This window comes from Dipodomys merriami, unplaced genomic scaffold, assembly GCF_024711535.1.
Source record: "Dipodomys merriami isolate MVZ:Mamm:240054 unplaced genomic scaffold, mDipMer1.0.p SCAF_28, whole genome shotgun sequence".
Lineage (NCBI taxonomy): Eukaryota > Metazoa > Chordata > Mammalia > Rodentia > Heteromyidae > Dipodomys > Dipodomys merriami.
This window is the reverse complement of record NW_027204270.1, coordinates 13,395,090-13,536,385: the sequence shown is the minus strand read 5'-3', so window position 1 is coordinate 13,536,385 and position 141,296 is coordinate 13,395,090. Positions and strand designations below refer to the sequence as shown.

Below are 141,296 nucleotides of genomic sequence, written 5' to 3'. Positions count from 1 at the left end.
GCTGAAGGCTTCTGGCCTTTTCTGTGTATGTGGTACTGAGGAATCCAACCCAGGATTTTATGCATGCTAGGCAAGCACTCTACCACTAAGCCACATTCCCAGCCCCTGGAATAATCTTTATTTGGAGATAATTTTAGGATAATTTTTACAAATTATAGAAAATAGCTTTGAGCTGGGCTCTAGTGGCTCCCGCCTATAATCAATCCTAGCTTCTCCTGCCAGCTTGGGCAGGAAAGTCCATGAGACTCTTATCTCTAGTTAACCACCAGAAAACCGGAAGTGGCATTGTGGCTCAAGTGGTAGAGCATTGGCCTTGAGCTAAATAGCTGAGGGACAGTGCCCAGGCCCAGAATTTAAGCCCCATAACCAAAAAATAAATAAAGTGAGAAAGAAAATATCTTCTGATTAATTGGGGATAAGAGTTTCATGGGCTTTTCAAAACCTGGGTTGGTTTCACACTGTGATCCTCAGATCTCAGCCTCTTGAGTAGCTAGGATTATAGGCATGAGTCACCAGTTAATGGCCCATTTGGTTTTCAGCTTATCACTGGCTTCTGAAAAGTAGCAGGCTATAAGATCGGTAAGCTAGTTTTGCTGGTTGGTTGGTTGGTTGTATTTTGTTGTTGTTGTTGTTTTTGTCCATTGTGGGGCCTGGGCACTATCCCGCAGCTGGTTTTTTTTTTTGGCGGGGGGGGGGGGGGGGGTCCGGTCGTGGGGCCTGAACTCTGGGCCTGGGCGCTGTCCCTGAGCTCTTCAACTCAAGGCTAGCACTCTACCACTTGAGCCACAGCGCCACTTCTGGCTTTTTTCTTTTTTGCTTATGTGGTGCTGAGGAATTGAACCCAGGGCCTCAGGCATGCAAGGCAAGCGCTCTACCACTGAGTCACCTTCCCAGCCCTGTCCCTCAGCTCTTAAGCTCAAGGCTAGCACTCTACCACTTGAGCCACAGTGCCACTTCTGGCTTTTTCTGCTTATGTGGTGCTGAGGAATTGAACCTAGGACTTCATGCATGCAAGGCAAGCACTCTACCACTGAGCCACCTTCCCAGCCCTAGTTTTACCAGTTTTAAAGATAATCCATTTGCTGTTATAATGTATTTTTTCAAAGTGAAAGTAAGAGCAAAGTTTATAAGGAAATAAATACACTTTCAATAGACTGAAAGTGTGTTGTCTCTAGGAGTGATTTTTTAAAATTTGTTAATGTAGCCTTGTTTTTTGTTTTTTTTTTTTGGTCCGGTCGTAGGGCCTGAACTCTGGGCTTGGGCGCTGTCCCTCAGCTCTTCAGCTCAAGGCTAGCACTGTACCACTTGAGCCACAGCACCACTTCTGGCTTTTTTCTTATATGGTGCTGAGGAATCAAACCCAGGGCCTCAGGCATGCAAGGCAAGCACTCTACCACTGAGCCACCTTCCCAGCCCAAGTAGCCTTGTTTTATAAGTAATGTAGGTTTATTATATACAGTTAAACAAAAATGACATTGTTGAAAGTTCCCCCATGATCCTATTTCATAGATGTAACTGTTATTAGTATACCTTATATTTTGTTTGTGTGCCAGTACTGGGGCTTGAACTCTTAGGGCCTAGAAGCCTCATTTGACTTTTTTGCTTACAGCTGGCACTCTACCACATAAGTCACATCTTAAATTCTGGCTTTTTGTTGGTTAATTGGAGATAGTCTTTCAGATTTGTCTGGCTGGCTCTTAACTTGTATCCTCAGATCTTAGCCTCCTGAATAGCCAGGATTGATTATAGGCCTAAGATTCAGCAAAACTCTAGCCCTACCCATAGTAGTTCTTTTTAAACATTGCTATAAAAATATTTAAGTTGAACATAAGGTAAAATTTTGGAATTTTGGATATATCACTGTAGCATAAAGATTATGACCAACTCTCCTACAAAGTAAGAGGCTTGCTTCACTGCATATTTTTCCTTGCCATCCTAACAAAGTATGAAGGAACTTTGATGATTAAACTTTTTAGATTATACATTGGACAAAACTTCTTCCTCCTTTCCTCTCTTCCTTCCTTTACTTCCTTTCCTCCCAAGTTTCCTCCTATGTTTCCTGCCATCTTTCCTTGCCCTTTCTTTTCCTGGAAATTGAGCCCAGGGCCCTAAAATAGTCTGCCAGTGAGATAGATCCTTGATCTGACAATATCTTTGTGTTCCAGTCTGAAAAATTAGTTCATGGGCTGGGAAGGTATCCCAGTGGTAGAGTGCTTGCCTTGCATACATGAGGCCTTGGGTTCGATTCCTCAGCACAACATAAGCAGAAAAAGCCAGAAGTGGTGCTGTAGCTCAAGTGGTAGGGTACTAGCCTTGAGCTAAAGAGCTGAGTGACAGTGCCCAGGCCCTGAGGCCCAAGACTGGCACACACAAAAAAGTGTGTGTGTGTGTGTATTTATTTCATTTTCCCCCAAGAAATCAAATCGACTTAGAAATAGAGGAGCCTGGTGCAGGTGGCTCATACCTGTAATCCTAGCTACTCAGGATGCTAAGATCTAAAGATTGTGGTTCCAAGTCAGCCCAGGTAAGACAGTCTGTGAGGCTCTTATCACCAACAAACTACTCAGAAAAAGTGGAAGTGGCACTTTGGTTCAAGTGGTAGAGTGTTAGCCCTGAGCAGGGACAATGTTTAAGCCCGGGAGTGTGGGGGGGAGAACAGGGAAGCATGAAATAACATTTATAAATTTTACTTTTATGGTCAAGATTAGTAAAAGTAGGGCTAGGAAGGTGGCTCAGTGGTAGAGCGCTTGCCTTGCATGCCTGAGGCCCTGGGTTTGATTCCTCAGCACCACATAAGCAAAAAGAAAAAAGCCGGAAACGGCGCTGTGGCTCAAGTGGTAGAGTGCTAACCTTGAGCTGAAGAGCTCAGGGACTGCCCAGGCCTAGAGTTCAGGCCCCATGACTAGACCCCCCCCCCAAAAAAAAAAAAAGGATTAATAAAAGTATTTCTTTGTAGGGGAAGGTTGTCAAGATACCTTCAGCAATTACTGTATTAAAAATTCCAGTATTAATGTGGGTGCTGGTGGCTCACATTTGTAATCCTGGCTACTCAGGAGTCTGAAATCTGAGGATCACAATTGGAAGCCAGCCTGGGAAGGAAGTCTATGAGACTCTTGTAGCCAGTTAACCACCAGAAAGCTCAAAGTAGAGCTGTGGCTTAAGTTGGCAGAACACTAGTTTGTGAGGTTTTTTGTTTGTTTGTTTGTTTGTTTTTGCCAGTCCTGGGCTCAAACTCAGGGCCTGGGCACTGTCCCTGAGCTGCTTTTTTTTTTTTTTTTTTTTTTCCTCCTGTTAGTTGTGGGGCTTGAACTCTGGGCCTGGGCCTGTCCCTGAGCTCTTCAGCTCAAGGCCAATATTGTACCTCTTGAGCCACAGCCCCACTTCGGTTTTCTGGTGGTTTATTGAAAATACAATTCTCAGGGACTTTCCTGCCAGGACTGACTTTGAACCACAATCCTCAGATCTCAGCCTCCTGAGTAGCTAGTATTACAGGCATGAGCCACTGGCAGCTGGCTCCCCTGAGCTGCTTTTCCTCAAGACTATCGCTCTACCATTTGAGCCATAGTACCATTTACGGCTTTTTCTGTTTATGTGATGCTGAGCAATCAAACCCAGAGCTTCATGCATGCTAGGCAAGCACTCTACCACTAAGCCACATTCCCAGCCCCAGAACACTAGTCTTGAATGAAAAAGCTGGGGACAGCACCTAGGCCCTGAGTTCAAGCCCCACAACGGACCAAAAAAAAAAAAAAAGTTGTTTTATAGTTTACTGAATGAAAAGTACATTGCTCTGCACATTTTATATACAAACTCTAAAACACTGGTATCATTCCTATGGAAGAGAAAGTGATTAGTTACTGAATTATAGTACTCAATTTCTTTTTTAAATTTTATTTATTTATTTTTTTTTTTTTGTCGGTCATGGGGCTTGAACTCTGGGCCTGGGCACTGTCCTTCAGCTCTTCAGCTCAAGGCTAGCGCTCTACCAATTGAGCTACAGCGCCACTTCCGGTTTTCTGGTGGTTTATTGGAGATAGGAGTCTCACAGTCTTTCCTGACCAGGCTGGCTTTGAACCGCGATCCTCAGATCTCAGCCTCCTGAGTAGCTAGGATTACAGGCGTGAGCCACCAGCGCCCGGCTTATAGTACTCAATTTGATGTGACACAACTCAGAAGCATTTATTAGAATAAATTATTTAGTCTCACCAGGCGCTGGTGGCTCATGCCTGTAATCCTAGTTACTCAGGAGGCTGAGATCTGAGGATCGCAGTTCAAAGCCAGCCTGGGCAGGAAAGACTGAGACTTCTATCACTAATAAACCACCAGGAAACCGGAAGTGGCGTTCGCTGTAGCTCAAGTGGTAGAGCACTTGCCTTGAGCTGAAGAGCTGAGAGACCGTGCTCAGGCCCAGGGGTCAAGCCCCCTGACCAACCAAAAAAAATTTTTTTTAATTTAGTCTCAATACTAGATATTTCCTGTCCTGGGTTATACATTTTTTTTCTCTGTTCCTCTGTCTCTTTTTGACTAGTTTGTGGACTTAGTGTCATAAACTCAAGCTGGGTAAAAGCAACTGTAAACTATACATACTTTAAGGTATCTCTTAGTGAGAATGTTTATTCAACAGAAGGAGGCGTTCATCAGCATCCTTGTCTGGGAGTAGTTCATCATCCTCATCATCTCGTTCCCGGTCACCACCAAAGAAGCCTCCCAAGAGAACATCTAGCCCTCCTCGAAAAACTCGCAGGTTATCTCCTTCTGCAAGTCCTCCAAGGCGAAGGCACAGGCCATCACCCCCAGCATCTCCACCACCAAAAACTCGTCATTCCCCAACACCCCAGCAGTCAAACCGCACAAGAAAAAGTCGTGTTTCTGTGTCTCCAGGGAGAACTTCAGGTAAAGGTAAAAATCAAACAAAAATATTTGTTCTCTCTTTTGCTACGATGCATCTAATCTCTTGTTGCCCCCTTCAAAAGTATGAAGTGGCTTCTATACAAAATGGTGGGCTGGGAATGTGGTATGGTGCTCACTTAGCATGCATGAATCCCTGTGTTTGATTTCTCAGTACCACATAAACAAAAAAAGCCTGAACTAGTGCTGTGGCTCAAGTGGTAGAGTGCTAGCATTGAGCAAAAAGAAGCTCGGACAATGCCAAGCCTCAGAGTTCAAGCCCCAGGACTGGGGAAAATGAAGCAAAAAAATAGTTTGTGAATGTACTTCTAAATTTACTTTTCCTTTTGAATTTCTTGTAAAGCAATGTACTGGTAAAAGCTGTACTAGTTGGGGGCTGGGAAGGTGGCTCAGTGGTAGAGTGCTTGCCTTGCATATAGGAGACCCTGGGTTCCATTCCTCAGCACCACATAAGCAGAAATGGCCAGAAGTGGTGCCGTGGCTCAAGTGGTAGAGTGCTAGCCTTAATCTGAAGAGCTGAGGGACAGAGCCCAGGCAGAGTTCAGGCCCCATGACTGACTTTTAAAAAAAAAAAAAACTGTTTAGGGGACTCACTAGAGTTGGCCAGGTAGAGAAATACATCCTCATAGTAATGGTTCACTCTGTTACTCTGAAATCACTTTCTCTGAAGAATACTTACTTGATATGTTATTAAAGACTATACCTTTTTGGCCACATTGTTCTCCTAAAGGAAGGACATAGTGTTATCTTTTTCTTTTTCTTTTTTTTTTAACTTTTTTTTTTTTTTTCTTTCGTTGGTTGTGGGGCTTGAACTCTGGGCCTGGGTGCTGTCCTTCAGCTCTTCAGCTCAAGGCAAGCACTCTACCGCTTGAGCTCCAGTACCACTTCCAGTTTTCTAGTGGTTTATTGGAGATAAGAGTCTCATGGAGTTTCCTGCCCAGGCTGGCTTTGAACTGCGATCCTTAGATCTCAGCCTCCTGAGTAGCTAGGATTACAGGCCTGAGCCACCAGCCCGGCGACATAGTGTTATCTTTAAACCTGGTTTATTTTTTTTTTTTACTTTAGGCTCTAGGGCGGGTTCTTCTGAGTTTTGTCCTTTATTCTCCACATTGATTTCTGAGACTTTTATGGTCTGTAGTCTTACTGTGCAAGAAGAATGCTGTGTTCATTTGAGTGAAGATTGTTTGTAGTCTATTGGGGTTTGTTCTTGTAGTCCTAAGTACACATGAAAGAAAACTAGAATCCTGCCGGGTGCTGGTGGCTCACGCCTGTAATCCTAGCTACTCAGGAGGCTGAGATCTGAGGATTGAGGTTCAAAGCCAGCCCGGGCAGGAAAGACCATGAGACTCCTATCTCCAATAAACCACCAGAAAACCGGAAGTGGCGCTGTAGCTCAAGTGGTAGAGCGCTGGCCTTGAGCTGAAGAGCTAAGGGACAACGCCCAAGCCCAGAGTTCAAGCCCCACAACCGACAAAAAAAAAAAGAAAAGAAAACTAGAATGCTGAAGGCTCCATTTACATAATGTCTTGATGCTTAAAGCTAGAGTGATACAGCCTTGAAAGTAAGTCATGGGATATGGAGAACTGAAAAAGCTGCTATAGCAGTTGGGTTTTAAGTAGTGACCTGTAACCATATGCTGAAGTTGTCCCATTGAAAATTTCATGTTAGAAACAATAGAAATGAGAAAATTTGTCCTTGTATATTTTAATGAGCTTCATGAGATTGCAATTTCTATTTGGCCACTCTACTTCTAATGTTTTCCCAACACACACTCAACTTCTGGAAAAACAAATTTTACTTTGCTCTGTGTGTGTATGCACATATGTGTGCATGCACATGCACCAATACAGGAGATTGAACTCAGACCCTGAGTGCTGTGAACTTTTTCATTCAGAGCTTGCATTCTACCACTTGAGTCATACCTCCACTTCCTCCTTATTGGTGGTTAGTTAAAAGTTTCACAGACTTTTCCTGCCCAGACTAGCTTTGAATCTCAGTCCTCAGATTTCCAACTCCAAAGTAGCTAGGTTTACAGGCATGAGCCATTGGCACCTGGCTTCTCTTTTTTAAGAGTGTAATAAAAGCAGGGTGCCTGTGGCTGACACCTGTAATCCGAGCTACTCAGGAGGCTGAGATCTGTGGATCCCAGTTCAAAGCCAGCCCCGGCAGGAAAGTCCATGAGACTTTTTTTTTTTTCCTGGTCAGTCCTGGGCCTGAACTCTAGGCCTGGGCACTGTCCCTCAGCTCTTCAGCTCTAGGCTAGCGCTCTACCACTTGAGCCACAGTGCCATTTCCAGCTTTTTCTGCTTATGTGGTGCTGAGGAATCAAACCCAAGACCTCATGCATGCAAGGCTTACCTGTCCAAATAAACACAGTCCCATAGTCACATTTGGCAGCATTCCATTTGTGTAGTGCAGCAAATTCACAAAAGATAGTTGCCATAAAGCCAGGTGCCAGTGGCTCACGCCTGTAATCCTCGCTACTCAGGAGGCTGAGTTCTGAGGATCACGGTTCAATGCCAGCCAGGGCAGGAAAGTCTGTGAACAGATTCTTATCTCCAATAAACCACTAGAAAACCAGAAGTGGTGCTGTGGCTCAATTAGTAAAGTGCTTGCTTGAGCTGAAGAGCTGAGGGATAGCGCCAAAGCCCTGAGTTCAAGCCCTATGACCGACAAAAAAAAAAAAAAAGATAGTCGCTATAGTGCTCCATTCAGGTGGGAAAAGAGCATTAGTTGCTTCATGCTTTATTTACTCCATTAGGTAGAAAGCTGATGTTTGCGATTTGGGGGATTTTTTAAAATCACTTTCTTTTTGGTGCTGTACCTGGGGTTTGAACTCAAGGCCTGAACACTGTCTTCAGCTTTTGTTCTCAAAGCTGGCACTCTACCACTTGAGCCATAGCTCCATTTCCAGCTTTTAGTAAACTGGAGATCAGAGTCTTACAGACCTTCCTGCCTGGCTTTGAATTGAAATTCTCAGATCTCAGCCTCCTGAGTAGCAGAGCTTACAGCTTACCAGCACCTGGCTTTATTTTGGAGACAGTGTCTTACTGCTATTTTGCTTGGGCTGGAGTTAAACCAACTTTTCTTCCTGCTTCACTTCACTTCCTGAGTAGCTGATAATCCAGATGCACACTTCCACATCCAACTATATTTGATACATTTAATTTTTTTTTTTTTGTCGGCCGTGGGGCTTGAACTCTGGGCCTGGGTGCTGTCCCTCAGCTCTTCAGCTCAAGGCTAGCGCTCTACCATTTGAGCTACAGCACCACTTCCGGTTTTCTGGTGGTTTATTGGAGATAGGAGTCTCACGGTCTCTCCTGCCCGGGCTGGCTTTGAACCGCGATCCTCAGATCTCAGCCTCCTGAGTAGCTAGGATTACAGGCTTGAGCCACCAGTGCCCAGCTCTATTTGATACATTTTATAATTGTTACAGTCTACCTTTTTTCCCCCTAAAACCTCTGAAGCTATTACAAAGATTTCATAATACATAAAGAACCCTTGGCTGCTTTGGTAGCTTTTTTGGTAGCCAATCATTTCCTGACCTAAATGTCTTTTCCTGTAAATGTATCGCTAGTCTTTTTTGTATCCTTGTAGTTAGGAGTCAGAGGTACAGAAGTCTCTGTGTTCTATTATACTAGGCAGGTGCTCTGTCCCTGACTACATTCCTAGTCTCACTCTTCTTGTTTCTTAGTCATTTGTCCCTTTAATTGCTTTTATTTGGGGAGTGTGGTGGTGGAGGGGTGCAGTACTATGAGGCTTGAACTCAGGGCTTAGGTGCTGTCCCTCAGCTTTATTTTCTCAAAGCTAGCACTTTACCACTTGGGCCACAGATCCACTTTGGACTTATGGACTTATTTTTATGGGGGGGAGGGGTGAGGTTAATTGAAGATAAGAGTTTCACTGTTTTTTTTTTTTTGGTCCGGTCGTGGGGTCTGAACTCTGGGCCTGGGTGCTGTCCCTCAGCTCTTCAGCTCAAGGCTAGCGCTCTACCACTTGAACCACAGCACCACTTCCAGCTTTTTCTGTTTATGTGGTGCTGAGGAATCAAACCCAGGGCCTCATAAAAAATAAGCACTCTACAACTGAGCCACCTTCCCAGCCCCAGTTTCAGTGTCTTTCTTGCCCAAGCTGGCTTTGAACTGCCTTCTTAAGATCTCAGCCTGCTGAATAGCTAGAGGCATTAGCTACCAGCTGCCAGCTCCCAGCTTTTATTGTTCTGTGTATGCGCATTTATGCGCTGGTCTGGGGGTTTGAACTCGGGGCCTAAGCTTCTTTTTTGCTCAAGGCTAGTGCTCTGCCACTTAAGCTACAGTACCACTTCTGGCTTTTTTTTTTTTTCTTTTTTGGTTTATTGGACATGAGTCTCACTGATTTACTTGCATAGCCTGGCCTCAAACAGTAATCCTCAGATCTTAGCCTCCTGAGTAACTTGGATTACAGGCATGAGCCAAGGGTACCTGGCCATTTCTTTATTTGAACTGATAAGGGAAATAACTCTGGGCCTGGGCACTGTCCCTCAGCTCCTCAGCTCAAGGCAAGTGCTGTACCATTTGAGCCACAGCGCCACTTCCAGCTTATATGGTGCTGAGGAATGGAGCATAGGGCCTCACACATGCAAGGCAAGCACTCTACCACTGAACCATCTTACTTGTATGATCCTTTTTATTGTGTCTAAGCAACTTTTTCTCTTTTTTAGTGACAAAACATAAAGGTACTGAAAAAAGAGAGTCGCCTTCACCAGCACCAAAGCCTAGAAAAGTAGAGTTATCTGAATCAGGTAAGTTTTTAGTTGGAAGAAATAAGTACTGGGCTGGGAAGGTGGCTTAGTGATAGAGTGCTTGCCTCGCATGAAACAAGCCCAGAGTTCCATTCATCAGTACCATGTAAACAGAAAAGGCCAGAAGTGGTGCTATGGCTCAAGTGGTAGAGTGCTAGCCTTGAGCAAAAAAAGCTCAAGGACAGTGCCCAGGCTCAGAGTTCAAGCCCCAGGACTGGCACAAGAAAAAAAAAGTAGTACTATCTACTACTTGAGAAAGGGAATTTTCACTAGGCTTTTTGTTTGTGGTATTTTTTTTGGTGGTTTCTTTGTTGTGGTCATTGAGGTTTATTTGATTGGTTGGTTGGTTATTTTTGGTGGTGGTACTGGGGCTTGAGCCTTGTATACTTGGCCTTTTTGTTCCAAGGGTGCCGCTCTACCACTTGAGCCACACTTCTACTTCTAGCATTTTGCTGGTTAATTGAAGATAAAAGTCACAGTTTCAATTCGTGCGTCTATACTAGCTTTAGTCCATGATTCTGAGATCGATGCCTGGCTTAAAAGTTTGTTTTGGGTACATTGAATAGATTATATCACTTGACCCAAACAGATAAAGGTTTAAGAGACTTTTTTTACCTGTAATCTTAGCTATTCAGTAGGCTGAGATTCATGGTTCAGAAAAGTCTGAGACTCTTACCTCCAGTTAACCACCAAAAATGTGGGCATGGAGGTATAGCTCAAGTGGTAAAGTAATAACATTGAACACAAAAGCTCAGGGACAGAACCCAGGCTTCAAATCCCAGAATTGGCACCAAAAAAAAAAAAGCTTTTCCTATTCATACATGTCAAACTACCTATAATGCATAACTAAAGAAACAATTTCTAAATGCATCCATCTTTCAGAAGAAGATAAAGGTGGCAAGATGACTGCAGCTGATTCTGTGCAGCAGAGGCGTCAATACAGACGACAGAACCAGCAGTCTTCATCTGGTATGAACACTGATTGTCTTCTGCTTGCATGTCTAAGTAAAAAATACTGTACTTAGCCACTCATATGATGATGGACCCTCTGGAATCCCAGCATACAGGAGACTGAGTTAGGAAGATCTTGAATTTGATTCCAGTCTGCGCTGCATAGTATAGAAAGATCCTGTCTCAACAAAATAAGCCAAAATACCTTGAGAAATATCTGAGGGGGGCCGGGGGGTGGGGGAGAGAAGGGATGATAAGGTGAAACAAAGAAGGAGGCAACAATGCTTGATAAGAAATGTACTCATTATTCATGTAGTTGTAACCCCTCTGTATAGTATTTTCACAATAAAAAAAATACAGAGGCAAAAAAATCTGAGTAGTGATTATACTGAAGAGAAATATTTATGTCTTTATGGAAATCAGTAAGCTGGGGTTTTAAGTATCTAGAAAGTAAGTCTAGCTCAGTGGTAGAGTATGTGCATGGCCTAGTTACTAATTCCTAACACTAGTTGGGGAAGGTAAACAGTTTAGAAGACTAGAATAGTATGATTCATTAGTCCCTCTAGTCTTTCCCACCAGAGGGTTTTTTTGGTGGCACTCTATGCCTTGTATTTGCTACAAAGGTGCTCCATCACTTGAGGTATGCTTCTACTTCTGCTTTTTTTCTGGTTAATTGGAGATTGTGGACTTTTCTGTCTAGGTAGGCTTTGAGCCATGAGATCTTCTGAACTCAGCAATCTACTGTTCCATTTATTTAACTATATATTTATTTGTGTAGACTCTGGATCTTCCTCCTCCTCAGAAGATGAGCGACCCAAGAGATCCCATGTGAAGAATGGTGAGGTAGGCAGGCGGCGGAGACATTCCCCTTCCCGGAGTGCTTCTCCATCTCCAAGAAAGCATCAGAAAGAGACTTCCCCTCGGTAACAACCTTTAGTAGTCTTTACTGGTGTTCTGTAGTTATGAAACTTCATGACTTAAGGGTGGGCTGTGGAGATATTTTAGAATTTATATCAAGGGTTAGAAAAGTGGTTGGATTTGGTTTGGGGTGTGTGTATGTGTGTGTGTGTGTGTGTGATTTCATGGTTGGTATTTTCTTAATATCTAGTATGAACTAAATGAGTTCTCAATATTGAGCCACTATGTCATATATGTGTATGATAAAAGTAAAGCAGCTAACTCACAACTTTAACTCCTGAATATCTTTGAAAACTTTAAAAAAAATCTCCTTTAGTGGGATGTAAAACTCCCATCAAAGTAAAAAATTTAGTGAATGGAATTGTTGACATTTGTTTTTCTCTGATGCTGTCAGGATGCAGATGGGAAAGCGATGGCAATCGCCAGTGACTAAAAGGTTGGTTAGACTCTGCTTTGTAATTTAGGCCTATATATCAAAATTTAAGTAATTTCCTGTTTGGGTGGCCATATCACATTCTTAAAATGTGTACAATACTGATTGTGATTATGGAAAAACTTTAAGATTTGGGGGGCGGTTTTGTTGTTTTTTTCGTCTTCATCTTTGTTAGCACAAATTTTTATATACTAAGGGACTTCATTGTAATACTTACATACACATAATGTACTTGGGTCAAATTCACCCCTAATTGTTTTTAGCATGTCAGATTAATGTAGGGAGAATTGTATGTGAAACTTATTTTAGAGTATTCATTACAGTTTGTCTGTAATAATTTACCTTAGGACAATGTGTAGGTATGTCATGAGATGAAAATTATAGCGCTTAGGGTCAAGTGGGGAGGTAGTTCGTTGTGACTTTTAGAGAAAGCAAGAAAAACAAGGATAACATTAAAAATACTGAAACAAATAGGTTTTGACTCTGTTCAATCTTTTTTTTGGGGGGAGGGGGTCGGTTGTGGAGCCTGAACTCTGGGCCTGGGCACTGTTCCTCAGCTCTTCAGCTCAAGGCTAGCTCTCTACCACTTGAGCCACAGCGCCACTTCTGGCTTTTTTCTTTTTGCTTATGTGGTGCTGAGGAATCAAACCCAGGGCCTCATGCATGCACGGCAAGCACTTTACCACTGAGCCACTTTCCCAGCCCTCTGTTCCATCTTTTACAGGTTTGAACACTTTGATAAACAGGATCTTTAGAGCCAAATCATATGTGGAAATATATCTGTGAATAGGTCTGGTCAGAATTTGGTAAAGTGAATTTCTTAGGGTCACAGAATGACAAAGTAGCCTGGTCAGACATTATATAGTCCATCTTAACCAGTATTCTGCTAAGTGTTTTCTTTTTTTCTTTTTTTCTTTTTTTTTTTTTTTTGTGTCAGTTGTGGGGCTTGAACTCTGGGCCTGGGCACTGTCCCTCAGCTCTTCAGCTCAAGGCGAGGGCTCTACCACTTGAGCTACAGCGCCACTTCTGGTTTTCTGGTGGTTTATTGGAGATCGGAGTCTCACGATCTCTCCTGCCCGGGCTGGCTTTGAACCGCGATCCTCAGATCTCAGCCTCCTGAGTAGCTAGGATTACAGGCGTGAGCCACCAGCGCCCGGCTCTGCTAAGTGTTTTCTTATGGAAGGCTTTTCAGAGCCAACCAAAATGTTGGTGATGGATTGGAGTATTTACAATGTAGACTGTTTTTTTGTTGTTGTTGTTTGTTTTTGCCGGTCATGGGGCCTGAACTCTGGGTCTGGGCGCTGTCCCTCGCTCTTCAGCTCAAGGCTAGCGCTCTACCACTGGATTCACAGCGCCACTTCCGGCCTTTTCTGTTTATGTGGTGCTGAGGAATCGAACCCAGGGCCTCATGCTTGCAAGGCATGCACTCTACCGCTGAGCTACCTTCCCAGCCCATACAATGTAGACTGGTTTTGATAATAAGAAACAGACACCTAAAAAGATATATTCATGATTTTCTCAGCTATAATGATTTCTGCCTTCTGTGATATTGCTAGCATAAGAACTAAAACTTCTTCAGAATTATGTTAGTATACTTTCCTCTTCAATTTCTGTCCCTGTTACAGAACTATCTGTTCTAGAAAGATTCCTCACAATAATGAAGTCAAAACCAGTTTCTTTCGAAACCTGCACTGTGTTTTTTGTTCTCATTTAAAAGTACTATACAGGGCTGGGAAGGTGGCTCCATGGTAGAGTGCTTGCCTTGCATGCATGAGGTCCTCGGTTCGATTCCTCAGCACCACATAAGCAGAAAAAAACAAGTGGCACTGTGGCTCAAGTGGTAGAGTGCTAGCCTTGAGCTAAAGAGCTGAGGGACAGTGCCCAGGCCAGAGTTCAGGCCCCAAAATAAAAGTACTATACATTGTATTTGTACCTCAAGCTTAATGCTGTTAGAAATTGGCATTGAGGGGCTGGGAAGGTAGCTCAGTGGTAGAGTGCTTGCCTTGCATACCTGAGGCCCTGGGTTCAATTCCTCAGCATCACATAAGCAGAAAAAGCTGGAAGTGGTGCTGTGGCTCAAGTGGTAGAGCACTAGCCTTGAGCTGAAGAGCTGAGGGACAGTGCCCAGGCCCAGAATTCAGGCCCCACAACTGGCAAAAAAGAAAAAGAAAAGAAAAAAGAAATTGGCATTGAGTCAGGCGCTAGTGGCTCACACCTGTAATCCTAACTACTCAGGAGGCTGAAATCTGAGGATTGCAGTTCAAAGCCAGCCCCAGCCTGAGCCGGAAAATCCATGAGACTCTTAACTCCAATTAATCACCAGAAAACCAGAAGTGGCACAGTATCTTTTTTCATCAGTTTTATATCTAATGTAAGGCTACTATTAGTCTCCTGGCATGTTCTCCTTCTTAGGTGGCCAGTGTCAGTCAAGCATTTGATGGAGCTCAGAATAGACTTAGGTGATTGCAAGTATATTTTTACCTTACTGCCCTCAGAGTAGCTTTCATGCCCAGACAACCTTGGATACTTGTTCTTATGATAGTGATTCTGGTGTGTGGCTCAACTAAAAAAATGCTGTGAGACATACTTAACTTTTTCCCCCCCAGTCCTGGGGCTTCAACTCAGGGCCTGGGCACTGTCCCTGAGCTACTTTTGCTCAAGGCTAGAACTCTACCACTTGAGCAATAGCACCACTTCCAGCTTTTTCTGTTTATGTGGTGCTGAGGAATTAAACCCAGTGCTTCATGCATGCTAGGCAAACACTCTGCCACTAAGCCACATTCCAAGCCATATATTTTGAAACACTAATGTGTCAAGAATGTTTTGTATCATGACCCAAAAATATGATCGTATGTTGGAGGCAGCTTTCACAAAACAATTGTTTACCTGTGCCATAGGTAAACAATTTAAAATTTTTTGCCAGTCCTGGGGCTTGAACTCAGAGCCTGGGCACTAACCCCTGAGCCTCTTGTGCTCAAGGCTAGTGCTTTACCGCTTTAACCACAGTGCCTTTTCAAGTATTTTCCGAGTAGTTTATTGGAGATGAGTCTCTCTCATAGACTTTTCTGCCTGGACAGACTTTGAAACACAATCCTTAGATCTCAGTCTGCTGAGTAGCTAGGATTATAGGTGCCCAACTTTGTAACCTTTTTTTTTTTTTTTTTTTTAACTTTAAATGTTGGCTTCTACCTGGGATCTTGAACTATAGTTTGAAAAATACTGCCTCAAAACATGTAATCATTACATGTATTACGTTACAAGTAATATAACCATTGCTTCTACTTGAGTTAATAACTGAAAGTATGTCATCTAGAGCATTTAATTATGAATACCACTGACCAGAAACAATTGTAATTCTTTGGTTTAGTGGTAGACGAAGGAGAAGTCCCTCCCCACCACCCACCAGAAGGCGACGTTCTCCTTCTCCTGCCCCTCCTCCGCGGCGGCGCAGGTCTCCCACACCACCACCACGTCGAAGGTACTGTCGGATCTTGGACTGTCTGGCTCTGGGTCTTTATCATAGAACTCAGAGTAGTATTGCTGCTCCAGTCATAGAAGACCATATATTGTATGGGTCCACATATATGAGAAGCCTTGAATACACGTCAGTCAAGTAAGCCAGGTGTGATACATGCCTATAATCCCAGCACTTGGAAGGATGAAGCAGGATAATCACAAATTTAAAGCCAGCTTGGGCTTTAGGAGCCTCCGTCTTCCCCCTCCCCCCCAAAAAAAATGGCTTATAAAACCCAAATCTGACTAGGAATTTAAACTCAGAATAAAAGAACCAAGAACACATAAGTTGGTCCTAAGTATTTTATTCAGGTTTAATTCCTAAGAAATGCATTAGGATTTTGTAGGAGTTAAGCATTCAGAGGATTACAAGATTGTATTTTCACTGAAAAATGGACTTTTGAAGAGAGAATGGGATAGTCAATTTGAGGGAGATAGAATATAGGGGTGTGGTTTCAAGTTAATGCAGTAAATGCTCGATTGTTCAGAGTCCACATAACAATTAAGAAAGAACAGAAAAAGAGAGCTCTTTAAACCAAAGACTTCTTGAGTTGGTAATTATCCATAGAGCCTTGTAATGTAGTTAAATTGTCCTGACAATAACTAATGTTCATAGTTGGCACTAAGCAAGGCAATGTCTCTTTGTATGAAACATTACATTGATTCACTGTATAGTGTTACATGTCTTTGACAAACTTGCATTCTTCTAAAAATCGCAGGTTTTTCCATTAAACAGCATATCTGCTCCAAATATATTCCCTTTGGACAATGCTAACTGTAAGATAGTTGATACTGGTGATTTGTTCTGGTAGGCCTTCCAGCTTAATGATGTGTCCTTTTCCTAGGACGCCTTCACCACCACCACGTCGGCGCTCACCTTCCCCAAGAAGATACTCTCCTCCAATACAGAGACGATACTCTCCTTCTCCACCTCCCAAGAGAAGGACGGCCTCTCCCCCACCCCCTCCCAAACGAAGGCCATCACCGTCTCCACCACCAAAGCGCCGCGTCTCCCATTCTCCACCTCCCAAACAGAGAAGCCCCCCAGCCACCAAGAGACGGTCACCTTCTTTATCTTCAAAGCATAGGAAAGGGCCCTCTCCAAGCCGCCCTGCCCGGGAAGCCCGGTCACCACAGCCAAACAAACGGCATTCGCCCTCACCGCGGCCTCGAGCTCCCCACACCTCCTCAAGTCCTACCCCCGTTCGAAGAGGACCTTCTGCATCACCCCAAAGAAGACAGTCCCCATCTCCAAGTACTAGGCCTATTAGGAGAGTCTCCAGAACTCCAGAACCGAAAAAGCCAAAAAAGTAAAAATACTTTAACTTTGTAGTTAGGAATACTTAGTTGCCTAGTTACAGAAAGGAAAGTTTTGAATGCAAATTATCAGTCCCATTCACAAATCTTTTCCATTTTTAGGATAGTTCCTTATGACATTAATACCATAGGATTTTACTTGATTCTTGGGTAGGGTTTTTGAGAACCATGCTTCCAAAACAAGTGATTCAGAGAGCATTTCTCAGTGTGCATTCAAGATTGATAAGGGCACCCTGTGGCTCACGCCTATAATCTAGCTGCTCAGGAGGTTACAATCTGAGGATTGCAGTTCAAAGCCAGCCTGGGCAGAAAAGTCCCTATGAGACTTATCTCCAGTTAATCACTCAAAAACTGGAAGTGGTGCTGTGGCTCAAGTGGTAGACTGTTAGCCTTGAATACAAAGAGGCTCAGGGACAACACCTGGTCCCTGAGTTCAAGCCCCACAAGCAACACACACACAAAAAAAAAGTGATAAAAAGCACTCTTGCATAAAATGTGAGGAACTGGCATTACTGGTTTCATACAGGAAGCACATTAACAGAATCAATAGAGGATTGTGGAGTTTAAGCTACCCTGTAGGAGACTTAAGTGATAGAAATGAAGTTTGTGACCTCTTGGATATTGTGATAATTTTCTAACTGTTTTGTTTTTGTTCTCTCCGCCCCGCCCCCCCTTCCCCTTTCAGGGCTGCCTCACCTAGCCCACAGTCTGTAAGAAGGGTCTCATCTTCCCGATCTGTTTCTGGATCTCCTGAGCCAGCAGCTAAAAAGCCTCCAGCACCTCCGTCCCCTCTCCAGTCTCAATCACCATCTACAAACTGGTCACCAGCAGTACCAGTCAAAAAGGCTAAAAGCCCAACACCAAGCCCCTCACCGGCCAGAGTATGTGTCTATCTAGTTTGGGAAATCCTTTATAAATTGTATGCTGTTCCTTGGTTGTTACTGGATTTGCTTTATTGTTGTTGGATTGTTTTGTGCTTACTGAGGCTTGAAGTCAAGGGCTGAGATACTGTGCCTTAGCATTTTCACTCAGGGCTAGCGCTGTGCAGTCACTTGAGCTACAGCTCTTCTGTTGGTTTTGCTGTTTAGTTGGAAAGAAAAGTCTCACAGATTTTTTCTGCCAGGGCTGGCTTGGAACTGGATTTCTCATATCTCAGCCTCCTCCTAAGTAGCTAGGATTACTGTGTGAGCTACCAATGCCCTGGTTATGCATAGTTAATTTGCATTGGAGAAAATATCAGTGGTCAAAACCCTAGATCTCAACTAGTCTTTGTCTATTGTAAGTCATAAAATTCAGAGTTTGGACACATTTCTGTATTATATAAAATCAATACTTAGCGCCAGGTGCTGGTTGCGCATGCCTGTACTCCTAGTTACTCAGGAGGCTGAGATCTGACGATCGAGGTTCAAAGCAAGCCGGGGCAGGAAAATCCATGAGACTCTGATCTCCAATAAACCACCAGAAAACGAAGTGGCGCTGTGGCTCAAGTGGTAGAGTACTAGCCTTGAGCTGAAGAGCTGAGGGACAGTGCTCAGGCCCAGAGTTCAAGCCCCATGACCAACCAAAACTAAATAAATAAATAAAATCAGTACTTAGAGTTTCACTGAATTTTGCTAGTTAGTTGGTTAGCAATTTGAAATTTTACAATTATAGATTATGCCAGCAAAAAGCTGGAAGTGGCCAGGTGCCAGTGGCTCACACCTGTAATCCTGCCTACTTAGGAGGCAGGATGCTGAAATAATAAAGATCACAGTTTAATCCAACCTGGTCAGGAAAGCCTGTGAGACTTACTATTTCCAAAAGCTAGGGACTAGTCCAGGTCCTGAGTTCAAGCTCTAGAACTGGCACACAAAAAAAAAGATTATAGGTTAGATTCAGAAAAAGACAGCAGAGCCTGTCTTTTGCATAAATTCATTATACAAATGATCCCAGACTTGGTTCCACTAACTGTTATTTTTATATTAAATATATATTTTTATATATATATATATATTTTTTTTTTTTTTTTTTTTCCAAGACAAGTCCTAGGGCTTGAACTCAGGGCCTGGGCGCTGTCCCTGAACTCTTCTGCTCAAGGCTAGCACTCTTATCACTTGAGCCACAGCACCACTTCTGGCTTTTTCTGTTTATGTGGTGGTGAGAAATTGAACCCAGGGCCACATGCATGCAAGGCAAGCACTCTACCATTGAGCTGCCTTTCCAGCCCCTGCTAGAATTTTTGTGAGAGGTATTACATATTTGCTTAGTTGTGAGAATTAAAATATTTAGGCACTTTTGGTCAGATTAGTTACAGTACTGTGAATTTTTCCTGTTATTTTAGAATTCAGACCAAGAAGGAGGTGGAAAGAAAAAGAAGAAAAAGAAGGACAAGAAACACAAAAAGGATAAGAAACACAAGAAGCACAAAAAGCACAAGAAGGAAAAGGCTGTGGCTACAGCGGTTGCAGCTCCTATGGCCCCTGCAGCCGTTGTTGCTGCTACCACCACTTCAGCACAGGAAGAACCTGAGGCAGTGCCAGAGCCTAAGAAGGTAAATGTGGGCTTCCACCTCCTGCCCAGGCTCTATAGGTAGTGGGATCTGGGATCAAATGTCATTCCACTTACTTCTAGCAAGTTGCTGGGCTCTCATTTATTAACCATAAGCCTCTGATCTGTTTCTCAGTAAGTTGTCAGCAATAAGCATTTGCTAGAACCACAGTTTCCTAAAGGCTTACTGTAGGTTTGGTTTGGTTTTGGGTTTTTCCCTTTGGTCATGGGGCTTGAACTCTGGGCCTGTGTGCTGTCCCTCACTCTACCACTTGAGCCACAGCACTGCTTCCAGCTTTTTCTGTCTATGTGGTGCTGAGGAATTGAATCCAGGGCCTCATGCATGCGAGGCAACACTCTGCCTTACCAGCCCTGTAGTTTTTATTTATTTGTTTTATTTTGTTAAAGAATTTTTGAGCCAGGCGCTGGTGGCTCACACATGTAATCCTAGCTACTCAGGAGGCTGAGATCTGAGGATTACGGCTCAAAGCCAGCCAGGGGAGAAAAGTCTGTGAGACTCTTATCTCCAATAAACCACCAGAAAACTGGAAGTGGCACTGTGGCTCAAGTGGTAGAGCACTAGCCTTGAGCTGAGGGACAGCGCCCAGGCCCAGAGTTCCAGCCCCACAACTGACAAAAACAAAAATTTTTGAGCCAGGAGCCAATGGCCCATATGTATAGTCCTAGCTACTCAGAAGGCTGAGATATGAGTATGGTGGAGTTGTTGGATTTTTTTTCTTGTTGTTTTTGTCAGTCATGGGGCTTGAACTCTGGGCTTCGGCACTGTCCCTGCATTCTTCAGCTCAAGGCAAGTGCTCTACTGCTTGAGCCACAGCACCACTTTTGGTTTTCTAGTGGTCTCAAGGACTTTCCTGCCCAGGCTGGCTTTGAACTGTGATCCTCAGATCTCAGCCTCCTGAATAGCTAGGGTTACAGGTGTGAGGCACGTGCGCCAGGCTGGGTGGAGGTTCTAAACCAGCCCAGGCAGGAAGTGAACTAGCAAAAAAGTCTGAGGTGGAACTCAGGCTCAAGTAGTTGAGTGCTAATCTTGAGCACAAAAGTTCAGGGGGGTAGTGCCAGGTTCAGAGTTAAAGCCCAAGGATTGTGCATGCATTTATGTGTGTGCACGCACACACGCACATCCTCCCCCCCCCCTCCCTCCTTTTTGGGTAAAGGTTCAGGGATAGAACTCCCAGGGCCTTAAGGGTTGATAGCTGCCATGCACTGTGCCATTGGATTGTACCTCAGTCCCTCTTTATAGAGGAACTACAGTGCAGCCTTCACTGTAATTTGATTCTGTTCTCTAATATACTCAACACATGGGGCTGGGAAGGTGGCTCTGTGGTAGAGCGCTTGCCTTGCATGCATGAGGTCCTGGGTTTGATTCCTCAGCACCATGTAAGCAGAAAAAGCTAGAAGTGGCTCTGTGGCTCAAGTGGTAGAGCACTTGCCTTGAGCTGAAGAGCTGAGGGACAGCACCCAGGCTCAGAGTTAGGCCCCATGACCAGCAATATATATACACTCAACACCTCCCACTGTGTCTCAGGACCTAACAATATAGTAACACTTCTGGGTTTTTCAGGAGACAGAGAGTGAAGCTGAAGACAACCTTGATGACTTGGAAAAGCACCTGCGGGAAAAGGCCCTGAGATCCATGCGCAAGGCTCAAGTGTCCCCACAGTCTTAGGTGGAAATGTTTGTTATGATGTAAATTTTATTTGGTTTGTACTCAATTCAATTTCAAAATTGCTAAAATGTGTTTGAGCTTTAGACTATAACATTTGTTGTAATAATTGCTAGGTTGAAGTTCACCATGTAAAAAAAGGGCATGGATTTACATTGCAAAGGTGTCCACAGTGTATTCGTGACATTCTTACATTGAGAGCTGACATAATTCATTTACAGTGAAATATTTTTAAGCCAAAAAAATAATCTCCTTTTCAAAAAAGGGGGTTTAAATATTGTTGGCATTCTTCTGGTTCCTTTAAATGCCCCTGGTTATTCCAGAGGGTGTTTTTTTGTATCCCTCCTTTCTTTTTAGTCCTTTACTTTTTCTTGGATCTTAACACCCATGTAAGTTATGCTTCCAACCATACATGGTTTGAAAGCTTGCCCAGAGATACGACCACTGTTGAACTACCACAAAAGTATAAATGAGTGTTTCAATGCCACAACCTTTCCTGTTGCCTGTGGAGTCTCTGCTGAAAAGAATCAAGATTTGAGCTCTAGAATAAGACAAATGCGAGCATGTTGTTTGCCAGGACACTGTGGGGTTATATTGATGTGTAACAAGTTGATTCAGAACACTGGAATTTCATTCTGTTCTGTTCTGATTGATTTTTTTTTCTTTTGTAAAGGCAATTAACTAGTCCCAGAAAGGATCCTTCAGTTATATAAAATTTTGTTTCATGGATGTTATGGCTCCATTCATATTTTTGTCTTGTTCTTCCAATTTGGTATATACAACTTTTTTCAGAACTCTTGTATTTGGAACGTTGGAAGGGCCCAAACTTTGAAATAGTGTCTTGGTTTCACTGTTTTTTCTTTTTTGTTTGTTTTTGTTTGTCTTTTTTTTTTTAACTAAAGCTATATAAAGCTTGTGGATTAAACAGAATAAATTTCTAAATTTAAAATTGTTTGCCACTCACTTTTACTTGTTTCAGTACTTAAGGAAAACTGTTTCTTAGAAATCTTAGAGGGTCTATCTATATTTTTATTTATCTTTTTGGTTCAGTGGAAGTTGAGTTGTACAGGGGAAATAAAAGGTGATAAAACTGAGGCTTACCATCTTATTTAATCATTGCTCTGATGATTCCTTCAGAGAGAAAGTGCAGATGTGGTGGTAGTGGGAACATATGGCAGCAGAACACTGGGGGCAAAAGGAGCCTGGCACATTGGGGTATCCCCCCTCAGGCCTGGCTTAACATTGTGCATTTAAGAACTAGTGACACTTAGCATTTGTTTGTTGTTTGGACAAAGGTACATAGACAGGTACAAAACAATCATAAAACCCAGAACTCAGTTCAGTATGAGTTTTGATACATATAAAAAGAAATGTGGGGCCTGCTACCAGTGGCTTAAGCCAATAATCCTGGCTACTCTGAGGATTGTAGCAAAGTCCAAGGTAGGAAAGGCCATGAGACTTATCTCCAATTAACCACCAGAAAACAGAAAGTGGCTCAAGTGGTAGAGCTCTAGCTTTGAGCTGAAGAGCTCAGGGACAGTGTCCAGATCCAGAATTCAAGCCCCAAGACCAACAACAACAATAAAAAAATGTAGGGATAGGGTGGATGGGGAGGGAGGCTGGGACTGAGAATGTGGCTTTGCGGTAGAGTGCTTACCTAGCATGTGTGAAGCCCTGGGTTCTGTTCCTCAGTACCACATAAACAGAAAAGGCCAGAAGTAGTGCTGTGGCTTGAGGGGTAGAAAGCTCAGGGACAGTGCCCATACCCTGAGTTCAAGCCCCAGGACTGGCAAAAAAAAAAAAAAAAGCTGGGAGTGTGGCTTAGTGGTAGAGTGCTTGCCTTGCATGCATGAAGCCATGGGTTCCATTCCTCAGAACCACATACACAGAAAAGGCTGGAAGTGGTGCTGTGGCTCAAGTAGTAAGAGCCTTGAGCAAAAGCAGCTCAGGGCACTGGGGACTGGTGGCTCATTCCTGTAATCCTAGCTACTAAGAAGGCTGAGATCTGAGTATCACTGTTCAAAGCCATCCCAAGCAGGAAAGTCCATAAAACTCTTCAATAAACCACCAGAAAACAGGAAATGGGGCTTTGGCTCAAGTGGTAGAGTGCTAGCCTTGAGCTGAAGAGCTGAAGGACAGCACCCAAGCCCAGAGTTCAAGCCCCAGGACTGGCAAAAAAAAAAAAGGCATCAATGTCTGGAGTGTTTTATCTGTCTAGCCATTTCTTAGCCCTGCTATTCACAAGCCTCCATTCTTCCTCTTTTTGTCCTTGCAGAGAGTAGTAGCCTTCATTTTTCCATGTTGGACAATGAATTCTCAGTCATTCAGGTGAAGTAGTCATGGCTTGGTGGTGTACCTGTGGTGAATCATGCATGGATTCGTGTTACCCTTGGGTTTCCAGGAAACAGCACTGGCTCCCCTATCCTGGCTCGCTAGCTGTCTTTGGTCTCTAGTGGGGTCTTTGAAGTTCGGCTTAGTTTGTCTTTTATCATTGCTGGCCTTCCCTGTACTATTAGTCCTTTGTTTTGAGAGTCCTCTCCATTAGATGTTGTTGCCTGAGTCAGCAACCCAGGTGCAGTCCAGGCTTATGGGTAGTTTTTTCACAAAAGCCCAGTGGTGGGACCAGTGAACCCCAGGGTAGAAGTGGAATGGCTCAGGCATCATATTTCCAGGCCAAGCAATGGGAGGGAAGAGAGGAATGGAAAGAACAGACACAGGGCATCAGAGAGGCCCTGACAGAGAAACTTGTAATGAAGTTCCTTACACTCATCCTCCAAAGTCCTGGACTTCAGTTATTGAATTCCTAAAACAACAACCTAGGGGCTGCTGAGCCATGCTGGCTGTGGGGCTAGAAGGGTAGGCTTTCATATCATCTCTCTTCCCTCTGCTCTAGACAGGCTGTCTTCCTGAAGCCCGATGTGGTTGAGCTGTTCAGCCTTTGAACCTTGCCTTCTGTCCCCCTCCTTGGGAGGTATTTGTCAGACACCTCCCTAATTCCATCTCCTTTGTTCTCACGATCAGCAGTTACTACTGCCTACAGTTAATCTTTGCGCCTCAGGAGTTTGGGCTTATTCACAGCTGGGTCCCAACTGGTCCCTATCAGAGGCACTGGTATTTACTAAATGAATGAGTAAATGGATTAAATTTTTTGTCATTGTCTTGGTACTTAACCAGCTGCTGCTAGTGTGAGATGAAACCAATGAGAAGAGATGGTTGTTGTCTCCTGGGAGTGTTTGCCCACTGGGGACAGGTGTGCAAGCAAATGGTAGAGTGGCCAACCGGAGACAGTCTGGTAAACCAGAATTTCTACATCTACTGTGTGGCCTCAGGCAAGTTACTTGGCCTTCAGAAGTGCTGGGAGTGAAGTTGGAAACATCCTCTGGATTTTGAGAGTTCCCCTCAGCCCTTCTCCCACTATTCATGGAGTTTGAATTCAGGGCCTAGGCCCTGATCCTGAGCTCTTTTTGCTCAAGGCTTAGCACTCTACCCCGTTTCGAATCACAGCACCACTCCTGGATTTGTGGTAGTTAACTGGAGATGTCTCACAGACTTCCTGCATGGACTGGCTTTGAGCCGTGATACTCAGATCTCAGACTCCTACTCAGCTAGGATTACAGGAGTGAGCCACTGGTGGCATGAGAGAGGAAGGTTATTGTGTGTATTTATTTCTGGCCTCTTTTTTGTTTTTTGGTTGGTCGTGGGGCTTGAACTTGGCCTGGGCAATGTCCAGCTCAAGGCTAGTGCTCTACCACTCTAGCACTTCTGGTTTTCTGAGTGGTTTATTGGAGATAAGAGTCTCATGGAAGTTCCTGCCCGAGCTGGCTTTGAACCACAATCCTTAGTTCTCAACCTCCGGAGAAGCTAGGATTACAGCCACTTCTGGTTTTCTGGTGGTTAATTGGATAAGAGTCTCATGGACTCCTGTCCTGGCTGGCTTTGAATCGCAATCCTCAGATCTCAGCCTCCTGAGTAGCTAGATTATAGGCGTGAGCCACCAGTGCCCTACTACTCAGCTGTTTTTGAGAATTTGAATGTTTTAGTTTTTGAGGACTCAACTGTGTTTATATATACAAAGTAAAAATGCTAGTGCTGGGAATGTAGCTTAGTGGTAGAGTGCTTACCTAGTATGCAAGAAGCCCTGAGTTTGATTATTCAGTACCACATACACAGAAAAGGCCTCGAGTGGCCCTGTGGCTCAAGTAGAATGCTAGTCTTTGAGCAAAAGAAGCTTAGGGACAGTGTCCTGGCCCTGCGTTCAGCCCCAGGACTAGCAAAAAAAAAAAAAGCCAGGGCTGGGAAGGTGGCTCAGTGGTAGAGTGCTTATCTTGCATGTATGAGACCCTGGGTTCAATTCCTCAGCACCACATAAGCAGAAGGTGGCTTTGTGGCTCAAGTGGTAAAGCGCTAGCCTTGAGCTAAAGAGCTGAGGGACAGCATCCAGGCCCAGAGTTCCAGCCCCATGACCAACAAAAAAAACAGATGAGTTTCTGTTTTTACTAACAATACATTCCATTCTAATACGTACAGCATACTTTAGGGTATGCTAGCTACTACACTGGAGGCTGAGATCTGAGGATAGCACTTTGAAACCAGCCCAGGAAGGAAAGTCTGTGAGACTCTTCATCTCCACTAAGCTAGTCAGAAAAGGTGAGGGGTGGCACTGTGGTTCTAGAGGTAGAATGCTAACTTTAAAGCTCAGGGACACAAAATTTGTTTTTGCCAGTACTGGATTTGAACACCAGGTCTTGGACTCTTACTTGACTTGCTTGCTTGGTAGGCACCCTACCACTTGAGCCACACTCCAATAGTAGTATTCTTTTTTTTTTTTTTTTTTTTTTTTGGTCGGTCATGGGGCCTGAACTCTGGGCCTGGGCACTCTTCCCAAGCTCTTCAGCTCAAGGCTAGTGCTCTACCACTAGAGCCACAGGGCCACTTCTGGCTTTTTCTGCTTATGTGGTGCTGAGGAATTGAACCCAGGGCTTCATGCATGCAAAAGTAAACACTCTACCACTGAGCCACCTTCCCAGCCCCCAAGTATACAGTAATTCTGTATCAGAAAGGTCTGTGTGGTGGCTCACACCTATAATCCTAGCTACTTAGGAGGCTGAGATCTGAGGGTTCTGGTTCAAAGCCAGCGCCAGCGGAAAAGTCCATGAGACTTACCTCGAATTAACCACCAGAAAACTGGAAGTGGCTCCAAGTGGTAGAGCTCTAACTTTCAGTAAAAAGCTAAGTTCAACCCCATGGCCAACCAGGGAAAAAAAAGTCACTAAGTCACTGAGGGAGGGTTGTCAGTCATCTTCTCAGAACTGAACACGAGGTGGCGCCAGGGCCTGAGTGACCACAGCTGGGTCTGATGCCTAGCTCCATTCTCTCCTTTACCCCATCCTTCTTCCTGGAGTGGGCGGCCTGATTTGGTGCCCAGACATTCTCCGTGGGAACCACAGTTCCTCAGCAGAGCCTCCCCCAGTGTCTCCACTTCTCACTTGCCCTGCGTGAGGACAAGAAGTGCAGACCCACGAGGATCTGCTTCTGGAGGGAGTCTGTACCTTAACCTCAGTTGCATTCTCATCTCCCGATGCTCTGTAGCTGTCAGTGGGAAGTTTCCTGTCCCTGAGCACCCCACCTCCGTGCTGTGGCTCTTGTGTGCCCTCACAGCATGCCATCCCCACCATTCCCACCACAGCCACCGCAGTCACCTGGGGTCAAGGTGGCCTCAGTAGCAGTCTTCACTGCCATAAGAGGATATCAACCAGACTCAGCCCTGTGATCCTAGCTACTCAGGAGGCTGAGATCTGAGGATTGTGGTACAAAGCCATCCTGGGCAGAAAAGTGTGAGATTAAACTGTGGCTCAAATGGTCAAGCACTAGGTACAAAATGGTGCCCAGGCCCTGAGGTCAAGCCCCAGGACAGGTACACAAAAAGTCTCAGAATGTTTTAAGAGTTCTCTTAGCCTACTTGTGTCCAAAGGAAACAGGAAATGTCAGCCACAGCTTCACTCTGGGCAGCCAGGTCTTAGGTGGTCCCTGTGTCTCTACAGTGGAGTCACAGCCACATCCTTCATGCTTTTGGTCCATTGTTATCTCATTGGGTCCTCCCAGCTGCCAGTGAGGATGTGGATTCAGGCACTAGGGGAAACTGAGGCTTAGCAACAGCCCTGAACATATACAGAGACACTGGCCAGACTCCATCCTAACCCATGATGGAGCCACACTTGTCACTTGTGATGGGCATCTCATTCTCATGCCAGCCCTGCCGGGTGGTTACTATAATTATCCACCTTAGCAGATAAGGAAACTGGAGCCCAGCTTTTGTCTCAAACCAGTCTGTTTTGCATCACCCAACACTTCCTCTCGGTTGCCTGGCGCCCACAGGAAGGTATAGGGTGGGAAATGAGCCAGACTTGGATTCCTGAATTGATTCTAGACCCTTGCTAGTTCCTCTGAACCTCAGTTTCCTCTTCTGTAAGCGGGAGATGATGTCACCACTTGGACTGGACTGTCAGCCCTTGGGGAAAGACATTTTTGGCGGTGGCATGTAGGTGACAGGTCCCGGGTCAGGAGACAGGGTCAGGGGGCAGCAGGCTGACCGCCCCCGGCTGGCATTTGTGAGGTTGCAGGGTGGGGGTGGGGAAGCAGGCCAAAACTTAGCTGCAACTTACCCACCACACCAGATCCCTTGGGGGCGGGGTGGGAGGGAGACAGAAACTTCTGGACTGTCACCACTGAGTTCCAAGCATTCCAGAGGGCTCTGTGTGGAGGAAGTCTGTCAGGGCCTGACATCAGCCAGGAGCCCAGCTGGGCCTCTCAGCTGCCCCTGCCCCTGCCCTCCAGCCTCTGGCCCAGCCCTGCCCTGATCTCAAGGTCCAAGGCCTAACCCCTACCCCACCCCCAGCTCCTGCTAGAGAGTTCCAGTGAGGAGGGACTGGGGTCTGGATACCCGGGCTCTGGTTCCAGTTTGGTCCCCTCCTTTCCCTGGGCCTCCACATCTCCCCTGTGCCACAGGGTGCTAACCCCCAGGTTCTGCTGCTGGAGTCTCATGTCGGGTGACCAGCTATGCCTATCACCCCGCGCCGCTCCCCGCCTCCCTCCTGCTCCAGGCCAGCGGCTCCCCATCACAGCCTTGGTGGGATTGTGTTTTGGACTTTGGGGAGTCCTAGCACTGTCTTATTTCCAACGAGCTTGAGAACCTCTTGGGAACTGATCTGGGCTCTGTTTCCTGTCCTTCTGAGCCGCCCTGAGGGAGTAGCTCATAGCAACCCTCCCCACCTATGCTTCTGGGCCACTTTGGGGTTCTTAATGAACATGCAACCTCCAGCAGTGCTCAACAGGAACAGCCCGGTCCTGAGGGGGAAACCTGACTTCCGCTCTCGCTTCACGCCATTCTGTGGAGACAACTATAAGGTGAGCTGGGGTATAGGCATCTGAGCTTTCGGAACCTCAGTGTAGGCCAAGTTCACAGGGACAGTGCTGGGATGCTCTGGCCTTCACCAGCCTCCACAGCCCACCCATCCTTAGCCTTCAACTTTCACCCACTGACATTTCACATGGAGATTTATTTATTACTTGTAGTATTGGAGATTTGAGCCTAGGGCCTTGTACTCACCCAACCTCTGAGCTCTTTTGCTCAAGGCTGGCACTCTACCACTTTGAGCTGTGCACAGAGCCATTTCCAGTTTTCTAGTGGTTAACTGGAGATGAGTCTCAAGACTTTTGTGCCAGGAATGCCTTTGAACCCAGATCCTCAGATCTCAGCCTCCTGAGTAGCTGGGATTACAAGCAAGTACCATCAGCACCTGAATCTTCTCCTTCTTCTTCCTCTTCTCCTTCTTCCTCCTCCTCCTCCTCCTCCTCCTCCTCCTCCTCCTCCTCCTCCTCCTCCTTCTTCTTTTCTTCTTTCTTCTTCCTCCTGATGGTTCATGCCTGTAATCCTAACTACTTAGGAAGCTAAGATCTAAGGATTGTGGTTCAAAACCAGACTGGGCAGGAAAGTCTGTAAGACTCATCTCTGAAGTGGACCCTGAGCTGGGGCCCCGGCCAGTATAATTCCATTTTGAGCTTTGCTTTTGTTTTAGGGATTTTACGCTTGATGGGCCTAGTTTCCGGAATGAAAAAAATGCATCTGGTCCCCCTCTGCTTAACAACCTAACCCACCCTTGACTGTAGAGTTAAAGACTGACTCATAAAACAGATAGGTTGTAATCTGGCTCCAACTGGCGATACCACGTGCTTACGGTAAACCCTGCCTTTTGCACAGGCTTATGGTAAACTCTACCTATTGGCCACCTGTGTGTGGTCTGGTATGACAATCCTTTGTGTGTTACGATCCCGTTGGTCACCTGCACGTGACCAGGCTTGACCTCATGGATTTTGCCTTTAAAAACCAAAGAATGGGGGCTGCTCGGGGTCACAGTATCAGCTCCCGAGCCTGCCTGTGCTGTGATCCTGGTCGGTCAGAATAGGAACCTTCTCAATAAAGTTGCTTCTTTGTTAACAACTTCGTTGCAGTGGGCTCTGTCACTCAGGACGACTAGGTGGACTTGCCTGCCTGAGTAGGGTCTTCCTACTACAATCTCCAATAACCACTGAAGTAGTAGAGCACTAGTCTTGAGCAAAAAATCTCAGGAACAGAGCCCAGGCCTTGTGTGAACACATGCGCGCGTGTGTGCATGTGCACACGCGTGTGCGCACACACACACTACCAGGAAAGTCCATGAAACTTGCTTTTTGTTATTCCTGGGACTTGAACTCTGGGGCCTGGGCACTGTCCCTGAGCTCCTTTTTCTCAAGCCTAGTCCTCTACCAATTGAGCCACGGTACCACTTCTAACTTTTTCTGTGATTACTTGGAGATAAGAGTCTCATGGACTTTCCTGCCCAATTTCTCAGATCTCAGCATCTTGAACAGGATTACAGGTGTGGGCCATGGGTGTCTAGATCATGAGACTTTTTTTTTTTTTTTGTCGGTCGTGGGGCTTGAACTCTGGGCCTGGGCGCTGTCCCTCAGCTCTTCAGCTCAAGGCGAGCACTCTACCACTTGAGCTACAGCACCACTTCCGGTTTTCTGGTGGTTTATTGGAGATAGGAGTCTCACGGTCTCTCCTGCCCGGGCTGGCTTTGAACCGAGATCCTCAGATCTCAGCCTCCTGAGTAGCTGGGATTACAGGCGCGAGCCACCAGCGCCCGGCTTTAGATCATGAGACTTTTTTAAATTATTTTGTTTATCTGGTACTGACAAATTGAATCCAGGCCCTCCAGCATGTTAGGCAAGCAATGTAAGCATCAGGCCCACCTTTGGTCCTCAGCTCCACCCAGATCTGAGCTCCTCCCAGCCCTGGAGTTGTAGCCTTACAGCTGGCCCCTCCCTCTCTCCACCCAGACCCACTTGAAATCCTACCTACCTCACTTCCTACTCCCAGACCCTGCTACTATCTATCTACATAGTGAAGGGTTGGGCTGGGAAAGTTCCTCAGTGGTATAGCGCTTGCCTTGTATGCATGAGGCCCTGGGTTCGATTCCTCAGCACCACATGCTGAGGGACAGCTCCCAGGCCCAGAGTTCAGGCCCCATGACCGGACCAAAAAAAAAAAAAAGATAGTGGAGTGTCCCATGTGCTCTCTCTGGGGGAAATATGGCTCCTCTAATAAACCTTGTAATGATCTTTCTCCTGTGCCTGCCTGCCTCTGCGTGGTCCCCTGGGATGGATGTGATGGCTCCTTTCAAGCAATCTACCACTAAGCCCCATTCCCAGCCTCCTGAGACTCTTATCTGCAATTAACTGAAGAGGAGGTAAGGCTCAATTGGTAGAGCGCCAGCCTAGAGCAAAAAAAAAAACCTAAGAGTGAGAGAATCTGACTGAGTTCAAGCCCCAGCACCGTCACAAAAAAAAAAAAAAAATTAAAAACTGGGCAAGGGCTGGGAAGGTGGCTCAGTGGTAGAGTGCTTGCCTCGCATGCATGAGGCCCTGGGTTCGATTCCTCAGCACCACATAAGCAGAAAGGGACGCGGCGGTTCAAGTGGTAGAGCACTAACCTAGTGCTGAAGAGCTGAGGGACAACGCCCAGGCCCAGAGTTCAGGTCCCACAACCGACAAACAAAAAACTGGGCAAGTACTGTTGATGGATTCAAGTTGCTATATCTTGGTAACATGACAGGTGGAGATTTAAGAAAAACCAAGTCTATCAATGCCAAACAAAAGTGCCCCCCTTAGCAGGGTGGCTGTGAAAGGGGGTGGGGGGGTTTCAAGTCCACAAGCCCCTGCTGTGTGTCACAAGTCATTCTGCAGACATCAGCTGGCCAGGATGTGATTCCTTTTTTGTTGTTGTTGTTGTTGGTCATAGGGCTTGAATTCTGGGCCTGAGCACTGTCCCTCAGCTCTTCAGCTCAAGGCTAGAACTCTACTACTTGAGCTATAGTGCCACTTCCGGTTTTCTAGTGGTTTATTGGAGATAAGAGTTTCATGGACTTTCCTGCCTGGGCTGGCTTTGAACCGCGATCCTCAGATCTCAGCCCCCTGAGTAGCTAGAATTACAGGTGTGAGCCACCAGCGCCCCACAGGATGTGATTCCTTATCAGCTTCTAGGCCGTGTCCTCAGCCCCCAAGTTACCTAACTCCCAGCCTAATTTTTGAATCAACACCTGAACTCAAAGACTACATTTTTTTTTTCCTTTGGCAACCTATGGGTAGAATCCAGGGCTTGTACGTGCCAGGCAAATGTCCTGACACTGGGGCTTAAACTCAGTGCTTAGAATTCTCCCTTAGCTTTTTCACTCAAGGATTCCATTCTACAACTTGAGCCATACTTCCACTTCCGGCTTTCAACAGTTTACTGGAGACAACAGTCTCTTGGATTTGTCTGCCTGCCCTGCCTTCAAACATAGATCCTCAGATCTCAGCCTTCTGAGTAGCTCAGATTATGGGTGTGAGCCACAAGCATGACTGAAACATACCTTCCTAGGTACCCCTCTGGCCTTGAACTCTTGATTCTTTTGCCTCAGTCTCCCAAGTATTAGTATTATAGAACCAGCAAGTAAAGCATAGGAAGATGAATAGAGCTGTCCAGTGGCCTCCCACTAAGGTCCTGACAGCCATGGCTCGGACCCTGGGTCTGGTAGTCCCTGGGGGTCCCAGAGGCCTGGAGAGAGCCAGCACTGGCTTCAGAGCTCACAGTGACTCACTATGTGGCTGGGTTGGTCGGTGCCTGCCTCTCCCCCAACACAGTCAAGTCTGCGAAGCGCCATGATGAGCAGGGGCCAGGAGCAGGAGAGAGTGAGTAAGCCAGCACTGCTGGCACCTGCGGGAGCATAGAGAATTATGGGCGAAGAATGATCATCTCCATGTTACAGTGGAGCAAAAGGGGCTCAGAAGGTCCTGTCGGTCAGCGTTCAAGCATCAGAAAAGCCCAGCAGAAATTACTTAAGGCTGGGTGTCCGTGGCTCACGCCAGTAACCCTGGCTACTCAGGAGGCTGAGATCTGAGGGTCAAGGTTCAAGCCAGGCAGGAAAGTCAGTGAGACTCTTATCTCCAATCAACCACCAAAAAAAAAAAAAAAGGAAGTGGAGCTGTGATTCCAATGGTAGAATATCAACTTTGAGGGAGAATACCCAGGCCCTGAATTCAAGCCCCAGGACTGGCACCCCTCCCCGCCCTGCCATCACCCCCAAAAAAGAAAAATGACAAGTAACAGACATAATACCAAAATGCTGAGTTTGGGAGGTTCCAGATGTTTAATCCATGGGGACTACAAGACTCAAGTTCTATCCCTCTTCCTAAATTCTGTCCCTAGACCATTAGCTCCTCCCACTTTGTTCTAACGTGATTATGGTGGTTTGGGGGGCCACCCCAAAACAGGTAGCTCCCTCCCCTCCCTTTTAAAAAGGAAGTGATGAGCTGCGGAACACAGCTCAGTGGTAACAGAGCTTGCCTGGCATGCATGAGGCCCCAGCTTCCAGGCTTTGCTGCTCTAGGGGGGTAGGGGAGGGATTTGCTCCAGGTCTGAAGCTACGCTGTCCGACTGGCAGGTGTGCCTGTGTGGTTTTCTTATCTCTCCACCATCTTTATGAACCTCATTCCAAGGAGAAGCTGAGACTCCTGGGAGCCTCCTCAGCCACTCCTACTCTTATTAGGAAGCTTTATGTAATAATAGTACTATTAATTCCTAAATTGCGAGCTTGCTAGGAACGCAAGTCAGCCATTATCCTGTCATCTGTGAGGGAAGATGCTACTCTTGGGGTGGGGAGGTAATGGGGTAGAGTACTGGTGCTTGAACTCAAGGCCTCAAGTTTTTTTTTTTTTTGTTTGTTTGTTCTGGGTTGTGGAGTTTGAACTCTGGGCCTGGACGCTCTTCAGCTCCAGGCTAGCTCTCTAGCGCTGGAGCCATAGCACCACTTCCAGTTTTCTGGTGGTTTATTGACGATAAGAGTCTCATGAACTTTCCTGCCTGGGCTGGCTTTGAACCGCGATCCTCAGATCTCAACCTCCTGAGTAGCTAGGGTTACAGGCGTGAGCCACCGGCATCCAGAAGGTCTCACACTCTTGCTCAGCTTTTTTTGCTTAAGGCTGGTACTCAACCACTTGAGCCAGACCTCCAATTGCAGTTTTTTGTTGGTGATTTGACATCCCAGACTGCCCTTGAACTCTAATGATCAGATCTGAGCCTTCTGAGTAGCTAGGATTGTTGGCAGGAGCCCCAGTGAGGTAAGAAGCAGAGGCTTCTGGGAACCCACACAAACCAATGGGCCTTAGGGGAGTTGTCCCGCTTGGGGTCTTGGAACCGGCATCTAGTTCAAACTGCACAGCTCACCTATGCCTCAGTTTCCTGGTTATGAACCAGAGGTGACCAAAGTCCTCAGGAGTCAGTATATCAGTGTCTGTGCACATAACCTCAGGAGTTTTAAATCCCTCTCAAACACAGCAGAGTGTGTGGCTGTGACCCCAGTGTTAAGAAGACTAAGGCAGGAGCCGTGCGCCCATGGCTCACGCCTGTCATCCTAGCTACTCAGGAGGCTGAGATCTGAGGACTGAGGTTCAAAGCCAGCCTGGGCAGGAAAGTCTTTGAGACTCTTATCTCCAATTAACCACCAGGAAACCAGAAGTGGTGTTGTAGCTCAAGTTGTAGTATGCTAGCCTTGAGCTGAAGAGCTGAAGGACAGTGCCCAGGCCCAGAGTTCAAGCCCCAGGACCAACCAAAACAACAACAACAAAAAAAGACTCCAATATTTCTTTTTTTTTTTTTTTTCCTTTTGGTCGGTTGTAGGGCCTGAACTCTGGGCCTAAGCGCTGTCCCTCAGCTCTTCAGCTCAAGGCTAGCTTTCCACCACCTTGAGCCACAGCACCACTTCGGGCTTTTTCTGCTTATGTGGTGCTGAGGAATCAAACCCAGGGCCTCATGCATGCAAGGAAGCACTCTACCACTGAGTCACTTTCCCAGCCCCAAAGACTCCAATATTTCATATTCCAAAACGTGGCTTCTGGAATGATTCACCTTACAACAATAGCAGCAGTTGGACAATGCTATTCTTAACCCCTTCTCACAGAGGGAGAAATGGAGGCCCAGAGAGCAAAAGCTTTCTTGAGGGCAGGTAATGGAAAGGCCACAGCCTCAGATATTTAACCCTGCTAGGTATTCCAGGATCCTATCTTGTCTAGAGGTCAAGCTGGAGGCCCAGGCCAATGAGTCAAAGGTCAAGTGATTCAGCCCCAGGCCAGGAAGGAAGAGTTGAGCTGAAAAAGGCAGAGGCTTAATGAAGCTGGCTGTTTGGAAGGCCCAGTGACTTGGAATGGGGCTGGGGCCAGGCCAGCTGGCAGGCCCAGCAAGCTGGCAACATGAGCCTTGGAGCCATCACCACCCACCCCGCTGGCCTCTCAGGTTCCAGGTCTCCTGCCCAGCCCTCCCCAGAAGCCTGAAATGCAGAAGCAGGGTTGCCAGTCAACAAGTGCTCCCAGGGCCATTCAGTAACAACAGGCACTTCTACCAGAGGTGCCCCAAGGAGTCTGGGTCCTAATTCTCCATTTTCCAGACAGGGAAACCAAGACCAGTTACACATGAAAGATTGTATTGGTTTCTTCCTCTTCCTCCTCTTTTCCTTCTCCTCCTTCTTGATGCTGGTACTAGGGCTTGAACTCATGGCCTGGGCACTATCTCATAGCTTTGGCCTGGTTTGAAACCCTGATCCTCAGATCTCAGCCTTCTATGTAGCTAGGATTATAGGCGTGAGCCACAGGCACCCAGCTTGGGTTGGTTTTTATCTCTATTCATTGCTTCTTCCTTTGGCCTAGTAGCATATAGATAGTAGGTACTCAGGCATTTGCAGAGGTTCTGACTCAACAAATGAGCACAGCACTGCAGGGAGGCAGAGTCTTATGGGATGGAAACCCAGCTGTCAGCACAGAGCCTCTTCTCTAATAGATCATGGCTAGTAGAAGAGCAGCCACCAGAGAACGGTTGGCTTGCCAAAGGTCAAGAGGCACATGGTATGAAATCCGTTTCCCCAACACCCAGAAGTGTATGGCATGCACACACACACACACACATGTGCACGCGCACGTGAACACACACAAGTTACAAGGACCAAAACCACATATATACACACCTCACTTTAGTTACAAGAACCCAAACCACCCTCTGGGAATTCTTGTGCAATCAAGGAGAGGAAACTTAGAAAAACGAGAGAAAGGGGTTGAGAGAAAGGAAGGAAGGAAGGAAGGAAGGAAGGAAGGAAGGAAGGAAGGAAGGAAGGAGGGAGGGAGGGAGGGAGGGAGAGAAGGAGGGAGGGAGGGAGGGAGGGAGAGAAGGAGGGAGAGAGGGAGGGAGGGAGGGAGGGAGGGAGCAAACGCTGGCATTGTCTGGTCTGCAGGTCTACCACCCTGGCCCCCTCCTCTCAGCTGAGAAGACCTCCTCAGGACCCCTGGCTGCCTCAGGCTCAGCCTAACGAGCCTGTTCAGACATTCAGTTGTAGAGAACCTGCTGGGCCAGCTGATGCTGGGAGCTGTCAGTGGTCACTACCTGGTGTAAGGATGGGCCAGACAGGAGACAATTCAGAAAGGGCTGTGCCATGGAGGTGGGAAGAAATAAGGCTTCCCAGGCCCAGCTGTTCCTCTGATCCCTTCCCAACCCCCCTAGTCCCAGACAAGAAGTCTTGCTTCTCCTGTGATGAAGCGCTTACTACCCACACAAGCACAACGCCATCCTTTGTCCCTCATTACTCATTATTGTTTGAGGGCTCTTAAGTCATCTTCTTCTGAACTAGCTCACGTCTGTGGCTGTAGTGGTTACGCAAGTTTCGATCAACCTCAGCCTCCTTGCTATGAACCATTTTTACACATAGTAAATCCAAACGTCACAAAAGATGGGATCTGATTGGTTCTTCCATTTACTACCTTGTCAGGGCTGTCCCTATTGGGTAGAGTATTCACACCAGTTTTCCCATTGGTTGACAGCAGACCTATATCCCCTGAAGATCGCTTTCCACCACTTGAGCAACAAAGGTTGGAGCCATATTTGGCTTAGCTGGCTTTGCTGATCCTAGTTTTTCTCTGGGTCTGGGCCAGTTCCCTTTTCTTCTACCCCACCCCAATTCTTTGTTCATTGTTTACTGAGGCTCAATTCTTCCCTTTCCTCCTGTTTCCCCACCTTTTTCCTGCTCATTGCTCACTCTGTACACAGCTCAGCTAGCTCCAAGCCATGGCCACCCATATCTCTTTCAGCAATCTCTTCCCTCTTTGAGCCTCAGTTTCCCTCTGCGCCTATTGGCGTTACTGGCTCCCATCTGTCTTATAAAAGAAAGTCACAGGGGCTGGCTCAGTGGTAGAGCGCCTGCCTTGCATGCATGAGGCCCTGGGTTCGATTCCTCAGCACCACATAAGCAGAAAAAAAAGCTAGAGGTGGCACTATGGCTCAAGTGGTAGAGCAGTAGCCTTGAGCTGAAGAGCTGAGGGACAGCGCCCAGGCCGAGTTCAGGCCCATGACCGGACCCCAAAAAAGAAAATAAAAATAAATAAATAAATAAAATAAAGTCACTTTGTGGGCTAGGAAGGTGGCTCAGTGGTAGAGCACTTGCCTTGCATGCATGAGGCCCTGGATTCGATTTCTCAGCACTACATAAGCAAAAAGAAAAAAGCCGGAAGTGGCACTGTGGCTCAAGTGGTAGCCTTGAGCTGAAGAGCTGAGGGACAGCGCCCAGGCCCAGAGTTCTGGCCCCAGGACCGGACCCCCCAAAAAACAAAAACAAAAACAAAGAAAGACACTTCAGACCTTACTTAAAGCAGAAAAGAGGCCAGGAGAAGCCAGGCTTAATGGTGTGGGCCTGTAATCCCAGCACGCGGGAGGCTGAGGTAGGAGAACCCTGAGTTCAAGGCCAGCCTGGGGCTGCATGGGGAGACCTTGTCTAAATCAAGAAAAGACTGGAGCGGCAGAGCTAGGCTGGACGGGAGAAGAAGCTGGAGTCCAGACTCCACTGGGCACCTAACTTGGTGTGTGTTCTTTATGAATCTGAGCAACTCTCTTTCCCTCTGAAGAATTCAGTCCTCCTCACCTGACAAGTGAGGACTACAGAAGCATTTCCCAAACTGAAAAACAGGTTAGTAGCATGAGAGAGAGAGACAGGCAACAATCTTTTTTGTTTTTTAGTTTTTGTCAGTTATGGGGCTTGAACTCTGGACCTGGGCACTATCCCTCAGCTTTTCAGCTCAAGGCAAGTGCTCTACCACTTGAGCACAGCCCCACTTTGGGTTTTTCTGAGTGGTTTATTGAAGATAAGAATCTCACAAACTTTCCTGACCAGGCTGGCTTTGAACTATAATCCTCAGATCTCAGCCTCCTGAGTAGCTAGAATTACAGGCATGAACCACCGATGCCGGCCAGACAACAATCTTTAGTCTAGGTTTTTAGCAAAAGTCACTTAACATTTATTGGATAAAGACTTGGAGATTGTGTTAGCCAAGTATGTAGCCTCTAATCTCATATGACTAAATTAAAATTAAAATTCACAAAGCCAGGAATGGTGGGACATTCTGTTATCCCAGACTTTGGAGGCAGGAGGTTTGAGAGTTTGAGGTCAACCTGAGCTATATAGTATGGACGCTGTCTCCAAAACCACCAAATTAAAAAAAAAGTGTGTGTGTGGGGGGGGACCGGGAAGGTGGCTCAGTGGTAGAGCGCTTGCCTTGCATGCATGAGGCCCTGAGTTCGATTCATCAGCACCACATAAGCAGAAAAAGCCGGAAGTGGCACTCTGGCTCAAGTGGTAGAGCGCTAGACTTGAGTTGAAGAGCCGAGGGACAGTGTCCAGGCCCAGAGATCAGGCCCCTGGACCAACCAAAAAAAAAAAAAAAAAGTGATGCCAGTGTTTGGGGTTTGAATTCAGGGCCTGGGTGATGGTCCTGAGTTTTGTGTTCAAGGCTAGCTAACTCTACCACTGGACCCCATGGCTCCACTTCTGGCTTTTTGGTGATTATTTGGAGATAAATACCTCATGGACTTTCCTGCCTGGGCTGGCTTCAAAGTGTAATCTTCAGATCTCAGCCTCCTGAGTAGCTGGGAGTACAGGTGTGAGTCACTGGTGACAGGTTATAAGAAAAGTATTCAAATAAAATTTAACTTTGCCACCAGTGCCCTGGTCTCACTGGGCGCATGTCAGAGCACAGGCCTCTCTCTACATCTCTAGTGGCAAGTGCTTCCTAGAGCATTAGAGCAGGCTCTCTCCACTGGAAGTATTACTGGGGGTGGCTGCCGCTAGGGCCTTCTTCCTTAACTCTGGCAGCCATGCCCTGCCTCTTCAGAATGTGTACAAGCAGTTAAAGAAATAACTTCTAATAGCCAAGTTATACAAATAGTCCCGATGCCCTACAATAGATGAGTGGATCAATAAAGTATGGTAACTAAGCCGGGTGCGGGTGGCTCACGCCTGTAATCCTAGCTACTCAGGAGGCTGAGATCTGAGGATCACAGCTCAAAGCCAGCTTGGGCAGGAAAGTCTGTGAAACTCTTATCTCCAGTAAACCACCAGAAAACCAGAAGTGGCCCTGTAGCTTAAGTGGTAGAGCGCTAGCCTTGAGCTGAAGAGCTGAGGGACAGCGCTCAGGCCCAGTGTTCAAGCCCCACAACCAACCAAAAAAAAAAAAAGTGTGGTATCTATTCACAATGGAATTTTACTCATCCATTAGAGAATAAGATTATGTTATTTGCAGGGAAATGGATGGGCCTAGAACAAATTATACTAAATGAGTTAAGCCAAGTTCAGACAAATGGTGCATGTTTTCTGTTTGTGTGGAAGGTAGATCTAAAATATAACTGGACACGAAAACCTATACAGGATTCCAGGCATTCGCAGTCAGACTAAAGGAGGATATCTGTAGGGGAGGAAGGAGCCCAAATATGTAACTCCTCTGAACATTGAAAATACTATTTATTGAAATGAATTCCAGGAAATGGAAATATGGGGTATTTATTTTTGTTATTGTTGGTATGGTGGTGGTTTTTAGTTTTGTCTTTGGGGTTTTCTTTTTTCTGTTTTTTTTCTTTTGGGCGAGGGTAGAGAAAAGGAGGGAGGATGGGAGGATAAACAATGAAATCATGCTATTCAGTAGACACTGTGGAAAATGAGCTAAACGTGTGCAGAGATTGGAGGGGGAAACTGGGGGAAAGAAACAGAGGAGTGGCATTGTTAAAAAAAAAAAAAAAAGAAAAGAAAAAATGTTGCTGGGCACTGTTGGCTCACGCCTGTAATCTCAGCTCCTCAGGAGGCTGAGAGCTGAGGATTGTGGTTCAAAGCCAGGCAGGAAAGTCTTGAGACTTTTATATCCAGAAAACTGGAAGTGGCACTGTGGCTCAAGTGGTCGAGCACTAGCCTTGAGCTGAAGAGCTGAGGGACAGTGCCCAGGCCCAGAGTTCAAGACCCACGACCGACCAAAAATAAGGACCCATTATCTGACTTATGAAATGGTAACCTCTTTGTACAACACCATAATAATAGCAGTAAAATTAGGTTTAAAGATAATAATAAGCCAGGCATCGGTGGCTCATGCCTATAATCCTAGCTACTGAGCAGGCTGAGATCTGAGGATCCCAGTTCAAAGCCAGCCTGGGCAAGGAAAATCCATAAGACCCTTATCTCCAATAAGCCACCAGAAAACTGGAAGTGGCTCTGTGGCTCACGTGGTAGAGCACTAGCCTTGAGCTGAGGGACAGTGCCCAGGCCAAAAGCTCAAGCCCCATGGTCAACCAAAATAATAATAATAATAATAATAAACTGCTTCCCTAGGAATGTGCTGAGCGAAGGCTGTGAGGCTTCTTGCCCTGACAGTGTGCAGAGAAACATTCCAGCTGCAAATTCCTGCCTGAGGAGGCCCCCGCGGGCTCACAGGGTTCTTCTCGAAGGAAGGAGGAGACTAATGGACACTATCACCGTGGGAAGGGCTCTCCATGTGGCTGTCTTGCACTGGGAAAAGAGGGGGCAGAGAATGTCATTACATGTGAAATCTGGAAGGAGAGAGGAGAGAAATGGGAGTGGGTTGACGGTCAGAGAGAGGCTGGCCACCCAGGGGAAAACGAGAGAAGACCAGGGGGTTGGGGGCTCCTGCACGTGTGCACATATGTGTGCACGCATGTGCATGTGGGCATGTGTGTGCACAGGTTCTGACACTTGAACTCAGGGCCTGGGTGCTGTCTCTACTTGAGCCACAGCTCCACTTCCAGCTTTTTTTATTTGCCCTAGGGCTTGACCTCAGGGACTAGACCCTATCCGTGAGCTTTTTCTGCTCCAGGCTATTGCTTTGTTGAGACACAGAGCTACTTCTGGTTTCTAGAGGTTAAGTGGAGATAAGAGTCTCAGGAGCTTTCCTGCCTGGGTTGGCTTTGAACTGAGATCCTCAGATCTCAGCTTCCGGAGTAGCTAGGATTACAGACCTGAGCTACCAGTACCCAGCTGTGAAACTCCAATTAACTACTGAAAAAGCTAGCCCTGAGCAAAAGAAGCTCAGAGATAGTGTGCAGACCTTGAGTTCAAGCCCCAGAACAGGTAAAAATAAAACAAACAGGGCTGGGAAGGTGGCTCAGTGGTAGAGCGCTTGTCTTGCATGCATGAGGCCCTGAGTTCAATTCCTCAGCACCACATAAGCAAAAAGAAAAAAAAGCCAGAAGTGGCACTGTGGCTCAAGTGGTAGAGCACTAGCCTTGAGCTGAAGAGCTGAGGGACAGCGCCCAGGCCCAGAGTTCAGGCCCCACGACTGGACCTCCCCCCCCCAAAAAAAAACCAGGAAGTTCAAGTGGTATAGTGCCAGCCTTGAACAAAAGAAGCTCAGGGACAGTGCTCAGAACTGGCAAAAAAGAGAGAGAGAGAGAAAGAGGGAAGGAAGGAAGGAAGGAAGGAAGGAAGGAAAGAAAAGAAAAGAAAAGGAAAGTTCCACTTCCTGTTTCCTTGGATACTCCTTCTTGGAAGCCAGCCGCCGTGGGTCACGGTTCCAGCCAACTGCCCCAGCTGAGTTCCAGTGGACAACCAAAGCAAAGTGCCAGACTAGAAGCAAGGAAGCTTCTAGGTTGCACCAGGCCCCTTGACTGTAGCCCCCCAAATCCCTGTGAGTACATCACCCAGCCCGCCTCCAACCTACACAGACACAAGACCCAATAATAACACGTGCGCTTGTTTCAGGCTTACAGCATGAGTCATCCCACAAGCAAGGTTGCACGGGTCCAGAAGATGAACCATGAAGTCTCCGCACAAGATGGGCCAATCTGTTCCCCAAAGTGCCAAGTATCAGGGCCTCAGTGAGCCTCGGCCAGCCGGCATCCCGAGAGACCATGGCTGCCATCTTCTGCAGGCTGACATCAGCTCAAGTTTCTGCTGCGACTGTCAGGAGCTGCCTAGAGACTGTCCAAAAGACAGAGAAAGGATCTGAGTGCTAGTGCTCACATCTGTAATCCCAGCTTCTCAGGATGCTGAGATCTGAGGATTGCAGTTTAAAGCCAGCCTGGACAGAATAGTCTATGAGACTCCCATCTGCAGTAAACTACTAAAAAAGACAGAAGTAGAGCTGTGGCTCAAGTAGTAGAGCATTAGCCTTGAGCAAAAGAAACTCAAGGACAGTGCCCAAGCCCAGAGGAGAGAAAGAAATGGAGAGGGAGAGAGAGGGAGGGGGAAAAATGGGGTACAAGAGGGAGGGAGGGAGAGTGACCAGAAGAGGGAGGGACAGAGAGAGGGAAAGGGGAGGGGGAAGAGGGAGGGACAAAAAAATATGACTTGGGGAGGAAACGAAGGGTGAAGTTTCAGATCTAGGCTTGTTCCTTTTTTTTTTTTTTTTTGGTCATGGGGCCTGAACTCTGGGCCTGGGCACTGTCCCTCAGCTCTTCAGCTCAAGGCGAGCGCTCTACCATTTGAGCTACAATACCACTTCGGTTTTCTGGTGGTTTATTGGAAATAAGAGTCTCACGGTCTTTTCTGCCCGGGCTGGCTTTGAACCATGATCCTCAGATCTCAGCCTCCTGAGTAGCTAGGATTACAGGTGTGAGCCACCGGCACCCAAATTGTTCTTTCATTTGCAATTTTTTTTTTTTTTTGGGTCCGGTCATGAGGCCTGAACTCTGGGCCTGGGCGCTGTCCCTCAGCTCTTCAGCTCAAGGCTAGCACTCTACCACAGCGCCACTTCCGGCTTTTTTCTTTTTTCTTATGTGGTGCTTAGGAATCGAACCCAGGGCCTCTGGCATGCAAGGCAAGCGCTCTACCACTGAGCCACCTTCCCAGCCCACAATTTTTTGGGGGGAGGGGGCCTGTTTGGGGGCTTAACCTTAAACCTGGGCACTGTCCCTGAGCTTCTATTGCTAGCACTCTATCACCTGAGCCACAGGTCCACTTCTGGCTTTTTCTGTTTATGTGGTACTGAGGAGTCAAACTCAGAACTCTACCACTAAGCCACATTTCCAGCCGTTTCTGTTTTTTTTGTGAGTCGTGGAGCTTGAACTCTGGGCCTGGGCGCTGTCCCTCAGCTCTTCAGCTCAAGGCGAGCGCTCTACCATGTCTGGCTTTTCCTGCTTATGTGGTGCTGAGGAATTGAACCCATGAAGCTTCATGCATGCAAGGCAAGCACTGTACCACTGAGCCGCCTTCCCAGCCCCTCTGTTTGGTTTTTATCTTTGTTTCTGAGGAACAAAACTGCCTCTATCTCCCAAGTGCTGGGATTACAAGTGTGTGCCACTGTGTCAGGCAAAAATGAAGGCTTTGTGCTTGTAGATTCAGTCCATGTTCTCAAAGCAAAAGTTTTGGGAGTATGGCCGGGCACCAGGCTTATGCCTATAATCCTAGCTACTCAGGAGGCTGAGATCTGAGGATTGAAGTTGAAAGCCAGTCATGGCAGGAAAGTCTGTGAGACTCTTATCTCCAATAAACCACCAGAAAAACAGAAGTGGCGCTGTGGCTCAAGTGGTAGAGAGCTCACCTTGAGCTGAAGAGCTGAGGCACAGCGCCCAGGCCCAGAGTTCAAGCCACACAGCTGAAAAAAAAAAGTTTGGGGAGTGTGAATTTCAAATCCCATTCCATCAGACCCTTGTTTGATCATTCATTCACTCACTCAGAACTCATTTATTTACACTGCACACATAGGTGCCATTCTGGTGTGTGGTGGGCTCAGGTTCTCAAGGCCCAGTTCTACCTATTTCTAGTTGCTTAGCCTTAGGCTAGCAATACAATCTATTTGTGTCTTTTATCTCTAAACACTGTGGGGCTGGGAATGTGGCTGAGTGGTAGAGTGTTTGCCTAGCATGAATGAAGCCCTGGGTTCGATTCCTCAGTACCCCTAAACAGAAAAATCGGAAGTGGCATTATGACTCAAGTGGTAGAGTACTAGCCTCGAGCACAAGAAGCTCAGGGAGCCGAGCGCTGGTGGCTCACATGTGCAATTGTAGCTACTCAAGAGGCTGAGATCTGAGGATCACAATTCAAAGACAACCAGGCCAGAAAAGTCCCTGTGAGACTCCTATCACTAATTAACCACTCAAAAAACAGGAAGTGGTGCTGTGGCTCACACTGGTAGAGCAAATAATTTGCCTTGAGCAAATAAGCTCAGGGACAGCACCCAGGCCCTGAGTTCAAGCCCTACACCCAACCAACCCCCGAAAAAACCAAACCAAAACAAAACATGGCTTTCATTGTAGAAATTAATATATAAGGAAAACTCAGAACAGTAATTACTTCTTAGCTGTCATAAAGATGATCTATTAGCTGTTAATAAGGATAATAATAATAACTTAATAAGATGATCTATTATGAGGCAGGATCTGGATATTCAGCCCAAACTAGCCTTGAACTCTTAAACCTCCTGCCTCTTCTTCCCAAGTGCTGGGATTACAGGGTTGTACCACTGCACCCAGCCTCAGGTTTGCTTTCTATATCTTGTCCCATTTGAGCCTCAGGAAGACCCTGTGACGTTGGCAGAGCAGTGACTTCATCGTCATTTCACTGAGGTCCTCTTTGCGCAGTCTCCATGGCTGACACACACCTGGGTCCTTTCACTAATGGCACTAGGACTTAAGTGGCCCAGAAACGCCTTGTCCCCCATAGGCCAGTTATTCCTTCCGCTACTTGGAATCCCCAGAGGAGGAAATCTTGCAGGTGACCAGGCATGGCTGCCCAGCTCCCTGGGCTTCCCAGCTGATTCCAGAGGCATAAAAAAGAGGTGTTTTTCCACCTGGTGTGAGTACACACACCCAAGTCAAATGGTCTTCACGGTGCCTGGGATTCCGCTGCTCATGACTCACTTTTTCAGGTTGAGCAATTGTCCTTAGGAGCGTCCTTTTTCTTTTCTTTTTTGTTGGTCGGTCATGGGACTTGAACTCTGGGCCTGGGTGCTGCCCCTCAGCTCTTCAGCTCAAGGCTAGCGCTCTACCACTTAAGCCACAGCTCAAGTGAGACGCTTCCAGCTTTTTCTGTTTATGTGGTGCTGAGGAATCAAACCCGGGCCAGTCAGGGTCTGGTGCAGCCGATCCAGGGTTGGTTACCGGCTTCTGGTTCTGGAGCCTCCTGCCACCTCCGGAGCCCCCCACGAGTCCCCCCCAGGCTGCCTCCCTCCTCCTGCTCAGCCAGAGCCAGGAATGGTGTTCTGGCCTCTGGACAGGCCACATGTGCTGGCCCAGCGCCTGCCGCACCCAGGCCGCGCTCACAATGGCTCCATTCACCAGGGGGGAGAGCCGGGCTGCCTGGAACCCACGCCGGGATGTTCCAGGCTTGGGGCCTGGGGTGGGAGATCAGAGACTGAGGAGGGGGGCTGCTGGAGTGAGAGGTGGCAGTCTCCCCGCGCCCCCCTGCCACCACCTGATGGGAGGTGACCAGCCCACAGTTGGGGCCAGAGATCAGGTTCCCTGGGAGAAGACGGAGGGAACAAATTAGTCATGAGGTTCTGGGGCGAAGGGAGGAGGGGCCCTCAGCCCACGCTCTCGCTGGCATCTGCAGGCCCCCAGCCAGTGGGTGACGTGGACTTCTAGAAGCAGCCCTTCTCGTAACAGCAGCAGCATCTCAGCCAGACGCTGTCATCTGCCCCAACCTCCATGTCCCCCTCAAGAACCCGTATATTGGGAAATACAAGTCGTTTAATTAAGGATACAGGTGGACCTGTTGCAACAATGAGAAGTACAAGCTGTCAAGTCGAAAACGAACTTTACAACTTGGGGCGGGAGGATTGGGTGGGGGGGAGGGAGGAGGGAAGGGATGGGAAGGGTAAACAAAGGAGGAGGCTACAATGCTTGATAAGAAATGTACTCACTATCTTGCCCATGTAATTGTAACCCCTCTGTACAGTATTTTCACAATAAAAAAAATTAAAATTAATAAAAAGAACCCCTATATTATTAGCCAGGTGCTGGTGGATCACACCTGTAATCCTAGCTACTCTGGAGGTTGAGATCTGAGGATCACAGTTCAAAGCCAGCCTGGGCAGGAAAGTCGGTGAAACTTTTTTTTGGTCGGTCATGGGACCTGAACTCTGGGCCTGGCCGCTGTCCCTCAGCTCTTCAGCTCAAGGCTAGCGCTCTACCACTTGAGCCACAACGCCACTTCCAGATTTTTCTACTTATGTGGTGCTGAGGAATCGAACCCAGGGCCTTATGCATGCGAGGCAAGCACTCTACCACTGAGCCACCTTCCCAGCCCCCTCTGTGAGACTCTGATCTCCAATGAGCCACCAGAAAACTGGAAGTGGTGCTGTGGCTCAAGTGGTAGGGCACTCACCTTGAGCTGAAGAGCTGAGGGACAGCGCCCAGGCCCAGAGTTCAAGCCTCATGACGGACCAAAAAAAAAAAAAAAAAGGAACCTGTATATTGAACCCACCTCCATCCCCAGCTGCCTGGTCCCAAACCAGAGTCCCCACTGCCAAAGAGCCACGACTCAGGGCCTGACCGTCCCTTCCCCGCCAGCTGCCATGGCTACCCATCCAACTCTCGGTCCCCGCCACTCACTCCAAGTGTCCGGGTTGGGGCGCGATTTCCTGTCACTTGGAGCTCACTTCGGAAAGGCAATGGCATCCGCCCTGCCCTACAAGCGCAGACTCAATGCTGCTGAAGCCCCTGGTGCCCAGGCTCTCTCTCCGCTCTGGCCCCGCCCCCTGCCCAGGGTGCATTCCTCTTCTCCACCCTGGAGTCCCGGCAGGTTTGAGTTCAAGTCCTGCTTTGATGTGGGGCTTTGATGTACTATGCCTTGAACTTTTTTTTTTTTTTTTTTTTTTTTTTTGTCGGTCGTGGGGCTTGAACTCTGGGCCTGGGCGCTGTCCCTCAGCTCTTCAGCTCAAGGCGAGCGCTCTACCACTTGAGCTACAGCGCCACTTCTGGTTTTCTGGTGGTTTATTGGAGATAGGAGTCTCACGGTCTCTCCTGCCCGGGCTGGCTTTGAACCGCGATCCTCAGATCTCAGTCTCCTGTGTAGCTAGGATTACAGGCGTGAGCCACCAGCGCCCGGCTGAACTTTTTTTTTTTTTTCTGCCAGTCCTGGGGCTTGAACTCAAGGCCTGGGCACTGTCCCTGAGCTGCTTTTGTTCAAGACTAGCGCTCTACCAGTTGAGCCACAGCACCACTTCTGGCTTTTTCTGTGTATGGGCACGGAGGAATGGAACCCAGGGCTTCGTGCATGCTAGGCAAGCACTCTACCACTGAGCCGCATTCCCAGCCGAGCTATGCCTTGTTCTAAGTGCTCGGCCTGGCCTGACACTTCTGGGTAGTTTCTCTGTCCTGGGAGTGTGGGCAGTAATTGACCCTTCACCTACTAAACAGAAAACAGCCTCAAGGCTGGGATGAGGGAGTGGAGCCCGAGTACCTGGCTGCAACAGCAATGGGGTGCACTAGAACCTTCTTCCAGGAGCTCACCTTAACCTTATATGAGGAGATGACTGTGGGCTGGGCGTTGCTGTTGTCCTCTCTGGGTCTCCTGTCTGTGGCAGCCCAGCTGCTCAGAGGAGCCTGGGTTTTAGAGTCCAGCTAGAGGAAGGGGTGTGGCTGGTGCTGGCATTCCCATGTTCTAGCTGTGTGACTTCAAACAAGTTACTTAACCTCTCTGTGCTCCATTCCTCAACCATGAATTGAAGCTCACAACCAAAGAGCCCTGTGTGTGGTGCATAGAAAGTGGTCTGATAGCTTAGCTCTTATTATATTCAGGTTGAAAGACCTTGGGTAACTCTCCGCTCCTCAGGCCTCAGTTTCCCCTTCCTCGGGTGAAATAATAGACTTCACTGACAGTGCTATTTTCTAGCTGGTCCCCAGACTCCACCCCTTTCTTTGGGGCCAGCTGCTATCTGCATCTTGTTCACTGCCAGTCCCCAGTACCAGGCACATGACAGGCCTTCAGGGATGTGTGTGTGTGTGTGTGCGCGCGCGCGCGCGCGCGCGCATGCGCACACTCCTGTGCACATATGCGCGGGCATGCACCTGTCCTGGAGCTTGAGCTAAGGGCCTGGGTGCTGTCCCTGAGCTTTATTGCTCAAAGCTAGTGTTCTACTATTTGAGTCACACTTCTACTTCGACCTTTTTTTTTTTTTTTTTTTCTGACAGTTAATTGGAGATCAGAGTCTCATGGACGCATCTGCCTGAGCTGGCTTCAAATTGTGATCTTCAGGGCTGGGAATGTGGCCTAGTGATAGATTGTTTGTCTTGCATGCATGAAGCCCCAGGTTCAATTCTTTAGTACCACATACGCCAGAAGTGGCACTGTGGCTCAAGTGGTAGAGTGCTAGCCTTGAGCTGAAGAGCTGAGGGACAGCGCCCAGGGCCAGAGTTCAAGCCCTAAAACTGACAAAAAAAAATGCATAGGGGCTGGACTGGTGGTATTCACTTATATTCCCAGCACTTCAGGGACAGAAGCTAGAGGACAGCGATTTAAGGCCAGCCTAGACTATATCATTGACCCCCTATCTTGAATTTCTTTTACAAAAATTGATATATAAGCCGGACACCAGTACCTATAATCCTAGCTACTCAGGAGGCTGAGATATAAGGATCACAGTTCAAAGCCAGCCGGTCGAGAATAGTCTGAAAGACTCTTATCTCCAATTAACCACCAGAAAACTGGAAGTGTTGCTGTGGCTCAAGTGGTAGAGCGCTAGCCTTGAGCTAAAGAGCTGGGGGACAGCGCCCAGGCCTAGAGTTCAAGTCCTATGACCAACCAAAAAAAATGGTATATACTTTGATTGCTACAATTAAGATGTTATATAGGGGGGTTACCATTTTATAAGTCAAGTCATGGGTATATTTCTTTCTTTTTTTTTTTGGACAATGTCACCTCTGCCTTCGCTTTCCCCCAGTTTTTCCCTCCTGTCCCTGCCCACAAGTTACATGGGCCATTTCCCTCATAGTGTATAGCATGATTGCATTTGTTCCCCCTTCCTCCCTCCCTTTCTTTACCCCTCCTTTCCCCCAAAAAGAAATAAAAATTTAAAAAAAAGGAAAAACAAGTACTACCACTACCAGCAACAACAAAAACATGTTTCCATTTCCTGGAATTTTTTTTTTTTTTGACGTTCCTGGGGCTTGAACTCAGGGCCTGGGCATTGTCCCTGAGCTTCTTTTGCTCAAGACTAGCACTCTACCACTTGAGCCACAGCACCACTTCCAGCTTTTTCTGTGTATGTGGTACTAAGTACCGGGGCTTCGTGCATGCTAGGCAAGCACTCTACCACTAAGCCACATTCCCAGCCCTGGAATTCATGTTTTTTTCTTTTTTGGCCGATCGTGGGGCTTGAACTCTGGGCCTGGGTGCTGTCACTGAGCTCTTCAGCTCAAACCACAGTGCCACTTCCAGTTTTTTGGTGGTTTGCTGCCCGGGCTGGCTTTGAACCAAGATCCTCAGATCTCAGCCTCCTGAGTAGCTAGGATTACAGGCGTCAGCCACTGTCACTGGCTAGCTTTACTATTTTTTTTTTTTTTTGAAGAATCTCCAAACCTCCTTCCGGAGTGGGTGTTGTAGTTTACCTTCTCACTAACACCCATCTTGAAATTAATTAAACAAGTACTTTCCTAGAGATCCTAATTCAGGCCCTCTGGCTTCTGAGTTTACCTTGAACCAGTCTGGCTCTGTCCCTCTTCAGGAATGGGGGTACACAAGGCGCCCCTTGCTCCTCACCCTCCCTGGCTGTGTGGTGTGAGGAGCTGAGAACCAGGGTTTCCAGAAGACAGCTGCAAACACCTGCCACTCCAGCAAGTCCCATGGGGCCTGGGCGTGGCGCACAGGCTGCTGAGTGGAGTAGAGAACCGGAAGAGAGGAGAGATGGGAGGAGGCCGGAAAGGCGAGGGGGGCCCCCAATGCACCTCTCTTCCTTGGAGGCTGGCTGGGTCCTGAGTCACAGGCCAGGGCTTCCCCACCCACGGGTCACACACTGCCGAGGAGGGACAGCTGGAAATCCCTGCCTGTCACCTGCAGGAAGGATGGGGCTTTCTGTGCACCCACACACACTTGCATACTTGTGGCTGGTCATCTGGGCTGGGGGCCCCCGGTCTCTCCTTGGATGCCCGAGGGTGGGAGGCAAAGAGAGCCAGGGAGCAGTGCGGCACAGCCGGACCAGAGCCCCAGGGAAGCCGGCCCAAGACAAGTCTATGGGTTGAAGATTTGCTGCATACTTAAACACTCAACATTTGCTGGGGCCTGGCAACTCATGTAATCCTAGCTACTCAGGAGGCTGAGATCTGATCAAGTCCCAGGACCGACCAAAATAAGAAAAAGTTATTGCATGGTGATCAGTCAAGAAGTGGACATTGAGCCGGGCGCTGGTGGCTCACGCCTGTAATCCTAGCTACTCAGGAGGCTGAGATCTGAGGATCGCGGTTCAAAGCCAGCCCGGGCAGGAGAGACCGTCTATCTCCAATAAACCACCAGAAAACCAGAAGTGGCGCTGTAGCTCAAGTGGTAGAGCGCTCACCTTGAACTAAAGAGCTGAGGGACAGCGCCCAGGCCCAGAGTTCAAGCCCCACGACCGACAAAAAAAAAAAAAAAAAGAAGTGGACATCGGGCTGGGAAGGTGGCTCAGCGGTAGAGCGCTTGCCTTGCATGCCTGAGGCCCTGGGTTCGATTCCTCAGCACCACATAAGCAGAAAAAGCTGGAAGTGGTGCTGTGGCTCAAGTGGTAGAGCGCTAGCCTAGAGCTGAAGAATTGAGGGACAGCACCCAGGCCCAGAGTTCAGGCCCCATGGCTGACAAAAAAAAAAAAAAAAGAGAAGAGAGTCTTATGGACTTTCTGCCTGGCCTGCCTTTGAACCATGACTGTTAGGGAAATGAGCCCCTTCCCATAGCTTAGTCCCTTCTCCATAGCTGAGCATGCTCCCTTCCTAGGCAACACTAGGCCCATGTAGTAAAGGCAGTAAATAATCAGCCTCCAACCCCCTTTACCTTGGGATGGCACTTTTCTGGGGCAGCTACCACCCTAGAAGGGAACAAGAGCCCCTTAGAGTGTCCTTCAGGTCTTGGCAGCTGCAGGACCCTTATCTACTACTTGGACAGCAGCCATAAATCCTAGTCTGCCATGATGAAGCCCCTGACCCACAGGTCCACACCAGGGTCTCTGCCTCCTAGCCCCTTCTAGCCCCTCCTAAACCTCCTAGGTTATATAGATCACCCCAGACCATAGCCCGTGCTTCTTCTCATTCCTCCCTGTGAGAAGGAATCTTGCCGGCCCCCTTTCCAGGCAATAAACCTTTCTTTGTTATCTGGCAAAGTCTAATTAATCGTAATTTGCTATCAATGACCCTCAGATCTCAGCCTCCTGAGTAGCTAGGATTTACAGGTGTGAGCCACCAGTACTGGGTGGAGATTTGTGTTTTTTGCTTTTGTTTTTTTTTTTTTGGGGGGGTCCGGTCATGGGGCCTGAACTCTGGGCCTGGGCGCTGTCCCTCAGCTCTTCAGCTCAAGGCTAGTGCTCTACCACTTGAGCCACAGCACCACTTGTAGCTTTTTCTGCTTATGTGGTGCTGAGGAATCGAACCCAGGGCCTCATGCATGCAAGGCAAGTGCTCTACCACTGAGCCACCTTCCCAGCCCGTGGAGATTTGTTTCATGCAACAGGGAGTCCTAAGGCATCCCTGGTTTGGGATTGATAGTCTCCATGGTTCAATGAGGTGAAAAGCCTCTGGAATGTTCTGTCCTCTACTCTGTCTCCCTTCTCTTTGGCTTTGGCCCGAGGTGGCACCCTCTTGGTGGCAAGATGGCTTCCAGGAACACCTGGGCAACCAGGGGCCTTGTCTCTTCCTCAGCAAGGAAAGACCATTTCCTTAAACTGGATATGTAACACCTTCCTTCCCAGTCAGATTGGGCAGACTGGGTACTGCTGTCTTCCCCGACCAATCAGGACACAAGGACAGCTCCAGGAGTTAATTGGCTTAGATTCTGGGAGCCCTGACCCTGCAGCCAAGGCTGGAATGACTTTTCCCAGAAACTGGGGCCTGGTGGGAGGAGGGCTCTGTTGGGAAGGCCAGGGGGACTGTGGATGTCACTTTTAGGGCTAGTGACCCCTGTCAGCTGCAGACTGGGTGGGGGTGGGAGGAACCCTTGGGTCACAGGAATAGCTTCAGAACATTGTGCCATCCAGAGGCAGCGGCGCCAGATCCTGGGGAGGAAGCGTTTATTTAGACTGAGGGCGGAGGTGTGTTTGGGGAGATCCCTGGAGACTTCGCCTCCAAATCCTGAAATATGAGAAAGATTTCTGCCCCGAGGAGCCTGGGAAGAGGGTCAGAGGGTACAGCTTGAGCAACGGCCTGTGAGCTGTAAGAGACAAGGAAGCCGGAGTGGAAGAACTGGGAAGCACTGGAAGAGCTCCCAGTGCTCACAATGTGGGGCTTCAATCCTCCCCAAGTGAAATAATTTGAAAGAAAGAAAGAGAATTGCCGAGGGCCTGTGGCTCACGCCTGTAATCCTAGCTAGTGAGAAGGCTGAGATCTGAGGATTGTGGTTCAAAGCCAGCCCCTGCAGGAAACTGTGAGACTTTCTTCAGCTCAAGGCAAGTGCTCTACTATTTGAGCCATAGTGCCACTTCTAGTCTTCTGGTAGTTAATTGGCAATAGCAGGCTCACAGATTTTCCTGCCCGGGCTGGCTTGGAGCCATGATCCTCAGATCTCAGCCTCCTGAGTAGCTAGGAGTACAGGTGTGAGCCACCAAGTACCTGGCTTTCTGTGAGACTCTTACCTCCAGTTTACCACCAAAAATCCAGAAGTGTAGAGCTCAAGTGGTAGAGCACCAGCCTTGAGCAAAAAAAAAAAGCTCAGGGACAGTGCCTAGGCCCTGAGTTCAAACCCCAGGACAAGAGCCAAAAGAAGAAGTAGTCCAAAAAAAAAAAAAATCAAACCCAGACTGCGTTCCTCCCACTACTTCCAGGTTGAGAAAACAGTTAACTGTAAGCCTGGTATTCCCCTCCATATTCCAGATGTGGCAGGTGAGACACCGAGAGGTTCAGGAATTTGCCCCAAGCCACACAGCTGCCCAGCCGGGCTAGGAGTCCAGACTCTGCCTCCATCCAATGGCAGTGCTTTCAACGTGGTCTCCATGGCCCAGATGAAGCCTGTCCCCCAACCCCCTGCCCCAGCAAGCTGAGCGTGGCCTGTGAGTCACTACAGCTGCCGGCCGCCTCCGCTGGGGGATCCCCACCTGGCAGACAAAGGAGGGAAGTGTGTGGGGGGAGTCTCCTCTGGGCAAGGAGGTGCCTGTGTGGAAGCTTCCCACTTCCTTAGGCTGGAGAGTTGGGGAGAGATAGGGGAGCGAGGTAAGCTCTCTGCATGACTGGTAATTGGCATTATTGTAAATGTCATGGCGGCACGGGAGGGGCAGATGGACCGTGCACGGTGCAGGGGCACAAAGCCGCTTTCTACCCAGTCATTCCAACAGCGGTTTCCTTATTCGAGCCCAAGCCTGGGTGGAAGGCACTGGCAGGGCTGGCCCTTAACCCTGAGCTTTTGGTCTAAGCTTTCCACTCCCTAACCCTGCATCCGCCCAACTCTCTACAAGGAACCTATTTTACTCTGCAATGGAGTCGGCCCCAAAAGAACAATCAAGTTCATTATTAAAATGCCTCCATGAATACATCTGCATAAACCTATGCATGCATGCATAGGGTATCTTTGAAAGGCAATCTATGATTTAGGCTTGGTGGCCAGGACCTGGGGGAGGAGACACTGGCCCAGGCGGTGTCCCAGGGGCCTGTCCCTGTGCTGACAGCTCCTGGAGCCCATGCTGTATGCATTTATGTATGTTCCACTGTACTTGCGTGGTTTCTTTCCAAAGGTCATTTTTTTTTTCATGCCCGGCAGTGCTGGGACTTGAACTCAGGACTTGGGTGCTGTCCCTGAGCTCTTTTGCTCAAGGCTAGCACTCTGTCACTTCTGGCTTTGTACTGGGTCATTGGAGATGAGTCTCACAGACTTTCCTTCCAGAGGCTGGCTTTGAACCTTGATCCTCAGATCTCAGCCTCCTGAATAGCTAGGATTACAGGTGTGAGCTACCCAGTACTCCAGCACTGGGCTAAACCACACTTGAGTGTTTAGCATATGCCGGCTTTCTCTGTCTCTGCCTCTGTCTCTGTCTTTCTCTCTCTCTGCCTGTGCCAGTTCTTCATCCCATCTCTTCTTTCATCTTCCTCTCCCTTTGGGTGTTTTATGTAACGGCTTGATTTAAACTCAGAGCCTGGTCTCTGTCTCTTAGCTTTTTCACTGAAGGCTGGCACTTTACCACTTGAGCCATAGCACCACTTCTGATGTTTTGCTGATTAACTGGAGATAAGAATCTCCCAGACTTTCCTGATGGGGGGCTGGCTTCAAACCTTAACTCTCACATTATCTCAGCCTCCTGAGTAGCTAGGATTGCAGGCATGAGTCACCAGTGCCTGGCTCAGAGCAGTTATTTTTATAAGATGAGCATGGTTTGGGTGTGGTCTATGTCTCCTCTTGGTCAGTGTCAGCTGGAATGTTCTGATAGTGAAGTTGTGTACTTTTCACAGTATCCCTCCCTGAAGCACGTCATGTCTGTCCACTGGAGAAGTTGGTCATTTTGGTACCTGGTGAGGGGTGAGGTGGCTTTCCGCTGGATAGTTGAATTTTCCCCCTTGCAAGTAACCAGCAGAGAGGGGACAGCACAGGGTCCGGTCAGCTCCGGCTCCTGCTGACTCCGCCGTGTTAATCTCTGATGGACAGGAATGGGTGTGTGCTCCCTGCCTCCTCCGCCGTCCCTGCCACCCTCATCCCTGTGGGCTCATAGATGGAGCCCCATCGTAGTTAGCAAGTTGGGGTTTGGGGGCTTGGATACCCCCTTCCTTGTGTTCTACCCCTCCCTCACCCCCAGGAGCCTCACAGAGTGAACCTCAGGACTCTGTTTTGTTTTGCTTTGTCGGTCATGGGGTTGAACTCTGGGCCTGGGCACTGTCCCTCATCTCTTCAGCTCAAGGCAAGCGCTCTACCACTTGAGCCACAGCGCCACTTCTGGTTTTCTAGTGGTTTATTGGAGATAAGAGTCTCATGGACTTTCCTGCCTGGGCTGGCTTTGAATCGTGATCCTCAGATCTCAGCCTCCTGAGTAGCTAGGATTACAGGCGTGAGCCACCAGCGCCCGGCGAACCTCAGGACTTTGGTCCCTGCCCCACAGATGAGGGATGTGAGTGGATTCAAGAAAGAAGTTTCAGGCCAGGCCCTAGCTACTCTGGAGGCTGAGATCTGAGGATTGCAGTTCAAAGCCAGCCCAGGCAGGAAAGTCTATGAGAATTTTATCTTTAGTTAACCACCAGAAAACTAGAAGGGGAGCTATGCCTCAAAGTGGTAGAACACTAGCCTTGAGCAAAAGAGCTCAGGGACAGCACCCAGCCCTGGAGTGCAAGCCCCAGGATCAAGAATAAAAATATAAAAAATAGGGTCTGGGAAGGTGGCTCAGTGATAGAGTGCTTGCCTTGCATGCATGAGGCCCTGGGTTCGATTCCTCAGCACCACATACGCAGAAAAAGCTGGAAGTAGTGCTGTGGCTCAAGTGGTAGCAGGCACCATGACTGGCAAAAAAACAAAAACAAAAACAAAAAAATATATAAAAAATAAAAGGAAGTTTTGAGCCGAACCTAGAAACTCAGGGGCGAATCAGGTAGGAAACATGTGATGCTGGGCTTAGTCCTGGGGTCTTAGATCCCCCCCCACACACACACTTGCTCACTCTGTGTGTGTGTGGTGTGTCCTCTGTCACAGGCTGTCCCGGGGCTGTCAGTCAGGGCACCATGTGGCACCATGTGGCAATACACAGCGTTCTGCACAAAGAGCAGCAGTCCTGCTCCAAATAAAGACATTGCCTTAGGAACGGGGGCTCCCTGTGGGGAGATTAGGGCATGACACAAGCCATGGGCATGCAATGGGATGGACAGACTGCCACACCCACGGGGCGTGGCAGGCAGCTGGAGAAACATCAGGGCCACCGATTTTCCCACTGGGGTCTCCAGAACAGGCTGGGAGCACCCCGACTCTTCTGAAGCATGAAGGACACTTGTCAGCTTTAAACAAATTCATTTGCCTGCTGAATATCAGAACTCCCCTCCGGCTACCTCGCTGAGAAACACAGCAGCAAAGGACTGCATGGAGAGGATCCTAGGAGGGAGAAAGGTGCGCTAAGTGTGCCGCCCTGCTGCTCCCTTGCAGGGAGCCGTGGGTGAGAGACAGCCCTGCCTGCTCAGGTGTTGCTGCACTGAGAGGCACTGGGGAATCCGTTCCTTCCCAGAGCCACAGCCACCTGCTCTGTGGCTGGTTCTCCATGGTGACATTCGCAGCCCTACTCTAAACTCAACTGTGCACATGGTAAGGTCGGCTTTTCAGCAAGACTTCTAGCCACCAAGGAGTCCTCCTACAGTCTCCAGTTCGAATCCTACCCCTGCCACTTACTACTAGCTATTTCCTTGGAATAAGTGATTGAATCCCTCTAAGTCTTAATATGTACCCGGCTCTAGGGGACCTTTATCTTCAGTTAACCACCAGAAAACTAGAAGGGAAGCTATGCTTCAAAGTAGTAGAGCACTAGCTTTGAGCAAAAGAGCTCAGGGAACAACACTACTTAGTCCCCTAGTTCAAGCCCCATGACTTTCAGAAAAAAAAAAAAAAAAAGAAGAAAGCTATCTTGCTGATGGTCTTTATGAGTCACAAAATGGGCTGGGCACCAGTGGCTCACGCCTATAATCCTAGCTTCTCAGGAGGCTGAGATCTGAGGATCAGGGTTCAAAGCCAGCCTGGGCAAGAAAGTCCTGAGACTCTTATGTCCAATAAACCACTAGAAAACCAGACATGGCGCTGTGGCTCAAGTGGCAGAGCACTCGCCTTGAGCTGAAGAACTGAGGGACAGTGCTCTGGCCCAGAGTTCAAGCCCCATGACCGACAAAAAAAAAAAAAAAAAAAAAAAAGGGGCTGGGAAGGTGGCTCAGTGGTAGAGCTCTTGCCTTATATGCATGAGGCCCTGGGTTCAATTCCTCAGCACCATATAAGCAAAAAGAAAAAAAAAAGCCGGAAGTGGCGCTGTGGCTCAAGTGGTAAGAGCGCTAGCCTTGAGCTGAAGAGCTGAGGGACAGCGCCCAGGCCCAGAGTTCAGGCCCCACGACCGGACCCAAAAAAAAAAAAAAAAAAAGGCTCAGGGACACACATAAGGAGAGGGTACTCAAACAAGAGGCAAAGGCACCTTTACTCTGGAGATAGCTCATTAATCCATTAAACCCCAAGTGGATTAATCCACTTCTCAGGGCTCAGTCTTCCTGACTAATCACTTCTCAAAGGCCCCACCTGCCCCCATCTTAAATCCTCACAAGGGGTTGAAGTTTCAACATGAGTTTGGTGGGGCAGTCAAACTATAAGCGCGCGTGTGTGTGCCAGTCCCAGAGTTTGGGCATTGTCCCTGTCTTTGTCTTTGTGCTCAAGGCTAGTGCTTTATCACTTGAGCCACAGTGCACTTCTTGTTTTTTTTTTTTTTTTTTGGTCGGTCATGCAGCTTGAACTCTGGGCTTGGGCGCTGTCCCTCAGCTCTTCAGCTCAAGGCTAACGCTCCACCACTTGAGCCATAGTGCCACTTCTAGTTTTTCTAGTGGTTTATTGGAGATAAGAGTCTCACGGACTTTCCTGCCCGGGCTGGCTTTGAACCACGATCCTCAGAACTCAGCTTCCTGAGTAGCTAGGATTACAGGCATGAGCCACCGGTGCCCAGCCCACAATACATTTCTGACTTTTTCTGAATAGTTTATTGGAGATAAGAGTCTCATAGACTTTCCTGCCCAGGCTGGCTTCAAATGCTGATCCTCAGATCTCAGCCTCCTAGGAGCTAGGATTACAGGCGTGAGACACTGATTACCAGCTCCCATATTACATTTTCGATTAAGAAAACAACAGAAATTGAGTACTGATGGCTCACACCTACTTTCTCAGGAGGCTGAGATCTGAGGATCATGGTTCAAAGCCAGATTGGGCAGGAAAGTTCATGAGACTCTTATCTCCAATTAACTACTCAAAAACAGAAAGTGGGGGCTAGGAATGTGACTTAGTGGTAGAGTGCTTGCCTAGCATGCGTGAAGCCCTGGGTTTGATTCCTCAGTACCACATAAACAGAAAAAGTCGGAAGTGGTGCTGTGGCTCAAGTGGTAGAGTACTAGCCTTGTGCAAAAGAAGCTCAGGGACAGTGCCCAGGCCCTGAGTTCAGTCCCCAGGACTGACAACGCACACATACACCAGAAAGTGGTGCTATGGCTCCGAGAGGTACAGTGTTAGTCTAAGCAAAAGAGTTCAGGGACAGAGCCCAGGCCTGAGTTCAAGCCCTAAGGCTGTTAAAAAAAAACCAAAACAACAAAATAACAGAATATCATGACTTGGCTGGGAAAGTGGCTCAGTGGTAGAGTGCTTGTCTTGCATGTATGAGGCCCTGGGTTCGATTCCTTAGCACCACATAAGCAGAAAAAAAACTGGAGGTGGCGCTATGGCTCAAGTGGTAGAGTGCTAGCCTTGAGATGAGGAGCTGAGGGACAGCGCCCAAGCCCAGAGTTCAGGCCCCAAGACTGGCAGGAAAAAAAAAAAAAAAAAAATATATATATATATATATATATATGTATCATGACGTTAGGTCTCCCTATCCAAGAATAGATTATGCCTATTTATTGAATCTTTGGTTGTTGGTCATGGGGCCTAAACTCTAAACTTCAGCTTTAGATTAGCGCTCTACCACTTGAGCCTCAGCCCCACTTCCGGCTTTTTCTGCTTAGGTGGTGCTGAGGAATCAAACCCAGGGCCTCAAGCATGTAAGGCAAGCGCTCTACCACTGAGCCACCTTCCCAGCCCCTTGGATTGTTATTTTAAAGAGTTGTTCAAATGGTTACAATTTCACGTCAGGTTACATGAGTACAATGCTTCTTGGGCGCTTTTCCCCCCTTCCTTCACTTTTGTTTATTGTTTTGACTAATGTCTGGAGGAACAGAGTATGTGAGAAAGTCCTGATTTTTCAAAAAGCGTTTCCTTGGTTTCCAGTCACTTATAAAGTTTTCTTATTGCTGGTAGATTTCCCGTTGTTTTTCTTTGGAACTAAAGTGAAGGCCGCTGGTCTGTGGCTCTGGATGCTCCCTGGATTTATTAGTTTATTTTTCTTCCTCCTCTTCTTCCACCTCCTCCTCCTCTTCTTCCTCCTTCCCCCTCCATCTTTCCCCATCCTCATCCCCCTCCCCCTCCCTGCATCCGTACCTTGTAGGCACCAGGCAGACCCTGTCCCCTCTTCCCTGGGGAGCAGAAATCCGACCCTCATCCCTCTTCTTTCTGTCCTTTGCTGGAGTCTTCTCCCAGGAAGTCACGGGTTGCATTCTCTCTCTTGGAAGCGCCAACAGTAGGGAAGGGAACCCAAGTTGACTCCAAGCCAGGTCCTTAATTGGATTGGATTTCTGTGGCCATTAACAGCTGGGTGGAGAGGAACCGCTTCCCCACCCCCCCCAGTGGCCAGCCATCTTGGAGGCCTACTGCCCAAAGAAGCTACGAGATTAGGTTTCTAGTGACTGTACCCGCCTCTAATAGTGTAAATATGGTGTGGCAAATCCCTGCTTATTTATGCCACACATTTGTTTTTTTTTTTTTTGGGGGGGGGTCCGGTCATGGGGCCTGAACTCTGGGCCTGGGCACTGTCCCTCAGCTCTTCAGCTCAAGGCTAGCGCTCTACCACTTGAGCCACAGCGCCATTTCCAGGTTTTTCTGCTTATGTGGTGCTGAGGAATCGAACCCAGGGCCTCAGGCATACAAGGCAAGCACTCTACCACTGAGCCACCTTCCCAGCCCCCACACATTTGTTTATTGAGGACCTACAAGGTGCCAGACCTTGTGCCAAGCCCAAACAGCATCTTGGTTAGCAGAGCTTGTATCCAAATACCCAGGCCAAATTTCTTAAGTAGGAAAGACAGTAAGAGCTACGAAGAAGAGTAAAACAAAGTAAAGGGATAGAAGTGGGGAGGACATCTCTGATGAGATGACAGTTGCATAAAGCCCGCAGGAAGTAGACAACCAGATCCACCATGCTCTACGCAAAGGGAACAGCAAGTGCAAAGGCACTGGGGCAGGAATTCCCTTGGTATGGTAGAAGGACAATAAATCTCTTTTCACCACTTCTGTGACTCTTGTCCATCACTCAGCTTAGTGACCACAAAAAATAGCCCCGAGTTTAGAGAAAAATATTTTTCACGAGATCACATGAATCTCCTGAAAAGGGAAAAAGGATACACAGGGAATGTGGCTTAGTGGCAGAATTTCTGCCTAGCATGCATGAAGCCCTGGGTTCAATTCCTCAGTACCACATACACAGAAAAAGCTGGAAGTGGCTCTGTGGCTCAAGTAGCTAGAGTGCTAGCCTTGAGCAAAAGAAGCTTAGGGATAGTGCTCAGGCCCTGAGTTCAAGTCCCAGGACTGGCAACAAAAATAACAACAACGAAAAGAGGGAAATATCCATGGCTATATTATCTAAAGGTACAGGAGAGCCAGGCCCTGCTGGCTTATGCCTATAATCCTAGCTACTCAGGAGGCTGAGATCTGAGAATCATGGTTCAAAGCCAGCTGGAGCTGGAGTCTGTAAGACTCTTATCTCCAATGAACTACTGAAAAGCTGGAAGTGGCGCTGTGGCAGCACCCAGGCCCTGAGTTCAAACCCCAGGAGACAGACTGACAGGCAGACAGACACACAGACACAGACACAGACACACATACACAGACACAGTTAATGTGAGTTATGAAGGATTGGCCCGCCCTGTTATCCCAGGTGCATACCCCAGGTATGCAGGCCATGCTGGACACAGGCAGGGCACTCCGACCTAAGCCTCACTTAAACACTTCCTTGTGGGCCTGACCAAAAGTCCCCGCTTCCCCAGCCCCAATAGCTTTTTTCATAACCTCTGTCTCCTTGCTCAGACCCCAGAAAAGTCCAACTCCAACCTCACATCCTTTCACAACCTCTGATCCCATGGGAAGGTTGTTGCAGTGCCCTTGCTGGGTGCTGGTGGCTCACGCCTGTAATCCTAGCTACTCAGGAGGCTGAGATCTGAGGATCACGGTTCAAAGCCAGCCCTGGTAGGAAAGTCCCTGAGACTCTTATCTTCAATTCTTACCTTTCACTAAACCAGAAGTGGTGCTGGGGCTCAAGCGGTAGAGTGCTTACCTTGAGCTGAAGAGCACAGGGATAGTGCCCAAGCCCAGAGTTCAAGCCCCACGACCAGCAAAAAAAGTATCTCCTCTCCTCTGTCCTATGTTTGCTAACCTACTCTCTCCCTCCAGGGAAGGCCAGATCTACAAGGAAACTGGCAAAGGTTGGAGCTTCTTTAAACACCACTGGTCAAGTTAAACTTCAGCCAAACATATGGCTAAGCCTCAATTGGCAGGATTTTATAGGATCTAGTTCACATGGTAGTGACAGAATTCAAATTCAAAGCCAAGTTGAAAATTTCCATAGTGGAGGTGACTGGCATCAGACAAGATGGGTGAGCTTTAATCATGTGATAAGAGAGACACAAAGAGAAAACCCCAGGAGAGAGAGGTTCAAAGGCAGGCCTGTAATCCTAGCTATTCAAGAGGCTGAGATATGAGACTGTTTTTGTTTTTTTTTTTCCTTTTGCCAGTCCTGGGGCTTGAACTCAGGGGCCTAGGCATTGTCCTAGAGCTTCTTTTGCTCAAGACTAGCGCTCTACCACTTGAGCCACAGCACCACTTCTGCTTTTTTTTTTTTTTTTTTTTTTTTTTTTTGCTTATGTGGTGCTGAGGAATCAAACCCAGGGCCTCATGCATGTAAGACAAGCATTCTACCACTGAGCCACCTTCCTAGCACCCTCCCCCCCTTTTTTTCTCTCCATCCAGTTCAAAATGTTTGCATCTCTTAATAGCTAGTATTCTCGGCAGTGATCACCTATTTTTTTTTTTATCGGTCCTGGAGTCTGAACTCTGGGCCTGGCCATTGTCCCTCAGCTCTTCAGCTCAAGGCTAGTCCTCTACTACTTGAGCCACAGCGCCACTTCTGTTTTTCTGGTGGCTAATTGGAGATAAGAATCTCACAGACTGGGCTGGGAAAGGTGGCTCAGTGGTAGAGCGCTTGCCTTGCATGCATGAGGCCCTGGGTTCGATTTCTCAGCATCACATAAGCAGAAAGAAAAAAGCCGGAAGTGGCGCTGTAGCTCAAGTGGTAGAGTGCTAGCCTTGAGCTGAAGAGCTGAGGGATAGCGCCCAGGCCCAGAGTTCAGGCCCCACAACCGGACCCCCCCCAAAAAAAAAAAAAAAAAAGAATCTCACAGACTTTCCTGCCTGGACTGGCTTTGAACTTCAATCCTCAGATCTCAGCCTCCTGAGTAGCTAGGATTTCAGGCATGAGCCACAGGTGCCCGGCATCAGTGAGACTCTAATCTTAAATAAACTACCAGAAAACTGAAGTGGTGCTGTGGCTCAAGGGGTAGAGTACTGGCCTTGAGCTGGAAAGCTGAGGGGCAGTGCCCAAGCCCAGAGTTCAAGCCCCACAACTGGAAAGCAAAACAAAACAAAACAACAAAAACCTACAACTTTTTTTTTTTGTCGGTGGTGGGGTTGAACTCTGGGCTTGGGCGCTATCCCTGCGCTCTTCAGCTCAAGGCAAGTACTCTACCACTTGAGCTACATCACCACTTCCGGTTTTCTAGTGGTTTATTGGAGATAAGAGTCTCACAGACTTTCCTGCCCTGGCTGGCTTTGAACCGTGATCCTCAGATCTCAGCCTGCCTCCTGAGTAGCTAGGATTACAGGCATGAGCCACCAGTGCCTGTCTTGATACTGTTTTTTTTTTTATCTGTAAAGTGGAGAAATGAAAGCTATGCTGTGACTGGCTATCTGGTGGCTCACACCAGGAATCTTCCCTACTCAAAAGCTGAGATCTAAGAATCCTGGTTTGTAGCCAGTCTGAACAGACAAATCCGAGAGATTTTGTTTGTTTGTTTGTTTGTAGGTCGTGGGACTTAACTCTGGGTTTGGGCGCTGTCCCTCAGCTCTTCAGCTCTAGGCTAGCGCTCTACCACTTGAGCCACAGCACCACTTCTGGCTTTTTCTGCTTATGTGGTGCTGAGGAATTGAATCCAGGGCCTCATGCCTGCAAGGCAAGCGCTCTACCACTGAGCCACCTTCCCAGCCCCCCTCCCCCAGATTTTTATCTTCAGCAAAAAGCTAGAAATGGAGGTGTGGCTTTAGTTGTTAAAGGGCCACTTGTGAGTGGAAAAAGCTGAGCAAGAGCTTGAGGCCCTCAGATCAAGCTGCAGGGCCATAAAAATAAATAGGGAATGTGGCTTAGTGGTAGAATGCTTGCTTAGCATTCATGAAGTCCTGGATTCAATTCCTCAGTACCACATACACAGAAGAAGCCAGAAGTGGTGCTGTGGCTCAAGTGGTAGAGTGTTAGTCCTGAGCACAGAGAGGCTCAGGGACAGAGCCCAGGCCCTGAGTTTAAACCCCAGGACCAGAACAACAAATAAACAAAGGGATAATGAGAAAAGGAAGCTGGGTGCCTGTGGTGGTGACTCACACCTGTACTCAGGAGTCTGAGATCTGAGGCTATGGTTCAAAGCCAGCCCAGGCAGGAAAGTCCATGAGACTCTTTTCTCCAATTAACCAATAGAAAACTGCTAGTGGAGCTGTGGCTAAGTGGTAGAGCACTGGTCTTGAGCTGGAGAGCTGAGGGTCAGTGCCCAGGCCAAGTTCAAGCCCCACAACCAAAAAAAAAAAAAGAAAGAAAGAAAGAAAAAAAAAAGAATAATACAAAGAAAGGCTCAGTCAACAGAGCTACATGAATCCATCCCATGGTGTTATCATTCAATCTGTTTTGATTGATGAGCCGTTCTGCCAGTCTGGAATATAGCCATAAACAAAGCCCAACCTAAATCTCAGCCTAAAGGATGACAGCAATACTAAGACTGCTAAGTACATTCAAGGAATAGGGAGGAGGCAAGTGTGGCTTGGGTGGAAAGCAAAAAGGAAGAGCTGCAGGAGATGAAGTCAGAGGAGATGGGTGGAGGTGAATAAGCTTGCCTTGGGTTGAAGGAACCTAGATGCTATGCAACCTCCCTCCATAAACACCCTCCTCTTCTCCCCACTCCAGTTCTCCCCTCCTAGGTGAGTCACTGGGGCTAGAAACGCCAGGTGTGACTGTGACCAAGTTTCTTAAGCACAGGCTCTGGGTCTGAGCCTCTGCCTGGGGGTTTTGTTTAAGGTCTGTGGAGGAAAACCCCTCCGGCTTCCTCTCAATGAAGATCTGTGTGAAGTCAGTGCAACTCACGGAACCCAGCTACTGCAACTCTCCTTCCAGGCCTGGGTCATCTTCATGTCCTGGTGCTGTTGCTGTGAGCCAATCTGGGACGTCACATGGTACATGCTCACTGAAGATCCCCCTCAGTTACTCCACGTTGAACAGGAAGGCCTCAATTCTCCCTTGCCTCTGGGCTGCCTGGGGTCTTCTTTGAAGTTCAGTTAGATCATTGTAGGTTTGGATTTACTTTGAACTGATTCACCATTTTGGCTTTTCAGGTCTGAGAGGGAAGCTGCAAGGGAACTGGAATGCAGTTCATGATTCCCTGAAAAAAACGAACACAGAGATCAGTTCAGAGTCCAGCCAGTCAGTTCAGTTTGTTTTAACTTCAAGTCCCCAACTAAGGGGGCAGCCTTCTGGCATTTATGAATTTTCAACAAGCTTTCTAGATAAAGAAAGGAAATCGGGTTCTAAAGTTTGCAAGGACGTTGCTGGGCCAAGATGGGAAATGAAAGCTGAGTGTGTGGTGCAAGTCTGTAACCTAGCAACTTGAGAGAAGAGATGGGACTTCGAGGTTTGAGGCCAGCCCAGACATAAAAATTCAGGAGATTCCATCTCAATCAGTGGCTGGGTCTAGCAGGACAAGCCTGCTATTCAACTTACGGAGGGAACAGAATAGCTGGGTGCATTAGTGAGCCCCTGTCATCCTACATACAAAGGGAAGCAAAATATAGAAGGATCACAGCTGCCTTTGGTCCAAACTAGCCTGCTACCAAAAGTGGGATTCTATCTGAAAAATAACCAAGGCCAACAGGGAATGAGGTTGTGGCTCAAGTGGTAGAATGTCACGCAAGAGGCTGAGTTCAATTCCCAATACTACCAAAAGAAAAAAAAAAAAAAAAGGAAGAAATAAAAAAGATGGGGCCAGGGCTGGGAAGGTGGCTCAGTGGTAGAGTGCTTGCCTTGCATGCTTGAGGCCCTGGGTTCGATTCCTCAGCACTACATAAGCAGAAAAAAAAAGCCGGAAGCGGCGCTGTGGCTCAAGTGGTAGAGCGCTAGCCTTGAGCTGAAGAGCTGAGGGACAGCGCCCAGGCCCAGAGTTCAGGCCCCACCACTGGAACCCCCCCCCAAAAAAAAAAAAAAGACACAGTAACCGAACTAGAAAGACAGCCAACTAATAACTGGAAAAAAATATTCACCAGCAATATATCAGATAAGGAGTTAATATCCAGTATACTCAGGGAACTTAAGAAACTAATCCCTCCCAAACCTAACAAACCAATTATTAAATGGGCAAGCGAACTAAAGCGAGACTTCTCAGAAGAGATAAAATGGCAAAGAAGGGCTGGGAAGGTGGCTCAGTGGTAGAGTGCTTGCCTTGCATGGGTGAGGCCTGGGTTCGATTCCTCAGCACCACATAAGCAGAAAAAGAAAAAAGCCAGAAGTGGTGCTGTGGCTTAAGTGGTAGAGTGCTAGCCTTGAACTGAAGAGCTGAGGGACAGCGCCCAGGCCCAGAGTTCAGGCCCCACGACCGGACCGCCCCCCCCCCCAAAAAAAAAAGATGGGGCCAGGTGCCTGTGGTCATGCCTAGGGTCTTAGCTCCTTAGGAGGCAGAAATCTGAAAATCATAGTGCTAAGCCTGTCTATGAGACTGATTTCCAATTAACCACTAAAAAGCCGGAAGTGGAGCTGTGGGCTCAACTGGTAGAAAAACCAGTCCTGAATGAAAAAGCCCAGTCCTTGCGTTCAAGCCTCAATAGAACTTGGAGAGTTTTACTCCAGAGCCTGTGTCCACGGTCCTTCTAACAGAGTCCCTGTGGGAAAATCAGCGACAGGCTTTGGGGCAGAGGAAAAAGAAATGTTGCAGGTTTCACTGCACTTCCATTACCCATTTGATTTATTCTGGAAGATGCTAAGCCAGGATGTGGAGACAACCCCTCCCCCCCCCACACACCGTATTGGCCCTGCTGGAATTCACACATCAACCCAGGAAATGGAGCACACGTCTGTGAATTAAATATTGGGGAAAGATGAGGAAGGACACAGAAGGCTTCCTGCGGAGGGGTGTGGGGGGAACCGGCGGACAATCCCCCCAGGCAGCCAGCAGTGGCAGAACCGGCTTGGGGTGCTCAGTTAGCACTGCTGCGGGGGGGGGGCAGGAACCAAGCCCCAAGGCCCCAAGACCTGGTGGAGGGGGCGCCCAGCTGGTGGTCCACAGAGGCCGGGGAGGGGGGGCAGCTCTGAATCGGGGGCCGGGCGGAGACGGCAGGGTGGGGAAGGGCAGGGATCCTAGCTCAGTGTGTGCTGGCTTCCCATATGGAAGCGATCGGAGAGGAGGAAGAAGGAAAAGATACTTTGGAAGGAGACACAAACTTTCGGGAAAGTTTTCCTGACCAAGGCAGCCCTCCCTCCCCACCTTCCTCGAGACGGGAAGCCGGGCAGGCGGCCCCTGCAGTCCAGGGCGGTGGATGAGTCCAGGGGCTGCAGCCCCGGAGAGGGCGGGAGGCGCCCGCCGGCCTCGGGCGGGCGGAGGCATGAGGTCACCTGGCACCGAACCAGCAACAGCTGCGGAGGACTCGCGGGCGCAGCGGAGGGAGGCGGTGTCAGGCTCCGGCTCCCCGGGAAATTTCCCTCCCGACCCCCCCCGGAGGCGTGGCTTACAGACCCGCCCGCCACGCTGGGAGCCGGCCCGCCTAGCGCCCCACCGAGGCCACGCCCCCTCCGCAACCTCCCTGGCGCCTGAACGGTCCCCTCCGAATTCCCTCCCCCCCCACCTCCCCCCGCCAACTGGCGCCGGAGCAGTCCCTCCGCTTCCCTCGCTCTAGGCCACGCCCTCGGCTCTCAGGCACGCCCATTTCCTCGGGAGAGTCCCGCCGCGCCCAGGGCCTTGGCCCCGCCCCCACAAGGCCCCGCCTCCCGCCACGCCCCACCGTTTTTGAAGCGTCTCGGAGCGCCGCGGCCGCCTCAGAGTCGCGCGCGGACCGTGGGGCGGTGCAGAGGCGTGGAGGCCGCGGCCAGCTCGACGCCCGGACTGTCCAGCGAGCGCAGCGCAGGAGCCCGCAGCCCGAGCAGCCCCGGAGCCGCAGCCGCAGCCGCGCCGAGCCTACCATGGCGTTGTCGATGCCGCTGAACGGGCTGAAGGAGGAGGACAAAGAGCCCCTCATCGAGCTCTTCGTCAAGGTGAGCCAGCGCCCGCCGCCGTCCCGCCCGGCCGAGCCCCGCGCGTCCGCCCGGCCCGGGGGTGGGGGGCGGCGTCTGCCCGGCGGCCCCCGCCCCGGCGCGCCACGCGCGCCCCCCGCGCCCCGGCGGTGCCCATTGTCTCCGGGCCACCCGCGCCTTCCCGCCTCCCAGGAGCCGGGGCGGGGACGGGTCGGTAGAAAGCTCCAGAACGGGCAGCGGGGCGGCGGCAGCGGTTGCGGGAACGACGGCCCGCGTCTGGGAGGAGCGGGCCGACCCCCGGCCCCCGGGCTGACCCGGAGGCGTGGGCCCTGTCACCCGCCCCAGCTTTGCCGCCCCTCCGCCCGCGTCCTCCCGGGCCCGCAGCCTCCGGCCCCGCCGTCCGGGGGAACCCCACCGGGCACGCGCTTGCAAAGAACCTCTGCGACCCCGGGATCTGAAACTGAAACTTTTCATCTCGGACGCAGCCTTCAAAGGAGAAAACGGACCAAGGGGCCCGGGGCTCCCCCGCGAAAGACCCGGGGTTCCCAACCTGGGATTTCCTGCCTTAGGTGTTTTCTGTTGTTGTTGTTGTTGTTAACCACCGTCTGGTTTTCTGGTTTCTCCAGCGCCGAGGATTTCGTATGATGCAACATTTTGGCTGCTCCCCCCCTGCGTGTTGCCGCCCCGGGAAAGATTGCTGTGTGCCCTTTTGTTGGGAAAGAAAAACTTGTTGAGAGAACGAATTCATTCCCTCGCCTTGGACCCCAGCGGGACCGATCCCCTTTCCTCCCCACGTCCTTCCCGCCCCCTTTCGCTTTTATATCCCGGAATTAGCTTATCTGCTTCCAAATCCTATTCGTGGCCCCTTCCCATTTTTCTTTATAGTGTTTTTCGGTGTAGGGAAGGAAACAGCTGGATCCAGCTGCTTTCCCTAAAACGATTTCTTTGAGGTTCTCTCAGCCACTTAACTTTAGCAGCCAGGCTGCTTTAGAGCAGGGCAACACTGGAAGAGTTACCAGGGGATCCAGTACTTTTCTATTTTCTTTCCTGAGTTTTTGGTTTAGAGAAGGGAAGAACTGAAGGACCCATTTTAAGAAATGGCGAGGAGAAAGGATCTGCCAGTGTGTGAGTGGATCACTGTTTACCTTAGGATTTTCTTTCGATTCTCAGTTTGAGAAACATTTTGCTCCCCCAAATGGGAAGAGCTGAAGGGTGTGTAGAACTTCCAGAATGGCAGTTAAGTCTCAACTACTCTGAGCGACAGTACTTTGAGGTGAAGAGAATGTGGGAAGGAATCCGAAATGAGAGGAAGGAAGAGAGGGGAGTGGAAAGCTGTGTGGACAGGGAAAAGGGTGGGTCAGAGATCAGGGGAAAAAAAGTTAAAGAGGTTAGAATTGTTTATTTATTTATTTTGGGTCCAGTAGTGGGGCCTGAACTCTAGGCCTGGGCGCTGCCCCTTAGCTCTTCAGCTCAAGGCTAGCGCTCTACCACTTGAGCCACAGCACCACTTCAGGCTTTTTTCTTTTTGCTTATGTGGTGCTGAGGAATCGAACCCAGGGCCTCATGCTTGCAAGGCAAGTGCTCTACCACTGAGCCACCTTCCCAGCCCAAGAGGTTAGAATTGGAAGGAATTTCCTTACTCTAAAAAAAGTATATGCTAATAACCCAAAATAATGGTGAAACTTTATGAGCTTATTTATTTATTTATTTATTGGGGGTCCGGTCGTGGGGCCTGAACTCTGGGCCTGGGTACTGTCCCTCAGCTCTTCAGCTCAAGACTAGCACTCTACCACTTGAGCCACAGCGCCACTTCCGGCTTTTTTTTTCTGCTTATGTGGTGCTGAGGGATTGAACCCAGGGCCTCAAGCATGCAAGGCAAGCACTCTACCACTGAGCCACCTTCCCAGCCATTTATGAGCATTTTTAAACTTAGGATAATATCAGGATGCCTTCTCAGTATTCTGGCTCACACAGTAAACACGTGCCTAGCATGCAATATGTGCTAGGTTCAGGCCTCAGGACTGGGAGAAAAATGAGAACAATTTGGAAGTGGGCAATGTCTTTTTTTTTTTTTTTGTCGGTCGTGGGGCTTGAACTCTGGGCCTGGGCGCTGTCCCTCAGCTCTTCGGCTCAAGGCGAGCACTCTACCACTTGAGCTACAGCGCCACTTCCGGTTTTCTGGTGGTTTATTGGAGATAGGAGTCTCACGGTCTTTCCTGCCCGGGCTGGCTTTGAACCTCGATCCTCATATCTCAGCCTCCTGAGTAGCTAGGATTACAGGCGTGAGCCAGGGACACCCGGTGTGGGCAATGTCTTAATCCCAGCTACTCTGGGGGTGGAGGCTGGACTATTTCAGATTTAGAGATAGATTTTATCTCAAAGACAAAATGAAGGGCTTGAGGGATTTGGCCCAAATTGTAGAGCTCCAGTCTAATAGGTCTGGGACCCCACATTCAAACTCTAATATCCCAAAGAAAAAAAATAAATTAACTAAAATAAAAGAATTGGAAAGAGGCAGGAGAAATATAGGTCAGTAGTAGAGTGCTTGCCTAGCCTAGATGAGGCCCTAGGTTCAGTTCCCATTAACACCCATTCAAACAAACACCACACATGACACACACGATTCCTGTTGACCTTCTGGTGAGTTAATCTCTCCTTTAGAAGGACTTGGGTGTGGTTACTTTCCTGAAGTTGAGTCACTGGCATACCCCTTCTCAGTTTTCCGAATCTTTGTTGTGAACCACCTGGAGTCATCGTTGCTAGCACGAGCTATAAGTCTGTCTTTTGTGAAGCTCCTGAGGATTGAACTCGGGGCCTTGCCACTGAGCTTTTGTACTAGCACTCTTAGCATTGGAGCCACGGCTCCACTTGCAGCTTTTTTGGTGATTAATTGGAGAGAAGAATCTCATGGACTTTTTGCTGTGGGGCTGGTTTCAAATCTACTGATATCCTTAGATCTCAGTGTCCTGAGTAGCTAAGATTACAGGCCTGAGCCACCATCCCCCATCAGAAGTTTTTAGTATGGGTTTGAACACAGAAGCTAGAGTCATAGTTTTTTGTTTTTTTTTTGTTTTTTTTGTCGGTTGTAGGGCTTGAACTCTGGGCCTGGGCGCTGTTCCTTAGTTCTTCAGCTCAAGGCCTGCACTCTACCACTTGAGCTACAGCGCCACTTCCAGTTTTCTGGTGGTTTATTGGAGATAGGAGTCTCAAGGTCTCTCCTGCCCGGGCTGGCTTTGAACTGTGATCCTCAGATCTCAGCCTCCTGAGTAGCTAGGATTACAGGCGTGAGCCACCAGTGCCTGGCTTAGAGTCATAGTTTTGTGCTTATATGCTAAGTTATTCTGAGCTATTGGTTTTCCTTATTAAAGCCTTTCTTTTTGTTGTTGGTGTGGGGCTTGAACTCTGGGCCTGGGCACTGTTCCTAAGCTCTTCAGCTCAAGGCTGGTTCGTTCTGAACCACTTGAGCCACAGCGCCACTTCCAGTTTTCTGGTAGTTTATTGGAGAAAAGAGTCTCACAGACTTCCCTGCCTGGGCTGGGTTTGAACTGTGATCCTCAGATCTCAGCCTCCTGAGTAGCTGGATTACAGGCGTGAGCCACAGGTTGCCCAGCTAAAGCCTTATTTTTATTTGTGAAATGAGAAGCAAAATGCTAGCCTGGGATTCAACATAGACCAATTTTTCACTGACAAAGACCAGTATTAGGTGGGAAGGTGGCTCAGTGGTAGAGTGCTTGCCTTGCATGCCTGAGGCCCTGGGTTCGATTCCTCAGCACCACATAAGCAAAAAGAAAAAGCCGGAAGTGGCGCTGTGGCTCAAGTGGTAGAACGCTAGCCTTGAGCTGAAGAGCTGAGGGACAGCGCCCAGGCCCAGAGTTCAGGCCCCATGACGGGACCCAAAAAAAAAAAAAAAAAAGACCAGTGTTAGTTGTGTTAGTTGAGTGAATAAAAAGGACAACTAAAACATACTCTTGATTTCTTCTCAAAACGTATGTGTGGAAATGCAAATAGGAGGCAATACCCTTGTAAATACAGTAAATTTGAAAATAATCGGGCTGTGGTGTCCAGAGCCCTATGCTAAATTGTCTTAATTATTTTTTTTTTGTGGGGGCTTGAACTCTGGACCTGGGCGCTGTCCTCAGCTCTTCAGTTCAAGGCTAGCGCTCTACCACTTGAGCCACAGTACTTCCGGTTTTTTCTGCTCATCTGGTGCTGAGGAATCGAACCCAGGGCCTCAGGCAAGGCAAGCACTGTACCACTGAGCCACCTTCCCAGACCTTGTCTTAATTATTCTGTCAAGAAGTATTTGAGTTTGTAGCAGAGAACTGTTTTTTTTTTTTTTTTTTGGGTCCGGTCGTGGGGCCTGAACTCTGGGCCTGGGCGCTGTCCCTCAGCTCTTCAGCTCAAGGCTAGCGCTCTACCTCTTGAGCCACAGCGCCACTTCCGGCTTTTTTTTTTCTTTTTGCTTATGTGGTGCTGAGGAATCGAACCCAGGGCCTCGAGCATGCAAGACAAGTGCTCTACCACTGAGCCATCTTCCCAGCCCCTTTTTTTTTTTTTAAAAGCAGGAACAAGAACACACAATTTATCACATGCATCCACACAATTTATTACATGCTTAAGTCATAGGAGTATTAGCCTCAGTGCCAGCAAAATTTATTTACATTGAAGCACAGAGTATGTGTAGGAATTCTCTGTGCATTTCTTTTCCCTATTATTTAGCACCAAGATTTAGAACCAAGTTTGCAGTTTGTGTAGAGGTAAATATTAACTGATTGATGACCCACAAAATAAGAGACATTGAGAAGAGTCTAGATTCTTCATTGGCTTGTGAGGGCCCAGCTTCTGTTGACACTGCTGCCTCTCGGTGCATACTGGGAGCTTTAATATGACATGAGGGTATTTCTCATCTCCATTTAGGAAGTAATCCCTTTGTAGTGTGTAGTTTTATGAGTTGGGACTTAAATTTGATATATTACTATGAGCTGGAGCATGGCTGCAGTAGCCACCAAGCTACTGGGATCCAGGTGCTAATTGTAAATTAGTTAATTTGGTGGAGGATGACATCAGTAATTTTTCTTTTGTTATTTAGAAGAGATTTCTCTTGTGCATGGACTTTTGAGCTAGACTCCTGGCTTTTCCTAATATGTCAGTCAAGATCCTTAGGTTCTCAGTGGTGGTTTCTGCCTCAATAATATTGGGATAAAGTAATAATAATAGCTATTTTATATGGTTGCTGAGAGATTAACTGGTAATCTGTGTATACTCACTAGTATCTAAACTGCTGTAACACTTAATGCTCTGCACCCAAACAGTGTTTCAGACAACATGTAATTTTTTATTTTTTTATGTTTATTTTTTTGTTGATCGTGAGGCTTGAACTCTGGGCTTGTTGGCTGTCCCTGTGCTCTTCAGCTCAAGGCAAGCACTCTACTGCTTGAGCCATGGCACCACTTTCAGTTTTCTGGTGGTTTATTGGAGATAGGAGTCTCATAGACTTTCTTGCTTGGACTAGCTTTGAACCTCGATCCTCAGATCTCAGCCTCCTGAGTAGTTAGGATTACAGGCATGAGGCACCGGTGCCCAGTGCAAATTTTTTTTTCTCACCTTGCAGTCTAGGATGGTGTTCTAGATCTCTGTTCATGATCAAGGCTCTTTCATCTTATTTTTTCACTAAACATCTCTCTCACCAGAGCATTGTCCTTTTTGTTTGTATATGTATGTATACACATGCACAAATACATATGTGCATGTGGGTGAGGAGTGTTGGCTTCGTCCCTTAGCTTTTTCACTCAAGGCTGATACTCTACCACTTGAGTCACAGCTCCATTTCCAGCTTCTTTTTTGGTCAGCTTTTCTGGTGAAGGCTACTGCTCTACCAGTTTGAGCCACACCACTTCTGGTTTTTAGGTGTTTATTTGGAAATAAGATTCTTACAGAGTACCTGCCCAGGCTGGCTTTGAACCATGATCCTCAGATCACAGCCTCCTGAGTAGCTAAGATTACATACGTGAGTCATCATTTCCCAACCTGCCCTCTTGTGACTTGTCACAGCTGGTGAGAATATAATGAAAGCACATTTTTTTTTTTGGTGGGGGAGAGGGGTTGTTGGGCTTGAATTCAGGGCCTGGGTGCTTTCCCTAAGGTTTTTCACTCGAAGCTAGTGAGTGCTCTATTATTGTGAGCCACAGTTCCACTTCTAGTTTCTCTGTTGGTTAATTGGAGATTAGAGTCTCATGGACTTTCTTACCTGTGCTGGCTTTGAACTGTGATCCTCAGATCTCAGCCTCCTGAGTAGCTAGGATTACAGGCGTGAGCCACTATGGCCTCGATGAGGCACATCTTAAGTGGCCCAGCCTGGAAGTTCTGTCTGTTACTTCCTGTCACACTGTTTCATCTAATTCTGAGAGGCTAGGAAGTTATCTAACTACCATTGAACAACCTTGGTAAAGCTTTAAGAAAGCTTGACTTGCAGTAAATACCTGCTTTTGCTTTTGCCTGTGCTGTTCCCAAAGACATAATAATACTCCTTTTTTTTTCCTTTTGTAAGTTTCAGGGTCCTGTTTGACTTTTTTTTTTTTTTTTCCTTTTTGCTTTTGTGGTGCTGAGGAATCGAACCAGGGCCTCAGGCATGCGAGGCAAGCACTCTACCACTGAGCCACCTTCCCAGTCCCCCTGTTTGACTTTTTTACTCATAGCTGGTGTTCTACTAGTTGATTCACACATCCAGTTCCTGCTTTTTGCTCGTTAATTTGAGATAAGAGTCTCAGATTTGTCTGCCTGGGCTGGTTTCAAAGCTCACTTCTCAGATCTTAGCGCTCTGAGTAGCTAGGGCTATAAGCATAAGCCACCAGTACTTGGTACAAGTTGATGACTTTGATTCTAAGAGAAAAGGGCCCAGAGTGGGGAAGAGATGAGGCTTTTGAGTGTGGGTGGCTGAACTGGAGAGTAGTGGAGAGGACTTGGAACCTGGCTGCCACTGGGAGCTGGCTTGGAAGGGGAAGGGTGCATGCCGAAGTGCCTGGAGGGCTGAGAGGGGTGGATTTGCTTCCCTTCTTCCTGTTTCCTAGCGCAGTAGAGCTTCAGTGTTCTGGTAGCTTCTGAATAGACACTTGGTAATTCTATAAAAGGGAAATGTGTTCCACACAGGAGGGACGTGGGATTAGGTATGAGTACAGAATTTGATCAAGTAGGGCAGTGAGCTGGGATGGGTTTGTTTGTTCACTTTAGAGGCTCACAGAGAATGAAAAGGGAATTTCTGGAGGGAAATAACATTAGGTCAGGATTACAAATCATCCAAGTATGATTTAACAGAAATCCAAATTTGATTTAGAGCTTGAGTTGGTAAATTTCCTTGGAACTTTGAATCCTGTTGTCTTTTTTGAGACTTGGCTTTGGCTTTTATCCTTTGGTGCCAGGACCGCCAAGGTATGAGGAATATCAATTAGTAGCCTGGTTTGGTTTTGGTCTTTTTTCCTTATTTAAACTATAAAACTAGTAGACTGAATTAGACTAATTATTAATGTATGAAGGTGACAACCTAATGCAGATAAATAAGTGCCTATTTGAAAATTGTTTCAAAGATAGACTTAGGAGTACCTTATATTTGTGAAATTTTAAAAGTTAGCATATATTAATTGTACAAGGGGTTTCATTGTGATACTGTAATGTACTTTGATTACATTAACCCCCATCTCTTTCTCTCCCTACTTCCTTCCCCCTTTTCCCATGCCTGCTTCTTTAGGAAAATTGAAGATTTATTAGGTCGTTGTTACGAGGACTGCAGGCAGCTAGGCAGCGGGCATAGACCAGTGACTCACCGGAGAAGCAGGGCTCTCTGAGGGGGCAGCAGGGTGTTGAAAGAGTTCAGGAGATAGGAAAGAAGAAGAATCAAATGTTTATTAGGACACCATTAAAGAAGGTGGTGGAGGGGCTGGGAAGGTGGCTCAGTGGTAGAGCACTTGCCTTGCATGCATTAGGCCCTGGGTTCGATTCCTCAGCACCACATAAGAAAAAAACCGGGGGGCTGGGAAGATGGCTCAGTGGTAGAGCGCTTGCCTTGCATGCCTGAGGCCCTGGGTTTGATTCCTCAGCACCACATAACCAAAAAGAAAAAAGCCGGAAGTGGCCCAGTGGCTCAAGTGGTAGAGCGCTGGCCTTGAGCTGAAGAGCTGAGGGACAGCGCCCAGGCCCAGAGTTCAGGCCCCATGACTGGACCCAAAAAAAAAAAAAAAAAAAGAAGGTGGTGGACAGACTAATAGAGAAATGTCCCTAACTATGCCTTTATAACAGTTTTTTTTCTTTCCTTTCCTTTTTTTTTTTTTTTTTTGGCACAGCTGAGGACTGAACTCAGGGCCTTGTACTTGCCAAGCAAGTGCTCTTCCAGTGAGCTAAATCCCCAACCCCAATATAACAGTTTCTTTTTTTTTTTTTTTCTTTCCCCGTCCAGGGGCTTGAACTCTGGGCTTCGGCACTGTCCCTGTGCTCTTCAGCTTAAGGCGAGTGTTCTACCGCTTGAGCCAGAGTGCCACTTGCGGTTTTCTAGTGGTTTATTGGAGATGAGTCTCATGGACTTTCCTTCCCCGGGCTGGCTTTGAACCGAGGTCCTCAGATCTCAGCCTCCTCAGTAGCTAGGATTACAAGCAGGAGCCACCAGCACCTGGCATAACAGTTTCTTGCTTTTTTTTTTGGCAAGTCATGGGCCCTGAACTCTGGGCTTGGGCGCTATCTCACCTCTTCAGCTCAAGGCTAGTGCTTTACCACTCAAGCTATAGCACCACTTCTGGCTTTTTCTGCTTATGTGGTGCTGAGGAATTGAACCCAGGGCCTCATGCGTTTGAGGCAAGCACTCTACCACTGAGCCACCTTCCCAGCCCCAGTTTTTTAAACTCTATTTTAAGATAGTTTTAAAGGTTTTGTTCTGTTTTCATACATGCATATAAAATATTGGGTCATTAATTGTTTTTTGTTTTTGGTTTTTGAGACTTGGCTTTTATCTCTCAGTGGCTAATATTTGGTATGGCCCCTGAAAGGTAGAGTAACAATGTGAGAACTAGGGCCAGGTGTTCACCTCAGAGTTAGCATGTATTTTGTACTTCTAGGGTATTTTTCTTTTTTTACCTTGAAACTGAAATACAATGTTCCTAACTGTAAGCCTGGAGTGTAAGTTTCTCTTCTTTTTTTTTTTTTTGTAATACAATTAATATTTTCAGCTTCACATGTACAAAGATTCATTCCTATGAAAAGGACTTAGTTCTCATGATTTGAGTTGTAAAAATGTCAATCATCTGTTATAAGCAAGTATTGAATTTTACCACTGTGCAACATAGCCATTTACTTGTATGTGTGTGGGAAGAATAAAAGAATCTGAACAAACACTGGAGAACACAAAACTATGCAATTAGATGGACATTAATTAAGGCAATTACCTTAGAGGATTTGTTGTTATGGGAATGTTTTTCTCCATTAAAATCGGGTTATTTATGTGGAGGTATATTACTAGAACTAAAGAGGAGTCCAATTAGGTTATTGTGCCACTTAGGGAGAGCTGGAGGAGTGGGAGTGTGAGTGTGAGGCCAGACTAAATGGACTAATTGGGAAAAAGAAAAGGTAGTTAGATTTCAGAGATTAAATTTTGACCTTGAACAAAAACATACTCTAAAGATTCAATTGACAAAGCTCAGGCCCAGAGTTCAAGCCCCATGACTGACTAAAAAAAAAAAAAAAGACTCAATTGAAACTTTTCAAAGTTGTAAGCCTGTGAGGAGTGTGTAGTTTTATATTACAAGCTATTTTGCACAAAGCTAGTGCTTCACCACTTTGAGCCACAGTTCCACTTCCATTTTTGAGTAGTTAATTGGAGATTAGAGTATCATGGGGATTTGTCTGTTCAGTCTGGCTTTGAATGGTGATTCTCAGCCACCTGAGTAGCTAGGATTACAGATGTGAGCACCAGTGCCTGGTGTCCAGTAACTTTTGGGGGGGGGTGGGGGGAGTCGTAGGGCTTGAACTCTGGGCCTGTGCTCGCTAGCTCAAGGCGGGCGCTCTACTGCTTGAGCCACAGTGCTACTTCTGTTTTTCTGGTGATTTATTGGAGATCAGAGTCTCATGGACTTTCCTGTCCGGGCTGGCTTTGAACCGTGATCCTCATATCTCAACCTCCGAAGTAGCTAGGATTATAGGCATGAGCCACCAGTGCCCATCTTGTCCAGTAACTTTTTTTTTTTGGCCATTTGTGGGGCCTGAACTCTGGGCCTGGGCGCTGTCCCTCAGCTCTTCAGCTCAAGGGCTAGCGCTCTACCACTTGAGCCACAGTGCCATTTCTGGCTTTTCTGCTAATATGGTGCTGAGAAATTGAACCCAGGGCCTCATGCTTGCAAGGCAAATGCTCTACCACTGAGCCACATTCCCAGCCCCTTGTCCAGTAACTTTTGAGATAAGGTTATCAAACTTTTCTGCCCCAGATGGTTTCAAACCTTCCACTTAATCCTGCTCTCAACCTCTTGAGTAGCTAGGATTATAGGTTAAGCCACTAGCACCCTACTGGGAACAAGGTTCTATCTTATAAAATCTCCTAACACCCAGAACTGCTCCAAGAGTAGATTTTGCTTCAAGTAGTTTGAAGGTAGGTGCTTAACGTTCTTTTGGAGAGATGTATTCTAAAAATTCAAGTGGTTTTTCAGAATTGATTTCTCTGATCCATAGTTCCGTAAGATGTGCATATGGAAGTAAGTTGTGCCTATTTCATGGTTGGAGGTATAAGATACAATCTTTGCCTAGGAGCAGTTGTATGTGGTATTATAGGGATCTTAATAGGAGCTCATGGAATACTTTCCATGTTCTAAGTGCTGACGAGATAAGGAATAAGACAGGGCCCTTGTCTCCTGGGAGCTTGCAAGAGAGCTTCACAGATGGTAAGTCAGTGAGCCCTGGCTGATGACACTGGTCAGGTGCTTAGTGCTGACTTTCTGTTTATGAAGTCAATGACTTTAATTTGCTTTTCAGAAAATCCCAGTTGGATTAGTTTAAGAAATAATGTATATATGGCAGTCTTAATGAGATAAGTGACTTAGAGATGAGTCCAATACTTAGTTGCATTTTATATTCTTTTTTTTTTTTTTTTTTGGGTCCGGTCATGGGGCCTGAACTCTGGGCCTGGGTGCTGTTCCTCAGTTCTTCAGCTCAAGGGTAGCGCTCTACCACTTGAGCCACAGTGCCACTTCCGGCTTTTTCTTTTTGCTTATGTGGTGCTGAGGAATTGAACCCAGGGCCTCAGGCATGCAAGGCAAGCGCTCTACCACTGAGCCACCTTCCCAGCCCCTTAGTTTGCATTTTAACAAATGAAGGGCAGGAGTTTATTATTAATTGTTAAGGAAAACAATTTGTTTTGTGTGTATGCTAGGGCTTGAACTCAGGGCCTTGCTCTGTTTCTTGGCCGTTTTGCTTAAGTATGACACCTTGTTACTTCTTTTTTTTTGGTTGTGGGGCCTGAACTGTGGGTCTGGGCACTGTCTCTCAGCTCTTCGCTCAAGCTAGCTCTCTACCACGAGAGCCACTTCCAGTTTTCTGAGTGCTTTATTTGAGATAAGAGTCTCATGGACGTTCCTGCCTGGGCTGACTTTGAACCGTGATCTTCAGATCTCAGCCTCCTGATAGGATTACAGGTGTGAACCATCGGCACTGGGCTATTTTTTTTTTTTTTTCTGTTGGATCTGTCTGCTCAGGTTGGCTTTGAACCTTGATACTCAGATCTCAGCCACTGGTACCAGGCCTCAGCTGTTTTTGAGGAACTGGACATTTTGGCAATCCCATGGAGAATAGCAAGTAGGCCAAGGCTGAGGCAGGAAGATTATAGAGTCTTTTAGTGACTCGAGGTAGGAGATGATTTGGAAGTGGTAGGGAGGTGATGGAGGTAGACATTGGAAGTGGAGACAGCAGGAAGCTGTTGGAGGAGATGTGTGTAAGAGGTATGTGAGAAATGACTCAGGTTTCTAATTAGAGTCACTGGTGAAGAGATGGCCTTTTATGGAGATGGAAGAAGAGCTGGAAATGGTGAGATGGCTGGGATGACAAAGTAGATAATCTATTAGATATGTCCAGAAAGAAGCTCAGCTAAAGTAGAAATATTTGCAATTTGAAGACACACAGTATTTATGGTGTTCTTAAAATCTGTCAGTTTATTGGGTGGATGGAGTGAAGTGCAAGAAAATGCCTTGGGCCAAGTTTTTGGGAGCTGTCAATATCTGGGACGTGACACATGTAGAGAACCAAGGGGAGCTGTGACAGAGCAGCTGGGGTTGGGAAGAAAGGAAAAACTCCAGGTACTTAAGAAGCTTGGAGAGGCTTTTAAGAGGAAGAGGAGGAGCTATGTGTCAAGTAGAATGTCTCTTGGTCTGAATAGCTTGAAGCCATTGGTGTAACCTTTGTAGGGTGTTAGGGAAGAAGCTGGTAGTGGGGAAGCCACAGGAGATGTGGGAGGTTAGATACGAAGGAGATTGGGTATAAAGCCAACTTTGAGACACTGGGTTATGTGGAAGGGACAGGTAGATAGCTCAGAGGAGGAGATACATGTCAGGGGAAATTTGTATGTATGTATGTATGTATGTATGTATGTATGTATGTATGTATGTATGTATGTATGTCAGTCGTGGGCCTGAACTCTGGGCCTGGGCACTGTCCCTTAGCTCTTCAGTTCAAGGCTAGGGCTCTATCACTTGAGCCACAGCACCACTTCTGGCCTCTTCTGCTTATGTGGTGCTGAGGAATTGAACCAGGGCCTCAGGCATGCAAGGCAAGCGCTCTACCACTGAGCCACCTTCCCAGCCTCTCATTTTATTTTTATTAACTATGTTAGTTATAGTGGAAGGGATTTTATTGTTATATTTCCACATATTTCTTTTTTTTTTTGGCCAGTTCTGGGCTTGAAGTTGGGAATTGGGCACTGTCCCTGAGCTTCTTTTGCTCAAGGCTAGCCCTCTACCACTTTAGCCATAGCACTATTTCCTCTGGCGTTTTCTGTTTATGTGGTATTGAGGAATCGAACCCAAGGCTTTATGCATGCTAGGCAAGCACTCTACCACTAAACCACATTCCCAGGACTCAAGGGAAAGCTTTCTAACAAAATGTCTGAACTATCAGAGCTGTTTGAAGGCTGATATATTAGAGAAAGATGAAATGATTAAGATTTAAGAGGGATAAGGCTTATGGGATCTTTGTTATATGAATTTGTAGGTCTTGAACTCTGGGACTGGGCACTGTCTCTGTGTTCTTCAGCTCAAGGCAAGTGCTCTACCGTTTGAGCCACATCACCACTTCTGGTTTTCTAGTGGTTTATTGGAGATAAGAGTCTCATGGACTTTCCTACCCAGTCTGACTTTGAACCATGATCCTCAGATCGCAGCCTCCTGATGGCTAGTCCTGTGTTTTTTATCCTGATTTTACCCTTTACCGAGTGCCTTAGTTTACGTTCATTGAAGTTATAGTGTTTACTCTTTGGCTTTGGTAAAGATTAAAAGTGTTAATATGGGAAGGTGGCTCAGTGGTAGAGTGCTTGCCTTGCATGCATGAGGCCCTAGGTTTGATTCCTCAGCACCACATAAGCAGAAAAAGCTGGAAGTGGTGCTATGGCTCAAGTGGTAGAGCACTAGCCTTGAGCTGAAGAGCTGAGGGACAGTGTGCCCAGGCCCAGAGTTCAGGCACCATGACTGGCAAAAAAAAAAAAAAAAGTGTTAATATGAAAAAAGTACTTAGGGCCTGACACATAGTAAGCCTAGTTTGTTTCTGTATTCTGCCATTGGGTGTTAAGCAGTCCCAGTAAGTAACACTACTGGGATTTGGGGTAAGATCTTCATTATTCCACAGTGCCAGAGGCAGGATGTTTATTTGTTTATTTATTGCCAGTTCTGGGGATCAAGCCCAGGATCTTAACATGTACCTGGCAAGCTCTCTTACTTACGGAGTGATGCCCCAGCTCCTCTAGGTTAAATTTAAAAGGCAGTGTAGAGTTTCCATAACTTCACCTTTTTGCATTTTGGGGACCTTATTGATTAATTTATTTTTGGGTCCCTTGTGGGGCTTGTACTCAGCATGGGCACTGTCTTTCAGCTCTTCAGCTCAAGGCTAGCACTCTGTCATTTGAGCCACAGCACTACTTCCAGTGGTTTATTGGAGATAAGTGTCTCTTGGACTTTCCTATCCGGGCTAGCTTTGAACCATGATCCTCAGATCTCAGAGTAGTTAGGACTACAGGTGTGAGCCACTGGTGCCTATATTGATTAATATTTTATAAAGTACGTTAGAAGGGTTTATTTCTTTTTATTTAATAAGTTTTTTATTGTGAAAATACTGTACAGAGGGGTTACAGTTACATGAGCAAGGTAATGAGTACATTTCTTTTCAAGCACTGTTGGCTCCTTTGTTTTTCTCCTACAGAAGGGTTTATTTCTAAACTCAATAAAGGGACTTGATTTGAACATTACATGTTTTGATTTTATAATTTTTTATTGTTGTTGTTGATAGTGGGGCTTGAACTCTGGGCCTGGGCTCTTTAGCTCAAGGCTAGTGCTCTACCCCTTGAGCCACAGCGCTACTTCTGGTTTTCTGGTGGTTAATTGGAGATAAGAGTCTTACAGACTAGGGAAGGTGGCTCAGTGGTAGAGCACTTGCCTTGCATGCCTGAGGCCCTGGGTTCAATTCCTCAGCACCACAGAAGCAAAAAGAAAAAAGCCGGAAGTGGCGCTGTGGCTCAAGTGGTAGAGTGCTAGCCTTGAGCTGAAGAGCTGAGGGACAGCGCCCAGGCCCAGAGTTCAGACCCCACGACCGGACCCAAAAAAAAAAAAAAAGAATCTTACAGACTATTCTCGACTGGCTGACTTTGAACTGTGATCCTTATATCTCAGCCTCCTGAGTAGGTAGGATTACAGGCATGAGCCACTGGTGCTTAGCTTTGATTTTAAAATTATCTCATAATTATAGAAATGTCACGTGGTCCAAGTGTAATAAAAATCACATCCTAATTTGTTCATTTTTAAAATGAGTTCTCTTTACTTTCTTTTTCAAACCTCCCCTCCTTAGAGAGGAGGCTGCCTGTATTGTTGATGTAAAAAAAAAAAAAAAGCAAGGAAGTTTCTTTTTTTTTTTTGGAAGTTTCTTTTTGTGGAGAGAGGAAATGGCCGTTAGTTCAGGACTTCATCCATATTAGGCATAAACTAAATATAGCTGTGTAGTCCAGGAGTGAAGTCACATCTATGAAGTTTTTTAGGCAGAGCTAATGAGATCAACCAGTACTTGGAGTCAGTCCTTTCCCGTCCCTACTTTTCCCTACTTTTGGCTCACGTAAAAGGCTACCAAACTGCTAAGTTTTATGATCTCCTTGCCTTTGCCCCTTTAAAAAAAAAAAAAAAAGCTGGGTGTGGTGGCTGGACCTGGAATCCTAGCTATTCAGGAGACTGAGAATTGAGGATCACCTGGGCAGGACAGTCTATGAGACTTTTTTTTTTGGGTCTGGTCATGGGGCCTGAGCTTGGGCGCTGTCCCTCAGCTCTTCAGCTCAAGGCTAGCACTCTACCACTTGAGCCACAGCGCCACTTCCGGCTTTTTTCTCTTTGCTTATGTGGTGCTGAGGAATTGAACCCAGGGCCTCAGGCATGCAAGGCAAGTGCTCTACCACTGAGCCACCTTCCCAGCCCCATCCATGGAGCTCTTATCTCCAGTTAACCACCAGAAAACCATAAGTGGAGTATGGCTCAAAGTGGTACAGGGCTAGCCATGAGCAAAATAAGCTCAGGGACAGCGGCTAGAGTTCAAGCCCCAGGACTGGCAGGAAAAAAAAAAGAAAAAAAAAAAACCTCAAGGACAGCAGGTATAAGCCCATGAGTTCAAGCCCCAGACTGGTACCAAAACAAAGAAACAACAACAAAAAAGCCATTTACAAAGATCTGTTTAGTTTTTTTTTTTGAGAACCCAAAGTCTCTGCCCTGTTCCTAAGCTTTTTTGCTCAAGGCTAGTTCTCTACTACTTTGAGCCACAGCTCCACTTCTGGTTTTCTCATTGTTAATTGGATTTTAGAGTCTCAAAGACTTTCTTGCCCAGTCTGGCTTTGAACTGTGATCCTTAGATCTCAGCCTCCTGAGTAGCTAGGATTACAAACGTGAGCCACTGCTACACAGCTACAAGGAATTTTTTTTTTTTTTTTTTTGTTTTTTTGGGTCCAGTCGTGGAGCCTGAACTCTGGGCCTGGGCCCTGTCCCTCAGCTCTTCAGCTCAAGGCTAGTGCTCTACCACTTGAGCTACAGCGCCACTTCCGGCTTTTTTCTTTTTGCATATGTGGTGCTGAGGAATCGAACCCAGGGCCTCAGGCATGCAAAGCAAGAGCTCTACCACTGAGCCACCTTCCCAGCCCCTGCTACAAGGAATTTTTAAGTGATCAACATTTCTTAACTGTCATTTTCCTATCATCAACTTTTTTTTGTTTTTTTTTTTTTTTGGTGGTGGGGCCTGAGCTCTGGGCCTGGGTGCTGTCCCTCAGCTCTTCAGCTCAAGGTAGTGCTCTACTGCTTGAGCCACAATGCCACTGCGGCTTTTTTTGCTTATATGATGCTGAGGAATCGAACCCAAGGCCTCATGCATACAAGGCAAGCATTCTACCACTGAGCCACCTTCCCAACCCTATCACCAGCATTTTAAGCTGGTTTTACCCTTTAGCTTTTGTTAAAGCGAGGCTGGTCTCCTCTTTTTTTTTTTTTTTTTTTTCTTTTTGGGTCCGGTCGTGGGGCCTGAATTCTGGGCCTGGGCGCTGTCCCTCAGCTCTTCAGCTCAAGGCTAGCACTCTACCACTTGCGAACCCAGGGCCTCGGGCATACAAGGCAAGCGCTCTACCACTGAGCCACCTTCCCAGCCCCTGGTCTCCTCTTACAATTACATTCTACTTAGTATTGTTCTCCGTTATTCAGTTTTTAAAATTTATTCTTAAAAAATTTAAAAAGATTATTCTTTTTTTTTTTTTTTGCCAGTCGTGGGGCCCGAACTCTGGGCCTGGGCACTGTCCCTCAGCTCTTCAGCTCAAGGCTAGTGCTCTACCACTTGAGCCACAGCGCCACTTCCAGCTTTTTTCTGCTTATGTGGTGCTGAGGAATTGAACCCAGGGCCTCATGCAAGCAAGGCAAGCACTCTACCACTGAGCCACCTTCCCAGCCCCATCCATGGAGCTCTTATCTCCAGTTAACCACCAGAAAACCATAAGTGGAGTATGGCTCAAAGTGGTACAGGGCTAGCCATGAGCAAAATAAGCTCAGGGACAGCGGCTAGAGTTCAAGCCCCAGGACTGGCAGGAAAAAAAAAAGAAAAAAAAAAAACCTCAAGGACAGCAGGTATAAGCCCATGAGTTCAAGCCCCAGACTGGTACCAAAACAAAGAAACAACAACAAAAAAGCCATTTACAAAGATCTGTTTAGTTTTTTTTTTTGAGAACCCAAAGTCTCTGCCCTGTTCCTAAGCTTTTTTGCTCAAGGCTAGTTCTCTACTACTTTGAGCCACAGCTCCACTTCTGGTTTTCTCATTGTTAATTGGATTTTAGAGTCTCAAAGACTTTCTTGCCCAGTCTGGCTTTGAACTGTGATCCTTAGATCTCAGCCTCCTGAGTAGCTAGGATTACAAACGTGAGCCACTGCTACACAGCTACAAGGAATTTTTTTTTTTTTTTTTTTTTTTTTTGGGTCCAGTCGTGGAGCCTGAACTCTGGGCCTGGGCCCTGTCCCTCAGCTCTTCAGCTCAAGGCTAGTGCTCTACCACTTGAGCTACAGCGCCACTTCCGGCTTTTTTCTTTTTGCATATGTGGTGCTGAGGAATCGAACCCAGGGCCTCAGGCATGCAAAGCAAGAGCTCTACCACTGAGCCACCTTCCCAGCCCCTGCTACAAGGAATTTTTAAGTGATCAACATTTCTTAACTGTCATTTTCCTATCATCAACTTTTTTTTGTTTTTTTTTTTTTTGGTGGTGGGGCCTGAGCTCTGGGCCTGGGTGCTGTCCCTCAGCTCTTCAGCTCAAGGTAGTGCTCTACTGCTTGAGCCACAATGCCACTGCGGCTTTTTTTGCTTATATGATGCTGAGGAATCGAACCCAAGGCCTCATGCATACAAGGCAAGCATTCTACCACTGAGCCACCTTCCCAACCCTATCACCAGCATTTTAAGCTGGTTTTACCCTTTAGCTTTTGTTAAAGCGAGGCTGGTCTCCTCTTTTTTTTTTTTTTTTTTTCTTTTTGGGTCCGGTCGTGGGGCCTGAATTCTGGGCCTGGGCGCTGTCCCTCAGCTCTTCAGCTCAAGGCTAGCACTCTACCACTTGCGAACCCAGGGCCTCGGGCATACAAGGCAAGCGCTCTACCACTGAGCCACCTTCCCAGCCCCTGGTCTCCTCTTACAATTACATTCTACTTAGTATTGTTCTCCGTTATTCAGTTTTTAAAATTTATTCTTAAAAAATTTAAAAAGATTATTCTTATTTGTGAATCCTGGTCTCATACAGCTGAAGCAGTGGTTTTGTTTTGTTTGTTTGTTTTTTGCCAGTCCTGGGGCTTCAACTTAGGGCCTGGACACTGTCCCTGAATTTCTTTCCCTCTGGCTAGCCCTCTTCCACTTGAACCACAGCGCCCTTTCCAGCTTTTTCTGTGTATGTGGTACTGAAGAGTTGAACCCAGGGCTTCATGCTAGGTAAGCACTCTACCACTAAGCCACATTCCCAGCCTGGTTATTCATTTTTTAACCATTAAATGAGATCCTTATGTGGCCATGGGTAATAGGGTTTCTTCTGATCTGGTTAGAGAGATTTTAGTAGAACAGAATGGTAGGATGAATCTCTTGTTTCTGGTCAGGTTTCATGTTCTCAAATAAGGACTTTGAAAGCATTTTTCCTCAGGATGACTGCCCAGCTTTTGGGGTCTGTCTTAGAGCCCTTTGTAGCCTGCCTAGACGTTCAGCCACTTGGGACTTGGTTACCCTTCAGAAGGGAACCATAAGAACCATGTGTTTATAGCCTGTCTTAGAAATAGTTTGGAATACAACTATGTAAGAGATTTAACTTAGCATCTTCCAAGGCTTTAACTGTCATTTTATGAAACCAAATGTCCTCCAAAAGGCTCAGGGCAGATCTCTCTGAGTGCTCTGGGCCTTCTCCTGGAGATTAGTGTATTTTCACACCTGCTGCTTATCCTTCCTATTCTCCCATTTCCTGGGGATTCCAAGGGTTCGAGCCTCAGTGTATTGTCTTCATCTTTTTTTCTCCCACCTACCATAAACTTTGATCTACAGAAAGCTAATCTAACAAACACCTATTAGCATTTTGGGGCAAGTTGGCATGCCTAGTATAGGATGGAAGCACGTAATAGATATTAAGTATGGTTCTGATGTATTACCTCATAGTAAAACGCCAGAGATAAAGATAGGATTCCTTTTTGAATTTGAGACATATAATTTGGGGTTGACTAGCTGCTCATCTGGTCTAAAGTTAATAACATATTGGTGAAGAGTATTAGGATCTTAAAATTACATAACTAGAAGGCAGGTTCAGCTCCCTTTCAGTGTTAGCTCCCTTCTTCTAGCGTCTGCCTCCTAGGTGCCCTTTCCTAGGTAGGACCTTCCGATGGCTGACTTCATATAGAAATTGTCTCTGTTTTGAGAGACAGAGAATTGATCCATGTGAACAGCTTGGCCATACCAGAAACCTCAAATTAATTTAAAATTAAGTTTTACATTAGATTTGATTTGTACATATTAGATTTGTAGAAAAACTGCAAAAATAGCAGAGAACATCCTCAAATTGCTTTTAAATGAAAACGAATTGAAAATAGGCCAATGCTTCGTTGACTTCTTAGACTACTGAATTTAACTGCCAACTCATGTGGCATTCTGAATATAAATTCAATAATAATGCAGCCTTGGCCTCAGGAGCTACCGGGTATGTAAAAGCGTCTTTGTGTTCCTTCTGAATGGCTTTAGCCATTATTCTTTTAAACCTAGCTCTTTCTCTGTATATGTATTTGCTATTTTTTTCCTTTGCTAAATAACTCAATTCTGTTGATACAGACCATTTCCTTTAATTTTTTATTCTATAGTTCAGTAAACCAGGTAAGCTTGTTGGAATTTGAAATAAGAATAAGTAATTTCTTTCTTTCTTTCTTTCTTTTTTTTTTTTTTGTCGGTCATGGGGCTTGAACTCTGGGCCTGGGCACTGTCCCACAGCTCTTCAGCTCAAGGCTAGTGCTCTACACTTTGAATGAACACTGACTTTCCTTCCTGGGCTGGCTTTGAACCTTGATCTTCAGATCTTAGTCTCCTCTGAGTAGCTAGGGTTACAGGCAAGAGCCACCGGTGCCTGGTTATATACTGGCAATATTTTAAGAGCTTCCCATGTACGTATTCACTATTCATAATAACGCTTGTGAGGTAGGTGTTCCTCCTCACCTTACCTATAAGGGAACTGAGACCCAGAGAAGTTGGCCAGTATCACACAGGTGGTGAAGTAAGTAGAACTGACAAAACAGTCCCTCTGCATAGCCTTGCTGTTAAACATTGCACTAAATACTTTTTTCTCCATTGCAGGTTCTTGGTAAACATTTGTTAAACGAGGGCCTGAACTATTCCCTCTGTGGGCATAAAGTTTGCCCTTTAATTTGGTTGGGAGAGTCTTATCTGATCAGGCCCTGTAATCCCAGCTCTATGCTCACAGCAGTAGTCACAGACGCCACGCTGCTGAGTGGAGAGATCATCTATGACCATCAGATCTAAAGTAGGAGAGGTGCTCCCAGTCCCTTTCTCTGAGTATTGTTTCTCTCAACTTCTGGCACTTTTTATCTATTTCATAGAAATCTAAGATCCACCAAGTTAGATGCTACCTTCCTTACCTCTGCTTGCTTCTCCAGCGTGTCCCACTGTGCTTGGGAGATGGTAGCCCTCAGTAAATAATTGTTAAGTTGTGAGCAAATCTTGTGGTTCTAGGGAAGGAAGTGTTTTGGGAAAGCCCCATATGCAGAACTTGAGTGGCAAGTGCTACCTACATCACAGGAACCTTAGTGTAAATGGCAGCTTGAGGAAAACAATTATAAACAAATCAGAGCCCTGGAGGACCATTGCTTCTCCTTTACTTAGAAAAGAGTTTTCTTTTTCATTCCTTATCATGTCTTACAGTCTACCACTGAGCTACATCCCTTTTAAGCCTATTAGAGACTGTTTTGGTTTCAGCTAGAGTGAACTAGAAAGGTTTCTTGGGTGTGGGACTTGATCTGAAAGGCAGATGGTGGTAGGGGATATTGCAGGTGGAGTGTAATGTAATTTTAGGCACAGAAGTTTCCAGGTTTATCCCCCTCTGAGTAAGGTAGAAAGGGAGGTGGTGTGGAGTAGTACTGTGGGTCACCAAGTACACTGTAGGGGCTGTGTGCCATGGCTCACACCGTGAGGCCTCAGCTAGTCCAGAGCACAGATGTGGGACCATTGTGATTCAGCTGAGACAGGCTAAAAGAAGAGAAATAGCTAAAAGCATAAAAAGCTAGGGCTGTGTAGCTCAAGTGGTAGATCTCAGCCTACCTAGTTAAGTAGGAGGCTCTGAGCTCAAACCTCAGTACAGCTAACTGAATGACTGAATGAACAGAACATTATAGGGAAATTGTTCTAGGAGAGAAGGGAGAACTTTGCAAGACTCAGCTTTAAAGATTCTCGTGCTGGTAACAAGAATTTTTCTTTTAAAAACTAAGCTATTGGGGCTGGGAAGGTGGCTCTGTGGTAGAGTGCTTGCCTTGCATGCATGAGGCCCTGGGTTCGATTCCTCAACACCACATAAGCAGAAAAAGCCGGAGGTGGGGCTGACGCTCAAGTGGTAGATTGCTGGGCCCAGGCCCAGAGTTCAGGCCCCACAACTGACCCCCCCCCAAAACAAAACAAAACTTAAGTTAGCAGCTGCATTAGGTAGTAAAATCATAATCTGATAATTTAGCAAGTTAACAGAAGCATAACTTCTCTCACTACTGGGATGTGAATCATTTCCCCCAACTCAACAGATTTAACCATGAATAATTGTGGGTGGAAGAGAATAAAATAAAGTAAAAATAGAAGTAAATAAAGTGTCTGGTGGCTCACACCTATAATCCTAGCTGCTCAGGAGGCTGAGATCAGAGGATCACAGTTCAAAGCCAGCCCGAGCAGGAAAATCTGTGAGACACTTTATCTCCAATTAACCACCAGAAAACCGGAAGTGGCACTGTGGCTCAAGTGGTAGGGCTCTCCCCTTGAGCTGAATTGCTGAGGGACAGTGCCCAGGCCCTGAGTTCAAGTCCAGCAACGGGGAGACACACACACACACTAAAGTAAAATAAATAAACCTGACCATGGCATTTAGCTAAAGCAATGGCTGAATAGTGTATTTTGGTTATTTTTCCAACAACATAATAACCTTAAATCTGTATGACTTTACTAATTGTAGATTTTTGGAGTTATTTCAGAGAAGAATGAGGAGGGTAGATGAGATCAGGAAGTTTGTGGTTTGAGACCAGTGCCAGCATGGTGGCATGTGACTGATCTCAGCTGTGTGAGAGGCCATAGGTCAGGGGATCATAGTCCAAGGCCAGCCTCAGGCAAAACACAAGACCTCATCCAGAAAAATGGCAACTAGAGGCAAAAACTTCTCAACCAACGAACAAAAAGAACAGAAAATCTGATTATACCTTCAGTTGATCCTCTACTTGTTAATGAATAAAATGAAAGGATATTAAAAAAAAAAGTGTTTGAATCTCTCTCAACTCACAGTGGTAGGTAAAGCATGGCTGGCAAGTGTACCAGTATGATCTGAGCCACCCCCGCAGAGGAGGAGCCGCTGTTCTCACTGGAGACTGCACTTCCACAATTCACAGAAACATCGTGATTTGTTGGCGGATATTTATGACACTTGAGAAAATGAGAAACAAGTGTTTTACTTGCCACAGAGTTGGGTTATATTTTGAGTTTTGATATTTTCTGTTTTTTTTTTTTTTTTGGTCGGTCGTGGGGCTTGAACTCTGGGCTTGGGCGCTGTCCCTCAGCTCTTCAGCTCAAGGCAAGCACTCTACCCCTTGAGCCACAGCACCACTTCTGGCTTTCTAGTAGTTTATTGGAGATAAGAGTCTCATGGACTTTCCTGCCTGGGCTGGCTTTGAACCGCTATCCTCAGATCTCAGCCTCCTGAGTAAGCTAGGATTACAGGCGTGAGCCACCGGTGCCCGGCTGAGTTTTGATATTTCTAATTGAAATGTCCACGTGGATTTTAAAATTTTCAAACTAAGCATTGTAGTCTAAAGATAATAGCAAGGTAGGAGCCATGTGTTCTCTAGTTCCTCACTGGGTTGAGTGTAGGCACTCACACTATTGGTACACGAACATAAAAAACAAGTGTAAAATATTTACTGTTAAGAGACTGAGGACTGGGGATGTAGCTTAATGGTAGAGTTCTTTATTTGCAGGGGGAGGGGTCTGGGCATGGGACCTGAACTCTGGGCCTGGGGCACTGTCCCTCAGCTCTTCAGCTCAAGGCTAGCACTCTACCACTTGAGCCACAGCGCACTTCTGGCTTTTTTCTTTTTCTGCTTATGTGGTGCTGAGGAATTGAACCCAGGCCTCTCCCATGCAAGGCAAGCACTCTACCACTGAGCCACCTTCCCAGCCCTTCTTTCCTATTTTATCTCTTCTGAGAAGTCTTGCTTTAGTTCCCTTGCCCATTTAATAATTGGTTTGTTAGGTTTGGGAGTGATTAGTTTCTTGAGTTCTCTGAGTATGCTGGATATTAACTCCTTATCTGATATATTGCTGGTGAATATTTTTTTCCAGTTATTGGTTGGCTGTCTTTCTAGTTTGGTTGCTGTGTCTTTTTGGGGGTGGGTGGGTCCAGTCGTGGGGCCTGAACTCTGGGCCTGGGTACTGTCCCTCCGCTCTTCAGCTCAAGGCTAGCCCTCTACCACTTGAGCCACAGCGCCACTTCTGGCTTTTTTTCTTTTTGCTTATGTGGTGCTGAGGAATCGAACCCATGGCCTCAGGCATGCAAGGCAAGTGTTCTACCACTGAGCCACCTTCCCAACCCCTGGTTGCTGTATCTTTAGCTGTGCAGAAACTTTTTTTTTTTTAAAGGTAGTCCCATTTGTCTAGTCTCTCTCCAATTTGTGTTCAGGAAGTTCCTGCCTGTGCCTACACATTCAACTGTCTCTCCTAGTAGTTTCAGAGTTTCAGTTTTGATGTTAAGGTCTTTAATCCATTTTGAATTGATGTTAGTGCATGGTGACAGGCTGGGGTCCACTTTTAGTTTTCTGCATGTGGCCGCCCAGTAGTTGAAGAGGCTGTGCTTCTTCCACTGTATGTCTGGCTCCTTTGTCAAATATCAGCTGACTATAAGCGTGTGGTTTTATTTCTGGATCTTCTATTCCATTGGTCTTTGTGCCAGTACCAAGCCATCTTTGTTATTATGGCTCTATATTAGAGCTTGAAGTCCAGCATCGAGATCCCTCCTGCGTTGTCTTTTTTGCATAGACTTGTCTTGGCTATTCTAGGTCTTTTGTTGTTCCATATGAATTTTTGGACTGTTTTCTGTATTTCAGTGATGAACGTCATTGGATTTTAATAGGAATTACGTTGAATTTGTACATCAATTTTGGCAGTATGGCCATTTTCACTATATTAATTCTGCCTATCCAAGAACATGGAAGGTCTTTCTATTTCCTGGTGTCCTCTATAATTTCTTTTAAGATTTTATAGTTCTTTTATATCTTTTGTTAGGTTAATTCCTAATTTTTTTTGAGGGTTATTGTGAATGGGGTTGTTTCCTTGATTTCCCTTTCTTCTTGTACATTGTTGGTGTACAGAAAGGCGATTGATTTTTGTGGGTTAATTTTGTGTGCTTGGCTTTTTTTTTTTTTTTGGGTCGGTCATAGGGCCTGAACACTCTGGGCCTGGGCGCTGACCCTCGGCTCTCTAGTTCAATGCTAGCACTCTACCACTTGAGCCATAGCATCACTTCTAGCTTTTTTCTGCTTATGTGGTGCTGAGGAATTGAACCCAGGGCCTCATGCATGCAAGGCAAGCACTCTACCACTGAGCCACCTTCCCAGCCCCTTGGCATTTTTTTGTTTTGATCGAGGTTGGTAGCCTACTACTTGGGTCATACCTCCCCCTTGTTTGCTCTTTCTCTACAAGTAGCATATATTGTGGCTCTGGCCCCTGAATACTTGCATGTATTCCCTAAGAGTAGGGTTATATCTTGTATGTATAATGTTACATCAGTAGAGCAGTCTGTCCTACCCCACTTCCATTCCTGGATTAGGAAACCAAAATCCAAAGAGAGAAGTGGTTTCACTATACTTAGGTGGGTTCTAAATGGAAATCCAGACTAATCTGTAAGTCAGGCATTTGCCCTGGTTCCTGACATCACAACAGATTGCTTTGATTGCCTGACCAGCCAGGTCATTCAATAGTACAAAATACTAATAAGATTACTCTTTTCCACTAGATGTAACACCCGAAGCACTTGATCTAGAAAGGGCTTTCAATCACAAACTCGTACAAATATCAGTGTAGTATGAGTTTTACATTAAAATGTACTTGTCTCTGCTTCTCAGTTTGCGTGAAGTGAGAATGCTCTCAAATTTGGGTATGGGACTTGCGAGGCTTTAGGTGGGCTTGGTTGAAGTTGGGTCTGTCCGTATTTAAGGCAAGATAGGATTTCATTCCTTTGAGGGAGGGAAGGGATTGTTATTTACCAAATCTGATCCTAACAGTCTGGTTGCTGCTTCCAAAGAGCAGAGTCCAAAAGGCATCATGAGGAATTCAGAGTTCAACCAGTTTTGATTCTTTTCCCATGTTTTTCCTCTTTGTCAATGTTTGTGAAAATACAGTGTACCCCACACACGCAAAAGAATAGAATTGCTTGAAATGCTTAAAAAATTTTCAGTTTCCTGAACCTGCTCCAACATCCTATTATCTAGCTTTCCTTCATCTTAAGAGCAGTTTCCACATTCATTCAGTGATTTGTGTGTTTGCTTTATTTTATTTTATTTGTTATTATTTAAAAATTTTTTTGGGGGGTCCGGTCGTTGGGCCTGAACTCTGGGCCTTGGCACTGTCCCTCAGCTCTTCAGCTCAAGGCTAGCACTCTACCACTTGAGCCACAGCGCCACTTCCGGCTTTTTTCTTTTTGATTATGTGGTACTGAGGAATCGAACCCAGGGCCTCATGCATGCAAGGCAAGCACTCTACCACTGAGCCACCTTCCAAGCCCGCGTTTGCTTTATTTTAATGTCTTGTTTGAACTCCACCCCCTTTCATGGTACTGGAGATTGAACTGAGATTGAATTTGCTCTTGCAAGGCAGGTACCCTACCACTTGAGCTGTGCCTCCAGCTCCTTTTTTTTTTTTTGCTTTGGTTATTTGCAGAATAGGTCCCACTTTAATGAGCAGACTGGCCTGGGCTGTGATCCGCTGCCTTGTGCTGCCTTGCTTCTTTGGGGAATGGCAGGTTTGCATCACTGGGCTCAGCTATGGTTCTTACCCTCCTAGCTGGGACAGTAGGAACATAGTGCTGCTCCCAGCCATTGGTTGAGATGGTCTCACAAACTTTGTTTTTACCTGGGCTGGCCTCAAACCACCATTCCCCCAATTTCCACCTCCCAAGTAGCTAGCATTCCAGACTTGAGCCACTGTACCTAGTTTACTTGCTCTTTTAAAAAGCAAGATTCATGTCTATATTATACGTATCAAAAAGTAAGGAAGGGCATGCATTGGAACTTCCCCGTCCCTCGATTTGAGATCAGTGGGCTGTTCTAAGCCCTTTCTATATAGTATTAACCCTTCAGTTTCCCTAACAATCCAATGAGAAAGGCACAGACGGAGTCCTCCATCTTATAGAGAGGACAGCAGCCCAGAGGGGTTCTGTCACTTTGAAAGTCACTTAGCTAAGAAGTGTGGAGTTGCTGAGTCTTGCTTGGTGCTTTTTAACCACCATCGCTTTGCTGTGTGAGCAAATGAGAGTATTAACCAGATTAATGCTTGTCACAAAAGCTTGTTATACAGTAAATGTTCATGTGGACTTTTTTTTTTGGTGCTGGTCTAGGGGCCTGACCTGAGGGCCTGAGCACTGTTCCTGAGCTTTTATGCCCAAGACTAGTACTCTTCCACTTGCTACCATTCCATTTCAGGCTTTTTTGGTGCTTAATTGGAGATAAAATGTCTCCTAGACTTTCCTGCCTAAGCAGGTATCAGACCTCAATCTTGAGATTTCATCCCCCTGAGTAGCTAGGATTACCGGTGTGAGCCACTAGTGCCCAGCCTGTCTTTCTTTGTGAACCTCTAACCACCTATCCTGGGGTCCTGTTTAGCTCTGAAGTGAGATATTGAGATATTGTTTCAACCTACCTAGCTCCTAAATGGCTCGAGGCTTTTATCCTGGGTGTAGATGCTGAACAAGAAAATGGTAGCAGGGGCTGGGAAGTGGCTCAGTGGTAGAGCGCTTGCCTTGCATGCATGAGGCCCTGGGTTCAATTCCTTAGCACCACATAAGCAGAAAAAGCCAGAAGTGGTGCTGTGGCTCAAGTGCTAGAGTGTTAGCCTTGAGCAAAAGAAGCTCAGGGACAGTGCCCAGGCCCATAGTTCAGGCTCCATAACTGACCCCCGCCCCCCCCCACCCCCACCCCCCCACCCCCCGCAAAAAAAAAAAAAAAGTTCAAGGTTAATGCTCTACCACTTTGAGCCACAGCGCCACTTCCATTTTTCTGGTGGTTAATTGGAGATAAGAGTGTCATGGACTTTCCTGCCCTGACTGGCTTTGAATCATGATCCTCAAATCTCAGCCTCCTAAGTACCTAGGATTTCAGGCATGAGCCATTGGCACTCAGCTGGACTGAACTTTTTTTTTTTTTTTTTTGCCAATCCTGGGGCTTGAACTCAGCGCCTGGGCACTGTCCCTGAGCTTCTTTTGCTCAAGTCTAGCATTTTTTCACTTGAGCCATAGCACCCTTCTGGCCTTTTCTGTGTATGTGGAACTGAGGAATTGAGCCCATGGCTTCATGCATGCTAGGTAAGCACTCTACCATTAAGCCACATTCCCAGACCCTGTAGACTATTTCTTAAAGCATAGAACCCTAATGTTGATCAGAACAGGGTACAGGGTGATTATTATTCCCCTCTATCACTGTTTTCTGAAAAGGAAGCTATTGTGTTTACTCTAGTGACTAAGTGCTTAAACTGAGTCCCTGTTGTTAGGTCTTGAGTTGTGTATAGGAAGTGTCTTGTTTTTCTTTTCTTTTTGGCAGTATTGAGGTTTGAGCTCAGGACTTGTATGCTTATTGGGCAGGTGCTCTATTACTTGAGCCAAGTCCACAGTAGGAAGTATCTTCAAGTCAAGAAACGTTTGTGAAATTCTTACCATGTGCCAGGATCCTAATTTATGTGATCCCATAATGTTTAGTCAGTTTTTACAGATGACGCCACTAGTGACGCTTGGACAACTAATTAAGTAATGAAGTCAGGATTAAGACCTTATTTCCTGCATCTTCTGCAGACCCTCTGGAAAGAAAACAACTTACAAAACCTTTAGACTCTTAAGTCTTGGATCCAGCGTGGGCTTAGAAAAAAACTCTGAAGGAAGGTAATAAAACATGGATGACTTTGATTTCACATGTTGGTGTGTGACTTAAGTTGATCCAAATCAAACCAAACTGTTTTAAATGTTCAGGCAACTTACCCAGAGCAACAGAATTCACACTGAAGTAAACGGACTGTTACATTCTTCAGGTACTCTTTTGTTGTCCTGTACATTCCCTAGAAAAAGTGTGGAGGAAAACAGCAGTGGTCAGGAGCCCATTCTTGTTTCAGGCTCCAGTTCTTTCTTCTTCCAGCCACTGCACCTCACCTCCAGTTCCATAAACACAACAAAAGATGGGACTCCTTATTAGGTGTTTCAAAGCTGACTAGTCTAAAGACTGATTAAGCTGGGTTTTCTAAGTGAGCAGTTTCTTTACCCCTACTTAGTAAAACATTAAAATATTTATGGCAGCTGCCACTGACCCCTCTTCTGCAATGTGGGAGAAGTCTAGCAATGTCTTGTTGGATACCAGCATTATGCAATTGCAAAATTACCACAGAGGTCTGGAGTTGGGGGGTGAGGCTGGTGAGGAACAATGGCTGTGTGAAGGAAACTGGACACATCAGACCCTTTCAGAAGAACAAACTCAAGATGATGATTCATTCTTTATCTGGAATTTGTGACTATTTTTGGGTCAGTGGTATCATTCCCATTTTCTCTATGATTATTTTGATTTTCTAATTTGTAGGGAAACATAGCATGAGTCATAACATGAAATTATAATTTTAAAACTCCAGAACCCAAATTAAAATTCTTTTTAGCACATGGAAATTTATACTTAGGCTTTTTTAGATATAATTCCTGCACTGTAAAATGCATCCATTTAGAAGGCAAAAATCAGATTTGCAGTATATCCAGAAGGTAGGTATTCAACCATCTTCAGTCTAATTTGATAACATTTCTATTAGCTCATCACAGTTACTCCTTATTGTCTATTTGTAATTGCTGTTACTCCTCACAGACTCATGCTGAAACCCTAGGTATCCACAAGTCTACTCTGTCTCTATGAATTTACATATTTTAGACATTTCATGTGATTGAACTTTTGTGATGGCTTCTTTTACTTAGCCTATTTTCAGAGCTCATCTAAGTTAAAACATTAAAAATTAAAAATTTTCATTAAAAGTTTTCTCCTGCCCCCTAATTTTTTTTTTTTTTTTTTTTTTTTTTTTTTGCTGGTCATGACCTGACCTCTGGGCCTGGGTGCTGTCCCTCAGTTCCTCAGCTCAAGGCTAGCGCTCCACCACTGGAGCCACAGCTCCACTTCCAGCTTTTTCTGCTTATGTGGTGCTGAGGAATCAAACCCAGGACTTCATGCATGCAAGGCAAGCACTCTACCACTGAGCCAGCTTATTTATTTATTTTTGGTCAGTCCTGGAGCTTGAACTCTGGGCCTGGGCGCTGTCCCTCAGCTCTTCAGCTCAAGGCTAGTGCCCTACCACTTGAGCCACAGTGCCACTTTCAGTTTTCTGGTGGTTTATTGGAGATCAGAGTCTCATAGACTTTCTTGCCCAGGCTGGCTTTGAACCACAGTCCTCAGATCTCAGCCTCTGAGTAGCTAGGATTATAGGCCTGAGACACCGGTGCCTGACAGTATTTAGTTTTAAGCGTCTTGATCAGGGTCACGCCTTTAATCGAGCTCATTTTTTATTTATAGTTTTGGTCAGTTGTAGGTCCCTGAGCTCTTTTGCTCCAGGCCAGTGCTCTCTCTCTTTGAGCCAAAGCTCCATTTTTGACTTTCTGGTGGTTAATTGGAGATTAGAGTTTCATGGACTTTCCTGCCAGGGCTGGCTTTGAACCTAAATCCTCAGATCTCAGCCTTCTGAGAGCTAGGATTACAGGCATGAGCCACCAGTGCCATAGTTGATTTTATTTTTAAGACATGGTGTCAATGTGTAGCCCAGCCTGCCTCAAACTAGGTCCTCCTGGCTTGGTCCCCAAGTGCTGAGATTACTTCACTGTTTTTCATTGTTGAATAATTAGCAGATAGTAGTGAGTTTCTTCTGGGTGCTTTTGCCTTATACCTCTCACTTGGCACTAAAGAAATCAGTATTTGGAAAGAGTAGCAAGCACTGAGATTGTGCTGGGGGAGAAACATTCATTAAATCCTTGTCCTTCTACCCAGAGAATGAGGAAAGGGGTACCAAAAAGGACTGAAAACTTTTACACAACAACTACTCACTGTAGACTCTAAATACCACAACAAACCTCCCTGTGACCCACCCTGCCCTGTGGTTGCAGGGGCTGGATGGGTGGCCTAGGCCTCCACCCTCTGGTGGTAGTCGGTAATTTAACCATCTTTTGCTGGTGAGCTTGGCTGGTATCCAGTGTTTTGCCATTAGACACAATACTTCTATATTATTCCCATTTTTTATTTTTATTTTGCTAGTCATGGGCCCTGAACTCAGGGTCTGGGCCCTGTCCCTGAACCTCTTAGTGCTCAAGGCTAGTGCTCTACCACTTAAGCTATAGCTTAAGCTCCTGGGCTTTCCTGAATAGCTTATTGGAGATAGAGTCTCATGGCCTTTTTCTGTCTGGGGTGGCTTGGAACCATGATCTTCAGATTTCAGCCTCCTGCATAGGTAGGATTATAGGCATGAGAGCCCCTGGTGCCTAGCCTACCTTTTTTCTGGGGGGGGGGGGGGGAGGGAGGGCGGGAAAGGTAGATCACAGGGCTTGAACCCAGGGCCTGTGTGCTGTCCCTGAGATTTTTTACTCAAGGCCTAACTCTCTACCACTTTAAGCCACAGTGCTACTTCTAGTTTTGGGGTGGTTAATCCGTGATAAGAGTCTCACAGACTTTCTGTCCAGGCTGAGTAGCTAGGATTACAGGGGTGAGCCATCAGCAGCAGGCTCCTCCCATTTATTTTCTTGTGTCTTTGCACATCAATGTGTTTCTAAACAAGATAAATCTTTAGAGGTAAACCTCTAAGTAACAAATGGATGATATCAAAACATGGAAACAAGTAAAAGTTCTCCAACATTCTTTCCCCTGACCCTTCTGTTGCCTGGTTTTTGAGACCATATCATTCAGTTTTCTGCAAATTCCTGAGAGAAATAGCTTCTCATGAGAAGAGGCTCTTTTTTCTTTTTTTGGTCGGTCACAGGGCTTGAACTCGGCCTGGGCGCTGTCCCTCAGCTCTTTCTAAAGATTCATAGAACCTTCCAGTAGTGTCACGCTCAGGCCACGCATAGAACTTTGTGGCATGCAAGCATTAAACTGTAGTTGAGCTCATCTACTAGAGCCTTAAATTTCAGTTCTTATATTTTTCTAAAAATTTCATCTGGTTCTTTTTTTGGGGGTATGGGGGGGAGGTCAATCGTTGGGCTTGAACAGGGCCTGGGCACTGTCCCTGAGCTCTTTCGCTCAAGTCTAGCACTCTACCACTTCGAGCCATAGCTCCACTTCTGGTTTTCTGGTGGTTAATTGGAGCTAAGTCTCACAGATTTTTCTGCCCAGGCTGGCTTTAAACTGTAATCCTCACTCTCCTGAGTAGCTAGGATTACAGATGTGAACCACTGGCTCCTCTGGTTCTTTGTGTTTACTACTTTTGTCAGGGCTTGCTATTTTTTTTTTTTTGTTGTTGTTGTTGTTTCCAGCTGTTGATAATTACTCATTGAAACATTAAAAAAAAAAGTACCTCATGCTTGTAATCCTAGCAACTTGGGAGGCTGAGATCTAAGGTTAGAATCAAGCTAGGCTGGGAAAGTACATTGGACTCTATCTTCAATTAACCACCAAAATTAGAGCTGTGGCTCAAGTAATAGAATATCAATCTTGAGAGAAAAACTGATCTCTGAGTTACAGCCCCAGTACCATCTTGCATGTGCACATGCACACTCACACAATTGTTATTCTGTAGATAGATACTTTGTCATTTAATTCTTTGTCATCTTGGTCTTGGCTTCTATATGTGTTTATTCATTCGGTTTGATACAGCTATTGGTATTAGAGGTGACTTTTAATTGAAGTCTGAGCATTTCATATAAGAGCTTGGGTCTTGTTGAGCTCTTCTATTGATAGCTGATGGGGGGGTGCAGTGGGGAGGGGAGAGTGGGAGAATGCAGATTGCCTGTTGCAGCCTGGTATGGTTGGAAATCCAGGGGTTCTTCTGGGTTTCCACTGATTGCTAAGGCAGGGAAAGCTTCTGCCTATTCTTTGGCTGGGTAAGGGTTCCAGTTCCCCAAGTGCTCCCACCATACCTCAGTGGAGGTGGCCTGAGTTTCTCCCCTGGGTCTTTTGCCTCCACCCTTAGGTAGCTGGGTGGGATGGGGAAGGAAGGGGCTCCTGTACTCCCTGACAGAACTTTTAGTACTTCAGGCCTGCTTCCTTGGCCTTCTCTGACATAAGCCCAGCCAGCGGCTGGTTTCTTAAGTGGGGAATAAAATAAGCACTTTGTTTAAAAAAGAAAGAAAGGAAAAGGTATATAGAGTGATCACATTTTTGGGGGCTGGGAAGGTGCATGCATGAGGCCCTGGGTTTGATTCCTCAGCACCACATGAGCAGAAAAAGCTGGAGTGGGGCTGAGGCTCAAGTGGTAGAGCGCTAGTCTACAGCTGAAGAGCTGAGGGACAGCGCCCAGGCCCAGAGTTCAGGCCCCATTACTGACCCCCCCCCCCAAAAAAAAAGTGATCACATTTTTAAAAAATTTATTTTTGCCAGTCCTGGGGCTTGAACTCAGGGCCTAGGCACTGCCCCTCAGCTTCTTTTGCTCAAGGCTAACGCTCTACCACTTGAGCCATAGTGCCACTTCCAGCCTTTTCTGTTTATATAGTACTGAGGAATCAAACCAGGGCTTCATGCATGCTAGGCAAGCACTAAGCCACATTCCCAGCCCTAATATTTATATTTTAAACAGGTTTTTATTTCTATTAGAAGCAGTGAAGTGTCTACACATATAACATTTTTCTTGCTTTTTTTTTTTTTTTTTTTTGTGCCAGTTTAGTAGTTTTCACACAGCTATTGGATCAGGCAGACAGAAATTTTGTTGAATTCTTCAGACCAGTTCTATGTCTACCAAACTTTACTGTTTTTGTAATTAGTTTTAAATTTAGATTTTTTTGTATTTATAAATTTGCTGCTATGTATATTTAAAACAAGAAGGATAAAAGTAAACATGACAAATTGTAGGTAGCTAAAGTCACAATCTGGTGTGAAATACCTATCACCAAACCAAATGGCAAGATGATGTGTTAGCTTTATCTGTGGTAACTGCACTGTGGGTCATCATTGCTCAGGCCTGCACATGATACTCGGCATATGCCAACTAGCTAGGCAAATTGCTGTGCTAAGTAGGGTGATGATGTAGTTCGGGGACCTGACTTGTGTGGTCCACAGGCAACTTCCTTGGGATTCCCAAGGTCCTGGAAACCAAGTGAGGAGTCCTGGGCCCCACAGGAATTCTACTCAATCAGAAGGCCAGGGCCCTCGTTTAAAATGTTTCCTTGAGTTATTTATAGTCACGCTAACATTTTAAGAACTAGACTCCTTTGAAAGTAAAATTATGCACAAGTTACAATATTAGAACTTTATGAGGCGCTGTGATTATTGCTCATAAAAAGTTACCATATTTTATTTATTTATTTTTTTGGTCCGGTCATGGGGCTTGAACTCTGGGCCTGGGCATTGTCCCTCAGCTCTTCAACTCAAGGCCAACGCTCTGCCACTTGAGCCCAGCACCACTTCCGGCTTTTTTCTTTTTGCTTATGTGGTGCTGAGGAATTGAACCCAGGGCCTCAGGTATACAAGGCAAACGCTCTACCACTGAGCCACCTTCCCAGTCCCCAGTTACCATATTTTAAACCAAGTTTAATTGCAGCTGTTGTGCTGTCTTGATTTTAGAGTGGGGTTCTCGGACCTTCCTTATATATTCCATTCATTAAATAGGATTAGAAATTGCTTACTTAAAGGTAACTTTGATATAGGCTATTAATAAGGACTTTTGTTTCTTTAATGGGAGTAGGGTTGTAGATATTTAACTTTGGAGACAAGCCTACCTCCAATTTTTTTTTTTAATGTTATAAAGAATACTGTCAGAAGTCAGAGTAAGAAATAAGCTTTAGGGCTGGGAATGTGATTTAGTGGTAGAGTGCTTGCTTAGCATGCTTGAATCCCCGGGTTCAATTCCTCAGTACCACATAAAAGAAATACAAATGGCTTTTTTGGCTCAAGTGGTAAAGCTCTAGCCTTGAACATAGATAGAGAGGCTCAGGTGGACAGTGCCCAGGCCCTGAGTTGAAGGCCCAGGACTGGCAAAAAAATAAAAATAAAAATGAAAGAAAAAAAAAGAAATAAGCTTTACATTCCAAGAAGCCCATGAGAGACTTCATCTTGTCTCTAAAGCAAGACACAGGGACAAGAAATCCCTATGGGATTGGGACACTGTTAATAGAAGTGCCATTACTTACATAGGGCTATATAAATTTAATTTAACTAAAAACAAAATAACATTCAGAACTTCAGAACTCTCCTGATGTTAGTGTACACTGGTCAGGTGTTGCTAGTGGCTACCACACTGGGAGGCTGTAATGTACATTGTGCAGTTCTGTCACAGCACTTGTCTGGACTGGTCTGGTTTTGTTGTTGTTGTTGTTGTTGTTGTTTTTGGCAGTCTTAGCCTTCTAAACTCTGGGCCTGAGCGCTGTCCCTGAGTTCTTCAACTCAACGCTAGCAGTTTACCAATTGAGCCACAGCTCCACGTCCCAGTTTTCTGAGTGGTTTATTGGAGATAAGCGTCTCACGGACTTTCCTGCCCTGGCTGGCTTTGAACTGAAATCCTCAAATCTCAGTTTCCTGAGTAGCTAGGATTACAGGTGTGAGTCTCCTCTGCTCTGCCTGGCTTGGTCTTTTTGTTGTTGTTGTTGTTGTGGGGCTTGAAGTTAGGGCTTGGGTGCTGTCCCTGAGCTTTTTTTGCTCGAGGCTAGCACTCTACCACCTGAGCCACAGCGCCATTTCTGGCCTTTTCTGTTTATGTGGTACTGAGGAATGGAACCCAGGGCTTCATGAATGTTAGGCAAGCACTGTACCATTAAGCCACATTCCCAGCCTCCCACTTCTGGTGTTTGAATGGTTAATTGGAGATAAGAGTCGCACAGGGACTTTTCTGCCATAGCTGGCATAGAACAGTGTTTCTCGGATCTTAGCCTCCTAGGATTACAGGTGTGAGCTACCAGTCTGGTCATTTCTAAGAAGAAAAATAAGGCAAATCAAAGACCAAAATAATAAAGACCTGGATCTTTGCCTTCTTTCTATCTTCTGATAACTTTGATTATGAAATTCATAGAAAGCTCTGTCATTGTGAGTATCAGCATGTTGACTTTGTTTTGATGTTGATTCTCTTTCTAGGCTGGCAGTGATGGTGAGAGCATAGGAAACTGCCCCTTTTCCCAGAGGCTCTTCATGATTCTTTGGCTCAAAGGAGTTGTATTTAGTGTCACCACTGTTGACCTGAAAAGGTAAGACACATTGCACTTTGTTTGCGAGCAGCACTTTACTGTCCATACATTTTGATTGCATATAATGGAAATCCATTTCATTAAAGGTCCACTGTTGATGGACAGATTTAACCTATGTAAGTATTGTAGTCAAAATGGCGGTAAGTTGTATGTTGCTGCCCAGTCTTATTGGGAACTTAATGAGCAGCTCCTGGACTTAGGTTTTAGCCTGGGTGCAGTGAAATCCTTGAACTATCCAGTACAGACGGAGCCATGAAGAACTCTCTTGGCAGTCATTTGTCTCAAATGTGACCAATGAGATCTGGTCCTTAAAAGCAGGAATGGAGGGTAGGAGGTGTTGCTCAGTGGCAGACTTCCTGCCTGGCATGTGTGAAGCTCTTGGCTCCAACCCCAGCATGGAGGAGAGAAGACAAATCTGTTTAGAAGCAGAGTACTGTTGTCGGTTTCATTTAACCTGCCTTTCAAGGAATAGCTGGTTAAATTGTAAACTTAAGAACAATTACCTACAGCTCTGTGATTGTTCTTGCTAGTTGAAGAGTTGCATCTAGCTTTTTCTTCATAGGTCCAAGTAGAGATTTCTGAGATGAACCCTGACAAGTATTTTTTTTTTTTTTGGTGCCAATCCTAAGGCTTGAACTTAGAGCCTAGGTGTAGACCTTGAGAGTCCTTTGCTCAAAGTTAGCACTCTACCATTTGAGCCATAGCTCCACTTCTGGCTTTTTGGTGGTTTACTGGAGATAAGAATCTTAATGGTCGAGCCGGGCGCTGGTGGCTCACGCCTGTAATCCTAGCTACTCAGGAGGCTGAGATCTGAGGATCGCGGTTCAAAGCCAGCCCGGGCAGGAGAGACCGTGAGACTCCTATCTCAAATAAACCACCAGAAAACCGGAAGTGGTGCTGTAGCTCAAGTGGTAGAGCGCTCGCCTTGAGCTGAAGAGCTGAGGGACAGCGCCCAGGCCCAGAGTTCAAGCCCCACGACCGACAAAAAAAAAAAAAAAAAAAAAAAGAATCTTAATGGTCGGGCTGGGAAGGTGGCTCAGTGGTAGAGTGCTTGCCTTGCATGTATAAGGCCTGGATTCGATTTCTCAGCACCATATAAGCAGGGGAAAAAAAAGCCGGAAGTGGCGCTGTGGCTCAAGGGGTAGAGTGCTAGCCTTGAGCTGAAGAGCTGAGGGACAGCGCCCAGGCCCAGAGTTCAGGCCCCATGACCAGACACCCCCCCCCCCCCCCCAAAAAAAAAATCTTATGATCTTTCCAGGCTGGCTTTGAACTGAGATCTTAAGATCTTAGCTTCTTGAACTAGGGTCACAGGCATGAACTACTGGCACCTGGTTGAAAGTCTTTTTTTGGTTGGTTGTAGGACTTCTGAACTCTGGGCCTGGGTGCTGTCCCTGAGTTCTTCAGCTCAACACTAGGACTTTACCACTTGAACCACAGCCCCACTTCTGGTTTTCTGAGTGGTTTATTGGAGGCAAGAGTTTCAGGGACTTTCTTGTCCTGGCTGGCTTTGAGCCATGTTTCTCAGATCTCAGCCTCCTGAGTAGTTAGGATTACAGGAGTGAGCCATCAGCATCAGCTAAGTCTTTGTTTTTATCTAGGAACTTAGGTTTTTCTTTGGAAAATAGGTACAAGGTGAAAAAACATTCATATTCCCTTCCTTTCCATAAGATTGAAATCCAAGGTTAAGAATAGTTGTACTGCTGGTTGTTGGTGACTCACGCCTGTAATCCTAGCTACTCAGGAGGCTGAGATCCAGGATCCTGGTTCAAAGTCAGCCCAGGCAGGAAAGTCCATTCATGAGACTCTTATCACCAATAAACCACTCAGAAAACTGGAAGTGGCACTGTGGCTCAAGTGGTAGAGCGCTTGTCTTGAGCTGAAGACCTGAGGGACAGCGCCCAGGCCCAGACTTTAAGCCCCATGACCAACCCCCTCTACCCCCCCCCTCAAAAAAAAAAAAAAAGTATAGTTGTACCAATGGAAACTTCGTGCTCTGGCAGTATTGTTACTATTCCTTGCATGTGCGTGTGCGCGTGTCTATGTGTTTCTGTGTGTCTATTGCTGGGGTTGAAACCAGGCCTCCTGGATGCTTTGCAAACACTGTACTACAAAACTGCAGCATGCAGCTGGCCCCATGTATTCCTCCTGACATCAGTGCCTCTGCATTATCAACTGTTTATTTTTAAGCGTATCAAGTCATTAGTAGTGTTCAGAGGAAAATACCGACAGGCTGTCACTTAGGTGGTGAGAGATGAGGTATATTATCTGTCTGCCAGCCTCACAGCCTGGAGCTACCTGAGAGCTGTAATCCTATCCTCAGGTAGATTAGCTAGCATCTTTGGGGTCTCTGTCAAAGATCCCTAAAATTTATTCTTACTCCCAGTGCAGGTTTTCAAATTTTTTTTTGTACTTAAATTACATTTATTGAAAAATAAGCCATGAAATCTTCCAGGAAATTTATTTTTCATGTATCTGTATATATGTTGTTTTTGTTGTTGTTTTTCAAGACAGGATCTCAATGTGTAGCCCAGACTGGCCTTAAACTCGAGGTCCTCCTGCCTCCTCCTGTGAGGGAATACCCATCCTTGACTACAGGTGTACACCACCATACTCATGTCAGGAACCTTTACAGATATATCCAACGAAGTAAGCCTCGGAGGGTAGTCAGCTAAAACCACTCCCCCCCGGGGGGGGGGGGGGAAGACATTCATTACCTTGTATGTATGTATGTATGTATGAATGTATTTATTTATTTATTTTGGGGTCCAATCGTGGGGCCTGAACTCTGGGCCTGGGCGCTGTCCCTCAGCTCTTTAGCTCAAGGCTAGCACTCTACCACTTAAGCCACAGCACCATTTGTGGCTTTTTTTTCTTTTTGCTTATGTGGTGCTGAGGAATCGAACCCAGCGCCTCATGCATGCAAGGCAAGCGCTCTACCACTGGGCCACCTTCCAGCCCCAACATTACCTTGTTGATGGTGGACAGCTATTTTAAGAATGAAGTTTTTGGAAGTGGCACTGTGGCTCAAGTGGTAGAGCACTCACCTTGAGCTGAAGAGCGCAGGGACAGTGCCCAAGCCCAGATCAAGTCCCACCACCAACCAAAAAAAAAAAAAAAATGAAGTTTTTGCCATGTTGAGTTGGCATTGTACAGAAATAAATAGCCATATTGGTCTAGAAATGTTAATCTTATTTTTTTCCAATTTTGGCAGGGGTAAATGCACTGTATTAAATATGTAAGGTCTTATCTACATGGGTTTGATTAAAGAAAGTAATAAAGTAGTAATTAAAAAATAGAAAGAATGAAGTAAGTAAGCCTGGAGCCGATGGCTCAAGCCTGTAATCCTAGCTACTTAGGAGGCTGAGATCTAAGCTTCTCAGTTTAGAGTCAGCCGCAGCAGGAATGTCTGTGAGACTCTTATCTCTAATAAACCACCAGAAAACCAGAAGTAGTGCTATGGCTCAAGGTGTTGAGTGCTTGCCTTGAGCTGAAGAGTTCAGGGATAGCCCCCAGGCCCAGAGTTCAAGCCCTACAACTGACAAAAAAGAAAAGAAAAGAAAAAAGAAGTAAGCTGTGCAGTTATCCTTCTATTACTGTTTCTTTCCTACATGCATTTATAAAGGAAGTTTCCCAACATAACTCCTAAAAATAGACCCACCACCAGGCACACACCCTTACTGTCCTAAAATACATGATTTCTCCTCCATTTTTGGGTTGGAACAAGTGAGTTGACTGCCTTGCTTTTAGAAAGCCTTCTTTGACTCGCTCAGTACAGTGCTTGATTGTGTTACAGCCTAGCAAGAGTGGCTCTGGCTCAGGAGATGAAGCAAAGCAAAGCAATCTGTCTTTTTATATATGCACTTTGTAGGGCATCACTGCTGTATGCTAGCTGATACCTGAGCTTTTGTATATGTTAGAAATTTTTGTATGCCACATACAAAAGATCCTCATAATTATCAATGATGTATACACACATAAAATTGAAGCATGTATTTTCTAGTCTTCAGTTTATCTAAGGAAGGTTGTTTATGATAAAGTCTAGCAATGTAGCCCAGGCTGGCTTAAAAAAAAATTTTTTTTTTTGGGTCCGGTCGTGGGGCCTGAACTCTGGGCCTGGGCGCTGTCCCTCAGCTCTTCAGCTCAAGGCTAGCACTCTACTGCTTGAGCCACAGCACCACTTCTGGCTTTTTTCTTTTTGCTTATGTGGTGCTGAGAAATCGAACCCATGCATGCAAGGCGGGCGCTCTACCACTGAGCCACCTTCTCAGGCCCTGGCTTCAAAATTTTTATTCTCCTGCCCCCTACTGGGATTATAGGAGTATATTACTGTATCTAGCTTAAAAAATGCTTTTTCACTGGGGCTGGGAATGTGGCTTGGTGGTAGAGTGCTTGCCTAGCATACATGAAGTCTGGGGTTTGATTGCTCAGTACCATATAAAAAGAAAAAGCCTGGGCTGGGAAGGTGGCTTAGCGTTAGAGTGCTTGCCTCGCATGCATGAGGCCCTGGGTTCCATTCCTCAGTACCACATAAGCAGAAAAAAGCCGGAAGTGGCACTGTGGCTCAAGTGGTAGGGTGCTAGCCTTGAGCTGAAGAGCTGAGGGACAGTGCCCAGTCCCAGAGTTCAGCCCCCACGACCGACAAAAAAGGAAAAAAAAAAGCTAGAATGGCGCTGTGGTTCAAGTGGTAGAGTGCTAGCCTTGAGCAGAAGCAGCTGAGGGGCAGTGCCCAGGACTAGCAAAAAAGAAAAAAATGCTTCTACATTGTGTTCATAACCTAGTTTATGAAATTGAAGTTCCTTTGCACAACTCCTTAGAAATACTAAGAAAAGCTGGGTGCAGTACATGCATACACACACACACATACATATTCTATCCTATAATCCATCCTAGCTATTCAGGAAGCAGAGCTCTGAGGATCACTGGTTCAAAGCCACTTCAGTCAGGTGAGACTCTTAATCTCCAGTGTCACCTAGAGCACTAGCCTTGAACCAAAAATCCCAAGGACAATGCCTAGATCCTGAGTTCAAGCCCGCAGACAGGCACACACTAAAAAGCTAAGGGCAACAAAAGTATGTAAGTGGCCCATGGTAATGGTGCCTTCCACCCCCAGCCTGCTTGTCAGCCCCCCTTCACAGAGATAATGCACTTAAACTGCTCTTTATTCTATCAGAGCTGTTCCTATAGTTTACCTACTTGCAGTTTTGAACAGTTTCAAAGAGAAGACACCCCAGCAGAGTGAATACTGATTCACAAACAAAGTGTACAGGGGCTGGGAAGGTGGCTCAGTGGTAGAGTGCTTGCCTTGCATGCATGAGTCCTTGGGTTCAATTTCTCAGCACCACATAAGCAAAAAGAAAAAAGCCGGAAATGGCGCTGTGACTCAAGTGGTAGAATGCTAGTCTTGAGCTGAAGAGCTGAGGGACAGCACCCAGGCCCAGAGTTCAGGCCCCATGACTGGACCCTCCCCCCCCCCAAAAAAAAAAAAGAACAAACAAAGTGTATAATGAAGTTGTCACAGAGGAGTTAAAAGTACATTCCATAATATATTCTTAGTTTTAAAGCTCTAAATGTGACTCTTTAGAACTCTATGGGAGAGAAATTACCTCTAGTACTTATTTTCCTGCATATCTTGGAATTGCCCGGGCCCTCAGCGAGAAGTACTGATCTCAACACACACCAGCCGAGAGCTATTTAGAAGCCCACTCTGTGCTCTCAGAAAGTAATTGTTCCATGACATTTCAAGCCTACATGTAGTTCTGATGCCATGTCCCACAATCTGAGTCTCAGTCGGAGCTAATGGCTGTGCTGGTGGTATTTGTGTGTCCTTTGTGAGGCTTTTGAACAACCTCCCATTACACACTCCCTGTGCAGCCATAATGCTTTAGTGGGAGTTATTTCCAAGTCTCATTTTCATGCTGTGATTGTATTCAATGAGTTTTAGATAAAAGTTCCTGGGTGTCAGAAAGAATGTAGATTTACACCAATTGCCATTTGAACAAAAACTGTAGACAGTCCTACATGACAATATTACAATTAGAGACACAGTTTAGATGCTGCATGTCATCAAGTTGGGGTACGACCGTGGCCAGGAGAGGGTGCGGTGGGGTTCTGTGTGGAGCCAGCCAGCCGGTGCTCTGAGCACTTTGTACTTCTTTTTCAAACCATTTTTGGGCCTGATACGGAGTAAGATCCATTGTTTTCTAGCATCTCTGGCTATGAGGTTAATGGCAGCAGTCTTAATCTGAAGACCTTACTGTCTTCATTAGTTCCAAGATGACACATTAACACTATTATAGCACAGTTTTGTTTTAAACCTTTTAGTGATGCAGGATAAGCTTGAGAGCTAGGCAAGGGAAAGAGAAAATATAAGAACAGTGATGAGAGAGAGACTGTAGGAGACACATGACACAGAACTGCTTCTAACCAGTGTGAACTTATTTGTCATATGCCTATTGGGATAAATTTTCTGGTTTTGAGAAATTAGGGGTAGAAATGATAACTTTTAAGTTGGCCTTTTATTATAAAAACTGTTAAGTCTACTGTAATATCAGTGAGCAAAGTCCCTACTCTGTAGTTTCTCTGAGGGAATAGAGATCATTCCTCTCCCTCAGTACTAGGTTTTGTACTCAGGTCCTTCTGCTTGTTCTGCTTTCTTGCTGAACTGCCCATCTACCACTTGAGCCACACCTCCAGCCCTGCTTTTTTTTTTTTTTTGTCGGTCGTGGGGCTTGAACTCTGGGCCTGGGCGCTGTCCCTCAGCTCTTCAGCTCAAGGCGAGTGCTCTACCACTTGAGCTACAGCGCCACTTCTGGTTTTCTGGTAGTATTGGAGATAGGAGTCTCACGGTCTCTCCTGCCCGGGCTGGCTTTGAACCGCGATCCTCAGATCTCAGCCTCCTGAGTAGCTAGGATTACAGGCGTGAGCCACCAGCGCCTGGCCTAGCCCTGCTTTTTGCTGGTCATTATGGAGATGAAGTCTCTAGGACTTTTCTGCCTAGGTGGACTCCTGAGTGGTTAGTATTACAGATGTGATCTACTAGCTCTGGCTGAGAAATCCCTTTAAAAGTCTGGGAGATAAGATTCCACTCTTGCATTTGTATCTAACATAAAACTGTCTCATTCTGTGCATTGTTAGTAATGATTTCCTTCTGCTTTGATATAAACACCCCATTTGTAACATTGTGAGTCAGACTCTTGGTGAGTTACTACAGCAACAGAATAAACTTTTGGAGCATTATTGCAGTACTTGAAACTTAACAGTTTCATAATAATTTGAAATGTTACAGTGAAACATGGAGCTGATAGAACATATCTTAAAAAGCAGTTATAAATTCAGAACAGAATCTCATTTCCAAGTAGGCTTTTGAGAGTGGTTTCATTTTTATTGTCTCTCAAGCTGAGTGTAACGGTACATGCCTGTAATTCCAGCAAGTTTAAGACTAGTCTGGGTTATGAAGTGAAATTTTGTCTCAAAACAGCCATCAGAAACTATTCACATTGTCGTGTTTTTCTAGTTCCACTTTTTTCTTTGTAGTGGTTTGAACTCCAGGTCTAGAGTAACTAGGATTACAAGCCTGAGCCACCAGTGCCTGGTAGCAGTTTTCTTTTCTTTTTGGTGCCTGTATTGCAGCTTGAACTCAGGGCCCCCAGCAATGTTTCTGAAGTCCCAGCTACTTTTTTGGGGGGGGGGTCCAGTCATGGGGCCTGAACTCTGGGCCTGGGCGCTGTCCCTCAGCTCTTCAGCTCAAGGCTAGTGCTCTACCACTTGAGCCACAGCGCCACTTCTGGCTTTCTTTTTTTTTTTTTTTTTTTTTTTTTTTTGTCGGTCGTGGGGCTTGAACTCTGGGCCTGGGCGCTGTCCCTCAGCTCTTCGGCTCAAGGCGAGCGCTCTACCACTTGAGCTACAGCGCCACTTCCGGTTTTCTGGTGGTTTATTGGAGATAGGAGTCTCACGGTCTCTCCTGCCCAGGCTGGCTTTGAACCGCGATCCTCAGATCTCAGCCTCCTGAGTAGCTAGGATTACAGGCGTGAGCCACCAGCGCCCGGCTAGCTTTTTTTTTTCTTTTCGCTTATGTGGTGCTGAGGAATCGAACCCAGGGCATCATGCATGCAAGGCAAGCACTCTACCACTGAGCTACCTTCCCAGCCCCACTTTTTTTTTTCTTTTTTTTTTTTTTTAAAGCTCTATGTGTGTGTGTGATCAGCAAGGTTTGACACCCTCTGGTGCAGATGTGGAAAGTTCTTTTCCTTATTCAGATATGCATGCATGAACAGAGTGTACATTGTTTGTTTGTTTGTTTGTATGTGTGTGCCAGTCCTGGGCTTGAACTCAGGGCCTGGATGCTGTCCCTGAGCTTCTTTTGCTCAAGGCTAGTACTCTTTTTTTTGGGGGGGGGGTCATAAATTCACTTCAGTCCTATCTTTTATTTAAAAAAAATTAATGTTTTTTATTGTGAAAATACTGTACAGAGGGGTTACAGTTACATGAGCAAGGTAATGAGTACATTTTTTAATCAAGCATTGTTGCCTCCTCCTTTGTTTTTCCCCTATCATCCCTTCCCTCCCACCTCCTCAACTACACTCCCCCCTCCCCCCTCACTCCCTCCCCCTCCCCCAAGCCTAGTACACTTCAGCCACAGTGCTACTTCTGGCTGGCTTTTTCTCTTTATGTAGTTCTTAGGAATCAAATCCAGGGTTTCATGCATGCTAGGCAAACACTCTACCATTAAACCACATTCCCAGCCCCTATTATTTTGTTTTTAAAATGTTGCTGCAAAAAATTGAAGTATTAAAGCCTGGCTAGCTACTCAGGAAGCTAGATCCGAGGATCGCAGTTCAAAGCCAGCCTGGGCAGGAAACTGTGAGACTCTTATCTCCAGTAAGCCACTCAGAAAACTGGAAGTGGTGCTGTGGCTCAGGTGGTAGAGTGCTTGCCTTGAGCTGAAGAGCTGAGGGAGAGTGCCCAGGCCCAGAGTTCAAGCCCCATGACCTACCAAAAAAAAAAAAAAAAAAAAAAAAGAAGAAAAAAAAGAAGCAGTATACTACCTTTAATCAGAACTAATGAATTCTTTTAACTACTTGATTTGGAACACATAGACAAATGCTTAGTATCTACAGGTCTTGGTGTGTTTTTGTTGTATTTTGTTGAATTTGTAAATACTTGATCACTGACTTTATTAGCCAGAAAACAGAAAATTGACTAAGAAGTAATTATTAGGAATAAAGTGTTATGAAAGAAACAACTGCAGTATTCTCGGGTTAACTTTGGTGTGGTTGTTCTTTTGGGGGGATATTTATAGAGTGCCCCATAATTGGCTTGGTGTGTGTCTGTATGTCTGTGTATGTGCCAGTCCTGGGGCTTGAACTCAGGGCCTGGGTGCTGTCTCTAAGCTCTTCAGTTCAAGACTAGTGCTGTGTCACTTGAACCACAGCTCCACTTCTGGTTTTCTGGTGGTTAGTTGGACTTTCCTGCCTGGACTGGCTTTGAACCGAGATCCTCAGATCTCAGCCTCCTGAGTAGTTAGGATTACACGTGTGGGCCACTGGAATCCAGCTTTTTAATTTTTAAAATTTAATTTTTGTCGGTTGTAGGGCCTGAACTCTGGGCCTGGAAGCTGTCCCTCAGGTCTTCAGCTCAAAGCTAAGGGCTCTACCACTTGAGCCACAGCACTACTTCCAGGTTTTTCTGCTTATGTGGTGCTGAAGAATGGAACACAGTGCCTCATCCGTGCAAGGCAAGCACTCTACCACTGAGCCACCTTCCCAGCACCTTTTTTTAAAAATCAAAGCTAGTGCTCTACCACTTGAGCAACAGTTCTACTTCCTGTTTTTGGCATTTCCTTGGAGATGAGAGTCTCATTTGGCCTTTCTTGCCCTGACTGGCTTTGAATTACAATCCTCAGATCTCAGCCTCCTGTGGAGCTAGGGGTGCTGGCATATGTGAGTTTTATGTCTTGAAAATTAGCATCTTCCAAAAGGCATTCAGCTTAAAAAGATTAACTGCATATGTAGGACTTGCCCCCATTTAGCAAGTCAGCCAGTCACAGACAGACCATCCTTACAAGCTTGCTTCTGCGCCATGTACCTCTGCTCATTTTACACTAGGCAGCTGGAGCTGAGCCACCAGCCTCATTGTCCTCGAGTTGTTGCCAGTATACTGAATTAAATTTTAATTGAAATTAAGACACTAAGTGTAAAGCAGAACCACTGAAGAATAGCCATGCTGCTGTCTTGAGTGTGTACTCCATGTCCTCTGCCTTTTCTAACTTCACTTGAGGAAAACATCTTGAATAGATTTGCGTAAAGCCTTATACATATGTTGGAGGCCTTTCACAAAGTAAGCCACTGATGCTTTAAAATCAGCTGTTGTCAGTTCTGTGTGATTCCTGCAGAGACACTATAGGAGGAGCCTTTGTGGGTCAGGCTCAAGACCTTTGTGCAACGTAGGATGGGACCCCTCCCTCCATCTTAGATCTGATAGCATGTAAACCCATCTGCACTCCTTGCCTTCCTTGTGGCCTGCCAGTCCATTTAGAGACCTGAAGTTTCTTCTCACATCTGTTCCCACTGGGCAGAAAGACCTGAGGTATGCCTATCCTTCACCACAACAAAACTACTGAAAAGTAGTTTTTAATCTCTTAGAATTATATTTGTTGGGTACCAGAGGTTTATGCCTAATCCTAGTTACTCAGGAGGCTGAGATCTGAATATTACAGTTGGAAACAAGCCTGCCCGAGAGACTCTTTATCTCTAATTAACTACTCTAGATCCAGAAGTGGTGCTGTAGCTCAACTTGGTAGAGCACTAGCCTTGAGCAAAAGAGCTCAGGGACAGAGCCCAAGCCATGAGCCCCACAACAAACCAAAAAGAAAAAAATTGTTTTCTTTTTTTTTTGCTTGGCATCAGTGGGCCTAATACTCAGGAGGTTGAGATCAGAGGATCATGGTTCTGAGTCTTCCCCAAGCAGGAAGATCTTATCTCCAATTAAAATCACAGAAAAAGCCAGAGGTGGCACTGTGGCTCAATTGGTAGAATGCTAGCCTTGAGCAAAAGGAGCTCAGGGGCAGTATCCAGCCCCAGGACTGGCAAAATAAATAAATAAAAAAAACTAAGAAGTTGTACAAAGAGGTTCCAAAAGTCAAGTTATGAGTACAGTGTATCTTGATCACTTGTCTCCCCTTCCATCATTCTCCCCCATTTTCCCCTCTCCCATCCCTACCTTCGAGTTACGTAGTTCCATGTTTACATAATGTACATTGAATATAATGACTGTTTTGCTTATCCTTTTGCAAATTGTCTTCCAAATGATAACAATTTGCACTTTTTTTGTGCCAGCCAGTCTTGGGGCTTGAACTTGGGCCTGGGAGCTATCCCTGAGCTCATTTTCTCAAGGCTAGCACTTCAACACTTGAGCCACAGCTCCACTTCCAGCTTAATTGGAGATAAGAGACTCATGGGCTTTTCCTGCCCAGGCTGGTTTTGAATGGGATCATTAGATTTCAGCCTCCTAAGCCTCCTGAGTAGCTAGGGTTACAGGTATGAGCCACCAGTTCCTGGCACAACTTACACATTCTTTTTTTTGGGGGGGGAGGTCTGGTTGTGGGGCCTGAACTCTGGGCCTGGACGCTGTCCCTCAGCTCTTCAGCTCAAGGCTAGCACTCTACCACTTGAGCCACAGCGCCACTTCGGGCTTTTTTCTTTTTGCTTATGTGGTGCTGAGGAATCAAACCCAGGGCCTCAGGCATGCAAGGCAAGCACTCTACCACTGAGCCACCTTCCCAGCCCCACAACTTACACATTCTTGACAAGATTAAAGAACATGGAGCCAGAGGCTCATTCTATGCAAGAAATGATCCAAGTAGCCATGATTTCAGGCTTAAGCTACTATATCTATGGAGATCTGCGTGTTACTGAAGTACTGCTGCAGTCCTTACACTTGGTGAAAATATACTGTGTCTTACTCATTATTATGGATTTAATGTTAAGTATTATGAGAATTGAAAGTATTGCTGCTTGTTTAGAATAAAAAATCTTCTAATTCTGACCCCTGTTTGCCCAACAGGAAGCCAGCAGACCTGCAGAACTTGGCTCCTGGGACCCACCCACCATTTATAACTTTCAACAGTGAAGTGAAAACAGACGTTAATAAAATTGAGGAATTTCTTGAGGAAGTCTTATGCCCTCCCAAGTGAGTATCCAATAAAATTGAATGGTATGAATACTGCTGTCTCTCTGAAGCTTTGTTTTAGTTGTCCCCAGAGACTGTTCTGATGGCACTGAAGTTAAATACAGCGTTGATTTGAGATGATCAAAAGTATCTTTTACATGATTTACCATTAATGCTACATAGCTGTCAGAATTGATGACTTTACAATTGCTACAAAGATGTCAGAATTGGTCTCTTGCTAGGCCATTATTAAGCCATACTAAAGAGGATGGGAATCTGTAAGCAGGAAAGAACATGATGAAAGCAGGTTGGGGATGTGTATGACACATCAGAGAAGAATGGTCATTTGTGGTTATTAATCTCAAACCAAGGGAGTTTGTGGAGAAGAGATGAGGAAAGATAGGTTCCAACTAAACCCAGCCCAGTGCCTGTGCAGGTGGGTGGTACAGCCAGCCATGGGGTCTGCTCTCAGTGAGTTTATGGACAGCTTTCTGGAATCCAAACTAGGGGGGTTGATGTGTCCCGTATTTTGTTTCTGAGAGTCACATTTACTTAGGAGACATCCAGATCTAGAAGTTACTCATGTACTGACCTGACCATGATGACAATTTCCTAAATTGCAGATCACAATTCTGTGTCCTACTGTAATCTTGGCAAAGGTTCAAAGCATTATTAATTTCTTTCAGACTTTGCAGTTTCATTGTCTTGAAAACAAATGTGTTCATTTCCTCTGACCCAAGACTTTCTAGTTGATTTGACTTTCACCTTTCATGTCTAGATAAACTTCACAGGAATGGGATTATTGGGTCAGAGCATTCTAAACTTAGTTGCTCAATATTTATCCATTCATCTGCTCATTCATTCATTCTTTCATTCATTCTTTCATTCATTCTGTAGGCAATGGTAACTAGACAGTGTGGCCAGATAGTGACTAAATTGAGCAAGCAAAGTTGGAGGCAGGGAGTAGTGAAGAAAAGCATTAGAGAAGAGACAATACAGAAAGCCAGCCTTATTTAAACTAAGAAAAGTGGCAGTTGGCAAAAAGTGACCCTTAGTGGGTGAATGAAAGACTAGCAGATATCTTAGGACAGATTTATTTTGGATAGGTTGTTTCTTTGGAGGAGGGTAAGCAGGAAGGCTGCTATGAAGAGAGTAAGCAGGTCATCCTACCATGAATAAACCTGCCTTTCCTTAGTCACTACCTAAAATTGTGTTCTCTTCATCCTTGTTTTCTTAATGCTAATTCTAAAGGCTTGCCCTTTGCCCACTTTATTTCTGTTAACAACCTCAAAAGCTCTCCTCCCCTCCTCCCCCTCCTTCCCCTTCCCTCCCCTTTCCCCTCCCTCTTCTTCTCTGTCCCTGAGCTCTTTAGCTCAAGGTTACAACTCTGCCACTTTTGTTCCCCCCCCCCCCCCCCCCCCCAGTTGTGAGGCTTGAACTCTGGGCCTGGGCTCTGTCCCTCAGCTCTTCAGCTTAAGGCTAGCGCTCTAACACTTGAGTCACAGCGCCACTTCCAGCCTTTTCTGCTTATGTGGTGCTGAGGAATCGAACCCAGGGCTTCATGCATGCGAGGCAAGCACTCTACCACTGAGCCACCTTCCCAGCTCCAGCTCTGCCAGTTTGAGCCACACTGCCACTTTGAATTTTCTGGTGATTAATTGGAGATGACTCTTAGTATTTTCCTGCTTGGGCTGTCTTTGAACTGTGAACTTCAGATCTCATCCTCAGGAATAGCTAGGATTATAGGTTAAGCCACCACCCCCTGGCCTCTCTAATTTCTTCTTTATCTCTACTTCCTGGAGTTCTAACTTCCTGAAGTACATTCAGACCAACATTAATGCAACTGCAAAAATTTCCCTCAGCCTATGCATTAACTCGAATACTACCAGATCAAAACTGAGATCTTTGTAAATCTGGAGATGTTATGAACACACAATTCAACACAGTAGAAATGACTTTTGAAGGGTGTTATGACATGTAGCCCACTAGATCCATTTTCCTCCTCTTCCTCCTCATCGTTATTTTGGAATGCCTTAGTAATTTACTTTGAATGAAGCTATGGTTTTAGCATTTCTAAAGCACTTACTATGTAAATTATTCCAAATATATTAAGTTAAAAAAAAAAAAACTAGCTGGGAATGTAGTTCAGTGGCAGAGTGCTTGCCTCACATGCATGAAGTCCCGAGTTCGATTCCTCAGTACCACATAAAGAGAAAAAGCCAGAAGTAGTGCTGTGGCTCAAGTGGTAGAGTGCTAGCCTTGAACAAAAGAAGCTTAGAGACAGTGCCTAGGACCAGAGTTCAAGCCCCAGGACTGGCAAAAAAATAAAAATCAGTGTAGCTGGTAGCATAAATGCCACTTTAAGTTCAACATACATTTTCCTATATTCTCTTATAACCTTTAACAGCAACAAAATCAAGAAATTTTACTCTTGTTGTTTTTCTCTGAGAGGGACTGACATGAAGAGAAACACAAATATCAAAATGTTTGGATTTCCTGGCTGTTTTCTCTTTTCTCTCTCTTTTATTTTGAGACCTAGCTCTTGCTATGTAGCACTGGGCCTTGAACTCACTGTCTTCTTTGCCCTAGACTCCTAAGAGCTGAGGTTATACTCACGCACCAGCATATCCAGCATGCTTTTTTTTTTGATTCTGGGTCTTGAACTCAGGACCTGGGTGCTATCTCTGAACCTCTTCATGTTCAAGGCTAGTACTCTACCACTTGAGCCACAGGGCCACTTCTGACTTTTTCTGAGTAGTTCATTGGAGGTAAGAATCTCACAGACTTTCTTGCCTGGGCTGGATTTGAACTGTGGTCCTCAGATCTCAGCTTCCTGAGTAGTTAAGATTACAGGTATGAGCCACTGTGCTTTGCTTTTCTATATGGAAACTTCACCTGTTTTAATTGGACTAGTCCTTACAGATACAATAACCAAATATAGTAATTTTTTTCAGTTTGAACAATTGGAAATCTGTTATAAATTGTTCAGAATGTGCTAAATTCTTTCCAATGATTTTCCTTTTTTTTCTCTACTTTAAAAAAAAATGAGCTGTGAAGCCGGGCACCGGTGGCTCACGCCTGTAATCCTAGCTACTCAGGAGGCTGAGATCTGAGGATCTCGGTTCAAAGCCAGCCCAGGCAGGAGAGACCGTGAGACTCCTATCTCCAATAAACCACCAGAAAACTGGAAGTGGTGCTGTAACTCAAGTGGTAGAGCGCTCGCCTTGAGCTGAAGAGCTGAGGGACAGCGCCCAGGCCCAGAGTTCAAGCCCCACGACAGACCAAAAAAAAAAAAAAAAAAGAGCTGTGGTTTATATTCTACAGCGAGTTACAGTTCACTTTTTTTTTTTTTTTTTTGGGTCCGGTCATGGGGCCTGAACTCTGGGCCTGGGCGCTGTCCTTCAGCTTAAGGCTAGCACTCTACACTTGAGCCGTAGCGCCACTTCCGGCTTTTTTCTTTTTGCTTATGTGGTGCTGAGGAATCGAACCCAGGGCCTCAGGCATCCAAGGCAAGCTCTCTAACACTGAGCCACCTTCCCAGCCCCACAGTTCACTTTTTGTAGAATGGATTCTTCCTGATGTTGCCCAGGCCTCTGTGGTTGTCAACAATGCTAAATGTGCTAATTCTGTGCCCTGTACTGCTTTTTTGATTTTTGGGGGGGCGGGTGGGGGTCAATCCTGGGGTTGAACTCAGGGCTTGGGCACTGTTCCTATGCTTCGTTTGCTCAAGGCTTGCGCTCTACCACTTGGGCCACAACCTTTTCTGTTTCTGTGGTACTGAGGAATAGAACGCAGGGCTTCATGCATGCTAGGCAAGCACTCTACCACTAAGCCACATTCCCAGCCCTCTTGATTCTTTCATGCATCTTCTTAGCCCTAAGAAGTTCTTCATGAAGAAACTGGAAATGAGTTTTCCAAATAGTTTGTTCAGGGGTTCACTGTTAATAATATCAAGTCAAATGACATTAAAAATGCCTTTTGGGCCGGGCGCTGGTGGCTCACGCCTGTAATCCTAGCTACGAAGGAGGCTGAGATCTGAGGATCGCGGTTCAAAGCCAGCCGAGGCAGGAGAGACCGTGAGACTCCTATCTCCAATAAACCACCAGAAAACCGGAAGTGGCACTGTAGCTCAAGTGGTAGAGTGCTCGCCTTGAGCTGAAGAGCTGAGGGACAGCGCCCAGGCCCAGAGTTCAAGCCCCACGGCCGACCAAAAAAAAAAAAAAAAAATGCCTTTTGGTGGGGTGCTGGTGGCTCACACCTGTAATCCAGCTACTCACTAGTCTGAGATGATCTGATCACAGTTCAAAGCCAGCCCAGGCAGGAAAGTCCATGAGACTCTCCAGTAAACCACCAGCAAACCAGAAGTGGCGCTGTGGCTCAAGTGGTAGAGCACTCACCTTGAGCTGAAGAGCTGAGGGACAGCACCCAGGTCCAGAGTTAAAGCCCCATGACTGACTCCCCCCCCCCCCAAAAAAAAAAAAAAAAAAAAGAAATGTGTCTTACCTGGGCACTTGTGGCTGACATATAATCCTAGCTTTTCAGGAGCCTGAGATCTGTGGTTCACAGTCCAAAGCTAGCCCAGGCAGAAAAATCGTGAGACTTCTGTTTTTCTGGTGGTTAATTGGAAATAGGAATCTCATGACTTTCCTGCCTGGGCTGGCTTTGAACCGTGATCCTCAGATCTCAGCCTCCTGAGTAGTTAGTATTACAGGCATGAGCAACCACCACCTGGCAAGGTGTAAGTCTTTAATTGGGATTTTTCTACAATGAGTACAGGTGAAGTTAAAAGTAGAGAAGAAAAATCAAAGCTAGATGCTGTGATGAGCAAGCAAGACAGAAGTGGCTGTCAGCAATTCAGCAGATGCTTTCAAAACAGGCCAGGTTTGACTTCTGAAAAGTTTTCATTCATTGATGTTCATCGAAATACCATGTTTGGACAGGGGCTGTCTTCTCCTTAGTGTGCTGCAGCCTGTACTGTGAAATCCTGGCAAAAACCATGGTCTCTGTCCTGCAGAGCTGTTTCTGGAGGAATGGGAGGAGAGAGTGTTTTGAGGCCTATCACCTGCAGGCTTCTCTCTTTCTGTGTGCACTGTGGAGGTTTAGGCACTGGGGACCATCCTGGCTCCCTCACTGCCAGTACCCCTTTGGACCAGGAGGTCTTCAATCTCTTCCTGATTCTCCTTGCTCTGGACTTCTTTGTAGGTAAGAGGAGGAGGTAGGGAAGCGCAGGCAGGTACACTGGAACTCAGCGTGTCTACTAACATGCCTTTGGCCTTCAGGGATGCTAAAGACTGCGTATGCGATAGTTATTTGATATTTACAGACTGATGGAAAGCTCAACTTAGAACTTTTGCTTGTATGAAAAAGTAGGCTCTAAAATAATCCTTCTTTCTTTTGTTCTCTGGAGAAAATTGTGTGTGTGTGTGTGTGTGTGTGTGTGTGTGTGTGTGTGTGTGTGTGTGTGTGTGTGTGTGTGTGTGTGTGTGTGTGTGTGTGTGTGTGTGTGTGTGTGTGTGTGTGTGTGTGTGTGTGTGTGTGTGTTTAAAGCTCTCCTTGCTTGAATGAAAGAGCTACTTTACCAAAAGCCTTGAAACTTGGGTTTTAATCTGAACTGCACCTGGCTAATGTACTGATAAAAGGGCAGAGTAAAGGACAGCAAGTAAATAGAATAGATAAATTTAGATGGCACTAAAAATGCTCAGCCGTTAAAAAAAATTAAGACAGATAACAGGCTGTATAAACAAACTTTTTCTTATTAACATGAGAAAGAAGAAAAGATCTGAGCCTTTTCCTAGGAGGATGGAAATATCTCAGCTAGCCTGCAATCCATAGTCTATGATGTAAATCAGGGGTTGATCTGAGAATCAAAACGTTCCAGGTGCTCATTCTGTTCTGTGGCACACACAGCCTTTTATGAGTCCTTTCTTTCCCATACTCCAGATGATTAATTAAGAGCTCACCGCAGTTGGAAATCACTGCTTGACCAAGCTGTTTGCTAAAGCTAATAATGGATGAATTTGAATCTTGTATCTCAGAGACTTGCAAAGAAAAAAGCTGGCAACTGATTTTGGAGTTGGTAGTGTAGAATTTGAGTTATCTATAGATCCTGCTCTGTGGCACGGGGACAGGAACTCTGTTTCAGTTTCTGGATACTTTTAGCTAGCTGGGTGACTTTGTGAGCTAACTATTTAAGCTTCCAGGAGGTAAATTTCCTTTTAAGCAAAGTGAGAGATTGAAGGCAAGTGCAGCTACTCTATCCTTTATAGTCATAGCACATTTGATGACTTATTCCACTTCAATCTGCTTAGAGAACAGGGCTCTTTCAGCAATTTGAGAGTATCTATTTTTAAATGAGTAAAAAATGCAAAGGCTGGATGTGGTGGCAACTGGTAATCTCAGCTCTTAAGGGAGACAGACATTTAGGGAGGACCATAGTTCGAGGGCAGCCTCTGCAAAAAAGTTAGTGAGATTCTCCTTATCTCAGCCAATTTAGGTGGGAGGATCTCAGTACATGGCCAGCCCTAGTCAAAAAGTGAGAGACCCTTATTTAAAAAAAAAAAAAAAAAAAGAGATGCTGGCGCCGGTGGCTCACGCCTGTAATCCTAGCTACTCAGGAGGCTGAGATCTGAGGATCTCGGTTCAAAGCCAGCCCAGGCAGGAAACTCCATGAAACTCTTATCTCTAATAAACCACTAGAAAACCAGAAGTAGTGCTGTGGCTAAAGTGGTAGAGCGCTCACCTTGAACTGAAGAGCTGAGGGATAGCTCCCAAGCCCAGAGTTCACGCTCCACGACCAACAAAAAAAAAAAAAAGAGAGAGAGAGAGAGAAAGAGAACAAAGGAACTGGAGGCTTGATCCCAAGTGGTAGAGCATCTGCTGTCTGATTTCACTAAAACTAGGTTTCTAGTGGGAATACTTATATTTGTAAAAGTGGTAAGTCGCTTCTTATGCACAACAGTTAGTACCATGCCTCGCATACAATAAACAGTTACAGGGATAGAAGTTTTCTTCATTTAGGAATGAGGTGCCACTCACTGCTGCTTGGACTTTTGTTGTTGTTGGTCATGGGGCTTGAACTCTGGGCCTGGGTGCTGTCCCTCAGCTCTTCAGCTCAAGGCCAGCACTCTACCACTTAAGCCACAGCACCACTTCCAGGTTTATGTGGTGCTGAGGAATCGAACCCAGGTTCTCATGCATGCGAGGCAAGCACTGTACCACTGAGCCACCTTCCCAGCCCTGCTTGGACTCTTGAGAGGGAAGTCGTGGCAGCGAAGCAGCACTGAGGAACGACTTGCTACCAGGCCTCCTTTACAAGGGGTGGAAGCTTTGCAGGGAACTTGACTGCTGCGTAGTCAGGGGATGAGCAGGGTGTTTGGCGTGGGCCCAGCGTGAACTCTTCACCTCAGGCAGGGGCGGGAGGACACATGCATACATTTAGGTAAAACTCATTATATTAGTTTCCCCAAAATGATACAATCACTTGTGTTTACAGGGGAAATCTTTATGATTACAAATTGAGAGATAGCTAGAGCTATTAAAAAGAATGAAAGCTAATATGTAGGTGGTCAATGGATATTTTATATCATCCTTACCAATAAAGCATCATGCTTGATTTCTAGAAGCTCTGTTTCTTCCTGAATTCAAAATAGTAAGCAGGAGAAATGTGTTTCTTGCCGGGTACTGGTGGCTCACGCCTATAATCCTTGCTACTCCAGGAGGCTGAGATCTGAGGGTTACAGTTTGAAAGCCAGCCCAGGTAGGAATGTCGGTGAGACTTACCTCTCCTCCAGTTAACTACCAGAAAACTGGAAGTAGAGCTGTGGTTCAAAGTGGTGGCGCTTTAGCGTTGAGCAAGAGAGCTTAGGGACAGTGCTCAGGCTCACAGTTCAAGCCCTAGAACAGGAAGGAAGGAAGGAGAGAGAAAGAGAAAGAAATAAAATAAGGAAGGGAATAAGGAAATGTTCGTTGCTGTTGGAGCCCTCAGGATAGTTGGCGACATTGCGTTTTCTGTTGCTAGCCGTCCCCTCCTCCCCTCCACTGTGGGGCATTTCACACATGGGTTGTGGGAGGGCAGGTGCTTTCTGTGTAGGATCTGTGGCTCTTTCCTGTCCAGGGCTCAGCACTGCCAGTGCTGCCGGCTGGACTCTGTACTAAGGCTGGCTAGTACAAGCAAACATCAAGTCCTTACCCTGTTTGATTGGATTCTTTGGTATTTGTATTGAGATACTTGAGGTGCAGAACATTTTATCATCCCAGCTGCCTGTAGGATGCCAGCGCCCTGAGCTGAACTCTCCACAAGTTCACTGTCCCGGTAGCGCTGCCATTGCCAAATGGAGGTGGAGTGCGGATGCCCTTTGGCTGCCAAGAATCTTAATGCATGAACAAAACACGGGCAGAGCTCTATTTCCTAAGGAAAAAACACATTTAAAAATAGCATAGAAAACAGAGGAAGACATTTCTTAGAGTAATAACTAGTCAAAGCTGTCTGGGAATCCGGGCGCTGGTGGCTTATGCCTGTAATCATAGCTACTCAGGAGGCTGAGATCTGAGGATCATGGTTCAAAGCCAGCCCGGGCAGGAAAGACTGTGAGACTCTTGTCTCCAATTAACCACCAGAAACTGGAAGTGGCGCTGTAGCTCAAGCGGTAGAGCGCTCGCCTTGAGCTGAAGAGCTGAGGGACAGCGCCCAAGCCCAGAGTTCAAGCCCCATGACCAAGGCCCTCCCCCCCCCACCGCAAAAAAAAAAAAAAAAAAAAAAAAGCTGTCTGGGAACTGCTGGTACAATCCTTTATTGATTGATGTACGTGGGAGGTCTTTATAATCAATTATCACCTTTTCCATTTAGATACTTAAAGCTTTCGCCAAAACATCCAGAATCAAATACTGCTGGAATGGACATCTTTGCCAAATTCTCTGCTTATATCAAGAATTCACGTCCAGAGGCTAATGAAGGTAAAAAGCAAAAAAGTTGAATTATCATTGGGGGAAAAATCAGATAACAAGAGTTTCACTGTGACAGTGATTATAAATAAAAATTTTGGAGTCTAAGCATGACCATAGTATTAAAAAATATCTTTCAGACTTGATCAGATAAACTGGAAGGACTTAAATTGCTGGGTTTCTAACTATTACACCAATACCTGGGTAGTAGGTTTGTGATAAGATGTTTGTTACATATTCTCTTTAAGTTTTCACGAAGGGGAGCTGCAAAGAGTTAAGGTGAATCAGAATGACAGCATGGGGCTCTGGGTTCAAACCCCAATACTGCTTTTTCCCCCTAATGACTGTGGCTATGGTGGTTTGACACAGTGACAGAAATAGGCCCTTGCTTATTTGTAGGGTGCCCGCAGCCTACAAGCAGCGAGGTGCTTTTTCTGTGCACGTGTGCGCACACGTGTATATGTGTGTGTATGTATGTTGATTCCCTTTGCAGAGCAGTTTGGTGACTGGTGATCCTTGTTATTCAGGAGGCACAGATCTGAGGATCACAACTTGAAACCAGCTTGGGCAGGAGAGCCCCCCCCCCCCCCCCCGGCTCTTTAGTTAAAAGACAATTTTAGTATTTCATTTACCACACTCAAGTCCAGTGAAGGAAGAGGAGTGTTTGAGCTCAGTCCCTATCTCTTCACCACGCTGCCTGCCAACTGCCCGTTTCTCTCTTCATGGGTGGAACAGCGCTCTTTCTGGGGAGCCCTGTGCAGAGAGTATGTACGACAGCCACCCCTGGCTTCGAAAAGGGTTAATTCGTGGGCTGGGAACGAGGCTTAGTGGTAGAGTGCTTGCCTAGCATGCGTGAAGTCCTGGGTTCATTCCTCAGTACCACGTAAACAGAAAAGGCCAGAAGTGGAGCTATGGCTCAAGTGATAGAGTACTAACCTCAAGCAAAAGAAGATCAGGGACAGTGCCCAGGCTCTGAATTCAAACCTCAGGACTGGGAGAGGAAAATCGTTAGCATTAGACATTTGGTTGGTAGCTTGGAGGATTCTAGAAGTTTCTGGAAGTAACTAGCAATGGTACCAAGCGGGGAGTCTTGATGTTGGTTGATGGGAACAAATACTTGTGTAAAAAAGTGAAACACGGGGCTGGGAAGGTGGCTCAGTGGTAGAGCGCTTGCCTTGCATGCATGAGGCCCTGGGTTCGATTCCTCAGCACCACATAAGCAAAAAAGAAAAAAGCCGGAAGTGGCGCTGTGGCTCAAGTGGTAGAGCGCTAGCCTTGAGCTGAAGAGCTGAGGGGCAACGCACAGGCCCAGAGTTCAGGCCCCACGACAGGACCAAAAAAAATAAAGTGAAACCCTTGGCAATTTCCTTGTGTTATTTCAGCAGGCAGACTTCCAAGCTATCCAGGCTATTTTGTATTAACATTTCAAGCTGGGCGCTGGTGGCTCAAGCCTGTATCTTACTCAAGAGGCTGAGATCTGAGGATCATGGTTCAAGGCCAGCCTGAGGCAGAAAAGTCTGTGAGGCAGTGATCTTCAGTTAACCAGTTAAAACTGGAAGGAGCAGTGTGGCTCACAGTGGTATAGTACTGGTCTGAGTGCAGAAGCTCAGGGACAGTCCTGGCCCTGAGTTCAAGCCCTGTGACTGACACTCCCCCCCCCCCCAAAAAAAAAATGCAGTATTTTATAATTTAGTGTTTAAGTTCAGTTTCTTTCACTCTTGGAATAACTTGCATGAGTTTTTTTTTTTTTTTTTTTCCTCAGTGAAAGAAAAAGAAAATTTTGTGTCCCTGCCCGGCTTGCGTCTATTTCTATAATAGGTCCCAGCGGCTGCCTTGGTTTAGAAGCAGTTTTCTTTGGTAATTGGCTGCTTTTCTGCCTAATTTGTGCTCTAACTCAATAGTTGTGCTGCAGCCGCTCCCACCACAGGCCTCGCTGCCGTGGCCCTCCTCCACGCCGCCACCCCTCCCCCCACGCGGGCTGCACTGTGCTTCAGCACAGAGCTCTTCCACTCTTCAGGTCATAAAGTTTGTTTCCCTGTTTGGCTTCTGAGGGCTGGAGGGTGGTTCAAGTTTGTCTGACACTAGGGGACGAGGGCTGGGGAGGAGAACATGATTCATTTAAGTATAACTTGGCATTCTATTTTTCCCTACCAATTTCTACCATCTGAGGTAGCCACCTACACTTATGTCTCTGGAGTGCTGTAGCCAATTAGAACAAAGGCCATAATGGATACCAGTGATTTACTTAGAAGGCTTTATATATGATGACCTATTGGTAAATAAGAATTCCAGTTGCCAAGCAACTTTTCCCACAGGGACTTGAACTGTCTTTAGGGACTTTAGAAAACAATATTTGGAAGCACTTTGGAGCTTCCTGGTGTCCCACAAGTCTGTTTGGTGCTGTTCTCTTGCCTGTTGGTTTAGGGCAATGAAATGCCTTCAATAAGCCTAGACATTGATAGTTGCACAGAGATGCCATTGTTATTTTTACATGATAAAGGAGAGTAGACATCCTTTTATCAACCAGTTAATTTATAAAATTCAGCATGTTGGATGATATTTGGGGGGGGGGGGAGGCAGTTTTGAGGCCTGAACTCTGGACCTGGGCGCTGTCCCTCAGCTCTTCAGCTCAAGGCTACCACTTGAGCCACAGCGCCACTTCCAGCTTTTTCTGCTTATGTGGTGCTGAGGAATGGAACCCAGGACTTCATGCATGCAAAGCAAGCGTTCTACCACTAAGCCACCTTCACAGCCCATGTTGGATGATTGTAAGACATTTTGGAACCTGTGTATAGTCTGGGATTAGATATCTGGATGTTGCAGTGTGGGCTAGTAAAGGCAGAACTGGATGGATGGATGGATGGATGGATGGATGGATGGATGGATGGATGTGGTGTGAAATTATAATTCTTTTGCCAACAGGTCTAGGTTGACTGGGAATAAAAGTTTATGTAATCTTGAGGCATTTAAAGAGTGAACTAGTAATTCCTTTTGTAGAATTGATTATGACCTGTCCCCAGATCTCTTTCTCAGTTCAGTGATTTTATTAGTTCATATAATTTACTAAGTAGACCTAGTCTGTTGGCATTTGGCATTGCTATTTTCTCTCTCTCCCTCTCCCTCCTCTCCCTCCTCTCCCTCCTCTCTCCCCTCTCCCTTCTCTTCTCTCCTCTCCCTTCTCTCCTCTCTCACCTTTGTCCTTTAGTACCAGAATTTGAACCTTAGAGCTTGGTCCTTGGCTCACAGCTGGTGCTCTACCATTTGAACTATGTCTCTAGTTCACCATTTTGCTGCTTAACTGGAAGTGTGGTCTTGTAGACTTTGCTGCCTGGGCTGGTTCTGAACTGTGATCTCAGCCTTCTGAGTAGCTAGGATTACAGGCATGAGCCATCAGTGCCCAGCCCAGATTCCTATTTTTAAATACAAATAAAGAATCTGTAGGTTCTGATTAGTCCTTGATACTCAAGACCCCTGTCTCTTCTTGCTTTCTCACTTACTCTGGCTTTCAGGGGGGGAAAAAAGGGGTTTGGTAGTGAGAATAGTTCATCATTGTAACTATGAAAGTGCATTGTGTATTTAATCATCTTAATACATTATCAACTTTCTCCAATTCTGATACATAACTCAGCCTTAAAAAGTTGCTCGGTGTTTGGCTTAAGTGGTCTGTTGTCTGCTTGACAAGTGCAAAGCCCTGAGTTCAAGCCCTAGTACCCAGTTAGGTAAAGGTTATTCATTTTTTTGGTCCTGGGGCTTCTCTGGGCCTGGGCGCTGTTCCTCAGCCCTTCAGCTCAAGGCAAGTGCTCTGCCATGTGAGCCACAGAGCCACTTCCAGTTTTCTGGTGGTTTATTCGAGATAAGAGTCTCACTGACCTTCCTTCCCCGGGCTGGCTTTGAACTGTGATCCTCAGATCTCAGCCTCCTGAGTAGCTAGGATTATATGCATGAGGATGGCACCTGACAGGTTTACTCTTATTTAAAGGAGCAGTATTTTGAAATTTGGGTTTTCTCTATTTAAAGTGCTTATAATTTTAGAATCTTTGTTGTCCTCATTATTTGTTGCAGCTGTGCTAGGGGCAGAAGCCAGGGCCTATTATGTGCTCTACAGGTGCTCCTCCTCAGTCTTTCCCAGCCTAGTCCTCCCCCCAGCTCAGTCCTCTCCTCAGCCCCAGTCCCCCCTCCCCCCCCCTCCCCCCCCCCCCCCCCGCCCCAGCCCAAGACCTCCAGCAATCCCCCACCTCCCAAGGAGCTAGGATTAAAGTGTGAGCCATGGTTCCTGCAGCACTTCAGCATGTCTTTCTCTCGTGTATGATTTAAATGGGTGAAATTCATGGCAGAAAGGGGCAGGTGTAACTTGGACAGCAGTGAGCCTGCCAGCACAGCTACCAACAACAATAACAACCAAACAAAACCGTTTCCATTTCTTGGAGTTCATTTAGATAAAAAATATTAAATGTTAAGAGAAGTTACACCTTTAGGATCCTCCCTTAAGGATATCTTCCTTTTTTTTTTGGTCAGTCTCGGGGCCTGAACTCTGGGCCTGGGCGCTGTCCCTCAGCTCTTCAGCTCAAGGCTAGCGCTCTATCACTTGAGCCACAGTGCCACTTCGGGCTTTTTCTGCTTATGTGGTGCTGAGGAATCGAACCCAGGGCCTCATGCATGCAAGGCTAGTGCTCTACCACTGAGCCACCTTCCCAGCCCCATGATATTTTCCCTTAATCTTCATTTGTATGTGAATACATTTTGTACAATTAGTAGAAATATGTGTCCACGTGTTTCCGTTTCCTCTGCAGTAGCAATCCTTCCATGTGGAAAGGAAGTCTACCTTGCTTTCAGAACTGCTGCCGGTACCATGATATGGGGTTATTTAACCATTTCCTATTGGTAGATGTAGCTTGTCTTAGGGGTGTGTCAAGCATGACAGTGCTGCCAGTTACTATCCTTGGCAGCATTCTAAACAGGTCAAAGGTTTGCTCTGTTTTGCCAAACTCTTTTACAAAACTGCACCACTCTGTATTTCCACTAACCTGTAGTTACTCATTTCCCCACACTTCTGACCCTAGGGTCAGCATCTTTTTTTTTTTTTTTTTTTTTTTTGGGGGGGGGTCTGAACCCAGGGCCTCATGCATGCAAGGCAAGCGCTCTACCACTGAGCCACCTCCCCAGCCCGGGTCAGCATCTTTTGGATTTTGTTATACTTCCCTAGGCAGAAAAGAGTTCTTTGGTTTTCATAATTTTAAACTCTGTGCCTGTGGTTGTTTTTAGAGCTTCTGAAATAGCTAAATAGAGACAGCAGCATATTCCTGCAGCAGGATATTAGAAAACAATAGCACTGCTTAATAAGTTTGAAAGACAAAAGGACTGTCTTGTGGCCTGCTGCTGCCCTCTAATGGTTAAGATTGACATTTTCTTGTTCTTCAACGTTTTCTTTTTTGTTAAGTGGTATGTGTGTGCCCGCGGGTGCATGAACACACCCAGTCCTGTTGCTTGATCTCAGGGCCTGGGTGCTGTACCTGAGCACTTTTGCTCTACCACTTGAGCTACAACTCTAGCTTTTTTTGGGGGGGGAGGGGGTGGTTGATTAAGAGTCTCACAGAGGGCCTGGGAAGGTGGCTCAGTGGTAGCGCGCTTGCCTTGCATGCCAGAGGCCCTGGGTTCGATTCCTCAGCACCACATAAGCAAAAACAAAAAAGCTGGAAGTGGTGCTGTGGCTCAAGTGGTAGAGTGCTAGCCTTGAGCTGAAGAGCTGAGGGACAGCACCCAGGCCCAGAGTTCAGGCCCCACGACCGGACCACCCCCCCCCCCCTAAAAAAAAGTCTCACGAATTCCCCTGCCCAGGCTGGCTTCAAACTGTGATCCTCAGATCTCAGCCTTCTGAGTAACTAGGATTGTAGGTATGAGCTTGTAGTACACGGCTACCATTTTGCTTTTTATTTGGTTTTTCAGATAAGGTCTCTCATTAACTGCCAGAGCTGGCAAATTGACCCTCTACCTCTGCCTCTCAAGTAGCTGGGACTATAGGTGTAAACCACCACATCTGCCATGTTTTTGAGATAGGGTTTTGCTAGCTTTTGCACAGACTGGCAGGTTCTACTTTTAAAGACCACATAAGGCCAGGGACGCAGCTCAGTAGTAGAACACTTGGAAGCTCTGGGGTCCATCTGGAGTACTGCAAACAAACAATACAGTATAGACAGGAAAAATAAGAAAACTGACTTCAGTAACAAGAGCTTGAAAAGGAGCAAACTAGCATTAAATTTAAAAAATAATCAGCTGTTACATCTATAAGCCGAAATTCTTGGAGGCTGAGATTGGGAAGATTGGATGCAAGGCCCATTCATTACTCCTTTATCTATACAGCCTGGAGGTTGTTTTGTGCAGTATATTTGCAGCGAGCCTAGTTTTATTGGCAGGCCATGATGTCACATGGGATGAGGAATGGAATTGTCGGGCCGAGCAGGGTTTGCGGCTGGGTAGTCAGGGTGAGTGAGTCTCATGGCAAGTACTTCGGCTTCACCGCATGGACGATTTCCTTTCTTCCTCGATTCCTTCCTTCTGGTTTTTAAAGCACTGGAGAGGGGGCTGTTGAAAACACTGCAGAAACTGGATGAATATCTGAATTCCCCCCTCCCTGATGAGATCGACGAGAACAGTATGGAGGATATCAAGTTTTCCACACGGAAATTTCTGGATGGTAATGAAATGACACTGGCTGATTGCAACCTGCTGCCCAAGCTGCACATCGTCAAGGTAGGGCTGTGGCTGAGCCCGTGCCGGGGGCGGGGTGGGGGGCCGAGCCAGTGGGAGCCTGTGTGCTTAGTGTTGGCTCAGCTGATGACCCGGAGGGCGGGGCTCCATGGGTAGTGAGATCTTCAGATCCAGGGCATGGAGAAAGAGCATTGCTCACCTTCCTTCCGGAACCGAAGAGAGACAGGAAGGTGGGAAGGGTAGCAGAGCTTTGAGCTCACTCACAGCTGACATTTCTGTGCAAGGTCAGAGTTTGGAGCTCAGTCTAATAGTATTTACGGAGGTAAGATAGGAAATCCACAGGTGTGAAGGACTGTGTTTTACAAGAGTGTGTCCAGTGCTTACGCATGGCCTGGGCAGGAAAAGTCCGTGAGGCTCTTATCACAATTAACCACCAAAAAAGCGCAAGTAGTAAGTGCTGTGGCACACATAGTAGAGTATTGGCCTTGAGCAAAAAAATCTCAGGGAGAGTGCTCAGGCCCTGTTCAAGCCCCTGCACCAGCACACATAAAAGATTATTTCTGTGTCTGAGAGCTGCTCGAACTTCAGAAGAGGCAGGCGGCCCCATCCTGCCCCTGGGCTCGTGCAGCACGGGAGGCGGCACGCTTCCCCGATGCGGGAGGTGGCGGGACCTGCCATGGCTTTGAACTGTGATCCTCAGATCTCAGCTCCTGAGAAGCTGGGGTCACAGGGGTGAGCCAAGTAATCATTTGCTGTAAAGTTAGGCTTAGGTCTAGGTTATGAGGCATGGAAAATGAAGGTTAACTTGGCTCTCTTGGAATTTGAGGTGGTGGCTAAAAAGTACCGCAACTTCGACATCCCCAAAAGCATGACGGGCATCTGGCGGTACCTGACCAACGCCTCCAGCAGAGACGAGTTCACCAACACCTGCCCGAGCGACAAGGAGGTAGAGATCGCCTACAGCGACGTCGCCAAAAGACTGAGCAAGTAAAGCGGCGCTCGAGAGACGCTCCAGACCCCTCCTAAGCGCCTGCTTTCCTCACGGACTGCTCTTCCGTCTGCAGTAGAGATGCGTTTTGCATGAACACGCAGTTACTCATGATTAGAATCAGGATAGACAAGGTGCAGTAGTTGAAAACACACTCCTAAGCAGTATTATTGTCCAGTCCCACCACCCCTGCCCACAGCCTCCATCCTCTGATCTGGAGACACTCCATCTCAAGCTTGTCTGTTCACAGGGTGCAATGTGTTACTTAAATAGGAGCCATGATGTCCGCCCCGTCCCATCCCCCCTCCCCCCCTGCCCCCCTCTCCCCCAGCCCTGATGGTTCTGGAATTTCCTTAGAGCTTGAGAGAGAGGATGGCTGCATAGGCCTTAGTGGAAAGAGCTGGTGCCCAAGCCACACGGGCTCTACCTGTGCAGAGCCTCTCACCGCCATGCCGCCCCCCGCCCCGTGACGGGAGCTGTGTGCCGAGAGGGGTGGCGGCACTGCCATGGTCAGGGAATCGCAGCCACCTTGGTGTTGAAAGCTGCTTTTCAGGCCTCGTGGGTGCACATGCGGACAGCCGTTACCTGAGCTCCAGCTGGAAGTGGTGAGGCGCGCAGAGATGAACCTCAGGTGAAGTGGAGGGGGCGTGGCGGAGCATATTTCTGTAGCTAACTTAAATCAAGCCCGTCCTCCCTCCCCCCCTCCCTCCCAATGGAAGTTGTTTTGCCCAGTCTCCTCCAGCATCGGCCAGCCCGTGGGGGAGAGGCATTTCTTGTTGAGTTGAGATCTAGTCCAGAGATGCGTGTCGCGTGAAGTCGAGCTTGGTGAGGCTCACTGTGTTCTTCCCAAAATGAACTAAGTTCCGCTCTAAGGACTGGGCGTGACTGCACGTGCCGTGTGGGCACGTCGCGTGTGAGGATGAGTGCATCTCACAGAGCGTTGTCTTGAGGTATAGCTCTAGGATGGCGGCGCTCCCCTGTGCTGCGCCGGCATCGGCGCCTGGCTTTGTGGTCGCTGCCTTTCTACCCTGGCAGCGAGGAGTGTTGTGCAGCCACACGAGCAAACTCCAGCTTGTGTCCCCTCGGCCTGGTGATGGCGAACGGCCTTAACAGTGTGAGGAGGGGCCGGAGAGGGGCTGTGAATGGGACCCAGAGGGCTGGGCGCCTCTGGAGAGGAAGCCATGCTCTTCACAATGGCCAAATTCCCTGCACAGCATTTCCACTTAGGTATTTCCCCTCCTCCTGTGTCTCCTTTACCGGTGACCCACTCGTGCTGGGGAGGCGGTGTGGGCACTGCCACAGGCTGGCATTTCCCTGTGGGAGGAGGTGTGCTCGCACGGCTGGCTGTGTGGAGGAAGGAAGGCCCTGCAGCTCGCAGCATGCGTGCATGTGTATGTGCGTGTGCGCACATGTGCATGTGTGCACGCGGAGGCAGGGCCAGGAGGTTGGCGTGCATGGAGGGAAAGCTCGCCAGCTCCTCTGCCCTCTGGGAGCACAGCACAGTCAGAGTCCAAGTCTCATTTCCTGAGGGCTACTGAGGTTTCTTTAATTAAGCATTTGGAAAGTCCTTTACTGTTCCAGTTGATATTACCCCCCCCCTTTTTTTTTTGGTATAGATTCAGACTTTCAATAAAATGCAAATAAGGTTTATTTCTTGTAAAAGTCAGCTGTTCCAACTTAAAACCACTAGCAGTCTGTGTCCATGCAAAGATAGATTCCTGACCAGTGTGTACTGCACTCAGTGGACCATTCTAGAACTTAGGAGTGGTGCGTCTGGTGACCTTCGAGCTTCTCCAGAGTTGCATGTAGATAGCTTTTATTTCTGTGCATTTAAATATCCCATTTAGAAAATACCTACAAAGTAAAGATGAGAGGAAATAGAAATTATTTTTTCACAAACATTTTGATACACATTTCATCAAGCTAATTGATGTCATCAATTTCTTAACACAGGCTATAATCAATAATTAATTCAAAGAGAGGGAGATAATTTTAAACTTTCAAAATCCCATTCTTTGCAAATTATCGAGATTGGAACAACCAAGATTATATTTTTAGCAAGGGGAAAAAAATCTCCCCAAGCCATAATACTGAAAAGAATTGGACTTTTTTTTTTTTTTTTTTAATTACTTGGCTAGGCAGATGCAAGCTTTATAGAATGCTTGTATTTTCTTTCCTCTCTCTGGAACATCAACACCAGTATATTGCTGGCAGCTATTGTATTAAAAATAAATATATTTTCACTATCATAAAGGATTCTTTTTTTTTTTTCTTCATAAAAACAAATAAAAACTTGATGTAAAAGCGTTTGAGACTACTGCTTTTTCTTCTGAGTTTCTGACTCAGAACATCTAACAACAAAAGAACTGTGTACTGGTGAGTTATTCCTGTATCCAAGCTACTCAGGAGGTTGAGATGTTCAAATCCAACCTGAGCAGGAAAGTCTGTGAGACCCTTGTCTCCAGTTAGCTACCAAAAAAGCTGGAAGTGGATCTGTGACTCGAGTGGTAGAATGCTGACTTTGATCAAAAGCTCAAGGGAGGCTAGGAATGTGGCTTGGTGGTAGAGTGCTTGCCTAGCATGCATGAAGCCCTGGGATGGATTGCTCAGTACCACATACACAGGGGAAGGGGGTGGGGGGAAGCTGGAAGTGGAGCTGTGGCTCAAGTGATAGAGTGCCAGCCTTGAGCAAAAGAAGCTCAGGGACAGTGCCCAGGACTGGCTAAAAAACAAAAAAAAGCAATAGTTCTGAACAAATTATTTCCCCAAAGAAGATAGAAATTCTCAGCCAATACTATATGAGTCTATTTTCCATTGCTATAACAGAATGTTCAGCTGGGGATTTTCTAAAGAGAGATACAGCATGCAGTTTTGGAGGTTCAAATGCAAAGTATCTTGGTTGGTCTGGCTCTGGAGGAGCCCCCAGGGACGCCATCTTGCAGGAAGACCGAAAAGCCAGAAAGTGCGCAGGGCCCATCTTGTGTCCAGCCATGAAGTCCAGACAAGATGAGGACCTGAGGCTTGCAGGGTGCCCCCCCAAGACCCCCATGGCCAGCCCTCTACAGGAGAACTACGCAGGTATGAAGGGGACTGCCTGCCTTCCCGAGGGCAGAGCCTGCAGGGACCCTAATTCCTCGTTCAAGACCCCGCACTTTGAGGTCCCCTATCTCAGTATTGCCACGCTGAAGGCCCAGCTTCCCACTTGGGAGTCCTCGGGACACAGGTGAACCATACCCGACCAGAGCACGGGCAGACGGATGAACATCATTAAACCCCAGACCAGAGCACAGGCAGACAGATGAACATCATTAGACCCCAGTGAGCCTCCCAGGATGGCGGTTGTGGTGGACAGCGGGGTTGGTAAGGGGTGGGTTGGGGGGGGGAGGGGAGGGGGTTCACCTGCCATGTGAAGGGGAAAGCCCTGCCTTGGAAAGTGAGACACCATCACAAGTGGCAAACACTCGGCCTGCACTCACACACACACAGAATCCACACACATCCTCACCCCTCACCTCACGTTCCCAGCACCGGTGCTCATGGGACCCAGAATACAGACAACCCAAGCGCCCGTCTTGGCAATGCGTCAGCAAGTGGTGTGTCAGTGGACGTGTGTGTGTGTGTGTGTGTGTGTGTGTGTGTGTGTGTGTGTGTGTGTGTGTATGCCACGTGTATGTGTGCATACATGCATGGCATTTCCACACTGAGCCATAAGAAGGTGTGAGGGGCAGATACCGTCCACCAGTGAGCTTGAGAAGACACCGCAGACGCCAGACAGCCCATGGTTGTGTGTATGGAAGCGTGACAGCCAAGCCTCGCTCTGCAGACAGTCGAGTCATGGCGGCCGGGGCTGGCGTGAAGGGAGAGCACAGCGCCCAGGGTATGGGCCTCTCTGTGTGGTGTTAGAAGTGTTCTTAAACTAGATTATGGTGACATGGCTATGCTAAAAACCACCCAGTTGCACACTTCAGTGTACAATTGAAATATAAAGAGTGAACAAAGGACTTATATCAGTATGTTTAAATAAGTGCAGACAGGCTGATTGGAGGGTTAGTTACTCATCCTAGAACTTAGGCTGAGACTGCGGCAGGATGATAGAGGGTTTACAGTGAACACAATAGGGAGACCTTGGTTTTTGTTGTTGTTTTTTTTTGCGGGGGGGGGAGCCTAAATAAAAATTCCATGAGGCTTGGGCATTGGTGGTTCATGATTGTAACCTAGCAATTCAGGAGACAGATCTGAAGAGCTTCAAAGCCAGCCTGGACAGGAAAGTCTGTGAGACTCCAATTAACTACTAGAAAGCCAGAAATGGTTCAGTAGCTCAGGAACAGTGCCCAGACCCAACCCTGAGCTCAAGCCCCAGGACTGGCACAAAAATATAAAAAAGGAAAAACAAATGTGTTCTGATGAAGCTTACATCTGAAGTTACAAAGTTAGCTTTTCACTCAAAACGTGTAAGCTCTATAGTTTGTAATACCTCTAGTCAAACATGAAAGAAAATGTGTGTGTGTGTGTGTATGTGTGTGTGTGTGTGTGTGTGTGTGTGTGTGTGTGTGTGTGTGTGTGTGTGTGTACAGGGACTTGAACTCAGGACTTGGGTGCTGTCCCTAGGTGTTTTCACTCAAAGTAGATGTTCTACCACTTGAGCTACAGCTACACTTCTGGCTTTGTGCAGGCCAATTGGAGATCAAAGTCTCAGACTTTCCTTCCTGGGCTGGCTTTGCTCAGATCTCCGCCACCTGAGTAGCAAGAATTACAGAGGCACTGGCACCTAGCTTAAAAACAAACCTGAGATTCAAATTTTATTGGATGGATTTAACAGCAGAAAACAGGCTGGAAACAGCTATCTAAACTAAGCAAAGAGATTTTTTTTTTAAAGGTAAAAACAAGATCATTAAGCAGCAAGAGCCACACGCGAGAGCCTGAGTGCTGTGTGTGAGCCTGAGTGCTGTGTGTGTGAGACTGAGTGCTGTGTCAGAGTCTGAGTGCTGTGTGTGAGCCTGAGTGCTGTGTGTGAGCCTGAGTGCTGTGTGAGAGAGCCTGAGTGCTGTGTGAGAGGCTGAGTGCTGTGTGAGAGGCTGAGTGCTGTGTATGAGAGGCTGAGTGCTGTGTGTGAGAGCCTGAGTGCTGTGTGTGAGAGGCTGAGTGCTGTGTGTGAGAGCCTGAGTGCTGTGTGAGAGAGGCTGAGTGCTGTGTGTGAGAGGCTGAGTGCTGTGTGTGAGCCTGAGTGCTGTGTGTGTGAGCCTGAGTGCTGTGTGTGAGCCTGAGTGCTGTGTGAGAGAGCCTGAGTGCTGTGTGAGAGGCTGAGTGCTGTGTATGAGAGGCTGAGTGCTGTGTGTGAGAGCCTGAGTGCTGTGTGTGAGAGCCTGAGTGCTGTGTGAGAGAGGCTGAGTGCTGTGTGTGAGAGGCTGAGTGCTGTGTGAGAGCCTGAGTGCTGTGTGTGAGCCTGAGTGCTGTGTGAGAGCCTGAGTGCTGTGTGAGAGGCTGAGTGCTGTGTGTGAGAGGCTGAGTGCTGTGTGAGAGGCTGAGTGCTGTGTGTGAGAGCCTGAGTGCTGTGTGAGAGGCTGAGTGCTGTGTGAGAGGCTGAGTGCTGTGTGAGAGCCTGAGTGCTGTGTGAGAGGCTGAGTGCTGTGTGTGAGAGGCTGAGTGCTGTGTGAGAGGCTGAGTGCTGTGTGAGAGGCTGAGTGCTGTGTGTGAAAGGCTGAGTGCTGTGTGTGAGAGGCTGAGTACTGTGTGAGAGGCTGAGTGCTGTGTGAGAGGCTGAGTGCTGTGTGTGAGAGGCTGAGTACTATGTGTGAGCGGCTGAGTACTGTGTGTGAGAGCCTGAGTTCTGTGTGTGAGCCTGAGTGCTGTGTGTCAGAGGCTGAGTGCTGTGTCAGAGGCTGAGTGCTGTGTGTGAGAGGCTGAGTGCTGTGTGTGAGAGCCTGAGTACTGTGTGTGAGAGGCTGAGTGCTGTGTGTGAGAGGCTGAGTGCTGTGTGAGAGCCTGAGAGCTGTGTGAGAGCCTGAGTACTGTGTGAGAGGCTGAGTGCTGTGTGAGAGCCTGAGTGCTGTGTGTGAGCCTGAGTGCTGTGTGTGAGAGGCTGAGTGCTGTGTGAGAGGCTGAGTGCTGTGTGTGAGAGGCTGAGTGCTGTGTGAGAGGCTGAGTGCTGTGTGTGAGAGGCTGAGTGCTGTGTGTGAGAGGCTGAGTGCTGTGTGTGAGAGCCTGAGTACTGTGTGTGAGAGCCTGAGTGCTGTGTGAGAGGCTGAGTGCTGTGTGTGAGAGCCTGAGTGCTGTGTGTGAGAGCCTGAGTGCTGTGTGTGAGAGGCTGAGTGCTGTGTGTGAGAGGCTGAGTGCTGTGTGAGAGGCTGAGTGCTGTGTGTGAGCCTGAGTGCTGTGTGAGAGCCTGAGTACTGTGTGTGAGAGGCTGAGTGCTGTGTGAGAGCCTGAGTGCTGTGTGTGAGCCTGAGTACTGTGTGTGAGCCTGAGTGCTGTGTGTGAGAGGCTGAGTACTGTGTGAGAGGCTGAGTGCTGTGTGTGAGAGGCTGAGTGCTGTGTGTGAGAGGCTGAGTGCTGTGTGAGAGGCTGAGTGCTGTGTGTGAGCCTGAGTGCTGTGTGAGAGCCTGAGTACTGTGTGTGAGAGGCTGAGTGCTGTGTGAGAGCCTGAGTGCTGTGTGTGAGCCTGAGTACTGTGTGTGAGCCTGAGTGCTGTGTGTGAGAGGCTGAGTACTGTGTGAGAGGCTGAGTGCTGTGTGTGAGAGGCTGAGTGCTGTGTGAGAGGCTGAGTACTGTGTGTGAGAGCCTGAGTGCTGTGTGTGAGAGGCTGAGTACTGTGTGAGAGGCTGAGTGCTGTGTGTGAGAGGCTGAGTGCTGTGTGAGAGGCTGAGTACTGTGTGTGAGAGCCTGAGTGCTGTGTGTGAGAGGCTGAGTACTGTGTGAGAACCTGAGTGCTGTGTGAGAGCCTGAGTGCTGTGTGTGAGAGGCTGAGTACTATGTGAGAGCCTGAGTGCTGTGTGAGAGGCTGAGTGCTGTGTGTGAGAGGCTGAGTGCTGTGTGAGAGAGGCTGAGTGCTGTGTCAGAGGCTGAGTACTGTGTGAAAGGCTGAGTGCTGTGTGTGAGAGGCTGAGTGCTGTGTGTCAGAATCTGAGTACTGTGTGAAAGGCTGAGTGCTGTGTTAGAGTCTGAGTACTGTGTGAGAGGCTGAGTGCTGTGTCAGAGTCTGAGTACTGTGTCAGAGTCTGAGTACTGTGTCAGAGGCTGAGTACTGTGTGTGAGCCACACAAGAATGCCCAGGAGTTTTCCCAGGCAGGTAGAACTCCGCAAACGCCACCTGGAATAAAACCAAACCAAGCACATCTAGTAGAAAACTCTAGAGACAGCCACATCACCTTTGAAGTAGGTGGAACGAAACCAGTGGCCGGCTTTTCATCCACAAGGGGCCTTTGGAAGTGGAAGACGGAATCTTTAAAGTGCTGGGGGGTGGGGGTGGAGTTCTGCCAACCCCAAATTCCATCTTCCATGAAAATGGTAACAAGGCAAAATAAGGAGAAAACAAAACCACACGCCCCAAACCACACATTCAAACTCCGCCTCATTTCATCTAATTGCCTGGAGGGAAGGCGCGTTCTTCGCAAGTGTGCTGGGTTTCTAGCACAGCCAACCCCACGCTGACCCCATAACGCAAGCTCAGCAAATGCTGGAGGCTTGAAACCACACTGCGCTCCCAAGCAGAGGAATAAAAGAAACCAAGAATTGAAAGATAGCAGGGAAATCCCCAGCATAAAGAGCCACTTAGAGCAAATGCAACTGACAAGCCTACAGCTTACGCTGGGATTTAAATGTTTATTCTGAACTCTTCTGGCCTGGCCCCGGTGGCTCAGGCCTGTAATCCTAGCTGCTCAAGAGGCTGAGATCTGAGGATCATGGTTGGAAGCCAGCCTGGGCAGGAAAGTCCCCATGAGAATCCTATCTAGTTAACTACCAAGAAGCCGGAAGTGGAGGTGTGGATCAGGTGGTAGAGATAGAAAAAGCCAAGCAAGATTGTGAGGCTCTGAGTTCAAGCCTCAGTCCTGACACCAAACACAACAACAAAACACCAAAAATTATTCTGCGCACTTTACATACATGACTCAGTCTCTAACAATCCTATGCCATAGCAAATGTTATTTCTATTTATGTACAAGGAAAATTGAGGCCCTAAAAGGTTTAGAAACTTAAGATGACTCAAGTAATATGTATGTGACATATAAATGCATTGCCTATATTATATGTGTTGAGAGATCATAAATAGGAGATTTTATGATGTATACTTATTAAGGTGAGCTTGGTCTCCTCATATGAACTGCCAGGCAAGCAGAGGTCTCTCTGGGCGAGTCTGGTCTGGGCTTTGTCCTCTGGTGGCAAGTCTCCCAGAAGCAGGAGGCAGGTAGAGCAAACTCAGACAGCCAGGCTCTCTAAGGCCTTGGCTCTCTGGAGCCATCAGAGGGGTGCAGGTCTGGTTGCTCCCAGCAGGGGGCACCGGCTCCCCTTCCTCAGTCTCTGCTCCTGCAACCTGGGCTGGGCCAGCTGCAGGCCCAGGCAGTTTTGGGGGACCTGTAGCGTGGAGGGCTTCCTTCCTCTTTATCAGATCTGTCAGGGCTGCTGCGCCTGGCGGCGGAGCCTCAGACCTTCCCTCCTTCCTGTGTGGAACGGATGCTGCTACCCCTGCTCACAGCCTTGGGGGCCCGTGTGTGTGTGTGTGTGTGGGTGTGTGTATGTGTGGTGTGTGTATGTGTATGTGTGGTGTGTGTGTGTGTGGTGTGTGTGTGTGTATATGCGTGGTGTGTGTGTGTATGTGTGGTGTGTGTATGTTGTATGTGGTGTGTATATGTGTGGTGTGTGTGTATGTGTGGTGTGTGTATGTGTGGTGTGTGTATGTGTGGTGTGTGTGTGTGTATGCGTGGTGTGTGTGTGTGTATGCGTGGTGTGTGTGTGGTGTGTGTGTATGTGTGGTGTGTGTATGTTGTATGTGGTGTGTGTATGTGTGGTGTGTGTATG

General features: G+C 46.7%; 2 protein-coding genes across 7 annotated transcripts in view; both read left to right on the top strand.

Moving 5' to 3' along the window:
- Positions 1-22,124, top strand: part of Srrm1 (serine and arginine repetitive matrix 1) — a 36,056-nt gene extending 13,932 nt beyond the window's left edge. For 3 of the 6 annotated variants that reach the window (XM_070037619.1, XM_070037615.1, XM_070037620.1), the window contains 10 exons: positions 4,625-4,899; positions 9,608-9,688; positions 10,571-10,657; positions 11,418-11,562; positions 11,952-11,993; positions 15,358-15,468; positions 16,349-16,813; positions 17,506-17,701; positions 19,141-19,350; positions 20,929-22,124. In XM_070037619.1, the coding sequence (XP_069893720.1) occupies positions 4,625-4,899; positions 9,608-9,688; positions 10,571-10,657; positions 11,418-11,562; positions 11,952-11,993; positions 15,358-15,468; positions 16,349-16,813; positions 17,506-17,701; positions 19,141-19,350; positions 20,929-21,033 (1,717 nt within the window). In that variant the 3' untranslated portion in view covers positions 21,034-22,124. The remainder of the gene's footprint in view (positions 1-4,624; positions 4,900-9,607; positions 9,689-10,570; positions 10,658-11,417; positions 11,563-11,951; positions 11,994-15,357; positions 15,469-16,348; positions 16,814-17,505; positions 17,702-19,140; positions 19,351-20,928) is intronic. The other 3 variants (XM_070037617.1, XM_070037616.1, XM_070037618.1) reach the window with 3 other exon arrangements.
- Positions 22,125-67,202: 45,078 nt separating this feature from the next.
- On the top strand, positions 67,203-134,591 carry Clic4 (chloride intracellular channel 4). The gene is made up of 6 exons (XM_070037614.1): positions 67,203-67,416; positions 103,377-103,486; positions 115,547-115,672; positions 124,497-124,603; positions 131,157-131,338; positions 132,123-134,591. The coding sequence occupies exons 1-6, from the start codon at positions 67,345-67,347 to the stop codon at positions 132,285-132,287; spliced, it is 762 nt and encodes a 253-aa protein (XP_069893715.1). The 5' UTR covers positions 67,203-67,344; the 3' UTR covers positions 132,288-134,591.
- The last annotated feature ends 6,705 nt before the right edge of the window (positions 134,592-141,296 follow it).

What these genes read in the sequence shown, in the direction of transcription:
- Clic4 (XM_070037614.1), top strand. Translation starts at nt 67,345, where the DNA reads ATGGCGTTGTCGATGCCGCTGAACGGGCTGAAGGAGGAGGACAAAGAG. An exon ending in TCATCGAGCTCTTCGTCAAG is followed by an intron (nt 67,417 to 103,376) that starts GTGAGCCAGCGC and finishes TTCTCTTTCTAG; the next exon opens with GCTGGCAGTGATGGTGAGAG. An exon ending in ACCACTGTTGACCTGAAAAG is followed by an intron (nt 103,487 to 115,546) that starts GTAAGACACATT and finishes TTTGCCCAACAG; the next exon opens with GAAGCCAGCAGACCTGCAGA.